The 144,179-nt window shown below is 38.8% G+C and overlaps 1 protein-coding gene and 1 long non-coding RNA gene across 3 annotated transcripts; both read right to left on the minus strand.

The window, feature by feature from the left end:
• Positions 1-2,639: 2,639 nt before the first annotated feature.
• PAFAH1B1 (platelet activating factor acetylhydrolase 1b regulatory subunit 1) lies at positions 2,640-73,683 on the minus strand. Of its 2 annotated transcripts, XM_087440636.1 has the most exons (12): positions 73,326-73,683; positions 72,492-72,773; positions 38,327-38,547; positions 22,182-22,266; positions 21,845-21,919; positions 20,775-20,981; positions 14,308-14,476; positions 12,624-12,726; positions 11,662-11,890; positions 10,164-10,265; positions 7,476-7,632; positions 2,640-6,585 (listed from the first exon to the last, which is right to left on the minus strand). In XM_087440636.1, exons 3-12 carry the CDS (start codon positions 38,356-38,358, stop codon positions 6,512-6,514), a joined length of 1,233 nt encoding a protein of 410 aa, XP_087296762.1. In that variant the 5' UTR covers positions 38,359-38,547; positions 72,492-72,773; positions 73,326-73,683; the 3' UTR covers positions 2,640-6,511. The 2 variants fall into 2 exon arrangements, with proteins under 2 accessions (XP_087296762.1, XP_004433347.1); XM_004433290.3 differs by lacking the exon at positions 72,492-72,773.
• Positions 73,684-95,204: 21,521 nt separating this feature from the next.
• On the minus strand, positions 95,205-110,824 carry LOC147914920 (uncharacterized). The gene is made up of 3 exons (XR_015554583.1): positions 110,730-110,824; positions 99,074-99,202; positions 95,205-95,632 (listed from the first exon to the last, which is right to left on the minus strand). It is a non-coding gene; the product is annotated as an uncharacterized LOC147914920 (long non-coding RNA).
• Positions 110,825-144,179: the final 33,355 nt, after the last annotated feature.

Genomic DNA, 144,179 nt, shown 5'->3' on the forward strand with positions numbered 1-144,179 from the left:
GTCTTCATGTTCCCCACGCTGGTCTTTTACTTGCCAGTCTTCTTCCAAATTTGAATTTCTTTCAACACGCCTATTACTTTTTTAAAGAACTATTATAACCAAATTAAACTTTTAAGGCTGTATCAATCATCTGTCTCCAACCCTGCCCTCAAACTGTTGTTGTTAACTATAAGTATTGAGAGAACTGTTAGACTTCATTGAGGAATTCCTACATATCCTGAAGCTGGGAATAAGGTATCCTGATGTGGCCCAAGTATTTCCTCACACCTACTTCCAGAGTCTAAACTACCAAATCAAATAAGGCATACATAATCAGGACACCTACAGAGGACAGGTGGCCCTCCTCACATGGAAAGTGAAATACCCTTATTAAGCAGGCAAAGCCATCAATAAAAAACCAGACACTGAAATGCAGACCATTCAGGACACAATTACCTTGAGAATAAAGTCATCTCATATAGAATGACTGAGGAGCCTTCCTGAGTTTCAAGTGTGGGTAACATAATTCTTGCTTATCCATTCCCGGCCTCCACCCCTTTTAATGGCCATCCCACAATGGAGTTAGCAATGGGTATAATGTGATAAGTGCTCAGGGATGGGATGAGGGCCTTTCCTGCATGACAAAGTTTAAAAATGGTTTAAAAGATGTCAGAAGGTCTTCCTTACACTTAAATAGCTAATAGGATGCTTTATACAGGTAGAACCGGAAAAAGTAAAGAGCAAATGCATTTGGGTTCAAGTCCCAGCTCACCCTTTAATTTAGCTTAATGCTGTTGGCATATGACCTCAAGTGAGCCCGTTTTCTTGTCCATAAAAATACACTAAAACCCACCAGCAGGGGGTGTATGTGACAATAAAGTTGTGTGTTGAGAATAAAGGTAAGTAAGTGTTGGCACCTAACAGGCTGTCAGTCAGTTCTTCTCCCTCCCCTAGTCCCGCCACCTCCACTTTTATTGAAAGAGGACTGGTGACCAAGCAGGAATGACCACACAAAATATTCACTATGGAACAAACTCCATGTGTGAAAGTGAGGGGGAAAGAGGAAAGAGAGCTGAGTTTAAACTCCAGCTGTGGGGCCCAGGCACCAGTAACTTTTGTCCAAATTTCTTCTTTGATGAGAAGTTAGTTGGATCCTTTAGATCAGTGGGTCTCCAACTTGAGCCTCCACTAGTTATCTGGATGGCAAATCTAAACTAGACATGCTGGGTCCCACCCTGTTTCAGATACAGTAGGTCTGAGCTGGAGCCCAAGAACTTGCTTTTTTTTTTTTTTTTTTTTTTTTGTGAGGAAGATCAGCCCCGAGCTAACATCCAATGCCAATCCTCCTCTTTTTGCTGAGGAAGACTGGCCCTGGGCTAACATCCGTGCCCATCTTCCTCCACTTTATATGCGACAACGCCACCACAGCATGGCTCCACAAACGGTGCATCGGTGCGCGCCCGGGATCTGAACCTGTGAACCCTGGGCCGCCACAGCAGAGCGCGCTCACTTAACCGCTGCGCCACCGGGCCGGTACCAGAACTTGCATTTCTAATGAGTTCCCAGGTGCTGCTGCTGCTGCTGCTGCTGGCCCAGAGAACACTGGGAATCACTTTCCTAGAGGATTCTGGCATGTCAGCAGTTGAGAATTGTGAGTCTGCATGCAAGTCGAATTTCACCCAAGACGAAACAGGAACAGAGCTGCCACATCCAGGATGCAGCACCATTTCTCCACCATGTCTTCCACTTGCCTACTCCTACTCCGCATCTCCATCAGGGACAGACGCAATTGTGAACCTTGGAAGGAAGCTTGATGCGTGTGACACCACAGTGAGTTACTCGGCAGGTTTTGAACAGCTAACTGTATTTCAGGACAGCGATACTAAGGCTAGAACTCTACCCATAGAAAGTGGTCAGACTCACCATCTGGATCTCAGCCTGGGAGAAAAAAGGAGCCCTGCAAGGAAATGGAAAAGCTGCAAATCGCAGGGAATTGTAACTTCAAGCAAATTACTTTTGGTGCTCTTCGCTCAGCTTTATTTGCGGTGAGAGGCTACTCCCAATAGGATCAGGAAAACAACTGGGCTGTAAGAAAAGAGCCACCACATCATTCAATACGTCCTTTAACATAGCCAACGTGTAAAACACAGAGAAAGCCTTACGACTTCCGGGGTAAGGGTGAAGACTCGTTTGGTACACTTCAACCTAAGACCACTGGGCAGATCAAGAGGCTCATTCATTAGAACAAAGTGGGTAGGAACCCTTATCTCTAGCCTCTGACCACAAGAGGGGTGGGTCTTTGTCAGGGAGTCTATAATTGGTCATTCCCAGCTGTAGAGTCACTGTCCAAAAGGGCTGCTGGAGGGGAGTCTGGAGCTGCATGACCTAGTGGGCTCTCTGTAAGCCCACTACCACCAAGAGCTCCTATGGCTGCTTCTCCTAGCTCCTTCCTCCAAATAGGTTGAAGGAAGCAGACAGCAAAGGCAGTGCTGGCACTGCCCCAAAGAAAAGCTTTCCATTAAGGCCCTGCCACCCTGTCACCAATTTGCATTTTACTCTATGACTGGTGCTGAACACAGTCCCACTAATAGGACTCAACTTGAAAGGTTTTAAATCTGTGCACAAGGAGACCAAAAAAAAAAAAAAAAAAAAACCACATCTAGTTTTATAGGCATTTAATAGTTTACCAATTGGTACAATAAGATTTTTTAATATGCAGAAAACATGAATAAATTTTGTTTTACACAGTCTGAGAGCAACAAATCTTACTGTAAAACACAAGAGCAATATTATATACATTCCTTTACTGATTTTTTTAAATTGTGTCAATATCTTCTGTTAACTCTTACAATCTGGGGAACTGTCTTCTCCAATCACCACCTCTGCAACGTTCATATGAAATCAACGCTTGCCTTCATGTCAGTGTCAGATCAACTTCTAACTCGAAGATGTTGTTTGTTTCTGTCATCTTCAGAGTGAGCTTTAGGGATGCCTGAAGGATAGGCAGGACAAGAAAGCAGCTACTTACATGATATAGTGGAAAGACAAAAAGGCCAGTTCAGTCCAGTCGTGACTTGTAAATCCGGCTTGCCCTCCCCCCACCCCACTGGAAAAAAACCAAAACCTTTTTCACCAATTTTGTCTGTCGCTCCTCTACCAGGAGATTCTTCTTTGCATCATCTAGATTAACACATTGGACTTATATACAGCTGGACAGAAAGAGTAACCATTTTAAGTGCCTTTTCCTCCAAATTCAACAATTTTAACTTCAGTTGCTTAAGGATTATCAAGCCACCACTGTCAACAAAACAAATATCCTTTACTTTTAAATAGTTTTTTTTTAATTTATTAAAAATTTATTTAAAAAAAACTATTTAATGAGTGATATTACCTGGAAGTTCACATAGAAACAGAAAGAGGCCAAGAGGAGAGCAGGGCACTGACAGTAAGGAGACTGGGCTTGGTGATCTAGAGCCAAAGCTTCCAAAGACTACAGCGAGCGCTCCACAGCCCGGACAACTTGCTAACACTAGTGATTTTTAGAGCAGTGCTCTGGGCACACCATTGGTCACACCACACATAGACAAAACAGGACGGTCTTAGTCTCCTAAAGTGCAAGATGCCATGTCAAAAAGCAACTATTCTCCAAGCGATGTCTAAACCACAGTTTCTGTGGCTTGCACTTTCAAGAGTGCAGCTAGGACTTCTTGGGCACGTTACATCAGGGTGGCACTGGAATGTCTGTTTTCACACACAAAAAGTCAAGTCATCTGAGGATGCAATTCTACCAGCTTTTTATTTCTTAAATAAGTGGCCAATTTGATTGAGAAAGTGACAAAGCAGCAGTGAACCTCTAAACCAATTAATAAATTTCTCTACTTACAATCCAAACCAGTAACCTCATCATTGTACTTATCCCAGGCAAGGCACAGGGTTAGACAGCAGACAGAGAAAACGAAGGAAACAGGAAGAAAGAGCATCAACAGGGCAGTGTCAAACAACAGTGCAGGAAACCTCTGCAAATCTGAGTCCGGATCATGGATGGATCACTCTCCCCCACGCCCCCTTCAATATTCAAACAGGGCTCATTACATTTGGATCCAGTTGAGGACCATCCCTGAGATTCAACGTTCGCTGCTTCTTAAAAGGAGGATGTCTGGTAACTCAACTAAGCAGCAGGCTGTGGCAATCTCCCAAGTAAGGATAACTTTGTTTACAGAATAATATCGTTTCTCCTCCTTTGTCAACCAAAGTCACTGTATGCTGCAGGGAAAAAAACCCACCGGACAGCAGCTTTGTTTCCTCCTAAATTGGTACCATTTTTTCTTTTATTGTTCATATCTATGAGTGATTTCTAGATGTTGTGGCTTACCCTTAAACAATTCGGGTGTTGCTACATGCTAAAAATGAATTAAAATACAAGACATTTATACATGTACAAACAAATGTTAAGATGCACCATTTCTATGTATTTGTATTTCTTAAAACAGGACAGGAAATAGCAGCAAATGAGAACAAAGATATTTTCCATAGCTTTTTTAGAAAAATCCAGTCAGAACAGCTAAGGGGAAACAAAAAAAACACTTCTCAATGTGAGCAGGGTTGTGAGGCAATATTGTCCTGAAAGTTATTCTACTGTATTTAAGGAATTAGCTTAAATTGTAATTTTTGTCCTCAAAAAATAGCCATTAGTTCTCAAAACACTTTCCCTTCCAGAGACCTCTCTCAGGAATTATTAAAAATAAACAAGTAAACAAACAAAAAGACACAAGCTAGACATACAGCTGCTTCTAGTAAATATACAGCCTATTCTCTGTGTGTGTATCTACAGGACGTTAACTCTAACCCTTTGTCTTTTTCAGGAACCAAATTTCCATTAAATACTAAAATGGACATTTAAAAAATCACATATTACACAAATGAATAAAATGCAATTCAGAATAAGTGTCTTTGTTAAACTGTTATTTCATTGTTCTGTTAACTTTTCACATGACCTTAAAAAAAATGTTAGCTAAGCAATGGAATTATTTGTTAATAATCTTCAATGGAATATTGTTTCCAAAGTCACAGATAAAAATTCTCTTAAACCTACTAGTAGAAACTTTGGATCACAATATACAATATATCAGGGATGTGTAAAATGCTGAACAGCCAAACTGCAGTGTGTGTGTGTGTGCGTGGGGGGGCACAAAATGCAAGTGATTTCCTTTAGCTGGGAAGAATTCCCAGAGTCAGACCTAGTTTTCAGAAGCGTTAGGAACAAAAAGGGTTTGTCCTAAAGCATGGTATTCCACAGCAAGATTTATTCTACTTGTATGTTTTAGCACTTCTTCAAAAACCCAGGACCCAAGGACATAGAGGTTGGATGTGTGTGATATACATATACAGACTTATCCACTTACAGATAGGCCCATATACTTATAAACATTTATATATAAACAAAAGGTGAAAACACAGTACATTGTTATGCACATTCCATTAAACCCTGTCTTTTTTTTAACTTGTAAGTTAAACACAGTTCAAATTGATATCGGATTTCATGTTGAACAAACTTGTATTTCTCCCACTCCCTTAAAAATGGGCAAACATAACCTTTTCCATATTTCTCTGTCATTATGTAATAATGCACATTGCACATCCCTAAAAAACATCAAAAAACAAATAGTGATTTGTACCATGACACACTCAATGGAAGCTTAAATTCTACTTGGAAGTCACATCACTATACAGTCTAAAAGTATGGAGAATACAGCTAGAAGTGTGTCTAGTGTGGAAAATAGAAGCTTAGAGTATTACAGTGTTTTTTAACCTGTTTACAAAGCATTAAGACCCAAATGAAATAAATGATTTGCTATTAGCTGCTGAGATTTTTCTTATTTGAGATTTACAGTCATTTTCTTACATAAATATACCACTAGCCTTTGCTTGATAGACTGCCAAAACAAATGTATCCTATTGATTTGGCAAATGTGTCATGACAAAAATTCCAATGTGTAATCCCCATTAATTACATAGATGGTTCAGAAGATTTTGAATTGTTGCCTTATTATCTAACATCCTTAAAGAAGATTTATTAAGCACACTTAAGTGATGTTACATAGATACACATTTCAGAAAAAGCCCTAATAACCACCACTTTTCCCCAAATGAGGCCATCAAGTCAGGCACCAACAGATAGCAGAAAGAAAAACAGGAATTAATAATCCAACATAAAATGACACTGTCAACTATTCAGTTTAGTGCCCTAGTTCAATTTATTCAACTTCTGCCTTCTTAGGCCTGGTGTGACCAATGCCAGCCCAGGTTTTTAAACCCTATGGTACTTCTAGACAACATATGTAAATTTACAGTATACAATTTGGATTCACCATGCATGAATACTTTGTGTGTAACATTTAATAAGCTCAATCTACATCCAGAATAATTTACATGAAAGGACAATATTTATTTAAACAGAGCTCAATGGGGTAACCATGGTATCATCAGAGTGCATCCAGAGGAAAAAAGGGAGGAGGGGCCAAATGAGACTCAATCAACGGCACTCCCACACCTTTACTGTTTGATCTACACTGCCAGTAACCACATATGGGGCCGTCTTATGGAAATCTGAAAGAAAAAGAAAAGGCTTATTTTAAAATCAGATTGAGCCAGATACAATTTTTAATAAGCCACAAAATAAGCAAGTCAAAGTGCCAGGAATACCCATTTTTTCCCTATACACACCCACACATCTACCCCCAGAAGATACCAAATCAAGCTTACCAACTGGGTTAGGGAAGCTGAAACTTAATGATGCACTCCTATATTAACACCTCAATAAAAATACTTACCCTCACTACCCAACTAAGGCTGAATAAACACTCAAATCTAACAACAAGGACAGCCTCAATGTATCCATTTACTCAACACTTACTATGTGCCAGGCTCAGTACTAATGCTTTATATTCACGTTTAATATGAGGTAGGCATTAGCCCTGTTCTACTGAGGCTTTATGTTTAGCATTAGATCCATCATACCCAGTGTATTATATTTTACTGTATTCACTATCTTAAATTCTAGATTCACTTGATACTGAGGATGTTCATTAAACTTAAATACAATTCCCTGAGTTCCCAGTACACAAAAGTATATACCTGCCAGAGGAAAAAGGTTGAGTAAGATTTCCTTTGAGAAACTTACATACTAGTAGGGGAGCAAAATTACCCATCAGAGTGATCAGTAAGCATCATCTTCACAATTCTAGTTTCCAAAACTAATGTTGTGTAATGGAGAAAGTAATTTTTTTTATTATAAGGCTGATGATGGAGAAAGAGAGTTAAGGAAAGGAGAATTTAAAACAATGGTAGGAATCCACAGTTTTAACCTGTCTTCTCTATTCTGTCCTGAAACCACGTCATCATTTCTTACCTGGAAAAGTCCATGTGGTTACATAAAACTTTGTTATGTCTGGCACTCCAAAATCTAATTGCTCAGAAACCTCATAAATGATACATACCCAAGGAGGTAACAAAGTGTTCATGCGCATTGAGGGTCTTCATGCATCGCTTGTTCTTGTAATCCCATACGCGTAGGGTCTTGTCATCAGCACAACTCAAAATAAACTTCCCTCCAGAATGGAACAGAACTCCACGTACCCAGTTATCATGACCCACCTTAAAAACAAAAAAGTATATGACTTAGTAAAGGGATAAATTGTCTAAATAGCATCTATGAAAATAGTTAAGTAATTACTCAAAGCACACTGACACTACATGCACCAAAAATGTCAATGCCAAAAAAGACAAAAAGAGAAAACACAAAAGTCTAGGGAATTCTAGATTAAAGGAAACTGGAAACTATAAGACACGATCAGTAAATGCAATGTGTGATGCTTGACTGGCTCCTGGACAGAAGCTAAAATAAAGTTATAAAATATAGACACTATTGGGATAACTGGAGAAAATTTGAGTTTGTAGTGTATTGATGTTAAATTTCTTGAGTGTGAAATTTTATTGTGGTTATCCACAATACCCTTGTTCTTAGGAGATACATGTTAAAATATTTGGGGACAAGAGTCATGATGTCTAGGGGCTGGCCCGGTGGCGTAGCAGTTAAGTTCGCATGCTCCGCTTTGGCGGCCCAGGGTTTGCTGGTTTGGATCCTGGGCGTGGACCTATGCTCGGCTCATCAAGCCATGCTGAGGCGGCGACCCCCATAGAGCAACTAGAAGGATGTACAACTATGACATACAACTACCTACTGGGGCTTTGGGGAGAAAAAAGGAGTAAGATTGGCAAGAGATGTTAGCTCAAGGCCAATCTTCCTCCAAAAAACAAAAAATGAGCCATGATGTCTATAAGTAACTCGCAAATTGTTCAGCAAAACACACACACACAGAAAGGAAATGTTAACAACAGGCAACTCTAGGTGAAAGATACACAGGTATTTACTGCATATCTATTCATCTCCATCTATCTATCTACATCCCCTGTCCCAGCAATTCTATTTCTTCCAATTTATCCTAAGAAATAATTAAGAATGTGCCCAAAGATTTAGTTAACAAAGATATTCATCAAAGCACTGTATGTAATCAGTGAAGAAGAGTACCTAACGACATGAGCAAGTGTCACATACTTTCTAAATTAAAAGTGTGCTGCAAAGCAGTAAGTACAGTATGATACCATTTTTATTAACAAAACACCATATTCATCTACATAGTAATTTAAGAAAAAGATTTGTTTAGAACTGCACAGTCCTACAGGGTAGCCATTAGTCACATGTGACTATTTAAATATAAACTAAAATTAAATACAATCAACAATTCAGTTCTTCCGTCTCACTAGCCACATTTCAAGAGCTCAACAGCTGCACGTGGCTTGTAACTACCATACTGGATAATAATACAGAACACTGTTGAAGAAAGTTCTACTGCACAGGCTCTAGTTTAGAAAAATATACTTGGTAGGTATTAGATATGCTAGAGTGATCTAAGGGTGATTTTTATTTTTTTCTGTTAGCTTTTCTGTATATTTCTAAATTTTTCTACAACATAAATAACTATATATTGCTTTTTTAAAAGAACTAAAAGAGAGAGCTATTTTAATTTTAAAAAGACAGACAACCAAGATGACATATCCTTTGCCTTGGTTTACTTTGCCTTTGCCCTTATTTAAAACACTTTGTTCTATTATAGTGACCTACAAAAGTCACCACTATTAGAGGTAGAAGCCTCAACAAAAGTCAAATTGCATTTCTTGTGGCCACATCAAAATAAAGCAGAAAAAAGTACTCTCCTTCAACTGAAAAGCAGGAGCCAGAAAACTCCAGGGAAATTAATGGTGACCTGTGTTGTTACAGAAAAGGAGAACACATCCTTTCTGATTTTAAATGTAGATGATCTCTTCTAACAGCAAGATGAGTGTATCTGAACTCAGCTCAGACTACTACTAGAGGAAGAGTTTAATTTTCTAATCAATTCTTGATGATACTTTCACATGTATCTGTCTATCACATCCTACAGAGAGATAATCACTTCAAGGTATGGTGGGCACCTAAAAAATCTCTAAAACAAACATGGATACGAAATCACAAAAACTGGTACTGGATTAATGTCCAAAGATCCCCTTGAAACTCCCTTAGGCAAACAAGAATGTCCATAACCCCGAATTATCATTTATATATCCTCACACTGAAATCTAGGTGCTCCAAAAATGAAATAAGCATTTCCAAGTCATAAAGCTGGCACCATTAATTTCAGAACGGTAAAATAAACCAAATAAACTGGACCATGTGAACAAATAGGTAACAGTTAAAAGCATTCATATTAAAATCAAATACAGTGAAACAGAGAAGCAAACAGCTTCAAAAATGAATGGGTCTATAATAATACTGTTTCCTCTCCACAGGAGATATTATACAATTTTTAAGATACAGTAAGCTAGGATCTCCCTCCCAGTACTGTGGCTTTGTAGATCCTTTATATAACATGATATTCTATAGGAATAACTGTCATATCACTATAACAATGGAACTACAAAAGTTCAAGAAAAAGTGTCTTTATAAAGAAGTTATTTTAAAGCCTAAAATAATTCAAATTATTTAATAAGATGTCACAAGGTATTTAACCCCAAAATATATTCTGTATATACATAGTATATAAGCACAGTGAAGATGTAAAAGAAGCAGTGAGATTATGCAAACTTACAAGGGTCATAAGGCACATGCCAGTACTGACGTCCCACATCTTAATAGTTTTGTCTCTGGATCCAGACAGTAAGAATGGCCCAGGCTTGCCACTTTTCTTAGTCTATAGAGAACATATAAAAATTAAGTTTCCCATGCAAGAAGTTAGGTAAGGACTATAAATGACTTCTATCTAGCAAGCATCTGTATTTCCAATTTTGTAAAAATGCATTTTTTTGACAAAAATTATATATATATATATAAGGCATAGAACTTGATGTTTTGAGATATGTATACATTGTAAAAGGGTCACCACAATCAAGCTAATTAACATATCCATCACCTCACATAACTAACCCATCCCCCCACTTTCTTGGTGGTGAGAACACTTAAGATCTACCCTCTTAGCAAATTTCGAGTATACAATACAGCATTGTTAACTACAGCCACCATGCAGTACATTAGAGCTCCAGGACTTATTCACCTTGTTTTTCCCTATTGAAATACACAAGTGTTCTGACAAACCTAGGCTACACAGAAGGACCCAGATAATAAATATAAAAACAGAAAATCACTACTTAGGTTAATATTCAGGTTCTACAACACCAATGGATGATAAATTTACTGCTCAAGACTTCTGCAATCAAATTAAAAACTATTTAATTCAGCCTCTACAAAAGTCCAGCCAGAATCAAATTTATGACATATTAGTAAGTAACCACAACCAGAGGGCAGAAAAAAAATAACTGAAAATGCAATGAGCCAGCCAAAATAAGAGATAACAAATAGAATTTCATTTAGAAAAATTATTCTAAATGAAATAATTTAGACGGGGGAGGGGAAGATTCTCCTTCATTTATTAAAATGTAATTCAAAAAAACTCTTGATAGGACTGTCTCTATGAAAAAGAAATGTGGTCATTTCTGCCTCACATAACTTATTGACAGAAATAATATTCTATAATTTATTTTTAAGGTATTAATCAAAGAATAAAATCATGAAGAGCATAAATTAAGAATCATGAAGAAACATAATAAAACTCCAGACTCAGCTAATGCTTCTAATGATCAAGGGTATCAGAGGCCTTCATAAGAAATATTCTTCATTTAAAACAAATATTTAAATACTGAACTGCATTTCACCATAAATTTATAAATAAAATAATTATGTTCATTAAAGAAGGCTATTCTTCTAAAAGATAACTTTAACCTCTCCTGTAAGTTTTATTTTGCATTTTTGCACTGATAACAATGGTTTTTCTGATAAATTTAAAGGACTACTTTCACTCTTCAGGAGAATCCCCTTCCCCATCACCCATCAGCTGACAGCAATAATAATCACTGGTTAAAAAATATAAATACATCTGCAAGTTGGAAACAGTAAAGAGTTTAAAGATTCAGAATTCTGGGATACAGATTTTTAATGCATTAATGGCCCTGAAATTGAGAATCAGAAAAGTTGTCTAAGGTTCTGAGATATCAGCAATAAAATCATGAAATGACACGTAAGTCACACAGTACCTCAGATCCTGTTGCTTCAGAGATGGAAGAATATGAGCTTTCTGGAGCCCAGGAAATGCATTCTACCACATGCTCATGTTCTCGAAGCTCAGCCTTGCATTCTTTTGTTGCTACGACCCATACGCGCACAGTCTGGTCATTGGAACAGCTGGCTATCAGAGTGCCATCCTGATTTGGCCGCACCATGCGTACCCATTCTCTGTGTCCTGTGAATGTCTTCACACAGTAGCTGTCAAAATAAGTAATAATTTACATTGTGAATGGCAATCAATGGGATACTTCCCAAAAGCGATACAAAACTAGCTATGCACTGGAATAAAGAGAATGGCACCAAGTTAGAGAAACTATATGCAAGTCAACAAAATAAATGTACATTCCTGGTTAATAAAAGATGGGGACAGGCTGGAAAATCAAACATTAGTTAAAATAAGCTGATGAAGTATCATTAAAGAGCTAACCAAATCAACACAATCTACAAGATAAAACATACAGAGAAATAAAATCTTTCAAAACTAAATACAATAAACCTAACCAAAATATTTCTAGCCATGTTGGGAAAAAGGCAAGCTCTACTAATCTGGTTAAAACCAGTAGGTTAAGATTTTATTATAACAATCGTGTAATTCTAAGCATAACCAAATTAAGCCTAATAGAAGCATACCTGCACAAATGTTATTTACATTTTATTTCAACCCACAGAGAGATCACCTAAAAGAAGACCACAGAGAAAATAAGCCATGGCATAGAAATGGCTCTCAAGGACATAGAGTTTCTTTTATAATTTCTCCTTTCCTTTTTGGGAGACATTCAGAGATCAAAACTTAGATTTAAAGTATGTAATACAATGGTCATGGTGATCATTCTGGGTTAAAGCCAAAATAACTGGAACATTCAGAACACAATTTTGTTTTTTTTTGTTTAATATATCTTTTGCTGATCCCTTTTCAACTAAATCTACTTACCCAGTTTGTACTTCCCACATTTTTATAGTTTTATCCCTTGAGGCAGACACTATATGATCTCCATTGGGCATGATGGCTACTGAAGAAACGTTGTGGTCATGGCCTAAAACATAACACAGCAACGTAGTAAGTGATATACCACCAAGAACAATTAAACCCTAGTTTACCATGAGATTTCACCATGGCATTTCAAATATCAGAACAATTTTAAATATATTGGGCTTTACATAAATTTGATAATAAACTTGGATTTACACAAAAAAGTTAAGGAATTAGTAACTTAATAAAATAATCCACAATGAAATAAGTAGCCAACTCATTTACGATTAAATTTCAACCTGGACAATTGTCTCAAAATCATAAGACATTAGTATTATCAGTATCTGAATATATTAACATGCTGAATATTTACATTTGAACACTAGAAAAACACAAAATTTTCCATGGTTGATCGTCTAAGATGGAAATAAGATTTACAAAGCTGAACAGAATGGACAAGAAAAACGGGAATTTGGTTCTTTATTTTAAATAGTGGTTGAAAATTATCTCTTTTTGTTCTTGATGTCCATGGGGGTAAAAAAATGCATTATTCCATATACATTATTCACCTCCCTAGTTAGCTATCCTTTGAGGAAAAAGCCCCAGAGTCCTCATAAATATCATATTATTTTAAGGAATATACAATTGTTAGAAAGAACTCTTTTCTTAAGTTAGAGCTACAAGATACAGGCTACTTAAAGAAACATAAATACAAAAGGAGTCAATAGAATTTTACAAAAGGAGTCAACAGAATTCCTTTAAGCTCCCCAAATGCATTTAATGTGAGGGGAAAAAAACACACCCTTCAAATTATACCCTCTATGTAATCATAGCTTACTCACGTGCTAAGATCTCTGGATAGTCTATTTTAAAAAAATTTTATTACTAACACAGTATGTGTTCCTTATATAAGATGCAAACATTCAAATTTCATCATGTTTAAAGAAACAACAAAAATCCTTATTTAGTGAGCACCTTTTATGTGCCAGGTACTAAACCAAGATGATTTAAGTATACGATCTCATTTTATCCTCACAACAACCCTTCAACTTAGATATTATTACCTCTACCTTGCAGATGAAAGAGCTTAAAATTTCCTAATGCCATAAGTAAACAAGTAGGAATCTGAACCCAGATATCTGATTCCAAAACCCATGCTCTTTCCACAAAGCTAAATTGCCTCAGGGAATAGTCTGCACAACAAGACTTGGAAAAACAACTTAACAATGAGACTACACTATACGTGGAACATTAAAAAGTGAGCAAGGGAATCTGGGTTCCAGCTTTTATCATACTCTCTCTGGACTTGAGTTTCTCAACTGAGAAAAAATGAAAAAACTCAATAACTTCATTTTCTCTTTTACTCAAGGATATATATATGTTCTAGCAGTTTTTCTTATCAAAAAATATTTGTGAAAACAAATTAAATATTTTATTTAAACCACTAAGAGATACTTAAAATCTCCTAACACAACTCTCAACTACTGTGGCTTATGGGACTACCTACATCACGTGCTCCTCCACCGATATACACAATTAAGAACTGAATGTAGGGAACCTGCACATTGTTAGCAAACAATGTTCTTCTTCTCTCTGGAACGCCATATTAGAAATCAATAACAAAATACTGTCCTCTGCCCCTTACCATGCATGGTTCTGATGCATTCAAAGCCCTGAAAATCCCATAGTTTAATGGTCATATCTGCAGAACAGGACGCCAGAAGCTTGCCAGTGTGGTCAAATGAAATATCCTGTACAGAGTCTGTATGCCCCTTAAGAGTTCGTTCAAAATCTCCAGTCTCATAATCCCACACCTGACAAGTGAACAGAAAATTGGTTAACAACAACCCATCACTCCTTTCTCGTTTCACATTTGCACTTTGCAGGCTACTCTGACACCTTATTGACCTAATTAACTGAGCAACCAACAAAGGGTAACTCTCTTGGAAATAGCACATCTTCAAGTATAAACCGATCTTCTCTCTATAGAGAAAACTGACATTGCAATTATTAAAACAGACCTCTAGTACCACATTTATTAAGCATTCGCCATATACCTAATTATACTAGTGATTAGATACATAAAGCCACAAGACAAAGTCCCTCCCCAGTCTGACAGCAGGCAACAGACATGTAAATAAGTAAACGTAAGTGGAAAAAAAAAAGTTTCAGGAGGATATGACAGGCATTTGCATGTAGAATATTAGGGGAACGATAAAGTAGTACTTAATTCTACTAGACAAACAGAGCTCAGACATCTAAGAGGCCAAAGAAAGACTTCACAAGATGTAACTGTACACAAATAACAGATTAACAAAAGCATATGTCATTTTGATGTAAATGAAGTCACAGTCATATTTTTTAAAGATAATTTTTCTGAGATAATAGAAATAATGAGCTATCAAGAATAAACAGGGTCGGCCCCGTAGCTTAGCAGTTAGGTGCGCATGCTCCGCTACTGGCGGCCCGGGTTTGGATCCCAGGCGCGCACCGACGCACCACTTTTCCGGCCATGCTGAGGCCGCGTCCCACATACAGCAACTAGAAGGATGTGCAACTATGACGTACAACTATCTACTGAGGCTTTGGGGAAAAAACATTAAAAGAAAAAAAAACATTAAAAAAAAAAAAAGAATAAACAGAAACGGATCTCAAGAACACACTAAACTTTCATTCTGGAGACCAAATGCTAGTCTGAAGCTCAATCTTTAACCAACATCAATTACATGCCCTAAAATCAAATGATTGATTCCATTCTTCCCATAATAAGTTCAAATTTATCTGTGGTAGGGTGTATTTCAACCAATTTAGAGAAATTTAGAAAATGCACCTTGAAAACTTGGAAATAATCTAAGCATCCAACATTAGGGGAGTGGCTAAGTAGATATAAAATCTGCAACTATAAGGAATTTATGGAACATATACAATAATGCTATGTAAAAAAGAACACAAAATTATACATATGTAATCAGAATTACATAAAAAAAAACCACCTAAAAAGTAAAGTATCTTCTAAAAACATTTCTTTTATAGAAAACTTATGTACCCTTCCCAATATACACAAGTAAAATTTTTACCATTTAAATGTTCAAGTACTTCTACATGAAAGTGATTACTATATGTTTAATTTTGTGCATATTTTGTTAGATTTATCCTTAAGTATTTTGCAGTTTTCTGATGCTACTTTAAGTGGCATTTTGAAATTTCAATTTTCAATTATTCATTGCTAGTTTATAGAAATACAATTACTCTTTGTATATGGACCTTGCATCTTGTGATTTTGTTAAGTTCAGTCACAGTTCTAGTAGCTTTTTTGCAGATTCTTTGGGATTTCTACATAGAAGATCATGTTGTCTGCAGATAATGAAAGTTTCATTTCTTCCTTTCCAATTTGTATGCCTTTTATTTCTTCTTCTTTCTTACTGCACTGGCTAGGCACTCCAGTACAAAGGTGAACCTAAGTAGTTGACACCAGACATCCTGGCCTCAGTTCCTTATCTCCGGGGGAAAGCATTCAGTTTTCCACCATTAAGTATTATGTCCACTGCAGGTTTTTTGAATACCTTTATCAGGTTAAGGAGGCTCCCTTCCTAGCTTGTTTAGAGTTTTTATCATGAGGGATGTTAGAATTTTGTCAAATGCTTTTTCTGAACCACTATTATGGTTTTTTGTTGATATGGTATAATATACTGATTGATTTTCAAATGTGGAACCAATCTTGCATTCTGGGATAAACACTATTTGGTTGTGACGTATTAATTATGCTTTTTATGAATTGCTGACTTCAATTTGCTTATAATTTGTTAAAGATTTTTCATCTGTGTTCATAATTGGTATTATGTTGGTCTACAGTTTTCTCTTTTTGTAATATTTTTGTCTTATTTTGGTATTTAAATGTTTAATTTTAACAAGAGTTCAGATGAATATTTTACATACTGAAAACAAATAAGGTGTCATCATGCAGTTCACTTCAGTGTCAGTTAACTTTCTTCCCATGCATTCATTAAAAAACACTAAAGTATTTTCTCTAAAATAAATATACCTAGAAAACGAATTGTCTCTCTCTATAAATGGTGAGCGAACAGGGCACTTTAGTGTTAGTTTATAAATGTCAAGAATGAATATGAATTTCATTTTTTTCTTGATATTTGCCTTTTGTACGATTATAAAAGCAATAAATGCTCACGATAAAAAAATCTATAGTGTACTGATATAAAGGCAATAAAAAATACCCATTATCCTACCAATGGCATGGTTTTTCCATTTTTTTCTATGCTTTTTTTTTTTAAGTATAGTGACTGTGTATACTTCATCATCCCGTTTTCCCTTTGCTTCTTACCATAAGGATTTTTCCATGCCATTAAAAACTTAGCAAACATTCTTTTGAAAGGAATCCCTATTGTCAGCTAAAATTTTTCATAATTATAGAAAAAATCATAGTGAAAATCTTTGAATATTGAAAAATATCTGTCTTCATTTTGCAATACTTAGGTCACACAGTGACAGTGAAAAAAATTTTGGGTCAAAAAGTATAAACTTTCAGCCTTTCATATATCCTGCTAAATTCTTCTCCCATAAGACTCTATCAAGGCCGGCCCAGTAGCGTAAGCGGTTAAGTGCGTGCGCTCTGCTGAAGCGGCCCGGGGTTCACTGGTTCGGATCCCGGGCACGCACCGACGCACCGCTTGGCAAGCCATGCTGTGGCAGCGTCCCATATAAAGCGGAGGAAGATGGGCATGGATATTAGCCCAGGGCCAGTCTTCCTCAGCAAAAAAAGAGGAGGACTGGCAGATATTAGCACAGGGCTGATCTTCCTCAAAAAAAAAAAAAAAAAAAAAAATTTGTGGGCCGGCCGGGTGGCACAAGCAGTTAAGTGCGCGCGCTCTGCTGCAGCAGCCCAGAGTTCGCTGATTCGGATCCCGGGTGCACACTGATGCACTGCTTGTCAGGTCATGCTGTGGCGGCATCCCATATAAAGGAGAGGAAGATGGGCATGGATGTTAGCCCAGGGCCAGTCGTCCTCAGCAAAAAGAGGAGGACCGGCAACAGATGTCAGCTCAGGGCTGATCTTCCTCACAAAAAAAAAAAAAAAAAACCTCTATCAAATGTAATGAGAATGCCTGCTTCACAAATCCTTATCACCACTGGGACTTCTCATTTAAAAAGTAAAATACCTTGGCAGATTTGATATAAATTGTGATTTTAATTTGCATTTCTTCTACTATTAGTAATGAGGCCAAAATTTCTGTTATTGTTGATTAGACATTTTTTCTTATTCTATGAACTGTCTGTTCATGTCCTACAGTCCATTTTTCTATTAAGACGTGTTTCATATCTGTTTGAACTCTTTATATATTAAAGTCAGCAATCCTTCACCTGCTTTCTTAGTTGAACATATTTTTCAGTTTTGTTTGCTGTTCATTTTTCTAATATTTAAGAATTATTTCTAAATGACAACCATAAATAACATTTCAAAAATTTAAATGGTTAAATTAAATCAATTTTAATTAAATTAAAGCAATTAAAAACTGTCATGAACTATTCCAAATACCTATCCTCTATGATTTTTCCTAAATTACTATAGTTCAAATGTTGATGATGTAAACGAATGGCTCTAAAAGGAACAAACCTGTTCTATTTACCAGATACACAAGAGAAATTATTTAATAAAAATTTTAATTTTGTTATTGATAACTATAACATTAACTACAGTTTATTAAGCCCTTACTATGTTGTTACATAAATTAGGTATACATTATTTTAAGCAAAAGAATCTTATAACATAGACATATTTTTTTTTTTTTTGGTGAGGAAGACTGGCCGAGCTAACATCTGTTGCCAATCTGCCTCCATGCTGTATGTGGGTCACTGCCACAGCATAATTTGATGAGTGGTGTGTAGGTCCACGCCCAGGATCCAAACCTGTGAATCCTGGGCCGCTGAGGTGGAGCATGTGAACTCAACCACTATGCCACTGGGCCGGCCCCTGACATAGATATTTTTAATCCCCCTTCCCAACAAATGAGAAAATTGAGCCTTAAACATATCAAGCACTTTGTCCAAGATAGTCATAAAATTACAAAAAATTCTTTGTGTTCTCCTTTGAGTTTTTTCAAAAGTAGTTCTATCACAATCATCATTTAGAAATCACCTAGCTTTACCACAACTGAAGAAAGAAAACCATGGAAGGGGAGCAAAAATAGTTTTTTTCATTCCATAAAATATCCAAGGAAGTATTTATGAGAAAAAAGGATTTATGTATAAAAATGGATAGAAAACATTTATGATAGCAAATGACTGGAAATAACTTAAAAAGTCCAAAGGAAGGTTTGTTACTGGTGCCGCAATAGTGTTGACACTGAGTGTTCCTTTAGTATCTGCCCAGCACTGTTTTAAATAGTTTCCATGTATTAACTCATTTAGTCCTCCCCAAAGCCCTATGAGACAGGTATTAATTTCATTTTACAGATGAGGAAAGAAAAGCACAAAAAGTTAACGTGCCCATGTTCACATAAATTGTTAAGTGGCAGGGTCAGGACTTGAACCCAGAGCCTGTACTCCTAACCATTAACTACCCTATAAAGCCCCCATGTATAAATAAAACAATCAGTTTAAAATCATTAAAAATGATGATTCACTAGAAACAAAGAAAGGTATTTTTAAAATAAGTTTAATCAAAAAAGAAAACAAAACTAAATACAAATGCTTTTCATTAATGAAACAAACGTGTGCACATTAAATAAAGACTAAATGGAAGGGAGAACGGTAACTAGTTGCTAAGGTATGTGGTATGATTATAGACAAAATTTTTTAAACTTCCATTTGTAATATTCCAAAGTTGACTCAATAGATACATTTTAAGATGGCACATTTAGTTTTTTTATGCTTTAATACTACTGCTGCAAAATCAATAGTTCCAGGTTTTCAATCTATTCCAGAATGCCCACCCTTTTACTCCTATGTCTCAGGATAGTGGTGCAATTTTTTAGTATTCAAGAATACCATGAAATCAGTAATTTAAATACATGTCTAAATACATTTTAAAAATAGCAATATACTAATGTATTATGCATGTTATTATCTCAGCCTACAGCAATATGTGATGCACATATGAATTTAAGACTCTCTTCCAATTACTCTACAGCCTGCCCCATGGATCACCAGCCCACAGGATGGAAGGAAGCCACTGATTTAGAAACTAAAGAAACCACATAAGGAAAACATAAAAAACAATGTTTACTTTGAAGAACAGGTTAAGTATAGTCACATTTAAGGATTTCTGCAATTTATGCTGGACTGCTGCTATGCAATATATACTATCTTAACAATCTATTCACATTTTCTTAGTTATACCTCTACAAATAAAACTCAAAATCTACAAGTTAATTTGAAATAAGCCTTAGAATAGAGAAACCTACCTAAACCTTTTAACTATATTTTATTTATCTTTCTGCAGGTGATTTATACAACCTTGTACTGTGTCTGGATCAAAGGGAATTATAAAAACCACCTTTTTTCTGATTAAAAGATAAACATTGAAATGTATACGCTTATTATGAAAAATACAAAAATAAGAGAAATGTATAACTTATAAAGTGAAAGCTCCTACATTCCCACACCCCCAGAGAAAACCACTGTTTAGTTTGGAATCAAAGCCAATATTAAATACATCCAGGAGAGTCTAATTTAAAAAATCCTCTATTGAATTCTTTTGCAGAATACATTCACCCCCTGAATTACTAGTTTTGTATTCTATATTTTCATCTATCACCTCCGCTTAAAAGTAAGGCACACATTTTTATCTTCATTCTCCAATAACAAAAATTATTCAAGCACCAGGTGACCTATTGCTCAAGACTAAATTAGTGACATCCAATTTTCTCAAATTCATCAGTGAATTTATTTGGCAGCTTGCCTCTCAGGAGCTACAATGAAATTTTATTGTAATTCCATCTTTAAAGGATTAGAACCAATCACACAGTTTCAAAGAATGAAAAAGGCCCTCTGCTTAGGCCCTCATTTTCAAGGACTTTTTCTTTCTTTCACTCAATTAATTTTAAATCTGCTTTAAACAATTATCCTATTACATATCTTCCAATTTTGAAAAACTACCTTAATTGTAGCATCCTCTGAAGCAGAGACCATAACACTGAAGACAGGATGGAAAATGACTCGAGTGACTGGACTCCTATGACCACTCAATGCATATTTTTCTGGTGGACGGGGAATCCATTCTTTTGGGTCTCGTTTCTGACCAAGCGGTCCACCCGATGTAAATTCTTCTTTTGCTTCATTTAGCTTTGATTCTAATTCCATAACCTTGAGAAGAACACACGGTTTTATGTATAGATAGATTCCAATAAAAATAGCATATGTGATATTTTTGAACAATTCACAGTAATTTACAATGCATTTGTCAAATTTAATTGAAAATGATCTATATTATATACCACCAAAATTTTAACGGTATGACAAAATTGAAAATTGAGAAAAATTCAGTACAATTGTGTCTTTTAACTACTTAAGGCAAAGAAAAATTTCAATTTATATCTACTAAGTAGAGCAAGAGCAGTGCGCCTATCTTGGTCCCTGTAAGTTTGCTACTCTTAGTAAATTCTTTCTAAACCACAGTTTACCTTATACATGCTAATAATAATATTCATAATAAAAGCTAACATTTATTGAGCATCTATGAGCTAGGCACTTTTCTAGGAGCTCTTTATGGATTAACTCATAACAATGTTATTTATTTATTCTAACTTTGCCTACTAAAAGTATAAATTCTAGGACCAGAATATTATTTATTGCCTTCAGTTTACAGAAGACCAGAGGTGAAAACGACTTGTCTAAGAGTACACTTTAGTGCTGTTTTCCCAGCATCATATTGGCTCCATGCGTTCTTCTCATCTAAGTGCACAAATGAGTTCTTTCAGTATCAATTCCTTGAAGCCAGAGTTGTGCAGATTCAACCCAGCCAGTACTTGGGTTACATGAGCTAGCATGTATCAGCAATGATCTGTCTAGGTCAAAGTTTTTTTTAATGCATAGAAATGTATTTTTATTTGCCTTTTCAAGATTAAATATAATTATTAATGCAAAAGAATAATTTATGTTAATATTTTCAGAAAGTTTATCTGAGAACACTCGAAATACAACTAACTTCAAAGAAAAGACTTAGTTACCTTCTTCTGTAATCTAATAACAGATGTCCATTTTTTTTCCAAAAGACCAGCATATTTCTTATCTAATTCTTCATTCTAGGGGAAAAAATGAGAACCTTTTAAAAAATGACTCAACCTATGGTAGTTCAAGCCATAAAGACCATTCATCTTTAAGCCCAAATGTTACTAAAAATCTGATTATACAAAAAAAAGGGGGTGAAAACCAAGTTTAGTGTCAACTAAACCACAATAACAAATGTTAAGATTTGTGAATATCTAAGGTGACTGTTAACTACTGACATTTGAGTAATTCTACTCATTAACTATACTACAAATAACTGTAAAAAGTCAAACATACCATATCTAATTCAGCTTCCTTTTTAAAAACTGAATATGCCTCTTCATAGCCATTTGAACGAAGATAATCTGCTATAGCTCGATTTCTGAAAGAAAACAAATTCAAATGATTCCTAACAAAATCTCATTGCTATCTTTAAGAAATAATATTTTATTTAAAATCTCATAAATTTTAAGACATTCTTTTAAGAGAATTCCCTTCCAAATCATACAAGTATTTCACAAAAAAAGGAACCCCTCCCAAAAAAACCCTCTCAAACATTTAGCCCTGCCATAGTACATCCACAATATTATATTATCCTTGAGCTTTTAGTTATAAGTTTCTAATGTGTTGCTTACCTTACAAGCTGTGGGCACTCTATAGATAAAGATATGGCTTATATAATCAGATATCAATTTGTGACAGCAATCACCAATTTTGTTCATGTTTACATTTAGCTTTCCCTTACTACCTGTTATGCTAATAGATACTCAAGGACTAGTACTTGAAAAGTTTTGCAAAGAGAAATGTTCCGATAAAACTATAATTAATAAGTATTTAATATTAGAGATAATTTTAAACCATGAGAGTGGGTGAAAAAAAGGCACAAGCTGTAAACTTAATACGTATCATAGAACGAGACATTCATTTAGAAATTAGAAAGAACTCAAAGGTTAGAGAAGATGAATTAGCAGATGCCTTTTCACTCTCTCCTTATATTCTTTCAAAGAGAAAATCAGCTACCACCCCCTTCCTTCCTAAGGCAACCTATTCCAATGTCTCTCAATTTTTTTTCTGAGCCTTAAGTCCCACCATGATAAAAACAGTTGTTTGCTTGGGATTTCCTTTAAAACATTTTAAATTAATTTAGATAACTTAAAAGTTAATATATACACAAGATTAAATAAATTTTAAATCAATAAGTACACAATAAAGTGTCCTTTCCACCACTGACCCCCAATATTCCTTCCCAGAAACAACCACTTTACCAGGGGTTTGTGTATTCTTTCAGAGATAATCTACCTATAAACACACATCCCTGCACAGTCTTCTAGAGATAATCAATACTTATTTTTAAAATAAACTTAAGTATACTACATAGAATGTCTTACATACAATGTCCCATGAACTCACTTAATCTTAGCAATCATTCTTTATCAGCAGATGTAAATCGGCCTCTTTTTTAATATCCTGTATTCCAATATAGAGACATGCTTTTACTTCTACAAACAATGCTGCTATGATTATCTTTGTATAAATGTCAATGCCACTGCCCACCTAATGCTCTAGGAAATAAAAACACTCTAGTGGTACTACACAATCGGTGGGATTAAGTTTTAATTCAATGGCATGTTAAAAACAAAACAAAAAAAGTGGAGAAAGATAATAGGGAATTAGAGCAAACATTTATGTTCCAGGTAATTATTAGCACACCAAACATTAAAATGTAATAACTAGTGGGAGACAGGGTCAACACACCACAATTGTGGACATGGGGGTTGAGGAAAGCTAAATTCTTACTATTATTGTGAGACTCTATCTGTGTGCTGCTCATATCACAGCCTGTACCTTCTGGCCTGTTCTACTAATGGATAACTCGATTCCTTAAGAAGCGTCTTCTTTACACGGAGGTGAAATCTACTTCTTTTTAACTTCCACCAAGTAGTTCTACTTGGGCCTTCCGAAACAAGACAAAATAGGAAGGCAAAGACTCTCTCAAAATATTCCATCAAATATTGTGTTGTCAAAGCATGTATTACAAACTTTCAACAAAAACAAATTTCTCTTTGGTTAGAATATCCCAAATAATAAGAGAAACAAACAAGTTAAAAGACATCTATTTCTTAGCTTTATTTTCTTCTTCTTTTAATCTAAAAAACCAACAGCAAGCAAATAAAGGAAAAAATGTCAAGGGTAAACAAAAATCATATATAGTACTTGTAAATATTTAATGTTCCTAACCTAGCTCACTTCTCACTTCTACCTCAGGGTCAAGCCCTAATGCCTGAAACTTTGTCTGAACACACTGCACACAGCTTACAACTCTGAAGCTCACATAACAGATAATATATATATGTAATACATGCATAAATTATAACAATTATGATCTTAATAGACTTTGTTTGGTAAAGGAAAGATAATTGGTGATACTTTTCCAGGTAAGAATATTAAAGATTTTATTTATTCATTTTTTTCCCCCCAAAGCGCCAGTAGATAGCTGTATGTCATAGGTTCACATCCTCCCAGTTGCTGCACGTGGGACCCGGCCTCGCGTTGGACGGAGAAGCGGTGCCCCGGGGCGCGCCCGGGATCCGAACCCGGGCCGCCAGCATCAGAGCGCGCGCACCCAACCGCCAAGCCACGGAGCCGGCCCTCCAGGTAAGAATATTAAAAGGAGAAAAATGCAAAATGACTATTTCTTTTTCCTTATTTAAAAAAAAAAAAATCCCAACACTTGGAGATTACCACTGCTAACCTTTCAGCATAGTCTTCTCATACCATGTTCTTCGCCCATACGTTCACATCACCATGTACACATACGTATGGCTTTTAGTCAAGTAACAATCTGCTAGTTTCATTCAACGTGTGAAAATCTTTTCTTGTCAGTATTCATTTATGACATCATAGTTATTAATATTCTAACAATATTTCATTATATAGATGTACCAAACTTTATTTAAGCAATGATCTACTGCTAGATTTTCAGGTTGTTGTTTCCAATTTTTCATCATTTAAAACAATGTTGCGAATAAACATCCACGTGGATAAAACCTTTTTCACATCTTTACATTGGAGTCATAAGATGCTATAGACTGTTTGTGTCCCCCAAAATTCTTACGTTGAAACCTAATTCCCCAATGTGATGGTATTTGGAGGTGGGGCCTTTCAAAAGTGATTAGGTCATGAGAGCAGAGTTCTCACAAACGGGATTAACACTCTTATAAAAGATGTACCAAGAAGCAAGACCTCATGAGACACTGAATCTGCCAGTGCCTTTATCTTGGACTTTTCAGCCTCTAGAACTGTAAGAAATAAACCTGTTGTTTATAAGCCAACCACTTTATGGTATTTTGTTATAGCAGCCTGAACAGACTAAGAAAAAAGATATATACATTTTTAGTACATTTTGATAGCTATTGTCAAACTGCTCCTCATAGTTGTATCAATGTACACTCCTACCAGTAGCTATGAATGTCAGCCCTTTACCATCTTTACTTGTCAAACACGTGATTAGCATTTACCTACTTAAAAAAAAAAGTTGACACCCTTTAATTTTGCTTATATAACTTTATGAAAATGGTCTAGACGTTAAATTTTTTAAACTTCTGCAATATTTCCAAATTCTATGTGGCTTAACCTAACACCTGTATTTTAAAAAGATGCTGTGTAGCAAATGCAAATAATTAGAAAGATGTAGGTAATTCCAAATGTGCATAAAGCAGCACCTCAAAATAGCTGTACATTACATTTACACTTTTTATAAAATGTTAAATCCAATTTAAAAAACAACTTTCACTGTCTCTTCTGATCTTAAAACTATCCTATTAAATACGTAGAAAGGTGTATTACTCCTACATCATATATTGGCAGGCTGATTTATCTAAGGTCACAAAACTACCAAGGAGTGAAATAATTTAAGATAATAATTCCAATCAACATTTACTGAGTGGGTGGGGAAGAAATTGGCTCAGCAAGTGGAGCTTTGCACCCCCCTCCTTTAACTAGAGTTGTTCCATTTTTATATATTTCCATATATTGTATTTCTCCAAAAATGTTTTAAAAATGGATTTATACTGCTCTTAAAAAAGCCCTACACACAAATCCTTGAAGCCAAGTCTGACTCACATTTTTAACCACTAGGCTTTTGTTTTGGTAACTGACTAGATGTGGGAGATGGGAGAAAATAGTTGATTCACAAGTTTCTAGTGGATGGCAGTAACATTTACTTGGACAGGAAACAAGGCAAAGAGGAGAACAAAGAAAAAGAGGTAGGAATATTATACGTTCAGTTTTAAACTTTTTCACTTCAAGTAGCTATAAGATATTTAAATAAAGATATATGACATAGGAGGTAACTGGATATACAGGTCAGATGCTAGAGATACAGGTCAGAAGCTAGAGACAGATCTGACGTGAGAAAAAGATTTGGGAAAATTAGCAAAAAGATAACAGTGATTCAAATCACGTTAAGTGTTGAAAGACACTTAGGAAGAAGGGATATAATGGGAAGTAAAAAGGAGACTAGAATGTAAATGAGGGAACCTTAACAGATAGCAACATTTAAAAAGCTATCAGAGAATGAAGGAACCTAGTAAGAAAATAACAGAGGGCCGGCCCCGTGGCTTAGCAGTTAAGTGCACGTGCTCCGCTGCTGGCGGCCCGGGGTTCGGATCCCGGGCGCGCACCGACGTACCGCTTCTCCGGCCATGCTGAGGCCATGTCCCACATGCCTCAACTGGAAGGATGTGCAGCTATGACATACAACTATCTACTGGGGCTTTGGGGGGAAAAATAAATAAATAAAATCTTTAAAAAAAAAAAGAAAATAACAGATGTCAGCAAAGCAATGGAGAAGAGAGCTTCAAAGAAATAGAAATGGATAACAGTGACAAAGACCTGAGGGAGGTCAAATAAAGTAAGTCTAAAAAGTGTCCAAGCAATCTGACTACAAAGAGGTCCCTATTGACTTTAGCAAGTGCAGTTTGGGAACTTAAAAGCAGCCTCAGTATTCCATTCCACAACAAGGTTTCAAATGAGCACTGCAAAATATTGGAGTTGGGGAGGAGCAGTGAGTTTTGAGAATATCAGGGATAGGTTGTCTTTCTATCTAATGAAGGTAAAATATTTAGTTAATAACACTATGACACGTGAGAGTTTTGAAAAAGAAAGAGATCACATGGCATTAATATCATAATACCGAACCACCAAAGAGCAAGATATATGTATAAAAATACCGCGAATAAATTAGAACTGAAATTTAAGTGAGTCTGATACCATTAGGGATAGCTGTATAACATACTGATGATGTACAAAGTCTACAACCCAGTCCCAGAAGAGTCTAGTCAATTCTATTTCCCTATCAGATATAATTTAGTCAGTCACACTTCTAGCCACATCAGGTAAACGATGTTGACAGAGTCAAGAAATAGAAGTGGGGTTCTCATGGCCAGGTAATTCTGGTACCATCATCCCCATCGCCTCACTACTCAGTATCTAAGCCAACTATGTGATCCAGTGAATGAGAAACCTCTAACTCAGGCAAGGTATACTACTGTCACTTAAAGTAAGAGTAAGACTGAAGAATCTCTTAGTTCTAACAGCCTAAAGGGTGCTTCTAGGGTTTGCTACTAATTTCAGTTGTTGACCTAGAGTTGATTTTCATCAGTTTTATCAAGGATGGAAAACTTATCTCTTTTGAAACAAGTGGACATCAAGGCACAAGTTTATAATAATCTCTCAAAGAAATGTCATACACATGATTTAAAGTAATCTATTAAGCCTCAAAAGATGAAGAAAAGCAACCAATCACTAGAATCAAAGAAAAATTCATGCAGAAGTGTAACAGGTCATTCTGAGTAGACCAACACCAGTAACCTTATATAGAATTAGAAAAGGTGGTTAAAACCAAAAGAAAGAACTGAGATGAAGGACTATTTTTTTAAATTGCTTCATTGAGGTCATACTGGCTTGTAACATTGTGTAAATCTGAAGTATACATTATTATATTTCAGCTTCTGTATAGACTGCATCGTGTTCACCACCAATAGTGTAGTTTTTATCCGTCACCATATATATGTGCCCCTTTACCCCTTTCGCCCTTCCCTCACCCTATTCCCCTCTGGTAACCACCAATTTGTTCTCCTTATCTATGTGTTTGTTTATCTGATTAAGGACTTTTATCCATGAATAAACCACTGGCTAGATAGGGCTTAGGCTTATATATGGAATAGCACCACACTGGAAATATTCTATTGCTGTCCTTTAAAACTATTACAATAATAAATGAGATTGTGTTTGTTTTCTAAACTATTCCAAGTTTATTAAAAAGCCAGGATTAGATTTTTAGCATTTTCGCCGACCTCCTACACTTTCATCATTGTTCTTTTATCCCCTAGGATAATTTTTGTAGCTGTAATATCAATCATAACACTCCAGTACTATCAAGCCATACATACACTCACACTCTTATAAAGGGAAATAAGATTTTTTTAAAGTTACTCTGAATGCTGTGAACTGCTAGTTAAACAATAACAACTAAAAAGATTGGATAGCACCAACAATAAAAGCAGAATACTTCAGGGTTCCCAGCATCTCTTACAAATTTAAATCAGAGCAGAGAGAATTACAGAGCATGCATTAGAGACTGAGGTGGAAGCTATTTTTCACAGGTAAAGAAACTGAGGCTCATCGAGCTCAAGTGACTTTTTGGCTAGCAAGTGGGGGAGCTGGGAATCAAACTTGGGTCTTCTGAAGCCAAAATGACGGCAACAGTATTTTTCAAACTGTGCACTCTAGCACTCAATGTTGCGTAAAAATGTTCTGGGAATTCTATAAGTATTTTATTTTAATTTCACTGTTTATATGAGGAAAAACATGGTTAAGTCAAAAGCTGACAAAGTGAGATGTTTTCTTACCAGGTCCATTAAAAGAGATACACTGAAAAGGCTGATCTCACATATTCAGGAATTAGGAAAGCAATGGAGTTAATGTGCATTGTTCAAAAAGGCTGCAGTGGCCCAATGATTCTAGGATATCCTTAGGGTTACGAGGGCACACCATTAAGATAACAGAGGAAACCAGGCAGGATCAAGTATGCAAGTTCATATCACCAAGAGCACATTGTCATCTTTAGTGCCCTACTCCAGAAGACATCCCTTACACCACACCTCAGGCAGCACCATCTTAGACAAACACCAAGATGAACTACATAGTCCCGAGGGAAGACGTGAACCAAGTTCATTTCAAGTGCAGAGACACTATAGAGGGTAATTCCACATGCTGCTGCCACCACAGGATATCAACCAAGTCTCAGACAGGTAACAAGACTTCTTAAATATGCTACAATTGCCCAGAGTCTTTGGGCAAAGGGCAGCACAAATGTAAAGAGTTCCTGGCCATAAGTCTTACACCTCTCCAACCACACATGCCCTGACAAAGGGTTACAATGATCATCCTTCACCATCACACTTGAAAATACCTACTTCAAAAGGGTAGTAGTCTAGGATTCAACTACTACCAGTCTTGGGACAAGTACAAGCCCAGGAAGAGGTTACAATGAGACCATATCCATGGCAGTGACGAAGTAAAGGAGAAAGAAATTTGGGCGAGTGGATCTTAATTTTCACCATTAAATAAAAGAGTATGTGCCTGGTATACTAGCCCGCCAGTTACTATTTCTCTTCAGCAGAGATCTGGGTGGGAGGTAACATCGACTCCTCACTCTCCACACGACAGCAGCAACAAAACTATATCTACAAATAAGTATACCACATTGGATTTTTTTTAAAAAGCAAAACCAAAATAATGAACACAAAAATATGCATTACTGCTGTTCATTCTCATACTCAGATGAAATTATTTGAATAATAGAACCACAAGGCAGAGGGCACCACTGAACAGTTCAGTTTTGATCCTCCCCCTTCTTATTTATATTTTCTTCTTTACCCTTTAAACCTATTAAGAAAAATAACTTTACTGAAAACTAAGGTAAATGAAGATTATAATTATAATATGATTTTACACTAACCAAGCTAAACTCCCAATTCTATTGTTTCAAGTTAATGATACACACATTTACTACTGACTTTTAAAAAAGAAGTTGCATGGCCTAGTATAAGTCTGAGGTCAGCGATGTCTCCAGAGAGAGAGAGAGAGATTCTGCCTCAGTTTCTCAGTACAACTTGCAACTTTTAAAACATTTTCTCCCTTTTCCTCTAATTTTAATATAAGTCCACAGAAATTGTAAGACATTTATTTTATTTAACTGTGAGATTCATTCAGAATATATTCCTGTAATTAGTATTTGGGTGGTGAACATGATGTAATCTATGCAGAAACAGATATAATGATGTACAACTGGAAATTTATACAATGTTATAAACCAATGTGACCGCAATAAAATAAAAAATAAACAAAAAGAATACATTCCTGTAAAAAAATTATTTTGCATACTGAAGAAACCCATAAGGAAAAGTCAAGTTGGACAATAAGAAGGACAGCCAATATAACTGTCACATATTGAGAAGTTTGAAACATTTACATTTTTTAAACATAAAGCAAATTTTCACTATAAAACAAGGAAGGTGAGAAAAAAGCGGGGGTGGGGGAAGGGATGAGTATCTGGTATATCCCCAGCTTCATACTTGGGAATATAAAAGATTAGGTTATGGTCCCTTACATTCCAGGAACTTGTAAATCTATCTGAGGAGCAAAACCAAAGTTACCAAAGTGTGTGAAACCCAATTCAAATAAGAGAGAAATGAGAATGAATGGAAAAAATCTTTTTATAAATGCAAAATGTGAGTTGGACCTTAAAGCAAAAAGAAAAAGTAGGCATTAGAGGCAGGGGACTGAGGGCGAGAAAGAGACTGGGAATAAGAATGGTACATGATGGAGATCTCAATGTATATCTGATCAAATTCTTCAACATTCTTGACTTTAAAACATTCCTTAGGGGCCAGCCCCCGTGGCTTAGCGGTTAAGCGCACACCCTCTGCTACTGGCAGCCTGGGGTTCAGATCCTGGGCACACACCAACTCACTGCTTGTCTGGCCACGCTGAGGCGGTGTCCCACATACAGCAACTAGCAGGATGTGCAACTACCACACACAACTATCTACTGGGGCTTTGGGGAGAAAAAAGGAAAAAAAGGGGGAGGATTGGCAATAGATGTTAGCTCTGGGCCGGTCTTCCTCAGCAGAAAAAAAAAAGGAAGATTGGCATGGATGTTAGCTCAGGGCTGATCTTCCTCACAAAAATAAATAAAATAAATAAATAAATAAATAAAACATTCCTTAACAATGAAAAGGTCTTCATTAACATTAAAAAAAGATATCTGTTAATATTTTAAAAAGAAATTTCTCAAACTTTCAACCAATAAATGTAATAATTAATGGTAAAACACTAAAAATATTTGCATTAAAGTCAAGAACAAGACAAGGATGCCTATAATCACTATTATTTAAAATTGTTCCAGGGCCGGCCCCGTGGCTTAGCGCTTAAGTGCACGCGCTCCGCTGCTGGCGGCCTGGGTTCGGATCCCGGGTGCGCAGGACACACCGCTTCTCCGGCCATGCTGAGGCCGCGTCCCACATACAGCAACTAGAAGAATGTGCAACTATGACATACAGCTATCTACTGGGGCTTTGGGGGAAAAAAAAATAAAATTAAAAAAAAAATAAAATAAAATAAAATAAAATAAAATTGTTCCAAAAGCAATCCATCTAAATAATAGATATAAATACTGGAAAAGGGATTATGATAATGAGAGAAACGGCTGACAGGATGAAAGAGATTATGAAGGACATGCAAGCAAGAAAAAGTTTAATAAAAGTGGTATTTTAAAAAGACGTATTTATGAGAAGTATACAGGCAGACTGGATGGGATAGCAACTAAATAAAGGAATATCACCGTACAGTAAGTGAAGCCCTAAAGAATAAAAGTGACGATCCCTTAAAATTAGGTCATATTAATAATAAGCATCCCCAGAATTACCAGGCTAAATACAGGTTCCATTTGTTGATAGAGCAGAGTTTTTACGCCACATTGAACAACAGGATAGTCAATAATCTACAATACTGCTAATAATGGATTTATATTTTTAGAATTGGTAGGGTCAAGTCATAATATATGGTTGTCACTCCAGTGCTGCCTGATGAATCATTTACTTGTCCCTGGCCCCCTTTCCTCACTCTCAAATACCTAATTGTTTGACCTCCAACCTCACACAAAAAATAGGAGCTACTCAGCATATAACTTTCTCAAATTCCTTACTGGTATTTGTGGCACTGCCTTCCTCTCTTCTACAATATGTTTTTTCTTCTCTCTACTACAATCCTCTAGAACACGATTCAAATCTTTCAGTGAAATGAAATGTGATATGGCACAATAAAAGGGCTTTGTATGACTTCTACAGAAAGTCAACAATTTTAACGTTGATGACCATATCTTGAGTACCTTTAGAGATGCCTACATTTCATTCTTGTCAACAAATTTTGAAATATATTTTTTGAAACAATCAGCAATTTCATAATTTTGGTTCAAATTGACAAATGAAGTGTGTGTTTTTGTTTTGACAAATTAACACTAACAGCAGGAGAAAATATCAGTATTCCTACAGTATAGGATGTCATTATTTGTTATCTGGAATAATCAGAATATGATGCATTCTACTGAATGAAATATTTCAATTACAAATTTTTCAAAGAATAGAGAGATTAAACATAACACAAACTGAGAATACTTTATTCTTCCACTGAAGACTCAGAAGACCTTTTATAATCTTTTACCTCAAGGCAATAATTAGAAACATTAATAATCATTGTATGGGAAGTGATAATATAAGCAATATGTTTATAGGTTCCATGATTATCAACATGTTAAAGTTTAAAAAGCAGCAGAACTTCAAAAAATAAGCTGGATAAAAGCAATATATTAAGAAGTTTACGTTTAAATATATATTTAATTTTATAGTCAATGAAATTACGTAGCTGTTTTTTATAAATACAAAAATTTGAAACTGAGATATGAATTACAGTTACAATCTCATTTCAGTCCCAGCATCTAATTCATTCATGTACTTTGCTATTGTTGCCCAGTATTAAGAAAACTGTAATTCACACAGGTAAGTAGTGCAAACAGTAACCAGATTTCAACAGCTCAACTCGCAGTCTCAAATATTCTTCAATTAAACTGAGCCAGATTTAAAAAGGAGTGGGAAATAACCTGTTTGAAAGCTGAATCACTAGGCAAGATCTAAACACTGCTCTCCTTCTTTATTATAGATCCTAAAGCCAGACAAGAAGTGTCCAAAACTTCAAGCTCTACAACTGTTTGTAATAGGATACTGCCACAATGCAAGGTATTGTGCCTCCTCTTGCCTTTACAACTATTCACATGATGACAATGTGCATATGTACCAGAGCCTTGTCTGGCATATAACTCAACTCCATGAACATGTGCTGCTGTCATGTGTTCTTATGTAAAATTTTAAATGTGTAGGGTAGTGCAGATCTTTACTTTGTTTTAAAGGCCAGGACAGAACCACTTTCTAATCAATGCTAAGTATATACAACATTCAAACATATGCACAAGAGAAACTTGAACATCTCAACTAACCGCAGAAGTTAGTTTTTTTAAAGTAAAACACAGCTTAAAAATATATTATAGTCATGAAAAGACAGGGAGGAACCCTAAATACATATTGCTAAGTGAATGAAGTCATTCTGAAAAGGCTATATACCATATGATTCCAACTTTCTGGAAATGGCAAAGCTACTCAGACAGTAAAAAGATCAGTGATTGCTAGGGGTTCGGAGACATGGAGGGACGGACAATTTAAGAAAGGGTAAAGAGGGCCGGCCCTGTGGCTTAGCGGTTAAGTGCTGGCGCTCCGCTGCTGGTGGCCCGTTCGGATCCCGGGCACGCACCAACGCACCGCTTCTTGGCCATGCTGAGGCCGCGTCCCACATACAGCAACTAGAAGGATGTGCAGCTATGACATATAACTATCTACTGGGGCTTTGGGGGAAAAAATAAATAAAAATTAAAAAAAAAAAAAAAAAGAAATTATAACTGCCACCACCAGCATCTGAAAGAACTAATTTCCCCACACCCTTGTTACCCACACCCTTGCTAGCAAAGACTATCATCAGTATTTTTTCATTCCGGACAATCACTTGGAGAACAAACTGCATCTTGCTTTGTTTACAGATGTTAAACATTATTGCAAATGTTTACTGGCCAACTTTTTGTTTTGTTTGTGAATGGCCTTAGTATTACCTTTTTCTCATTTTTCTACTGGTTGTTTGTGATAATTTTCATCAATTTTGAGGACTTCTTTATACATTCTAGATGCCATTCCTTTGTTACATGTTGCAAATATTTTCCCCAGCTGGTCACCTGTATTTTAATTTTGTTCGAGGTCTTTCTTCATACAGAAATTTTATATTTTGATATAGTCAAATTTACCACTTTTTCTTTTGGTTTCCACATTTGCTATCTTTAGGAAGTCCTTTCCTACCAAAAAGCTATATTTTCTTCTACCACGTCTACATTATTATTTTGTATGTGTGGGCTTTTACTTCATGTGGATTCAAGTTTATTCTATTTTAGCACACCCGCTGTACTAACACTGTTTGCTGAGCAGTACATCATTTCCCTATTGATGTGAAATGTCACCTTTATCATATGCTACATTTCCATAGACAAATGGGCCTGTCTCTGAACTTTATCTTTTCCCCTAACCTATTTGCTTATTCCACAAATACTTTACTTACTACTTTCATAGTAACATTTGGAAACTGGTACAATTAGTTCCCCTCTCATTTATTTTTTAAAAATTTTTCTTAACTATTTTTCTGTATCTTTCTCTTCCAGATGAATTTTAGAATCAAGCTGGTCAAGTTCATGAAAAATTGTTTGGATTTTGAGTGGGATTGTATTTAATTTTATTAATAATTTGGGAGTTCTGACATCTTCCCATTGTTCATTTTTTTCACCAGAAACAAGGCAAAGAAATCTTTTCTACTACATTATCCAATAACAAAAACAATCTATTTTTGTATGCCATCTTGTTTCTGGCCACCATACTAAATCCAGTAATTCTAACTGTTGATTCTGTTGGATCTTCTATGTAGATGTTATCACCTACACATAAGTTTGGTCTCTTCCTTTCCAATAGTTCTATTTAATTCTTTCTGTTGCCTTACTGCATTGGCTAGAATCTCAAAAATACGTTTAAGTGGTAGCAGAAACATGGAAACCCTGAAGTCGCTCTTGACTTTAATGGGAATGCACCTGATATTTCTATCATTTACTGTAAATTTCTGGCAGACAGCCTTAATCAAGTTAAGAAAATATCCTATTCCTTATTTTCTAAAAAAGTTTTAACAATCAGGAACAATTATTAAAAATACTATCTCGTATCTTCTCAATTGATCATATGGTTTCTCTATTTATTAACATAGTAATTACATTGATAAGTTTCTTTTTTTTTTTTTTAAAGATTTTATTTATTTATTTATTTATTTTCCCCCAAAGCCCCAGTAGATAGTTGTATGTCATAGCTGCACATCCTTCTAGTTGCTGCATGTGGGACACGGCCTCAGCATGGCGGGAGAAGCGGTGCGTCAGTACGCGCCCAGGATCCGAACCCAGGCCACCAGCAGCGGAGCGCACGCACTTAACCGCTAAGCCACGGGGCCGGGCCAATAGGTTTCTTAATGTTGAAAAATCTTTGCATTCTTGGGATAAATCATACTTGGCTAGGAATAACTTTTTTCATATGCTAATGGATTCAACTGTTATATTTATTATTTCGTATCTTTGCATCTGAGTCCATATAAAAAATTAGCTTGTAATATTCTTTCTCTATTATTTTCCTCTTCTCTAGTGTTGCTATCAGGGTTATTCTAGCCTCATAAAAAGAGTTTCTAGGGCCGGCCCCATGGTGGTGTTAGAAGATCATCACTTTGCAAGAACCATCAATGGATATTAAATCTAGAGGAGAGGGCCGGCCCCGTGGCTTAGCGGGTAAGTGCACGCGCGCTCCGCTGCTGGCGGCCCGGGTTCGGATCCCGGGCGCGCACCGACGCACCACTTCTCTGGCCATGCTGAGGCCGCTTCCCACATACAGCAACTAGAAGGATGTGCGGCTATGACGTACAACTATCTACTGGGGCTTTGGGGGGCGGGGGGGAATCTAGAGGAGAAATAATGGGAAACAAGAATGTTCCCATGGGCCGGCCCCGTGGCTTAGCGGTTAAGTGCGCGCGCTCCGCTACTGGCGGCCGGGCTTCGTATCCCGGGCATGCACCAACGCACCGCTTCTCCAGCCATGCTGAGGCTGCGTTCCACATACAGCAACTAGAAGGATGTGCAACTATGATATACAACTATCTACTGGGGCTTTGGGGGAAAAAAGAGGAGGAGGATTGGCAATAGATGTTAGCTCAGAGCCGGTCTTCCTCAGCAAAAAGAGGAGGATTAGCACGGATGTTAGCTCAGGGCTGATCTTCCTCAAAAAAAAAAAAAAAAAGGGAATGTTCGCATGGTCAAAGTGTCTCCCCACTTATTTGTTGAAAAGGAAATAACAGTAACTATACAGTGGAGAAATCAGGCATCTTGACTGAGAGATCAAAATGAACATCATCATTGAGGGGCAGGTGGATATTGTGTGTCTCTAGATATGACATCCTGAGAACAATACAAAATTACTTATATGGTATTCTGGCGAAGAACGCATAACTTGAATCTAATCATGAGGAAACACTGGACAAATGCAAAATGAGGAACACTCTGTTACTAAAAAAAAAGGACTATTCTTCAAAAATATTAATATCATAAAAGACAAAGAAAGGTTGAAGAAATGTTCCAGATTAAATGAGACTAAAAAGACATGACAACTAAATATAATACCTAATCTTAAACTACATGGTATATTAAAGAGAAAAAAAAAAAATGCTATAAAGGACATTATTGGTTCGACTGACAAAATTGGAATATGGAAGGCAGATTAAAAAAAAAAGTATTGTGTCAATGTTAAATTTACTGAAATTGCTCACTGTACTGCCGTTTTATAGAAGAATATCCTTATTCTTAGGAACTGCATACTAAAGTATCTGGGGAAAAGGTCCTTGATGTATGCAACTTACTCTCAAATGGTTTAGGAAAAAAATACCGTGTTGTGTACACGTGTACACACACACACGCACACACAGCTACGGCGTGCAAATGGTAGAAAATGTTAACAATAGGTGAATTTAAATAAAATGTATATAAGTATTCTTTGTACTAATCTTACAACTTTTCTATAAATTTAAAATTGTTTCCAGGGGCCGGCCCTGTGGCTTGGTGGTTAAGTGCGCGTGCTGCGATGCTGGTGGCCCGGGTTCGGATCCCGGGTGCGCATCGAGGCACCACTTCTCCGTTCATCCTGAGGCCGAGTCCCACATACAGCAACTAGAAGGATGTGCAGCTACGACACACAACTATCCACTGGGGCTTTGGGGGGAAAAATAAAATAAATAAAATCTTTAAAATTGTTTCCAAATAAATAGTTTTTAAAAAGCCACAGGAAATTACAAAAAAAAAATCTAGAACACGAAGTTAATTTTTTTCCCCTACATTCTTCACCTACAAAAATAGAATGCTATAAAACATGGGATGCTATAAGATACTATAAAATAGCAGTGGTCAAATCATTTCATGCTTCTCTCATTAATGCATTTGCATTAACTAATATGTTAGCCACCTCACGAAGTTCAAATCCTATAACAGCCATTGGATGGCAAAAGATAAAAAATACGGTAAGGCAAAGGAAAGGCATTAGCAGTAACAACAAGAAAAAAGTTTTCATTTTTCTAATACATGGATTCCAGACTAAAAAATTTAGAAGAGCTTTGAAGCACCTATCTTCCTATTGACTATAATATACTTAAGACAAGCTTAGGATAAAACTTATCCCAACTAACTTACTTGTTTGTTCTGCTTTAAACTTACATACGATAAAATCACAAGGGTAAATAACGCTATGTCAAGGTAAGACCCAGTTTTTTTTTTTTTTGGTGAGGAAGATCAGCCCTGAGCTAACATCCACGCCAATCCTCCTCTTTTTGCTGAGGAAGACGAGCCTGAGCTAACATCCATGCCCATCTTCCTCTACTTTATATGGGATGCCACCACAGCACGGCCTCACAAGCGGTGTTGGTGCGCACCCGGGATCCGAACCTGGGCTGCCAGCAGCGGAGTGCGCACACTTAACTGCTACGCCACGGGCCCGCCCGAAGACCCAGTTTTAAAGTCAGAACAAACTGCCCAAACCAATATCTGAACACTCATAACAATAGTTTTAATCTTAGAATACATCTCCCAAAGCTGTATTTTAATTTACTAGTTTGTCCTTTATGAGAAGGTTTTTTTAAAAACACAAAACAGAGAAACTTACAGTTCATCTCGTTGTCTCTGGGACAGCACCATTTTGGCTGTAATATCAAGCTTATGTGATACAGTGGTATGTCCCTCCTCTGGGAAATCAAAAAGCTTTGCGATCCCTGGATTTATAATTAAATATGTCACTAAGTGGCTTCCAGGCAGGGGAAAATGATTCTTTTACAAGTGAATCCAACCAGTAACCAGGAGATATTCAACAAGTAAGGTTCATTCCACCTAAGGAGAAAGAGAGAGAAAAAAGATTATTTCTTTCACTTAGAATTTAAATTATTTCTAAATTATTATATGCAGTTTATACTTTCAAAGATGAGGTTTACTGTGATGCTAATATGAATATTAGTGAAAATCAATGCCAAAATATATAGTATTTTACGTATTTTAAATTATCTTTAATAGTTTACTGAGCCCAAACAGCACTATTTTTAAATTTACCCACTCACAACCATGTCACCTGCCAGATACATTGAAACCAATTTTATTAAATTTTAAATACTAACATATAACTTCTCCAGAAGACTATATAATTTTCTTGTTTAAAGACAAAAAATAAAATTTTCTAATTTACAAAAAAAGGTATAATCTGAAAAAGTAAGACCGTTAAACTGTCTTTCATAAACTGTCCACAAGCCAAAAGGTGTCAACCATAACTGAAGTACCCTTCAAGATTGAATATTAGTGACCAATAATCTTAGAATAGCTGATATTACTTACAATGTAAACCATTTAGCAATCTCATGCCCTCCTAACAAATACATTTAATCAAGAAACAATATTATTTCAATTTATTTTGTATCCTTTAGAAGCATGTGTTTTAAAAAAACATAAAAAACTGAAAGGACTAGCCTAGATTCTATGTGATCACATAGTAATCTAATTTTCTAACCTAGTTTTCGGATAATATTAATATTTCAGAGCCCTTTCTTTATACTTGTAATACTATATAATTTTATTTATTTATTTATTTCCCCCGCCAAAGCCCCAGTAGATAGTTGTATGTCATAGCTGCACATCCTTCTAGTTGCTGTATGTGGGACGCGGCCTCAGCATGGCCGGAGAAGCAGGCGCGTGGGGGGACATGAACCCGGGCCGCCAGCAGCGGAGCGCGCGCACTTAACTGCTAAGCCACGGGGCCGGCCCATATACTTGTAATACTATAAAATCAACTTCTATACAATATCTAAAAAGTATTGTGACCAGCTCAATAAGAGTAAATGTAGGTAAAAGTAAAAAAAAAAAAAAAAAAAATCAGAATTTTCTTAAAGAATTATTCTTTAATTTTTTTTTCCCCCAAAGCCCCAGTAGATAGTTGTATGTCATAGTTGCACCTTCTAGTTGCTGTATGTGGGATGCAGCCTCAGCATGGCTGGAGAAGCGGTGCGTCAGTGCGCGCTGGGGATCCGAACCCTGGCCACCAGCAGTGGAGCGTGCGCACCTAACCGCTAAGCCATGGGGCCGGCCCAAGAATTATTATTTAAATTTCCTATTTTACAAAATAATTTTAAGTTTAGTTTGTCTTATCATATTGTACAAAAATAGCTAGATAGAATCTCCACTGTATTTAGAAAAATATATCTGAGATAGTCTTGCTTAAAACGCAGACTAGTGGTACCTACAAAATTCACTTGGAAGGGAAACTTCAAAAGAAATAGGAAATCATCCTCCAAATGAAATGAAATTAACGTCTACCAAGGGGTCCAGGGGACCACCTATCAAGAGATACATCATGGACAGAGGAAACAAGGGCCATTTCTTGAGTACCCTTTTCATGCCATGCCAGGCACTATTCCAGGCACTGGGGATACAGTGGTGAATAAGCCAGTCAAGGAGGAAAAATGAGAGAGTACACTCTGGTTTTAAATACGAGCTCTGAGTCAAAAAGTGAGCACTCAGGTGTTACCAATGGCAGCTGCAGACTTCAATGGAGATCCTTTTCCATTGAGCAATTCCAGTAAATATAATCACGGATTTATTTTATCATCTTTAATTCTTCCAACCTGGAGCCCAGCTAGCTCAAAATGATAGCTGAAAGCCATCATTCCACTACGTCTAAATCCAGAGAAATATAACTAATGTCAGTAATAAATACCAGCGGATTTAGAACCAAACACAATGGAGAACCCAGAAAACCATCCCTCTTTGGTATTTAACAACTCCTAATTATTTAAGCCTCACTTGTCTAAGTCTTACTTGTCACCAAGCCAAAGCATGTAGGTACTCACACTCTGACAAAGGTCACAGTACGGTAAGTAAGGATTATCTGACAGTGGTGACTATCTGAACTGTCTACAGGTTTCTATTATCTGGGACGATGGTAATCCACTGACAGAGAATTAACTGTATAAATCAAAGTGAAAAAGGGACATGGCAAAAATCCCTGTTTAAATCAGGAAAAAACTCCACTATATTATATATTTTATCAGGTCCAATTTAATTATAGAGAGACTGCCTCTAGCCAAAAAAGCAAACCAATGTGCAAGAATTACAATAGTACTAGAATAATGATAAAACCAAGACATAAACAAATCATTGACTGTATAATGATGTACTACACAAATTATTCATTCAATAAACACATACAAAACACTTACTATGTGATAGGCACCAGGTTTAATGAGGGAAAAGAGATGGTCTTTACACTCAAGAAGTTACAGTCTACTGGAAGAGTCAGCCAAGAAAGAGACAATTAAAACACTATGAAAAGTGTGACAAGTATTACCACATAGTGGATGAGATGACTCAGGATGAAGCTGAGGAGGTAAGCAGGGGCTAGAACACAAAATAAGCTCAGGTCTTTACAATTTATCCTAGGGGCAATGGAGAGCCATTAGATAAGTTTTTTAGAAAAATCACTCTCACTTTTATAGTGCAGAAAGACTGGAAAGGAAGGTATCAGATAGGAGGCTTGCAGTAATGAAGGTGATAGATGATGAGGATCCTCACTAGCATAGCAGCAGTAAATGAAGAGAAGTGGATGGATTTAAGCTATTTACCAGGCAAATTTTACAGGGTTGGTGAACAGATGTAGGCAGCAAGAAGGTGAGAGAGAAAGGTCAGTTAAGGAGTCTGGACAACTTCCAGAGATTTCTGGCTTAGAACCAAGTGGAACAGGAAGGCAGTAAGTATGATCCACTCCATTTTAGATACGTTGATTCCAAGATGCCTGTGAGATTTCTAGCAGGAAACTGTACAAACAAATCAGCTCTGAAGAGAACCTACCAAAAAAAAAAAAAAAAAGGTTTGGCCCTTATCAGCTTATCAGCTTAGAGATGGTATAATTGAAGCCATGACAATGAATCAGATGATCTATGGAGGGTGTGTAGAGCAAGATGAGCAGAGAGCCTAGGCTAGAGCCAGGCAGAGCAACACCAACACTTAGAAGTCTACAATTAAGGCTGAGAGGAAGCAGTTAAAGAGGTAAAAGTAAAAACAGGAGAGAGTATGTCACAGAGGCCAAGGGAGTATTTCAAGAAGAGGCAATCTACAGTATACAAAGTTATCCAACTATCAAGCAAAATAAGGTCTGAAATGGGTCTGCTCCATTCAGTACAGACCTCACTGATAACCTTGATGAGAATGGTTTCGATAAAATGGTAAGGACATGGTTTAACATGGTGGAAACCATATTTAAATGGGCTGATGAGTGCAAGGAGATGAAGTAAAGATGATATCACAAATAAATATCTTAAAAATGGATGGAAATGTTGAAAAGCAGTTTTCCTGATTGTTGTTTTTCTCAATGAAGTGAGATGTTTAAACGTTAATGGCGCAGAAAGAAAAGACACATGAGAAATAAAGGAACAAAGAATTTTAATATCACCATTTTCATCCCCTAATTAACCAAAAGCAAACAAACAAGAAACAACCAGACATGACATATCTCTTGAGAGAAGAACACTACACCACCTATAAAGTATTCTTGCCACAAAATCAAATCTAAATCTGTTCAAGTCTCTGGCTCCAATTATCAATTTGCAAGTATAGAGGGCAGAGAAATATGTTCAAGACACCATGGGGATATAACTAGCAAAATCCAGACTGTGAAAAGCACTATAAAATAAACGACCCAGTTTCTTCAAATAAATTCTAAAGAAAGAAAGAAAGAGTTGGAAAGCGAAACCTATAGATTGAGAGACAAGTAACAAATCAACTGATGACAATTTACAGACCATATTTGTTATTTAGATCTAGATTCAAAAAAATTGTAAAATAAACAATTGTTTGTAAAATAAACCAATGAATAAACATTTGGGGAAATATGAACGACTGGATGTCTGATGATATTAAAGAATAATTGTGAATTTTTCAAGAGTGATAACACTACTGTGGTTATTTTTTAAAGTCTTTTAGAAATATACAATGAAAATCTTACCAGTAAAATATCATCTCTGGGATTTGCTTCAAAAAATTTAGGGTGGAAGGGCCGGCCTGGTGGCTTAGCAGTTAAGTGCGCAAGCTCTGCTGCAGCGGCCTGGGGTTCGCAGGTTCGGATCCCAGGTGTGCACCCAGGCACCACTTGTCAAGCCATGCTGTGGCAGCATCCCATATAAAGTAGAGGAAGATGGGCCCGGATGTTAGCCCAGGGCCAATCTTCCTCAGCAAAAAGAAGAAGATTGGCATCGGATGTTAGCTCAGGACTGATCTTCCTCACACACACACACAAAAAAACGTAGGGTGGAAAGAGTGGATGGGGAGAGACATATGAAACAAGATTAGCCTTGGGTTGATAACTGTTGAAGCTGGGTAATGGGTACATGAGGGGTCATCACACTATTCTCTAATTTTGTTTATGGGTCTGATATTTTCCATAGTAAAAAGTCTTTTTTAAAAATCAGAAGAGGGAATTACTCAATGGAACAAAGACCTAAGGGAGGAGGAAGAGAAAGGAATGAAAACCACATGTAGAAGTCTTACACAAAAAGATGGGTCACCCCTTCCACTGTGTTAGAAAGAAAGGAGAAAAAGATGCAAATATGTTTTTATATTTTGGGAAAATGGGAAGTGAGGTCATTTGCTGAGTAGGGGGAGTAAGGAAGAAAGCATTAAGAGGTTTAAAATAGCTGCTATGAAGAATGAGAACAAAGAAAGGATACAGAAAGGACATTTTTTAGATTGGAGACTGAATTTTTGTGTGTGTGTGTGTGTGTGTGTGAGGAAGATTGTCCCTGAGCTACCATCTGTGCCAGTCCTCCTCCATTTTGTATGTGGGACACCACGACAGCATGGCTTGATGAGCAGTGTGTAGGTCCACGCCTGTCATCCCAACTGCTAACCCTGGGCCGCCGAAGCGGAGCAGACAAACTTAACGACTATGCTGCTGGGCCGGCCTCAGAGACTGAATTTTTAGTGGTGTCAATCTACAAAGATGTAATTTTTCTTCAGCAAGTATGTCCACTGTGGCTGCAGACACAGAAAAGTCATACATTTAGAGATCTAGGATGGGGTTGAGGGCTTGCAAGGTATGTGTGATGAATGCATGATGAGGAGAGATGAAATAATGGATTAAAGAGCCTAAAATGCATTGTGCAGAAAGCAAAAACAGCAAAGGCAAATAGAGAGGAGAGGGCTCAAGAAAGCAGAGGTCTTGGGCCAGCCCCGTGGCTTAGCGGTTAAGTGCGCGCGCTTCGCTACTGGCGGCCCGGGTTCGGATCCCGGGCGCGCACCGACGCACCGCTTCTCTGGCCATGTTGAGGCCGCGTCCCACATACAGTAACCAGAAGGATGTGCAACTATGATACACAACTATCTACTGGGGCTTTGGGGGGAAAAAAAAAAAGGAGGATTGGCAATAGATGTTAGCTCAGAGCCGGTCTAAACCTCAGCAAAAAGAGGAGGATTAGCATGGATGTTAGCTCAGGGCTGATCTTCCTCACACACACAAAAAAAACCAGAAAGCAAAGGACTTTATGTCCTGGGAGAATACTTGAAAGGTTGTAGTCAGAGAGTGGGATAATTAAAGACTTCCCAATTTGTTAACTATTATTAACTTTATATTATTATTAACTATATGTTAATAATGCCTTTCTTACAACTAGCTAAATATTGATACATGGTAAAGAGAGACAACGGATATGATGAGCACTAGATGCAGATTAAGAAAGAAGATGTGGGTTCAAGTCTGTCATCAACTATACAACCCTAAGTAAATCATCTAACTTTTCTGGAAAGTAATAACATCTAAGGTTCCTTTTAACTGAAATTACTTCATCCTCTATCAATTTCTTACTTTTAAGTCTTCCTACCTTTAACATATATTTTTTTGCTATTAGAAAGCACAAGTATGTGATTGAGCTATCATACTTAAAAATATAATATAGAGAATGTACAGTATTTCTCAGAGTTACCTTTCCAGTTAGCTTTTAGCCTAATATTTAAACATATAATCGTAAAATATCCCGACAACAGAAATAAATGGTTCTCAAACGGAGGAAAAGAGATAGAGTATTTTGCAATGAACAATCTATACTCATAACCAACAGTACAAATAAATCAGGCAATATTTTCATACCACCTGGCAGAGGAGTTCTTAACCTTTTGTGAGGGTCACTAGATTCCTTTGAGAATGTAATGAAAGCCAAGATCTCTTCCCTCAAAGAAGCACATATGAAGATAAACAAAATATTACATGCATTTTCAGGGGGTTCACAAATCCTTCCCAAGTCAACATAATGAATGAGAAGACTTATTTTTGAAATGTATTTTGGCAGTACTTCAATAATCTCTCCTAAGCTACTTGTATATATTACAAACATATTTCATATAAGAGTCTGATTTATTGATTTGCATGTCAATATCTAGATGTTCTTAGAGATCAGATTTTCTTGTCTAAGCACTAGAGACAGGCTTCAGTATGCTTTTTGGAACAAAGAATTCTTAAGCACTCTATATTCTAATATTATATACACTTATCTGCTACACCAATGCAGCTCTCCTAGACAACAATGTCTAATACTTGGGTAAGTACCTCACCATAGAAAGAGAAAAGGGAAAAGTAAAAAAGAAAACAAAAAGGAAATAACAGAGCATTAAAAAATACTCTTATAAATCAGAACGATGAGTAAATTATTAATTCAAATTCTTCTCGGGCCGGCCCCGTGGCTTAGTGGTTAAGTGCGCACGCTCTGCTACTGGCGGCCCAGGTTCGGATCCCGGGCGCGCACCGACGCACTGCTTCTCTGGCCATGCTGAGGCCGGGTCCCACGTACAGCAACTAGAAGGATGTGCAGCTATGACATACAACTATCTACTGGGGTTTTGGGGGAAAATAAATAAATAAAATAAATTCTTCTCATTTTAAGTTTCAGTGTGTTAACATAGGTTTCACACTTATCAAAACAACCTTTATAAAATATTATTTCATTAATAATCTATTTCCTACACTGGTCCTTGCCAACTAAGAGTTTATGAAACAGGGGTAAATAATACAGAAAACAAAGAATGTGTGAGGGAAAACATAAACTAATTATATGCTAATAGTAGCAGAGTTTAACATAAAAAGTGGAAATCATCAGATTTATTTATTAGATGTAGAAGAAAGAGTTTAAGAGAGCCACTAAAAACTTATATAGTAATTGATTACCAACAGTTCCTGCTCTCATGAAACTGTCACTCAACAGTGCTTTATTTCAAGAGGGTCAGCAGATTATCCACCTTGTTGAATAGCACATATTATATAGCTCATAAGCCTAATCCACATAATATTTTCCAGATACAGCAATGAGGCAAGGCAGAAGCTATAGTCAATCAAGAATTGAGAACCTTTGAGACCAGTTAGTTGTTTTTTTGTGTGTGTGTGTAAGGAAGATGAGCTCTGAGCTAACATCCATGCCAACCCTCCTCTTTTTGCTGAGGAAGACTGGCCCTGGGCTAACATCCACGCCCATCTTCCTCTACTTTATATGGGACGCCGCCACAGCATGGCCTGACAAGCAGTGCATCGGTGTGTGCCTGGGATCCCAACCCGGGCCACCAGCAGCGGAGCGCACGCACTTAACCACTACGCCACGGGGCAGGCCCCAAGAGACCAGTTAGTTTTTAAGAGTTATGTAAAATCTGGGCCGGCCCCGTGGCTTGGTGGTTAAGTGCACGCGCTCCGATGCTGGTGGCCCGGGTTCGGATCCCGGGCGCGCACCGAGGCACCACTTCTCCGTCCATCCTGAGGCCGGGTCCCACATGCAGCAACTAGAAGGATGTGCAGCTATGACAGACAGCTATCTACTGGGACTTTGGGGGGAAAAAATAAATAAATAAAATCTTTAAAAAAAAAAAAAAAGAGTTATGCAAAATCTGTTGTTTCCCAGTAAATCGTATACCTCATGATACTCTACAAATCATCAGGTTTTTAGAATAATAGTTCCAAAAAAACAGAATTTTTCTCAAAGTCACTAGTGGGACATAAGATATTTTATTAATCTGTATGACTATTCATATTACAGATAAACCCCTCTTGATGTTTCCAACTAGTTTTACCATTTTGTCCAATTATCTTTTTTTTTTTTTGAGGAAGATTGGCCCTGAGCTAACATCTGTTGACAATCTTCTTCTTTTTCTTTTTTCTCCCCAAAGCCCCACTACATAGTTGTATATCCTAGTTGTAGGTCCTTCTAGTTCTTCTGTGTGGGACACCACCTCAGCATGGCTTAATAAGCAGTGAGTAGGTCCGCGCTCAGGATCCAAACCGGCGAACCCCAGGCTGCTGAAGCAGAACGCGTGAATGGGGTCGGCCCAATCCAGGTATCTTTATATAGGTTTTGTACACAATAATCCACTAAAGAAAAAAGTTAATCTTTTTAAAAAGGTGGTAAAAAAGAACGAAAAAATATTTGCCTATAATTTAATGAATTTAGATTTCAATTTGAGGGCCGGCCCCGTGGCTTGGCGGTTAAGTGCGCGTGCTCCGCTGCTGGCGGCCCGGGTTCGGATCCCAGGCGCACACTGACGCACCGCTTCTCCGGCCATGCTGAGGCCGTGTCCCACATACAGCAACTAGAAGGATGTGCAGCTGTGACATGCAACTATCTACGGGGGCTTTGGGGGAAAAAAATAAATAAATAAAAATTATAAAAAAAAAAAAAAAGAATTGTTTAAAAAAAAAAAAAAGATTTCAATTTGAGTTAGAGAACTAAAAGCTACTTTCTTAGTTATGCTGCCTATACAAGATGTTTTAAAAGAATCGGACCAAGGCTTAAAGAGCACAGATAACCAGCATCCAACAAAAAAGAGACATAAAATTTATTTACATCACGTTATAATGTTCCTACCTAATAATCTGTTTTTTAGATAATCAAAAAAGAATCAAACTGAAATATATAAGAGAATACTGAGGTAGAATATAGTAAAGTCACAAAAAAGTTAAAGAGAATTAGATAGAAATTTTATATTTATGAAAAATCTGTACATTTCCATTCTAAAGTGAATGTTACAATTCCAAGAATATTCTGAACGCAAGCAAGGTACAACACTATGATACTTTAGGCTTAGTTAGACAATCAACTCAGCAAATGCTTGGTGAACCTCACCTAAAATTTCAAGCTACAACGAATAAAATTTAATCAAAACAGAAAATTACTTTCTTTTTAATGTACTAGAAATCAGGTGGAATTTATCAAGTAATATTTATGAAAATATGAAATGGGGGCAAAATTCAGGATTCCAGTTCTATAACTTAAAAGCTGTGTTCTCGGGGCCGGCCCTGTGGCTTAGCGGTTAAGTGCGCCTGCTCTGCTACTGGCCGCCTGGGTTCGCATCCCGGGCATGCACCGACACACCGCTTGTCCGGCCATGCTGAGGCCGCGTCCCACATACAGCAACTAGAGGGATGTGCAACTATGACATGCGGCTATCTCCTGGGGCTTTGGGGAAAAAAAAAAAAGGAGGAGGATTGACAATAGATGTTAGCTCAGAGCCAGTCTTCCTCGATTGGCATGGATGTTAGCTCAGGGCTGATCTTCCTCACACACACACACACACACACACACACACACACACACAAATAAATAAATAAATAAATAAATAAAAGCTGTGTTCTCATAGCTTAAACCTCAGTTTCCTCATTAAGCCTGAGTTTTCTCAACTATAAAATGGACTTAAATGTGAAATTTACCTCATAGGGTTTAGTGAGAATTGAATAAGATAATAATGTAAACAAATTCTATATACTAAGGAGTACCATATATGTTAGCTACTGCCATCAGTTTTGAACTTTAAATATATCTTCAAAATCCCAGCTAAAGAACAATGAACGCCAGCAATGAACCTGGGACATGCCTTCTTATAAAAGTCCCTGAAATTGGCTTAATTTTTGACACTTTTTTCATAAAATGTAGTGAAGAATGTGTAGATCTCCTGGGTAGTATAACATGACTGATGTTTTGCAAATTTTAAGAAACGAAAACTGAAGCAATCATCTCCCAAAACATGGTCTTCTTGCCCTTCGGAAAAGAAATGTTTTTTCACTTCTGCTGTCTTCTCTTCCCCTCACCATCCCTAATTTGTTTGCACCACCCAAATCATTCTGATTTCTGTATAACTAACGCCACAGAACATACACACATGTGTTTTGAGTTGTAGTCCTCATGATATGGGGGTAAAAGAAGGAACAGCTCTCATCATTTAAATAAATAATGGTGGGTATTTTGAGTGTGCCTGCAAATTCTTCATCACTTCATCAGATGATGCTCCTTATCACAGCACACATGATACCAGGTTATAGGTTTCTCTAAGTTCTCAACATTTGACTTGGACTATTATTCTAGGTAAAAAACTGTTTAAAACTGCATCATTAATGCTATACCGCAATGCAGTCAAATAATGAAAAAAATACGTAAATTTACCTATGAAGTCAATGCACTGCATATTCTGAAAAATACCCCAGTCTACAGTTTAAATCTGTGAGATTACATATGACAACAAAGTACCCAAAAATGACTTCATTTCCTTAAATCATTCTTTATGATTTCCTCACTTTCCCATCTACAGAGATAAGCTTCTCAAGTTCTGAGATTGTTTTCTAATAAAAATAAAGATGGCAAAATAAACCAAAATATCAACTGTTCTGCAGTATCTTGGGTTCTGTGTGAATAATTAAATATGAGAAAAGTTAGATTTTTCCCATCCTCACAATTTGAAAATGTTAGATCACTGCAAGTTTTTAATCAAATACCTAGGCTTTAATGTCTACTTGTTCTTATTCTGCTTCAGCTTGGAGGCCCATGATTCATTGGGATCTGCCATTGACAGACAATAACAAAAACAAAAGACCAGGTTGGTTTACCATTGGAGGGATGGACTGAGCTCAGGCACAGTTCACTGAAAAAGTAAAATTCTTCTAACAGCCACACTATTTTCTTACTTTCCTATCTGTTACAGCTAACTACCATATCTCATTTTACAAGATTTAAGTCACTCATCCAAAATTTACATATAAAAATATTTTGCATTTTTCAATTAGCCTCGGACCAAAGATTAAGATATCACTTTTTCACTGAGAATTATTCCTACCACTCTCAAGTCCAGTAACTCTAATACTAAAGGCAAGTGTTGCAAATAGAGTATCTGCTCTATAGTTTTAGACTATTAACTGAAGAAATCAAGTAGAAATAGTTTTTGGGCTTTGAAATCAAACAGACTTAAATTTAAGTAACACAATGTAAGTCATATCTAGTTGTCCACTTTTGGGCGGGGGGAGAGTTTTTTTAATTTTCTTTTAATTGAGGTCATAGTGGTTTACAACATTGTGTAATTTCAGGTGTACAATATTATATATCAGTTTCTGTATAGACTGCATCGTGCTCACCACCAATAGTCTAGTTTTTATGTGTCACCATACATATGTGCCCCTTTACCCCTTATGCTGACCCCCCAACCCCTTTCCCCCTGGTAACCACTAATCTGTTCTCTTTATCCATGTGTTTTTGTTTATTTTCCACATGAGTGAAATCATATGGTGTTTGTCTTTCTCTGGCTTATTTCACTTAACATAATACCCTCAAGGCCCATCCATGTTGTTGCAAATGGGACGATTTTGTCTTTTTTTTATGGCTAAGTATTCTATTGTATACACATACCACATCTTCTTTATCCATTTAGATGTCCATTTTTTAAGATGAGTCATTTTTGCCTCAGCCTTGTACCTTTCACCAGAAGACTGGAATCATATTATGAGATAGTTTCTATTATACCCCCTGTGATGGTTAACTTTATGTGTCAACTTGGCTAGGCCTCAGTACCCAGATTTTGGTCAAACACTAGTTTAGATGTTGCTATGAAGGTATTTTTTAGATGAGATTAACATTCAAATCAATAGACTTTGAGTAAAGCTGATTACCCTCCATAATGTGGGTGGGCTTCATTCAATCAGTTGAAGGCCTTAAGAGAAAAGACTTACATATTCCCCCAGGAAGAGGGAATTTTGCCAGCAGACTGCCTTTGGACTGGAGCTGCAACATCAACTCTTCCCTGGGTCTCCAGGCAGCCAGCCTACTCTGCAAAGTTTGGACTTGCCAACTTTCACAATCATGTGAGCCAATTTCTTAAAATCTCTTCCTCCGTCCCTCCCGAGAGAGAGAGAGACAGAGAGAGAGAGATTGACTGAGGGTCATATATTTTTTTTTAAATATATACATAAACCCTATTGATTTTTTTTCTCTGGAGAACCCTAATAACCCCCATACCCCGAGTTCTGTTATACTAACATAGCAGCCTTTATTATTACAGGCTTAGCCTGTCACTAAACTCAACTGGAATGAATATTCTTCACTCCTCATACTCCTTAAACTCTACTCCCTGGATACCCTCCAGGCAAATAATGTTTTCAAGGGTAATCAAACGTAAAAAAACTGCTTCCCACCTACAACAAGGGAGATGTCCTGAGCGAGGGCTACTGAAGTGCAAAGCAAGTAACTGAGAACTCATCCTATCCTGTTTCTTCACCAGTCTCTCCACTAAGAATTTTTGATATTTATTGCCATTACAACTTATAAGCACCATCTCACCACTGCTGATCTCTCCTCTCTTTCCTTTTCTCTCCTTGTTGCCTCTTTCTTGCCCTGTCTACCTTATCACTTCTTGGCTTTCCCTTTACAAACATTAATCAGGATGCTTCCTCATTCCCATGGCATACCCATCAAACACATGCTAGATATAATCATCATCCCAGCAGTGTTCACTTATTGATGGGTGCTCAAAGACTGCTTCTTCATTGATTAAAAAAAAAGTTTCAGGGGCTGGCCCCGTGGCATAGTGGTTAAGTTGGGTGCGCTCCACTTCGGCGGCCCAGGTTCGCGGGTTCAGATCCCGGCACAAACATATGCCACTTGTCAGCCAGCCACATTGTGACGGCAACCCACATATAAAAAGTAGAGGAAGACTGGCACAGATGTTAGCTCAGGGCTAATCTTTCTCAGCAAAAAAACAAAAAGTTTCCACCTCTTCTTTGACTTATGGCATGAAGCCGTCTGGAACACCTGAAGGTTCCAAAGAAGTTGAATTCTGACTTGGCTTTCTAGTGCTTTTTATCTCAAACCAGCTATTCTGTATGATACAACTGTGTATGCCTATACACACTATAAACAGTGGAAGAGAATGTCAAAAAAGACAAACATTTTTTGTTTTATATGATTTTATAGATTGTAGGTCACTTTTTTCTTTTAAATTTACTCTGGTGTCAAAATATACTTAAATGAGAAGAGGAAAAGATCCACTATTTATGTGGTTATTTTACAGACACACAGTCTGAAAGGAACAATGACAAAACAAAATGGTTCTGAAATGTAAACTATTTCTCCTAAAAATGTCGTTTTCTATCAATTATGTTCTACCTTATTAATCCATTATTTCAAGATTCACTGGGATTCTATGATGCCAAATAAATATCCGATAAAAATGAAGAATACCAAATTATACTACTTGCTCTCTAATGTAACTTCCAACTTGGATTCTATTATTCTATTAATTGACATCAAAAGAGAAAATGAATTCACCAAACTGATGCTGCTGACCTCTGTGAGTTTACATAAATATAGGCAATGATTCTTTAGGTTGAAAAACACCTCTGAGAAACAGGACAATAAGTGCACATACGTATTTTTTTTCAAAATGGATTTACTAAAATAGTTGAAGAAGTAAGTAACCAGGAGAGAACATTAGAACCACCTGAGGAACTTCCTGAAAATAGTCATGGCTAGGCCTTATCCTCAGAGATTCTGAGGAGGCATGTGAATTTTTAAAATTTCTCTAGATGCTTCTGATGCACATCCTCAGTAGAGAACCATACACTCAACAATACAAACTACAGCCAGTCCTAAAGGGTCAAAAGCAAAATTACAAAGAAGGAGAAATCATCAGTGTCAGAAAAATGTTATCTGGGCTCCAAGGGCAAAAATCAAACTGGGAGGTTAAGGTACTCAGATTTCAATGGTAATTGCAACAACTGTCACTCAAATTCAAAAAAATATTTACAAAGCCCCTCAGATATATCTTGAAGAGATATTTTATATTAACAGAAAAAAGACATCAACCCAACATTTTGAAATAAGTCAGCACTTTTCATTATAGGTAAGCTTTTATTAAACATTTAAAAAAAAATCCTTCAAGAAGAAAATACAGCTGGCTTGTTCATTATATAACTATCTAGTCTCCCTGGTATGTTCTAATAAAGACACATTCTTTTGTAACTACATTAATTTTGTTGCTTTTCATCTTGATTGTATCTTCTCCCCTTTATATCTAGACCAGGGGTTAGCAAACTTTCTATAAAGGGCCAGATTATAAATATTTTAAGTTTTGCCAACCTAACAGTTTCTGTAGCAAAAAAGTAACAATAAACAATATGTAAAGGAAAAGGTCTCTGTTCCAAAAAAACTTTATGGACATTGAAATTTGAATTTTATGTAATTTTTTACAAATTATTATTAATTTATAAAATTAAATTTATAAATTATTTTACAAAGATAAATTTTTCAAAAGTTTTTACAAAATATTATTCTTCCTTTGCTTTTTTTCAGCCACAAAAAATTGTAAAAATCATTCTTAGCTCAAAGGCTGTACAAAACACAAGTAGCAGGCAGGATATGGTTTGCCAGCCATAGTTTTGCAAACCCCCTTACCTGGACAAATGAAGTTGTCTGATACAGGCTACTTTTAATAATAGTAGTATCTATTTCAGAGTTGTCAGGCAGATTAGTAGTATCTATTTCACAGAGTTGTCAGGCAGATTAAATGAGCTGATACATGTAAAGTGCTTACAACGATGCCTGGTACATACTAAGTGCTATATATATTTTATACACACACACACACACACACACGCACTGTTTCCTATCCCTCCATTGTGTTAGCCTATCACATTGAAATGCCTTGCCTAAAATCTGACTGTTATAAAAAAGAAAGATTCCCTCACTGTTGAGGTAGAAAAAGTATCCAATTATGATTTATCAGCTTTTCCTGGAAATTAATTTTCTAGCTCTTTCTCAAAAATCCAAAGTAAATATATCCACCTGCAATTTATCCACAGCAGCAGTCCCATTAACTTGAATTCATCAGACAAAACAAACAAACAAACAAACAAACAAAACTTATCTACTAAGGTAACTACTTACTAAGACCTCAGAGGAGGACATAAAGATCCTATTTTCGATACACTAATGCAACTGCATTTAGGACGGAGTTGTCTATAAATGTGTCATTACACTATAACCAAAACATGGCTTACAAATTCATGTTTAGAGTACTTTTTCCTTTAGTTAAGTAGTGAATTTAATTAGTCAAAGAAAGTTAGTGACTCTCATTCTGGCCTGGCCCAGCCTAATAATGAAGTGTGAGTCAAAGAACGTAAGAAAAAGCTACCTGGAATGCAGATGAGGCCATTTATCTCCAGAAAGGTATAATGAGGCAGCATTCCACATGCCCAAGTCTTCATTATTAAAATGTTTTATTTGGCATACATGCCCTTTACCCATATGTCTTTGCAATTTTCCAATCCCCTTCAGGATTCAGCCTCTGTGAAGCCCTCCCTGGCTAGCCCACTCCCCTTGGCAGAGGTAGGTACCCTTTTCTCTAGTCTCACTGTGTCGCACATATAATCATAATAGCTACCATTTACTGACTGACTTCACATGGTAGGCCTCTTTCCTACCACATTTAATTCTTATTCTTACAACACCCAGCAAAGAAACCAATATCCTCATTTAACAGATGAGGAAACAAGTTCACCAAGGTTAGATCATATATCCAAGGTCCAACAGCTATACAGTGGCAGGGCCAGGATTCAAACCAGGTTGGTTTTTTATTCCTACACCAATGGTTTCAAACAGCAGGAATGAGGACAGAGAGGAGGTCAAGTGGGCAGGCTTCTGTTTTTATCTGTTAATATACTGGGTTTCTGCATATGAGTTTTTTGGGGAAAAGTTTCCACTGTTAAGATAAAGTTGAAAAATCACTGATTCTACATGCCTGTGCTGCCTCCCACATTCTTTGTAACTATATACATACATGCTGTCTCTAGCACCAGACAGAATCCTCAGGGGCAAACACTGAACTGAATTTCTTTGCCTCTCTAGTACCAGGCACAGTATCTGGCACTCAGCAAATGTTTGTAGGGAATCAAGCTTTGAAAACAAGATTTTCCAAATTAAAAAACTATATTTTCACGGTTACAGGCAATTATGAAGTAATTTATAACTGCATAGCAATTTATAGTTAATAAAATTCTTTCATATACGTTTTCTTCTTAAAAAGAGAAACCAAGTTGAACTTTTAAAAATGTTTTCCAAAAATGGCACATTTATTCAACATTCAAAGCTTTATTTTAATAAAATATCCATAAACAACCATCAAACAGTATTGGCAAAAGATATTAACTATGTTTTATTTTGCTTTAATTGCCATACCGAAATACTATTACGGTTAAACCATATAAAATTGCCAATAATGGCAACTACACAGGTTCAAACCTAATACTTATCAATGGTATCTAAACAGCATGAGCAGAGGTCTCAGCAGCTAGCACAAATAGCCGAACTTGAGGGATTTACAAGGTTTTGACAAAAAAATGAAGCAAACAGAGTAACTCCCTCCTCTGTGATTTCATAGTTCTCTGTACATACATATATTTAGCACTTCTCACACTACACTGTAATTATCTGCCTTGATGTTGTCTCCTCAACAAGGCTCCTCCAAAGCTGCAAACCTGACATATTCCTCATTGCATGTCTACCAAATATCATGGTAATTAACACACAGTAGGTATCTAGTAAGTGTTTCTAAATGACTACTACAGGCATCACAGAAAAACTGAGATAAAAATTTACTATGTTCTCAGAACTAAAGATGCACTTATCACTTTATTTTCATTATTCTTTTTTAAAATTCAAAAAAATCAAATTCTGAAATATGGACAATAAGATATATCAAAGTTGACCTGCTTGAGGCTGGTTTCAGTGTATTTGTTTTTCTTTTTAAAGACTGAACACTAATTAATACGTATCAGAGAAAGTATACTAATTTTAAAATCTCATAGAAAATCAATTGGCTGTCTCAACTTTACTAAAACTTTAAAAAATAAAGCCCTTTTTACTTGCATATTATTATTCTGGTTTCTGCTTACAAATGCTACATTTTCAAGTGTTAATTACACAAACATAGCTACAACAGTCCTGTAAATCTGGTTTTTTTTTAAGTCAAAACAAAGTCACAAAAAAATCCATTGCCTTAAAACAAGAAGAAAAAAGCTTGCTAATACTTCCAAGCATACAAACAATAATGGAAGACATACTGTTCTGTGTGTTTTTTTTTTTAAGCACAAGGTATGGTGAATACTAATGCAGATAGCCCAAAGGAATTATGACAATGCAGAAATCACTGCCATTCTTAAGCAAGGGAGCAATGTTCTAAAACTGTTGTTTCACGGTGATTGTTTTGGAGCTAATGTACAGGAAATATTAAAGCAAGGGAAGGCTAGAAGATGACAGAGGCCTGGACTAGAATGGAAGCGATGGGAATAATTTGAAAAAAAGAGCTTTATGGTCAAACTGCAATTATGCAAAAGCGGAAAATGGTTTTTTTTTGACATGGTCCACTACTTGCTCTTGGTCTTGAAGATGGCCTTCTCTAGGGTTTGATCTTGGTCCTAAAGGCAGAGATCTCCTGTTTACATTCAAGGATAACTGCCCAGGTGTTATGATGACCCAACTAGAAAACCTGCAGTGTCTCTCAACTGAACTGATTTCTAGTTTACTATTATCTACACCAATGTTTGTCTCCACTGAAACAAATAACTGAGAAATAATAGCTATATTCTCAATGTCAATTATTCAATTTACTTACTGAGGATCTACCAGGTATCCAGTATTCAAACCAAACAACACATACCTGTGTTCCATGTAGCTCAGCACACAGTTAACCTATGTGCCTCATCTACAGAAAGCTACACGTGACATAAAAGCAATGTTAAGCGATAGTCCTTGTCCACTAAGAAACTTAAGATATAGTTGAAGAGGTGAGCTCTACATATCCTTTCATTCATTCATTCATTCATTCATTCATTATCTACTCTGCTAGGCTCTGTGCTATGAGATTTTACGATAAATAAAGATGAATAAAATGCAATCCACCCCTAAGGGAATGTACAATCTAGTTAGGGTGAGGATGGGGGGGAAGGCAAGAAAGTGATAAAGAGAATATAACATGAGCTGAGGACTGAACAAGTCAGCTTTATAAACTGAAAGACTAAAGAAGATGGAAATGACTGATGATTTTTTGAGACGGGTTTTGGAGGAAGGGAAAATAGTATGTTAAACGTAACATGACAACAAAATATCCAAATGCAAAACTAATTTAAGCAGTTACAAAATACAGTACTGCTGAAAAGTTGAGGCTAAAGATGGCAGACTAAGAAATACAAAGGGTAGTCATCAGTAAGAAAACAGAGTGGTTTCAACCCTGACTCAAGACATTCAGCAGTGAAGGTAATAAGATAAAGAACTGTAGTTCTAGTAGGGTTGAGGAAAAAAACCCTACTTGTTTTTATTTATTTATTTTTTTTTAAAGATTTTATTTATTCATTTTTTTCCCCCAAAGCCCCAGTAGATAGTTGTATGTCATAGGTTCACATCCTTCTAGTTGCTGTACGTGGGACTCGGCCTCGCGTTGGACGGAGAAGTGGTGCCTTGGGGCGTGCCCGGGATCTGAACCCGGGCCGCCAGCATCAGAGCGCGCACACTTAACCGCTAAGCCACGGAGCCGGCCCCCTACTTGTTTTTAAATAAGGGGAGTCAAGTAGGTGTGAAGAAAGAAGGGGCAGAGCCACATATTAATATGTTTCTTGAGGGTAGAGATCTATTACAGACATAAATAAAAACAATACCTCCTTACATTTAATCTATGCTGAAAACCACCGTGAGTCCTGATCCATAGCAATGGTCTTCTGCTGAAGCAATTAATTTCCAGCAGCATAAAACAGGGTTGTGTACTGGCCTTTTTTCTTTAAATCTATTCCTTAATGATTTTACCATTTTTGGATACTCTGGAAGAACACTGCTCTGTCCACCTTCAAAAAAGAAAAAAGACAGGCATGCAGCAGATCCAAAATTATTTCCTAAGAAGAATCTTAACCTACAAGCACTCCCACAAACTACATTTGGGTAAAACTAGACTTCACAAAAAGTACTTAAATCCTACGTATGGGGGGCCAGCCCTGTGGCCTAGCGGTTAAGTGCCCACGCTCCGCTGCTGGCGACCCGGGCTCGGATCCCGGGCACGCACCCATGTACCACTTGTCAGGCCATGCTGTGGTGGCGTCCCACATAAAGTGGAGGAAGATGGGCATGGATGTTAGGTCAGGGCTGATCTTCCTCGGCAAAAAGAGGAGGACTGACACTGGACATTAGCTCAGGGCTGATCTTCCTCACAAAAAAACCCAAAATCACTGAGCAGACAAAACACATTTGCATTCCGAATCCTGGACCATCCATATGTAGCCTCTGGATAACGTACTTAATAAATACAGCACTGAAAGGTATAGGATGGTTGAGATCAAACCAGTTTCAAACCCTCTGCTTAAAACCTTTCTGGAACAAGGGTGTATATAGCAGCTAAAAGAACAGGTAAATATCTTGCATTTGCACAAAACTTCATGATTTACAAACTGTCTTCATATCTATTTGATCTTCAACCACACTGTGCAGCAACCTTCAGAGCTACTTACACAAAAATGCAGAAATCACAAACTCATGTCTACAGAGAATAGTACAGGTAACACAAATGCGTGAAGCAGGCAAAGAGTAATCCTTCCATACAAGTCTTATTTTGTTCCGGGGTGGCTGGTGGCGCAGTTAAGTGCGTGTGCTGTTGCCGGGGCCCGGGCATCGCCGGTTCAGATCCCGGGCGCACACCAAAGCACCGCTTGGCAAGCCATGCTGTGGCGGTGTCCCATATAAAGTGGAGGAAGATGGGCACGGATGTTAGCCCAGGGCCGGCCAGTCTTCCTCAGCAAAAAACAGAGGAGGATTGGCAGATATTAGCGCAGGGCTGATCTTCCTCACACAAAAAAAAGACTTATTTTGTTCGCATATTAATCATTTTACAATATTCTTTACTTCCGGAGAAATATGCTTTGTTCTACTTTTCTTGAATATTCCAACTGTCTAGCTATACTTTTTTCCATTTTTTATAGAAACATCAATAGGAGTATTTCTTCACTGTAAACAACAGTGCAAGAGCAATAATAAACAGTAACAGGGAGTGGTCAGAACTTGTTTCACTGGAGACCTTATGCCCATCTAAAGGAAGGCAGCTGTGACTCAGCTTGGGCCAACCACTGCCATGGGAAAATGTGGGCCCCACAGGGGCCAGAGCTGCTAATTTTTCAGGATAATCCAAAAATGGAGACTTTATGCAAAATAGCTAATTTTTAAACGCTGACTCCAAAAGAATTTTTAACTATGCAAGGCCAAGAGAAATGCACTCACAGACTTAATTTGGCCTACAGGCTGCCAGTGTGCAATCCCTGGCTCAGTACTGAATAAATACAGGTTTTTGAATAGCTGAAGAGACTGAAGAAAGAAGAACCAAGTTTAGGAATTTACGGTCTAAAATCGATGCCAACAATATTATCTATTCTCTTTATTCAATTCAAAGCATAAAAATTACTAAACAATAAATATTTAATTAACCTGAGGATGAATTCTGCAATGCAAAAACAAACAAATTTTATCATCTTATCTGCAGACACTTTCCTCATGTTCACTGCAGCATTGTCTATATAATAGTGAAAATCTGGGAACAACCCGAAGGCCCATTTCTGTAGCACTTTATAAAAAGAAACTATAGTATAATCATATATAACAAATTATACAACACAATAAACTAGACCTACATATAGCAATAATACATCTAGAAAGCATTTTGTTAGGTGGAAAAACCAAGTTATAGAATAATATACAGTATAACATTCATGTAAATTCTAAGCATTATCATACATTGTTTATGGATACATACATATATAGTAAAAGTAAAAACAGAACAAAAGGATATACACAAATTTTAGGAAGAACTTTACCACTGAGAAGAGGAAAGGAGGAGAATGGGACTGGAAAGAGGTACCAGAGGGACACCAACTGTAACTGTAATAATGCCTTATTTCTTAAAAAAACTCTAAAGCAAATATGATAAAATGTTAAAATCTGTTGATTCTGGTAGTAGTTATGCGGCTATGCGGATATTTTGTTATATTACTACAGGTACTTTTCCTGCATGTTTGACATATTCCATAATAAAAATAAATAACATATTTAACCATAAATATGTAAAATAAAATTAAAAAAAAAACACCAAAAGCACTTTTCTGAGTATAGGTCCCACGACAGGCCCTCTGACAGCAAGTTGAATATATAAATGATATGAAAGCAATGAAGGAATAAATCCTACACTTTTGAGATCCTACTGTGTAGAATTTTGGAATCAAATAGTGGAGGTTCAAATATCAACTTGGCCACTTACAAACTATGTGACCTTGGGCAAATTTTCAAACTTCCTAAGCCTATCCGTCCATTTATAAAAGGAGCTAATACTACCACCTACCTCAAACAATTGTGGTGAAACTTACGGAAATAATCAGTGTTAAGGACTTGTCTACCATTTTACTTTCCTCAACAGAGTTCTAGAATAGTAAAGACATACAAAGATAAGAATTTCACTTCAAAGATGACATGGCACAGTACCTTTTGCACTCTTACATACATAAGCAAAGTAAAAGAGACACCGCTTTCCTAGTGCCCAAGAAGAAGAGAACAAATCAGTTTTGCCATGACAAGAAGGCAGAAAGTAAAGGTAGACTGCCCTATTACTATTATCATCAATTCATCTTAATCATCATCGCCATCATACTAACAACGACCAACATTTATGGAGTACTTATTATGTGCTAGGTACTGTTCTAGGCTCTTTAAATGCATTAACTCATTTGATACATCAGATAAAACTTTATACAAGCTGTAAGAAGAGAAGTAATAGAGGGTTGGCCCTGTGGCGTAGCGGTTAAGTGCCGGGCTCCACTGCTGGCGGCCTCGGGTTCGGATCCCGGGTGTGCACCGACGCACCGCTTCTCAGGCCATGCTGTGGCAGCGTCCCACATAAACTGGAGGAAGATCAGCATGGATGTTAGGTCAGGGCCAGTCTTCCTCAGCAAAAAGAGGAGGATTGACATGGATGTTAGCTCAGGGCTGATGTTCCTCACAAAAAAAAAAAAAAAAAAGAAGAAGAAGAAGTAATAGATACCATAAGATTATGAATTCGGAGAAAAAGAAAATTTCTTTCAGATGAAAAAAAACAGGGAAGGTTGCCTGGAAAAGGAGAATCTGGTAGATAGATATGAAGGATAAACAGGTCAGAGGATACAGAGAGGAAAAAAGAAGGGAAGGAGTAGTAAAGAGTGAAAACACCATAAGGAACAGAAAGTACCTTACAAAGGGTGAATCACAGGATACATGGCAGGCAATAACAGTATGAAAAGGTGAGCCAGGACACATAAGAAAAGTCCTTTAGTGCCTATTTAGGATCAAACTAACATCTATTAAATACCATGTTTCTAGCAATGTACCCTTTGCATTTTCATATACAGAGCTCACTAAAGATAGTAAAAGCTGGCGGTGGGATTTTGGCAAGAAAGTGACTTGAGAACTGTGGTTCAGGAAAATTAATCTGGCTGCTTTATGTAATACCCCACATAATTCCTCCTCTTATTCTCTACCATGGCTGATGATACCCAGTTTCTCAGTTCTACCCAAGCTACAAATCTGAGATGTCCTCTAATACTACTTCTCTCTCCCCATCACACACTCATTCACAATTCTACCTCCTAAACCTTTCTCCAGTCAACAAGCTTCACTGTCACTATCTTATTTCAAGCATTAATCATTCTTTCCTGAAAAGCCTAAGTGACCTATAAACTCCAATCTATATTTCTCACCGCTACCCACACAAACTATCTAAAATACACATCTGATCATAATGCTCACCTTTGCTTGAAATTGTTGACTTTCAATTACCTACAAACTATACAGAATAATTTACAGATTCTATCAATCTGGCTCATATGTACCTTTCCAGCTTCACATCCTATGTACCCTACAATCCTCTCTGCCAAATTACTTTCCAGCATATACATAATAGTTTTTCATGCTTTTGTACCTATGTATGTTGCTGTTCCCTCTACCTAAAATGACCTTCTCCCATGTCCACTCCAATGATTCATTCAAGATTCAGTTTAAATACCATCTCAACTGTCTTTAGTGGGGAGATTGATGGGCCTTGCAATAGCCTAAGTGACAGATATCATATACAATGTACACCATTACAATCCAGGACCCAGATTTAAAGTACTATACAAGAACACTAAATTTTCTATCCATTTAATTATTTCATTAAGAATCTAGAGAAGATTCAAATTCAAGAAAGTTCTCATTTCAATCAAGTTTTTCCCCCTTTTTATAAAACTGAATGGCAAGAAAAAATATTCTTAAAATTTGACAAATCTAGAAACAGGGAAGAGAATCAGGATTTATCCAAAGAATGAAGAGGTGATGAAATACTCTGGCTATCAAAGTTTATTTATCATATATGAATAAACAATGAAAAAAACTGGATATAATAGAATTAACAAATTTTAACGTCTTTCATGATTCAGCAGTCACTTCAGATTTTTACAGTATTACCATGGTGCTATATGGTGCTATATCTTTATAATCACAAATCTCAACATAAAAATATAACATAAACACAACATAAAATCATTATTCAAGCTGTCTGGCTCTTTGCCCTCTGGCTAAATGAGCATTTTCTGATAAGAGTATATCCTGAAAGTGAAATTTATCTCCACCTACTGAGAAAAATAGCAAAGGCCTATAAATTGAGAGAAATTAAAAACTATTTCAGGCCATTAGTTCTCATTTTTTGGGAAGCATCATAATATACCCGTAAAGCCTCAAATATCACCAGCATAGAGGAGGACATCTAATATCCAAAGTACCTTAAAAGAATATCGCTTTTAAAATGTTAGAAATAATACTTTATGTGGAGCCAACCTTGACTCTTTTCTTTCTTCTTCTATATCCAATCAATGACCTTGATCTGCCAAGTTTACCTCTTCAATATTTGTTGAATTATTCTCCTTCTGTCTATCCTTACCATTACTACCATAGTTCACACCATCATCTCTCACCTGGAATAATTTCAACAGGGCTCCCTAAATCTAGTCTTGGCCTGTTAACATCTATCCTCTACACAGCCCACAGAATCATCTACTTAAAATACAATCTGACTACATCACCTCTCTACTTGAAAACAACCCTTCACTGGCTCCCTATTTTTTACTTACTTAAGAAATATTTATATGACACTTACTATATGCTAGTCACTGCTTTAAATGTTTTACAAGTGTTCATTTACTCCTCACAACTACCTATGAGAATTTAAATAACTAGCCTTTATATATTGTATGTGTGTGTGTATATATATGTGTATATATGTATGTACAAATTTTAATGTCTTTAATGATTCAGCAGTCACTACAAATTTTTAGTTTTACCATGGGGCTATACCTTTATAATCACAAATCTCAACATAATGAGATTATACAAAATATAACACAGCTATATAAGCAGCAGAGCTGGAAGTTGAACCCAGGCATCTGGGCTCCACAGTTGGGATGAATCACTGCACTATGTTGCCTCCCTATTTCCTAAAATCCACATGCATTAACGCATTTTATAAGGTCTTTGATCAGTATCTGCTCCCTGCCCACATTTCCAGTCTCATTTCTAATCAAGCCCTGCTTTGCTCACACTCCATTAACACTGAGCATCTTGTAATATATACCTTCCCTCTCCCCACTCTGTGACCTTTATGATCCTACTCCTGCTGTCCTCTATCTGGAGCACCTTCTAGTACTTCAGCACACTTCCCACAACAGAGCGCACTGAATACATGCTGATGACAAAGAATGAATTTTTTAATGCCTCATAAGGTTAGTAAGCAATATATAAACAAAAATTTTCTATTACTAATTAAACTGGTAGACATAAAAACACAAACACATTGGGGCCGGCCCCATGGCTTAGTGGTTGAGTGCGCGCGCTCGGCTACTGGCGGCCCGGGTTCGGATCCGGGGCACACACCGACACATTGCTTGTCCAGCCATGCTGAGGCGCCACATACAGCAACTAGCAGGATGTGCAACTACGACATACAACTATCTACTGGGACTTTGGGGAGAAAAGAGGGGGAAAAAAAAAAAAAAACACAAACACAACAAATGTTTTAGCACTCAAGTCTCCAATACACCTAATAATTACCCCATTAAAACACATACAAACAATAATAGCCAAAAAAACTTTCCCTGACCTTGGTCCTCCCTCAACTCTTTCTTGTTCCTTCATAACACCCACAACCACTTGATAGCCCAAACTCAACAAAAAAACACCTCAATTCCTCACTCCTCATCTCCCTCATTTCCCATATCCAACTGGTTACTAATTTTATACATACTGAATCTCTGTCAAATCCATTCTTTCAACCTGCACTGCCACTTAAGTAGTCTCTTCACAGGTCTATCTGCCTCCATCCACTCCACAGTTGCATCTTCCACAATGCTGACAGTTGCCTTTCTGAAAAGGAAATCTAATGATGTCACTTCCTGTAACTTAAAATCCTCCACTGGCACCTCAAGGGCAAAAGCAGTAGTTCTCAAAAACAAGCAACTTGGGAGCTTATTGAAAATGCAGATATCCCAGGTACCCTCCATGGAATTTTTATTGCAGAAGTCTAAGATGGAGCCTGGAAATTTACATTTTTAACAGGTAAAAATCTACATCTGATGAAGATGGTCCAGGTACCACCCTGCTTCACAGGCCAGATCAGGGTAATGTACTCACTCCTCTATACTCACTCATCACTCCAGCTATACTGAACTACATGGAACTTACCTCACCAACCAAGCTGTACTTACGAGATTGAGCACAAATTACTTCCTCTGCCTGGAACTCCAAACAATGTGACAAGATTTCTTCAAAAATGTTCAACCAACATCTTTGTGAAGACTTCCTTGAGAACTCTGTGCCCTCATCCCACTAAGTACATATTTTGATTACAGCACTATTATGATTTTACATATTAAATGTGTTTATAAACTTTAAGGTTTTTGAGGGCAAGGGCTGACAATCACGTTTATATCCCTAATGCTTGGTATATATCTAAATAAATGTTTGCTGGACAGAAAAATTGATGGAAATTTACAAGAGAAACAAAAATACGTAATGGTGTTGGAGAATTTTAAGTAGAAACCCAATAAGATTCTCTACACAAGAGTTATAAAGGAAGAATAAGATATAAAAACTGCAAGAATTGTAATTCTCAAGAATTATCTTGCTTTCAAATTATAAATTCTCCTTAATGTAAAACAAGTATCTTTCAGAACATGGATCTGAACATGGTTCCGTTTTCAAAATAAGAGTTGAATCAGTCAAAAATATTTTTGTTTTCTGCTGCAGTACTTAAATTTTTTTTGAGGGAATGGGAAGAAGGTGTATTTAAATACTAGCACAGAACCAATGAATAAGATACCCTATTGTTTTGCTTCTCAGATCACAGCAGTCTCCCTCTAAACAAGCCCCCAAACAAGGAGCTCTCTCTAAAATCCCAACACCGAACTTTACTTTCAGAGTAATTTCTAGAGGGATATATAATTCACTTAAATGTAGCTTCTTCAAGGCCTTTCTCTGATATTTATTCTTCAAACTATTGTTAAAAAAACTGGAAAAATTTTGGGGTTATTAAATTAATAATATTTAAAATTCTAAACACAACTTTTCTGAAGGTTAAAATAAAGATGTAAATTGTTTTAATAAATGGGGGAAAGGAGATGAACCTGCTTTACAGAAGAATTCTCTCCACTCCAGGACATGGAATTTGACTCACTTCCAAATGATAAAGTAGGAGAAAGGAAAAATAATAACTTTACAGTAGAGAAAACTGGCAAACACTACATTAACTAAGTGATGAAGGTTAACATCACCAGTCACGTTTTGTGGGTATCAGGTAGCCCCTGAGACGATGTGATGAGAAGCGCACTTCACCTCTGGTATTTTTTCCAAAAACCCATAATCCCAGTCTCATCATGCAAAACACACCAGACAAACTCAGTCTGGGGGACATTTTACAGGATACCTGACCAATACTACTCAAGACTTTCAAGGTCATGAAAAACAAGGAAAGACCGAGAAACTGTCACAAACCAGAGGAGACTGGGGAAACAGGACAACCAAATACAATGTGGTACCCAGGATTAAACCTAGAAAAGAAAGAGGACATTAATGGAAAAACTAGTGAAATCCAAATAAAGTCTGGAGTTTAGCTAATAATAAATACCAAGATTGACAAACATAGCACAGAAATGTTAAGATGTTAACAATGGAGGAAACTGGGTGAAGGGTATATACAAGAACTCTCTGCACTATCTTTACAACTTGTCGGTAAATCTAAAATTATTCCAAAATAAAAAGTTCATTAAAAAAAAAGGAAAAATGTGGGGTTATTTAACTTAGTAATATTTAAAAGTAAAAACAAAAATTTTCTGCTTGTTAAAGATGTAAATTAGCAGTTTAAATAAAATGTTTATTAGCAATATAATTTTATATTAAAAAACTGAATTTTTTATTCACCATAGCCAAGACTTGGAAGCAACCTAAGTGCCCATCGAGAGACGAATGGATGAAGATGTGGTGTATATATACAATGGAATACTACTCAGCCATAAGAAATGATGAAATCCAGCCATTTGTGACAATATGGATGGACAATAAGGGTATTATGCTAAGCAAAATAAGTCAGAGGGAGAAGGTCAAATACCTTATGATCTCACTCATAAGCAGAAGATAAAACAACAACAAACAAACACAGAGAGACAGAGATTGGACTGGTGGTTACCAGAGGGGAAGGGGGGAGGGAGGGGGGAAGGCGAAAGGGATGATTAGACACGTGCATAGTGATGGACTGTAATTAGTCTTTGGGTGGTGAACATGATGTAATCTATGCAGATAGAGAAGTATAATGATGTACACCTGAAATTTATACAATGTTATAAACCAATGTTACTGCAATAAAAAAAAAATGAATTTTTCCATTTGGCATTGATTTACATAGCACTTCTTGCCTACTAAGAAACTCTGAAGCCGTCACTGGTTTCAGATACACATAACAGATAGCAAAGGGGAAAGAATCCCCAATACTAATTCTTAAGAAATGCTAATTCTTAAGAAAAACTATAAGAACTATATTAATATATTAATCACTACTTATTTATATGATTAAACTGTATGTTAAGTCTCTTTAGAAAAAAAAAAAGTCCCTAACAATAAAAGACATTTACTGAAGGATTTAGAGGCCTTTTATCATTCAATATTAGCAACCACCCTATGAGTTAGATACTATCAACATTATCCATGTATAGATAAGGAAATTGAGGCTCTTGCTCAAGGCACATAGCTGGCAAATTACGGAGTTAAGACTAGAATCTAAAATATTCATGTATGGTTTTAATCAATACCTTTAGTTAATTTTCTGATATACTAAATGTATAGCTTTTTCCCACCCTTAAAAAATGTTAATCAAAAAAACTAATCAACACAATTGACTCATTATCTTCACCTTCTCTTCTTTCAGTCAGCAATTTTTTTTTAATTTTTATTTATTTTTTTCCCCCAAAGCCCCAGTAGATAGTTGTACGTCATAGTTGCACAGCCTTCTAGTTGCTGTATGTGGGACACGGCCTCAGCATGGCCAGAGAAGCGGTGCGTCAGTGTGCGCCCGGGATCCGAACCCGGGCCGCCAGCAGCAGAGCGCGCACATTTAACCGCTAAGCCACGGGGCCAGCCCCTATAGTCAGCATATTTTTGATGAAATAAAAACAAATATGGAAAGATGAACATATAAAACATATGCCTTATGCATACAAAACACTAGTATCATAAAACATATCTTTTTATCTTTGCCATAGATTAAAAGTGGATTAATCAACAATGTGCAAAATCTTAATAAACATAAAACTGTACAATACTTTCAAAAATTAAATTCCATAAAAACTTCCCAGATTCTTAATTTCACTGTTGTCAAAAGACAGTCCCTCAGAAAAATTTAACAGCCTCAGGTGTCAATAATTCTTGTCAAGCTGTAAGAGTTCAAAGAGCAGATAATCAAAACGCAAAGAGCAGATAATTACAAAATGCAAATGTAATTTGTCCAGTTGGGTTAATTCACTTCTCATAGGTGAGAATTTTGTGGCCCTGATACAACTATATCAGAAGAGTGACCCTGTTCCCAGGGACAGCATAAAATCTCTGTAAAGGAAGTATAAACACTTTTCTCTCCTTCACCTTAATTCCTGAGAGATCACTGGAAGTTAGCTATTACAAAGAACTATAGGATAGCGCATTTCCTTTTACATAACCCTGCATTCAATCAAATGCGACAAGTATTTATTTACTTATTAATACCACTTGTATGTATTTAAATATTAGTTTAATGTTTAATATTAATTTGTTAATATTTACTTATGAATACTACTTGCATATATGCAACAAGTATTTATTTACTTACTGATAGTACTGTAAAGCAGTATTAGGCACTTCAGGGAGTCCTTACTCAAATGCCTTATGCAAGCAAAATAGTTAACAATACAAGACCATGTGTTAATAAACGCTAATTTAAATGATGCAAGCAATAAATGCCACTGATTTTTACCATTTTAGAAAAGAAATTAACATAAGAATAAGTTATAAAACGAGTCCATTATTGTCAAAAGAAAACGGAATATTTGTTTGATCATGCAAGGCAATACCCAAATGGGTGGTTCAGTGTCTATAATATTACCTCATTCTAGCTACTAACCTAATATGTGACCTTAAGAAAAGAAATTCTCTGAATTTTGGTTCTCTCATCCATAATACCAATCTACCTCAAAAAGTAGCTGACAGGACAAATAAAATACCACATTCAATATATTTACAGAGTTCTAGGGAAATGTTTATGACAATGTTTTTTTATAATTATTTATTTATTTATTTATTTTCCCCCAAAGCCCCAGTAGATAGTTGTATGTCAATAGCTGCACATCCTTCTAGTTGCTGTATGTGGGACGTGGCCTCAGCATGGCCGGAGAAGCGGTGCATCGGTGAGCGCCTGGGATCCGAACCCGGGCCGCCAGCAGCGGAGTGCGCGCCCTTAACCCGCTAAGCCACGGGGCCGGCCCTATGACAATGTTAAATGACAATAACTTTAGACGATACTTTTCCAGAAGTATCCTTGACAAACGCACAGATCAATCCTAACTAGGTAAGTTAAGTTTCAACCAAAAGCCACCATCTTTTAAAGAGAAAACAATAAATCAAAATAATAAGCACCCATGGTGCCTGCATCCAATGAGTATAAAGCATTTCACAAATATCAATTAAAATCTATAACTGCCATGGCAAGATAAAAAATTATATACAAAGCAGAAGTTAAACTAAGGTTCCACTTAAATAAGTAGCAAAAGTGTCATACTAAATCAGCAATGAAGCTAAAACAATCCAAAAAGCCTTCACTGAATTTAACTATTAGGCTTATATAATACAGCATCTTTCTTCATGAGTAGATTTCTCAAAACATTTGGTCTTCAGCAACTGGGATTCATTCTATAGCTAAGCATCTTCAGGAGAAGAGTAAGTTTGCTTTTTCTTTTCAGAACTCATATTATATACTACTAGTTTTATTTTAAATAGAGCAACTTTTAAAGTAAAAAAACAATTACAGTTGTATTGTAGAAGACGTAAGAACAGTGGCAAAGAATTCCCATTTCAAAGTTAACTGTTTCTCTCTTTCCAAAATGCATGAAAACAGGTTATCTATCACAATGAAATATTTTCACAACAGAGACTTAGAGGCAAGTAAAAAAAAATCTCTTTTAGGACCACAGCAGACATGGCTGGCTCGATTTAAAACCAAATGAGCCTCAAGTCCCTTTGGCAAAAGAGTGCATGACTCACTGCTTTAGAACTCAATGGGAAGAATTGGAAAATTCACTCCGATTGCCCTAAGATTTTGCTTTGGGTTTGTTTTTTAAGACATCTCCATCCTAATGTTGACAACTTTCATAGTTTCCATGGCTTGTTTATTAACATGACAAGTTGTGAATAATATGAACTATATGTAAAGACAAAGTAAGGTCCTACTATTTCCTGGATACTTAAAACATGAGCCATAAGGTAAAGTAATATATATACACACACACACACACACGTATGTATATATATACACACATATGATATATATGATCATATACATGATCTATTTTTAGTACATAAGAGGGAAGCATTTACATTGGAAAAATACAGACAATGAAACATGGATGTGACAGCTAGAAAACCAAAAATTATGATATTGATTTTTTCCCTTCCAGAAACATCTCCAAATCTCTTACATACTAGAGTTATTTTATCTGGAAAAACAGATACCAAGTAATTCTACTAAAAAATGAAATCCATCCCAATCTCATTAAAAGTTTTATAAGTATAGAATTATGAAGAATTTTAAAAATCGATCTCCAAATTAAGCAAAAGATTCTGCCACATGTATCAAAAACATACACAGATACAGACACACATTTGGAACCAAAGCTCTCTTAAGTCAAATTATTTCAAACACCTGATCAACTAATAATCTACTGAAAAATCACAGCTCCTTAGTGCACTTTTATAACTACAGATACTAGGGACGGGGATACACACACAACATAGTGAATGATCATTCCTAATCTTATTCGTTCCTCACCATGTGAACCCTTCTACTTTCTAATCACATTAAAATAAAAATGTAAAACTATATCATACATGACAAAGTCAGAAGGCTCATCAAAATCACATTTACCACATGATTTTGACATTCTTTTGAAGATGTCTGTTCACATGAATGCCTGCTACAAGACATTAAAGTGACCTATCCTCTCTTATGGTAGAACCTTACAAAAAGGTCTCTTTCAAGGGACAACACAAGAGAAAAGGTCTATATAAAGAGTCTTTAACACAATTTATCTTATCCTTTTTTATTCATCTTTGATGTTCATTATTAAAAAATCAGACTTACTGTTTTAATGCAAACTAAAGTAAAAGAAAACATCTGTAGCATTATTAGATTTTTGCAATATTTCTACTATTTCTTGCCAAATATTTCTGGCATTCATTAATTTACACTTACTTGACTAAAACAATAAAAAACATTAACAAGGCTGTGTATATATATGTGTATGTATATTTACAGAGACAATAAGTGTCTGCTTTAGGAAAGGGACATTGCTTTTTATCCTAACCATTCAATATCTATCTTGCAAAAAGGTGAAAACTAAAAACATGAGATTTTAAGATTTACTACAGAGAAATGCCTTTGTTGTAGCACTAATTAGCATCAAATAACCTTACAAAACATAAGCAGGAGAAAAATGTTATGAAAGGGCAATCTAGCATTTCACAGCTTCTGCTCTCTTACTCCACCCAGTCTCCTCAGCTGAATGGCTGTTCACAGCATCCACAAATATTAGCCCATTTAAAAAAAAAAAAAGGTGGTGGTGGGGAGGTACCAAAATAGGGCTAGCTCCATAAAAATCAATATATACAGAAATATTTTGTGAAAAATTGGGTTCCTTTCCCTGATTTATAAAAAAATAACAGCTTCAAATTTGTTTTAGGAGATCCTCCCCTTCCAATTCAAACAATGATCATTTATAATAGAACACGAAAGAATAAACCACTCTAAATACAGATTACTCTTCTGCTTTAATAAAAACTGCAATTTGCAACTGCCAATTATTTTGCAAAACTGTGTCCTGAAAGATACCCATGAGAGATTAAAAGCTAGCTACTGCCTTAGAACGAAATCAGAATTTAAGTAAAGGCTTTTTATATATTCGTCTTTATATCACTACTGACATATCCAAGCAGGATATTTTCCTGATTAAGAGATTGGACCCCGCAGCCATCAAGCCTTGCTGCAGCAAAAAAAAAAAAAAAAAAAAAAGCAAGCAAATACTACTGTGGCAAAAGGGGAGGGATGACATTACCGGTATCAAAGGCCCAAGCACTGTCTCCTCCGCCCTAGCTTGAAAATGAAATTCACACAAAACAACCCACCTCCCAACAAAAACAGAATTACCAAAAATGGCACAAATTTTTTGTTTAGCATTTAAAACGTTACGAATCCCAATGATTGTGTGTTAAAGTAGAGATCAGAACAACAGTAATATCTTTATTCTCTCTCAATGGCCTCTTAAGGAAAGGGGGAGGGGGGAACCTTGGCATGACATCGCCCATTGAGGACGAGACCACAAATCTGGTTCTTCTCTTCAAAAGCACAATTTCTTAACCAAAGGATTGATATAAATTGGACCCAAATCCCAACCCCAACAGAAAATCTCCTGCCCTCCTTCCAAGGAGTTTCTTGCTAAGTCACTGAAGAAAGGCAGAATAACAAATAACGCCAAGGCATCTTGCTCTCTCTCATCTCAAACATTGAAAACCTCCTCTCTTCTACTCTTCTGTTTAGAGAGGTAGAGTTAAAATTTGCCCACCACCTCAAAGGCATTTTCTCACCTGGGAGGCTACAGAAGGCACTGTCTTTCCTAAAGGAGTCGGGAGATGAGATTAGATGAAGGGGAATGGCTGAGGGCCTCGAAGCTCAGTTGTTACAACGTCAAAAGGCAACTCCCGTTTGAGGAGCCGGTGGCAGAAAAGAAAACCCCGCCTGATTTGGTAGGTGGATGCTGCAGATGGTTCGGTGGGTCGGGCCGCTCCTCCTTAGCGGATGTCGAGGCTGGACCACCGCACAGGGGCGCCAGGGAAGGGGTGGGCCATCCTCCTCAGGTCAACCTCATCCTAAGGACAGGTGGGGGACGGAACGCCCGAAGGCCTGTGGGTGCCGAGGCGGCGCGGGGCTGAGCCGGGTCCCCGAGCCGCCAACCGCGGAGGGCGTGGGGACTGCGGAGCTCGCCTTACGCGGCCGGCGAGACGAGGGCCGAACCCTTTCCCCAAGATCAGAGAGCGACCTGCTCTCCACGCCCTTCCTACCCAAGAATACTTTTCTTGCTAAGTCACCGAGGGAGGAGGGCGATCTCTTCTCGGGGAGGGCCGCGGACGGAGTCGCGGCGGCCCTGGAACCCCCCGAACCCGGGCCGCGGAGCAGTGGAGCGAGGGCAGCAACCTCCCGGGCCTGTCCCCCCTCCTCCCGTGTCTCTCACTCAACGGCCGTCGCGGCCGCCATTTTGAGAGCGAGGAGAGAAGAAGAAGGAGGAGGCGGCGGCAGGGGGAGGGGAGAATGGGAGGGAGGGGACCGGCGCAGCCACATCGTCAGGCCGCCGGGCCCGGCCCGCAGCCGCCCGAGCGCGGTGGAGGAGACAGAGGGGAGGGCGCAGACCCAAGCCGCCTTACCGGAGCGCTGCACCGCCGACTCCGCAGGGCCTCTTCCGTCCTTCACTCCCATCCACCGGCGGGGGAGGGGGAGAGGGAGAGGGAAGGGAGGAAGGAGGGAGGGAGGGAAGGAGGGAGGGGGAGGATGGCGCGCTGGGCCTGGGCCCGGTCCCGGGGAGGGGGAGGGGAGGGGAGCGGGCGGGCTCCTCAGCCGTTCCGGGGCTCGAGCCCAAGCCCGGCGCTCGCAGTTTCTCTCGCTCGCGCCCGAGCGCTCCCCTCCTTCTCCTTCTCGCTCCCTGGACCCCGGGGTCGCTGCTCCTTCGCTCGCTCACTCGCTATCTCGGCCGCCGGACTCCGCCGCCGCCCCGCCGCTCCAGCTCCGTCTGTCACAGGAGCTGCCCCAACGCCCTGACGTCACCGCGCCGCCGCCGCCGCCCCAAACCCGCCGGGAAGAGAGAAGGGAGGGGGCCGGGAGCGGAGGAGGGGTTGCGGCGCATGCGCCGGCCTGGGCCGGGCCCTGAGCCGCGCTGCCTTCCGCTTAGCGGGCGGGTGGCTGGTGCGGCTTGGCGGTACCGAGGGGCTGGTGGGCGAGTTTGCGCACGAGGCTCTCCTCGCGCTCGGCTTGCCTCTGTAACCTTGGAAAAAGGCTCTCCACTCCCTCTTCTAGACCCTCCTCTCACTGTTGTGGCTCCTCACGAACTCCGGCTCTGTTCACCTCCTCTCCCTGCTCATGCCCGAAAACGGCACTTTCCCCGCGTCCCCCGGCCAAACAGCAGGGACCCGTTGGCACCCGTGGATTCCGGGCCCTGATAGGCTTCAGAATAAAGCGGAGCCCGGGTCAGGCCGTCGTCCCTCCTACCTCCAGCCTTCGGGTTTATTTCCCAGTTGAGGGGGGTGGGTAAGGGGAGATGAGTGGGTTGGGTCGACTTGGGGAGAAGAGCTGTTGAGGTTAAAAGGCCGATGGAGTGCCAAATTGTCTGCATTTTTCCTATAGATTTTTAACTGGGAAGATTCGCTTTTAGATGTGATTCAGCTATTCTTTTCCTTAGTCACACACACGTCTGAGGCTCGAAGTCTCGAAACTGATGCGCAAAGAAAGACCTAGAACTTTATCCCGACAAGGCATGTGTGTGTGTTTGCTAAAATATGGGTTAAAATACTGATGACAAAGAAGTCTTGGGGATTTGTAGTCAATTTATTCCACACAGAGACATTTGATTTAAAAGAGGCCAGATTTGAGGTTCTGCATCATTCAATATGGGATATTCTTTTAATAAGAGGAACCTAATGTGATTATCTCATTAATTTGTATTGTCCAAGGAAACTCTTTTCCTGAAACATAGGTTTAGGCTTGTGTTTACTGATTTCATTACTTCCCTTTATGTAGGTAAATACATACACTGCCTTTGAGAAGCAGCTGGGTTAATGAAAGAGATAACTTGGGTATGAATCCTGGATTAGCCACTTACCAGCAGCATGACCTTGACTAAATTACTCTCTCTGGCCTCAATTTCTCCATAGAATAGACCTAATGAATAACCAACTCGTAAGGCTTCTGTGAGAATTCGAGAGGAAATGCTGTATGTGTAAAGTATATTACTTTAGTGGGGAATCATAGGTTAACTCATGTAACCATTACTGTTGCATGATACCAAAATAAGTTTCTTTTTATCAAGAAAGGTTATAAGTCTCTATTCCTGGAGGTGTTTAAGAGGAACGTGAGAGAATTTTCTGGAGGGTTTGGGTTTTCTCCTTCAGGAAGGCAGGAAAGAAAATCAAATGGTCTCTGGAAGGTCTTTTCCAGGTATACAGTTCTGGGATTCTCTAGTTAGATAAGGACAACAGATGAGGCACAGAAGTTTGGTCTGTGCCATGTCCAGTAACAGTCAATAAACATGAAATAAATTAACATCTCTTGTTCTAAGAATCCACCTTTGGTTCATTTTTACTTTTTAAAATATTTATTATTGCCTGATATCGCACTACTTAATATTTAATCAGCTGAGTAAATCAGTTCTTTATTTGTTAAATGAAGGTTCTAAAAGCCAGCAAAATTGCCCAGAAAGAAATCAAGTCACATTGCTAAATACTGATTTAATACAAATAGGTAGCGCTAACCCCTATAAAACTCGAGCTCATAGACTCAAGTATTTAGAAAACATTGAAATCTGTATTTTGCAATTATGCACTAAATTGAGATCGGGTTTTATTTCTATAGCAATCCTTCAGAAAACAATAAACTCCCTTGGGAGGAATGTATAAAAACTTTCTCCCTGGATTATAATTTTTCTGAACAGAAATACAACTGTGTTATGTGCTTAACTTGATATGGAGTGATGTGTTATGGTTCTGTGCACTTTCTTTTCAGTTGCTAAGATAATAGATCCATCTTAATAAACACTTGTCTGTTGAGAATGGAGAATTAGGACATTATGCTATCAATCATAATTCATAAGGACTTATACAGAACCTACTATATCCATCCAGGAAACATTTAATAATGAGTATTTTGGAAGGTGTTTCTTGAAAAAAAATTAAGTATAATCATCCATTTTACTTACCACAATCTAACAATCTCCCCATTTATTTGAATCGCAAATCTTTATTTTCCCAGAGACATTTTCAAAATGGAAACATTTGTTTCCATCGCTGCAATAAAATTAGTGTTAGTTTAAACAATTCTGCAAATAAGCTGACTGGAAGAAACATTCCAAAAATATTGCTATTTGGGAGAGGACAAAATGTCTTCTAAAAGTAGCTCCAGAGCAAAAATCTGTTTACAGTGAGCACAAATGTTAAAACATTATTTTGAGAATTAAACTGTCCTCTGTTTACAGGCGAACATACATTGTTGTCTGTGCATATTTGATAGAAAGCAATTAGCAAATGGTGAGAAGGTAGCTTTCAGGCATACACGTTATGTGACTCAAATTCCCATTTGAAAGAGAACCACGACCCAAGTGGCAAGAGACTCCCTCTAGAAGATTTTAGCTAATTAATTTGTTTACCTGTGGTTCCCCAAAGCATGGACATGTCAACAAGGGCAAGTCCAACTAAACCATTCTTCATCTCAGCATCATGACATCCTCATGTGTCATGAACATTGGGAGGCCATAGAAACAAATTAAAGACTACTAAAAGAGGTGAAACTCTTAGCCTGGACGTAGAAGAAATATTTAGAAGCAGTACTTTATAAGCTGAAACTTTTTAAAAAATACGTAGAAAAATAATTTTTAAAGTGCTAACATAAAGAAACAATGCAAAAAGATGTATCAAATTCATTCTAGGGCCGGCCCTGTGGCTTGGTGGTTAAGTGCGCGTGCTGCGATGCTGGTGGCCCGGGTTCGGATCCCGGGTGCGCATCGAGGCACCACTTCTCCGTTCATCCTGAGGCCGAGTCCCACATACAGCAACTAGAAGGATGTGCAGCTACGACACACAACTATCCACTGGGGCTTTGGGGGGAAAAATAAAATAAATAAAATCTTTAAAAAAAAAAAAAAAATTCATTCTAGATGTCACCATAGTAGACCAGGCAAAGGGTAAAAAAAACCTTTCTTCTCCTTTATGCCCGTTTGTACACCTAGTATAGTAAAAGATTAATTCTCACCTAGAGGACTCAAAGAAGTCTTTATGAAGGTCTGATTTAAAGCAGACCTTAAAAGATGACTAGAATTTTAATTAATTCATTCGACAAATATTTATTAAGTGCCTTCTATGTACCAGATCCTATGCTGGGTACTGAGTATACACAATGAACAAAACAGAATCCCTGAATTCATGGAATTTATAGAAGACACAGAAAAAAGGTGACAGAGCTACAAAAGCGATAAACAGTATTGAGATGGAGAACAATAGGAAGGACTACATTAGTGAGGTTAGTAAGAGAAGACATTTCTGAAGAATGAGTGACATTTAAGCTGAGACTTGAGTAGCCAAGGGATTCCAGATTAAGGAACAACAAGTACAAAGGTCCTGAGGCAGAAAAATGCTTGCCGTGTTCCAGGAAATGAAAGAAGGTCCAGGCAGATGGACTGAAGTGATGGTGAGGAAGGAGGCCTCTCGACTGCAGTTGTCCAGGGACACCATTCACATTTTATTCCCTGAATCACCCAGCAGAAGAAACGCAGGAGACAAGATCAGAGAGACAGGTAGGAAACAGATGGTGCAGGGCCCTGAGAACAATAGGGAGTTTGGATTTCATTCTTGTAGCTATGGATAAAGATAAGGACCAAAAAAAAAAAAAAGCATATTTTGACCCGCCTTTTGATCTTAAGGACTTAAAAAAATAATTATGCTATTATTTTACCTTTTTAATATGGAAATTTAAAAACATATACAAAAGTAGACAGAATGATATAATGAACTCTCATATACCCATCACCAGGTTTGACAATTATAAACTCATGGCTAATCTTGTTTCATCTATACTCCCACTCATTGCCCCCTTCATATTATTTTTAAGCACATGCTAGATATAACATTATTTCACTCATTAATAGTTTAGTATGTATCTCTAAAAAAACAAAACTTTTAAAAAGCATAATCGCAATACCATTATTACACCTAAAAGAAGAACAGTAATACCTTAAGGATATTTTGACCCTGCTCTTTGATCTTTGGCTCACCAAAGGCATTGAGTGATCAGAAGTTATGGAGAAAATGGACAAGCAATACACCTAAGCAATGTTGGATAATAGAACTATCCTGGATTATCTGAGATCTGCCCAGAATTTTCTCATGGATAAATTTAAAAATTAATGTAAACAATTGGGATTATCCAATTAAAATGAATATTACTAGTAGAAATGATTTGCATAGCATATAAGTGGCAATGGCTAAAACTGCACACAGCAAATTTTTTATCTGCAAAATTTGACCCACGATAATTGCATGTGGTCAAAATCATGACCACAAAAGGATATTCACTGTAACAGAAAACATAAAAGAGAGACTAACAAGCAAGTCTTGATAAATAAGTCAAATCCCCTTTGTAAAATTATTAGAGGAAAGAACTGATTCCAATGAAAATAATTTCATTAAAATGAAAATGAAAATAGAAAACTTGGAAGTGGTTTAACTCTGCTAAATAGAGAATTGATCAAATAATTAAATTAGAGTTTGTTCTGATAAATACATTTTCCCTAAAAATTCACTGAAATTGGTATAATTCTCATCAAAACACTTGGATTCGCAAATGCTGAGCTAATGTGTCCTTAAGGTTGATAAAAACGGAGCAAAAGTGGGGGCCGTCCCGGTGGCGCAAGACGTTAAGTGCGCGCACTTTGCTGCTGCAGCAGCCCGGGGTTCCCCCGGTTCGGATCCTGGGCGCGCACCGACGCACTGCTTGTTGAGCCATGCTGTAGCGGCGTCCCATATAAAATAGAGGAAGATGGGCACAGATGTTAGCTCAGGGCCAAGCTTCCTCAGAAAAAAGAGGAGGATTGGTGTCTGATGTTAGCTCAGGGCTGATCTTCCTCACACAAAAAGAAAAAGGGGCCAACACTTCCTGGATTTAGGGGAGCACTGTCCAATAGACATATAATACGAACCATGAATGTAGTTTTAAATTTTGTAGTAGCTATGTTTTAAAAAGTAAAAAGAGGTGAAATTAATTTTATGTTTTTTTGTACACTCTGAAATCCAGTGTATATTTTATACTTATAGCATATCTCAATCAACACTAGCCACATTTCAAGTGCTTAATAGCCCCTGCGGCCAGTGGCTACCATACTGGACAGTACAGGTACCTGTAGAGGTACTTTCTGGGAGATTGGCAATCTAGGTAGAAAGAATGGCTTGAACAAAGGATGGAGTTGTAAATGTGGAAGGCAAGTTCTGGGAACAAGAAATGGTTCCAGTGTAGCTGAAAAGGAGAGTTTGTGTATGTGAGAGAGGGGTGGAAGGTAGATGGAGGGTTGGAGAGGAAGGAAGGGAGAAATATATGGGCTATAAGACTGGAAAGATAATTTGGACTGGAAAATTTTGAATATCTTGATAGTTAGTCTGCCTGTTTGCTATGGGGTTGCTTATATTGTTTTTGTGTAAGACCATAAGCCAATAACCTTCATCCTCCAAACAGAACTTTCCCAACTCCCTTCGATAGTGTACTCTTTTTCCCTCCCAGTTTCTATTTCTACCATCCCTCTTTCCCCTATTGACTGTACAGAGAAAGGAAGGACTGAATTCCAGGTCTCCAAATGATGGTCCGGAAAAACCACTAATGCTAAGTTATATCAAGACATACCTTAAATTACGGTTTTCATATGTTCTTTTTTTCCAAAGCTTATTTTTCCAAAAAAAATATTGTACAGAATGCCCATATGTATAAAAACAAACAAAAACAGAACTTCCCTGTTTGAAGCAGGGGTTGGGGGCACAAACTGACACCCGCTCTGCAATACTACACTAGCAGGAGGAAATTTCTATCATCTCACCGTGCATCTTTGACATCATCCATAACTCACACCAGATTCATTTCTTCATTAAAAAAGTTAGTACACTAACTGTCCTTTTGTAAAGGTGCTGCATATCCATAATTTATGATTTCCTCCTGGACTCCAGTGTACAGTACTTAGATAAACAAAACAATATTCTTTTCCCTATAATCATTTTTGATACATATATATATATTTTTTTTTGTGAAGATCAGCACTGAGCTAACATCTGATGCCAATCCTCCTCTTTTTGCTGAGGAAGATTGGCCCTGAGCTAACATCCGTGCCCATCTTTCTCTACTTCATATGGGATGCTGCCACAGCATGGCTCTACAAGCAGTGCGTCAGTGCGCACCTGGGAGCCGCAGCAGAGAGCGCACACTTAACCGCCTGCACCACCAGGCCAGCCCCGATACATGTATATTTAAAAGTATGTAAAATTTTGTTCCAAACTTCTTCCTTATAAAACTGTGGTTTGTTTTCAACACCTGTGCATCTTCTAGGACTGCAAACAGGTTAGTGGGAACACTCTGACAGGTAAGATGGGAGATACTTTAGGACAGAAGGCCTGTGTGCCCACAAAACACAGCCTGCTTCTTTCTTTTTTTTTTTTTTATTGATGTCTTAATAGTTTATAACATTGTGAAATTTTGGTTGTACATTATTGTTTGTCAGTCACCATATAAATGCGTCCCTTCACCCCTTGTGCCCACCCCCCAACCCCCTTGCCCCTGGTAACCACCATACAGTTCTCTCTGTCTGTGTGTTGGTTTATATTCTACATATGAGTGAAATCATGCGGTGTTTGTCTTTCTCTGTCTGGCTTATTTCACTTAACATAATACCCTCCAGGTCCATCCACGTTGTTGCAATGGGACGATTTTGTCTTTTTTATGGCTGAGTAGTATTCCATTGTATATATATATACCACATTTTCTTGATCCAATCATCAGTTGAGGGACACTTAGGTTGCTTCCACTTCTTGGCTATAGTGAATAACACTGCAGTGAACATAGGGGTGCATAAGCTTCTTTGGACTGTTGATTTCAAGTTCGTTAGATAGATTCCCCATAGTGGGATAGCTGGCTCATAGGGTATTTCTATTTTTAGTTTTTTGAGGAATCTCCATACTGTAGCCTGCTTATTTCTGAGACTGCATCTTCCTTCTCACTAGTTATATGTTTATTTCATTTATTCATGACTTATGCCATAGCAAAAAATTTGGAAAACACAGAAAGTATGAAAAAGGAAGTAAAAATTACAAGTAATCTCATAACTGAGATATAAACACAGTGAAAAAATTATATGTATCTTTTCCTTTTTTTCGCCTATATATAAGTAAATATTTTTCATAAAATCAGGATCTTAGTTTAAATGTAGTTTTGAATCTTAATAGTTTTTAACTGAAAGTTAAAAATCAATATTTTCATGTGTCATTAAGTAGTCTCCAAAAGCAAGATCTTTTAGTGGTTGCTAAATAGCCCATTCTATTTGTGCTTCTCACAGGGCCACTACTGGCATTTTGGATGGGACAATCCTTTATTATTTTTTAATTTTTAATTAAACTTTTTATTTTGAGATAATTGTAGATTGACATACAATTGTAAGAAATAGTAGAGAGATCCCTTATACCCTTATACCTTACCCCAGTGGTAACATCTTGCAAAACTATTGTATGACATCACAACTAGGATATTAACATTGATACAATCAAGATACAGAACATTTCCATCAACAGGAGGATCCCTCATGTTGCCCGTTTATAACCACACCTACTTCCCTTCCACCCCACCCCCTTCTTAACCTTCACAACCACTAATCTGTTCTTCATTTCTAGTATTTTATCAATTTAAGAATGTTATATAAATGGAATCAAATAGTGTGTAGCCAGTCCTTTTGAGATTGGCTTTTTTTTCATTCAGCATAAGTCTCTGGAGATTGATCTAGGTTGTTATGTGTATTCAATAGTTCATTCCTTTTTATCACTGAGAACTACTCCATGGTATGCATGTAACAGTTTAACCATTCACCTGTTAAAGGGGCTGTGGTTGTTTCCGGTTTGGTGTGATTACAAATTAAGTTGCTATAAACATTTGTGTACATGTTTTTGTGTGAACATGTTTTTGTGTGAACATATTTTCATTTCTCTGGGGTAAATGCCCAGGAGTGCAATTGCTGGGTCACATGGTAGTTGCATGCTTAGTTTTATAAAAAACTGCCAGACTGTTTTCGAGAGTGGCTCTACTATTTTACATTCCTGCTAGCAATGTAGGAGCAATCCAGTTTCTCCAAATCCTTGCCAGCATTTGGTGGTGTCACTAGTTTTTATTTTAGCCATTTTTATAAGTTTGTAGTGATATCTCATTGTGGTTTTAATTTGCAATTTCCTAATTGCTAATGATGCTGAACATTGTTTCCTGTGCTTATCTGTATATCCTCTTCAGTAAAATGATTCTTCATGTCTTTTGCCCACTTTCTAATTGGTTTGTTTTTTACCGTTGAGTTTTAAGTATTTGTATATTCTAGACACTAGTCCTTTGTTGGATATGTGGTTTGCAAATATTATCTCATAGTCTGTAGCTTGTCTTCTCCTGCTCTTAGAGTTTTTCACAGAGTGAAAGTTTTTAATTTTGATGAAGTCCAATTTATCAATTTTCCCTTTTATAGATTGTGCATTTGATATCAACCTACCACCTCTGCCTAGCCTTAGATCTCAAAGATTTTCTCCTATTTTTTTCCTGAAATTACTGTAGTTTTATGTTTAAGTCTGTGATCCATTTCAAGTTAATTTTTGTGTAAAGTGTGAGACTTACGTTGAGGGTTTCGTTTTTTTGTTTTTTTTGACTATGGATGTCCAATTGCTCCAGCACTGTTTATTGAAAAGGCTATCTTTCTTTCCACTACTGAATTGTTTTTTTACACCTTTGTCAAAAATCAGTTGAACATATTTGTGTGAGTCTATTTCTGAGTTCTTTATTCTGTCTCATTGATCTGTGTGTCTATCTCTTCACCAATACATCAGTACTACACAGTCTTGATTACTGTAGCTATATGATAAAACTTAACATTGACAAGAGCGATTCCTCCTACTTTACTCTACTTTTTAAAGATTGTTTTAGTTCTTCTAGTTCTTTTGCCTTTCCATATAAATTGTAGAAAAATCTTGTCTGTATCTACAAAAACAACTTGCTGGGATTTTAGTAGTAATTGCATTAAGTAATTGCCTGTATATCAGTTTGGAGAAAATTGACATCTTGACTATATTGAGTCTTCCAATTCAAGAACATCATATGTCTCTACTTTTCTTTAGGTCTTTTTTCCATCAGCAGTTTGTAGTTTCTGGTATATGAGTTCTGTATACATTTTGTTATATTTACATCTAAGTATTTCATGTTTTTTGAGTGATTATAGATGCATTATATTTTTAATTTTGGTGACCACATGTTCATTGCTAGTACATAGAAATGCAACTGGTTTTTGTATGTTTATCTTTTATCCTGAAACTTTGCTAAAGTCACTGATGAGTTCTAGGAGGTTTTCTTTGGAGATTCTATGTAGACAATCATGTCATCAGAAACAGGCACATTTTTATTTTTTCCTTTATGATCTATAAGCTTTTATTTCTTTTTCTTGCCTATTGTATTTCCATCAGTATGCTGAACAAGAGTGATAAGAGCAGACATCCTTGACTTGTTCCTAGTTTTTGGAGGAAAGCATTCAAGCTTTCAATGTTAGCTGTAGGCTTTTTGCAGATGTTCTTTATCAAGTTGAGGAAGTTCTCCACTATTCCTATTTTTATGAGAGTTTTTATCATAAAAGAGTATTTAATTTTTTCAAATGATTTTTATGCAGCAATTGTTATGATCATGCATTTTTCTTTTTTAACCTGTTAATACGGTAGATTACATTGACTGATTTTCACATATTGAACCAGCCTTGCTGGTTCCAGGGGTCCCTGGAATAAATCCCATTTGGTCATGACATATAATTATTTTTAAATACTGCTGAATTCTATTTGCAATGGACAGTGGGACAATCCAATAATATTTTGTTAAGGATTTTGACAATCCAACAATATTTTGTTAAGGATTTTTATGTATGTATTCATAAGGCATATTGGTCTATCGTTTTCCTTTTTTGAACTGTCTTTTCTGGTTTTGGTATCAGGATAATACAAGCTTCGTAAAATGAATTGGAAAGTGTTCCCTCCTCTTCTATTTCCTGGAAGAGATTATGTAAAACCAGTGTTAATTTTTTTTTAAATGTTTGATTTCCATCTGATCCTGAAAATGTATTTTTTGAAGTTTTTAAATTATAAAAAAGAGAGAAGACAAAATTTATCAATATCAGGAATGCAAAAAGGGATATAACTACAGACCCTGAAGACATCAAAAAGATAATAAGGGAATGTTATGAAAGACTCTACACACATAAATTTAACAGCTTAGATGAAATGGACCAGTTCCTCAAAAAACACAAATTACTCCAATTCACCCAATATGAAGTAGATAATTCAAATAGCCCTATAACTATTAAGGATATTGAATTCATAATTCAAAAACTCCCAGTCTAAAATGGTCTTTGATCTATTTTGAGTTGATTTTTTTATATGGCGTAAGGTAAGGGTTCAACTTAATTCTTTTGCTTGTGAATATCCAGCATTCTCAGCACCATTTGTTGCAAAGACTGTCCTTTCCCCATTGAATGATCTTGGCATCCACACTGAAAATCAATTAACCATAAATGCAAGGGTTTATTTCTGGGCTCTCTCTTCTATTTCATTGGTCTATATATCTGTCCTTATGCTAATACCACAAGGTTTTGATTACTGCAGCTTTGTGGTAAGTTTTGAAATTAGGAAATGCAAGTCCTCCAACTTTGTGTTTTTTTTGGCTACTTGGGGTCACTTAAGATTCCACATGAATTTTAGGATAGGTTTTTCTGTCTCTGCAAAAAATGCCATTGAAATTTTAATAAGGATTGTATTGAATCTGTAGATTGCTTTGGGTAGTATTATCATCTTAACAATGACTCTTCCAATCCATAAACATGGATGGCTATTTATTTAGGTCTTCTTTAATTTCTTTCAGCAATGTTTTGTAGTTTTCAGTATACAAATCTTTCAACTCTTTGGTTAAATTTGTTCCTAAGTACTTTATTCTTTTTGGTGCTGTTGTAAATGGAGTTGTTTTCTTTATTTCCTTTTCATATTGTTCATTTTTAGTGTATAGAAATGCAGCTGATTTTTGTGTTGATTTTCTATCCTGCAACTTTGCTGAGTTTATTGGCTCTAACAGGTTTGTATGTGTGTGTAAACTTTAGAATTTTCTACGTATAAGATCATGTCATCTGCAAACAGAGATACTATTATTTCTTTCTTTCCACTTTAGATGCCTTCTATTTCTTTTTCTTGTCTAATTGCTCTGGCTAGGACTTCAGATACTATGTTGAAATAGAAGTGGTGAAAGCAGGCATCCCTATCTTGTTCCTGAGGGAAAAGCTTTCAGTCTTTCACCATTGGGTATGATGTTAGCTGTAGGTTTTTCATTTATGGTCTTTATCGTGTTCAGGAAATTTCCTTCCATTCATAGCTTATTGAGTGTTTTTATCATGTAGGGATATTGAATTTTGTCAAATGCTTTTTTTTTGTTTGTGTTTTGTTTTTTGTTTTTTTGTGAGGAAGATTCACCCTGAGCTAACATCTGTGCCAGTCTTCCTCTATTTTATATGTGGGTTGCTGCCTCAGCATGGCTGATGAATGGTGTAGGTCCACGCCTGGGATCTGAACTCCTGCACCTGGGCTGCCGAAGTGGAATGTGCCGAACTTAACCAGTATGCCATGGGGATGGCCCCTGTCACATGCTTTTTCTGCATCAATTGAGATGATCATGTACGTTTTTCCTTCACTCTAAAAAAAATGATGCATTACATTGACTGATTTTTTTAATTGAGGTCATAATAGTTTATAACATTGTGAAATTTTAGTTGTACATTATTGTTTGTCAGTCACGATATACATACACCTCTTCACCCCTTCTGCCCACCCCCCAACTCCCTTCCCCCTCGTAACCACCAAACTGTTCTCTCTGTCCGTGTATTAGTTTATCTTCCACATATGAGTGAAATCGTACAGTGTTTGTCTTTGTCTGGCTTATTTTGCTTAACATAATGCCCTCCAGGTCCATCCATGTTGTTGCAAATGGGGGATGATTTTGTCTTTTTTATGGCTGAGTAGTATTCCATTGTATTTATATACCACATCTTCTTTATCCAATCATCAGTCGAGGGACACTTGGGTTGCTTCCACTTCTTGGCTATAGTGAATAATGCTGCAATGAACATACGGGTGCATAAGCCTCTTTGGAGTGTTGATTTCAGGTGCTTTGGATAAATACCCAGTAGTGGGATAGCTGGATCATATGGTATTTCTATTTTTAATTTTTTGTTTTGTGTGTGAGGAAGATCAGTCCTGAGCTAACATCCATGCCAGTCCTCCTTTTTTTTTTACTGAGGAAGACTGGCCCTGGGCTAACATCCGTGCCCATCTTCCTCCACTTTATATGGGATGCCACCACAACATGGCCTGACAAGCGGTACATCGGTGCATGCCCGGGATCCGAACCCAGGCTGCCAGCGGTGGAGTGTGAGCACTTAACTGCTACGCCACGGGGCCGGCCCCTCTATTTTTAATTTTTTGAGGAATCTTCATACTGTTTTCCATAGAGGCTGCACCAGTTTGCATTCCCACCACCAGTGAATGAGGGTTCCCTTTTCTCCACAACTTCTCCAACATTTGTTATTTTTTGACATGGTGATTATAGCCATTCTAATGGGTGTAAGGTGATAGCTTAGTGTAGTTTTGATTTGCATTTCCCTGATTAGTAATGTTGAACATCTTTTCATGTGCCTATTGGCCATCTGTATATCTTCCTTGGAAAAATGTCTGTTCATATCCTCTGCCCATTTTTTGATCTGGTTGTTTGTTTTTTTGTTGTTCAGTTGTGTGACTTCTTTATATATTATGGAGGTTAACTGCTTGTCAGATATATGATTTGCAAATATTTTCTCCCAGCTGCTGTGTTGTCTTTTCATTTTGATCTTGGTTTCATTTGCCTTGCAGAAGCTCTTTAGTCTGATGAAGTCCCACTTGTTAATTTTTTCTTTTGTTTCTCTTGTCCAGGTAGACATGGAATTCAAAAAGATCCCTCTATGACTGATGTCAAAGAGTGTACTGTCTATATTTTCTTCCATGAGTTTTATAGTTTCAGGTCTTATCTTCAAGTCTTTGATCCATTTTGAGTTAATTTTTGTGTATGGTGAAAGAAGATGGTCTACTTTCATTCTTTTCCGTGTGGCTATCCAGTTTTCCCAGCACCATTTATTGAAGAGACTTTCCTTTCTCCATTGTATATTCTTAGCTCCTTTGTTGAAGATTAGCTGTCCCTAGAAATGTGGTTTATTTCTGGGCTTTCAATTCTGTTCCATTGATCTGAATGTCTGTTTTTGTACCAGTACCATGCTATTTTAATTATTATAGCTTTGTAGTATATTTTGAAGCCAGGGATTGTGATGCCTCCGGCTTTGTTCTTTTTTCTCAGGATTGCTTTAGCTATTTGGGGTCTTTTGTTGCCCCATATGAATTTTAGTATTCTTTTTTCTATTCTGTGAAGAAAGTCATTGGGATTCTGGTTGGGATTGCCTTGAATCTGTAGATTGCTTTAGGTAGTATGCACATTTTAACCATCTTGATTTTTCCAATCCATGTGTGTGGGATATCTTTCCATTTCTTTATGTCCTTATTGATTTCTTTCATACATTGACTGATTTTTATATGTTGAACCATCCTTGCCTTCCAGGAATAAATCCCACTTGGTCATGGTGTATAATCTTTTTAATATGCTGCTGAATTTGATTTTCTAGCATCTTGTTGAGGATTTTTACATCAATATTCATACGGGATATTGGTCTATAGTTTCCTATTTATTGTAGTATCTTTGTCTGGCTTTGTTATCAGGGTAATGCTGAAGTGTTTCCTATGTTTGTTTGTAACGTTCAGGGTTTTTAGTTGTGCTTAGAAGGAACAGTAGGGAAAGGTACATCTACTTCATTTTTTCAGAAATGGAAGTTGGGACAGTCCTTTTTTATGAAGGATGTGTCACATCCCTGGTCCCTGGGCATTAATGCCAGCAATACTCCTTAGTCATTGTAGCCAAAAATGCTCTGGATTTGAATTACAATTATTCTTTTATTGTACACTGAGGTTATTTCTAATTTTTCATTATTATGTAGAATGTGATGAAAATTCTTGGACATAAATCTTTGCTGCATTGCACTAGTTATTTCCTTAAGATAGAAAATATCTTATTCTAATCCAAAAATTGGGATTACTAGGCTAAAAGGTAAGTAGGTTTTCTTAAGGCTCTTAATGCACACGTAAAGTCACTTGTTAGAATGGTAATGTCAGTGCCTTCAGTCATCTTTACAACACTGAACATTATCGTTCTTTTCTAAAGAAAGATTTTCTTTTATTCATTACAAAATAGTCAGGAAACAGACAAATAAACAAAAAGACAAGCAACATGAAAACAAATCTTCCCATGCAGGGACAACTACTTTTTCCATCTAGGTATCTATCTTCCCACAAACATTTTATTGTAGTTATACAATTACATTTGCGTATGTATTTTACTTTTACAAAAATTCAATTATATCACGTATACAGTATACATATACTGTTTCGTAACCTGCTTTTTCTTTTTTTTTAAAGATTTTATTTATTTATTTTTCCCCCCCAAAGCCCCAGTAGATAGTTGTATGTCATAGCTGCACATCCTTCTAGTTGCTGTATGTGGGACACGGCCTCAGCATGGCAGGAGAAGCGGTGCGTCGGTGCGCGCCCGGGATCCGAACCCGGGTCGCCAGCAGCAGAGCACGCGCACTTAACCGCTAAGCCACAGGGCTGGCCCAATAACCTGCTTTTTCAATTCAACAACATATCATAATTATTTTTCTATGTCAATAGATTTCTACAACATCGTTTTTTAAAAAAATAAATATATATTATCTTATAGTTTCTGTGAATCAGGAATTTCAAAGCAGGTTGGCTGGGCAGTTCGGGCTTGGGGGTCTCTCATAAGGCTGCAGTCAAGATGTCAGCTGGGGATGTACAGCATCATTCTTAATAATAGTTGTACTAATACTCTTCTGGTTGCAAGGGACAAATACAAGTTGAAATAGTAGAGGCAAAAGGAGAAATTTCTTGGCTCACATAACCAACCATAGAAAGGGCAGGAGTGAAGGACTGCAACCAGAGACATGAATTTTTCCAGGATTCACTCTTTCAGCCTCTTGTCAGTGCTTATTTCTGTGTGTCCAATCCATTCTCTCAGATTGGCTTCTTCCAAACTTTTGGAGAAGTGCAATGCATAGCACCTAAGCTCACACCCATTGCAGTTGAAAAACATTCTACTACATGGTTGTACCGTAATATACGGATATCCATAATATCTTAAGAACTTCTACAAATCAACAATGAAGAGACAATCTATTTTGTACATTTTTGTACTTGAAAAATTTAAAATACAGCACAGGAATCATCAATTCCTTAAAGGTTAGAAAGTGTTTTTTCATGAAGCTATCTGTACATAGAACTTTTTTGAATAGTTCTTTGACAGTGTTCTTAATTTCTGCTGTGATCATTGGTGTTTCAAGTTTTCATCTTTTGTTTGAGTCATTTTTTTTAATAAATAATACTTTTCTTTCTTCATCAAGATTTTTCAAATTTTTTTTGGCATAGAATTATATAGAATAGACTCATATTTAAAATAAATCTTAGCTGGGATTTTGATTGGAATTGCATCAAATGTATATATAACATTTGGAAGAATTAACATTTTAATTTTAGTCTTCCAATTTATAAAAAATGGTGTATATCTCTCTATTTATTTATATTTTCTTTAATTCCTCTCAGGGGTTTTCAGTTATAAGATACTACATGTTTTTCATTAGATTTATTCCTCCATATGATGTTTTCTGATGCTATTATAAATGCAATTTTTATTTGGGTTTGCAATTCCTTATTGCTAGTATATAGAAATACAACTGATTTGTGTATATTGACGTTGCAAGTTGTGACCTTGCTAATTCACTTATTAGTTCTAGAAGGGCTTTTTTGGGTAGATTCCATAGAGTTTTCTACATATACAATATGTCATCTGCAAATAACAACAGTTTTGTTTCTTCTTTCCAATCATTGTGCCTTTATTTTCTTGCCTTATTATACTGGCTAGGACTTCCAGTACAATGTCAACTAGAAGAGGTGAGAACAGACATCCTTGCTTTGTTTCCACTATTAGAAGAAACGGTTCACCATTAAGCACAATGTCAGCTGAGTTTTGTTTTAGATACCTGTATCAGATTGAAGAAGTTCCCTTCCATTTCTAATTTGCTAAGGTTTTTTAAAATCATAAGTAGTTTTGAAATGTGTCGATGTTTTTTTTTCCACATCTACTGAGATGATCAGGTACCTACGCCACTCGTCAAGCTATGTTATGACAGCAACCCACATGTAAAATAGAGGAAGATTGGCACAGATATTAGCTCATGGTGAATCTTCCTCAAGCAAAAAAAGAGGAAGATTGGCAAAAGATGTTAGCTCAGGGCAAATCGTCCTCAGCAAAAGAAAAAGTTTGCTGTAAAACAGTATGCCATGTTATGCTAGCAGCAACCTCTTACATCTCATGTTTACTGCATCTCTTGATTGCATCATTTTCTCTCGTGCTTGACTTAATCTCATATTGTTTTGGTCATCATGGCCCCTAAACATAGAAAATCCACTGCTAATGTTGCCAGTAAGAGGCTAGATCAAGTGATTGACCTAGAAATGAAATTAAAAGTGGTAAGGAATACAAATGTAGAATATCAGTGATGCTCTCCAGTCAGGCGTGTCCCATTCCACCATAGCTACAATCTTGAAGAACAAGAACAAAGTTATGGAGAGCCAGCCCTGATGGCCTAGTGGTTAAAATTCGGTGCTATCACCTCTTCAGTGGCCTGGATTTGTTTCCTGGTCACGGAACCACACCACCCATCTGTCAGTTGCCATGCTGTGGCAGCAGCTCACATAGAAGAACTAGAAGGACTTATAAGTAGGATATACAACCATGCACCGGGGCTTTGGGGAGAAAAAAAAAGTGGAAGATTGGCAATAGATGTTAGCTCAGGGCGAATCCTTACCTGCGGGGGAAAAAAAAAAAAAAACGTGATGGAAGCTGTTGAAGGATCTATTCTTTGAAGGCAATGAGAATAAAAAAATTTGAGAAGGGCCTATATCAGACTTAGAGAAAATTTCTAATGACCTGGGTTGAAGATCAGACACAGAAATGTCTCCCTCTCAGCACCATGATGATCATGGCCAAAGCAAAAAATTTGTTTGTGGGGCCGGCCCTGTGGTGTAGCGGTTAAGTGCACGTGTTCCACTGCTGGTGGCCCGAGTTCAGATCCCGGGCACGCACCGACGCACCGCTTGTCAGACCATGCTGTGGCGGCATCCCACATAAAGTGGAGGAAGATTGGCATGGATGTTAGCTCAGGGCCAGTCTTCCTCAGCAAAAAGATGAGGATTGGCATGGATGTTAGCTCAGGGCTGATCTTCCTCACAAAAAAAAAAAAGTTTGTGATGTTGAAATAAAAGACTGGACCCGACTATGGTGTTGAATTTGCTAGCTTTGGGTGGTTTAAATGATTCAAAATTGTTATTCATTACATAATATGAAAGTGAGTGGTGAGTCTGCGAGTGCTGATGTGAAGGCAGCTGAAGAATTTTTGGAAATTCTAGATAAGCTGATTGTGGAGGAAAATTACTTGTTAGAGCAAATGTTCACTATGGATGAAACCTTCCTATTTTGTTAATGGATGCCTGAAAGTTCTTTCATCCTAAGGAGGCAAAGTCAATGCCAGGTTTTAAGAGTTTTAAGGACAGGATAACAGTCTTGCTTGGGGGCAATGTTGCAGGCTACAAATTGAAACCTTTGTGATCTGGCACAGTGAGAATCTCAAGGCGTTCAAGCATATCAGTCAGAACACACTGCCAGTATACTACAGAAGCAATAAGAAGTCACAGATGACCTAGCTCCTCTTCCAAGATGCCCTCCTGAATTACTATGCCAATGAAATGGAGAAGTACTGTTTGGAGAATAACATACCTTTCAAGATTTTGCTTGTTGTTGGTAATGCTGCTCAACATCCTCCTTTTACTGGTGATCTTCATCCCAATATCAAAGCAGTGTTTCTCCCTCCAAATACCACCTCTTTAATCCACCCAATGGATCCAGGAGTTATAGTAGCTTTTAAGGCCTAGTACCTGAGGAGGACTTTTGCCCGGGCTATTGCTGCAACTGAAGAAGACACTGATGCAATTCTGGAAGGATTACAACACCCATGACTGCATCAAGAACCTTGCTTGGGCTTGGGGTGATGTCACCAAGGAGTATATGAATGGCTTCTGGAGGAAGACATTCAAGAGGTTCATCCATGACTTCAAAGGATTTGCCAAGGATGAGGAGGTTGCAAAAATCAACAAGGCTGTTGTTGAGATGGCAAACAACATTAACCTGGGTGTGGATGAGGATGATATTGAAGAGCTCTAGGTGGTTCCTAATGAGGAATTATCAGAACTGGAACAGGAATGCAATATATATATATAACATGCATCTCTTCTTTTTTTTTTTTTTTTTGGTGAGGAAGATCGGCCCTGAGCTAACATCCATGCCAATCCTCTTCTTTTTTTTCGCTGAGGAAGACTGGCCCTGGGCTAACATCCGTGCCCATCTTCCTCCACTTTATGTGGGACGCCGCCACAGCACGACATGACAAGCGGTGCCTCCGTGCGCGCCGGGGATCCGAACCCCAGGCCGCCACCAGCGGAGCGCACACACTTAACCCCTACGCCACGGGGGCCAGTCCATATCTCTTCTGACCCAGCAATCAAAATCCAGGAATTTTTCTCTAGGAAATAAGGAAATGTGCAAAAATTTAGCTACAATAATTTTTACTGAAGCATGGTTTATAGCTATGAAAAATTGAAAACAACCTAAATGTCCAACAACAAGGGACTAGTTAAATAAATTATGCTTCATTCATACAGTCACAGAAACACACTCATTAAAAGTGATATTGTATGGGCCGGCCCTGTGGCTTGGTGGTTAAGTGCGCGCGCTGCGATGCTGGTGGCCCGGGTTCGGATCCCGGGTGCGCATCGAGGCACCACTTCTCCCTTCATCCTGAGGCCGAGTCCCACATACAGCAACTGGAAGGATGTGCAGCTACGACATACAACTACCCACTGGGGCTTTGGGGGGAAAAATAAAATAAATAAAATCTTAAAAAAAAAAAAAAAAAAAAAAAAAAAAAAAGTGATATTGTAGGGGCCGGCCCGGTGGCGCAGGTGGTTAAGTGCGCGCGCTCTGCTGTGGCGGCCCGGGGTTCGCCGGTTCGGATCCCGGGTGTGCACCGACGCACTGCTTGGCAAGCCATGCTGTGGCGGCGTCCCATGTAGAGTGGAGGAAGATGGGCACAGATGTTAGCCCAGGGCCAGTCTTCCTCAGCAAAAAAAGACGAGGATTGGCAGATGTTAGCACAGGGCTGATCTCCTCACAAAAAAAAAAAAAAAGTGATATTGTAGATTAAAATTTGTTGACAAATTAATATTTTCATATTATAGTGCTCAGTGAAAAAAGATTACAAAACAATATGTAAAATATGATACCAATAAAAATGTATATAAACAGTTCTAAATTACCAATCCAATTTATTTTTGGTCAAATTTAGTCTGCCTAAAGGTCAATTCTTTTTGAAGCCCAAGCCAAAACACCAATCCAAATGTAAGCTTAGCACCTGACATGCCAGCTAAGCTACCAGGAGTGGATGCAAATATAAAACTCAGAGATAATCCTGACATAAAAGGAAATGCCTATCCTGGGACCTTAAAATGAGGCTTCTTAATGAAATTAACAGCTGTTTGAATAACCTCTCTCTGTTTGTTTACAAAGAGCACAGCTCTGCCAGCAGTAGTTCAGGATTGTTTTAAGCACCCCTGGGGACCCTGGGAACCCCATATTGTGCCTGTCATGTGGAAGCTTATCCACTGGATGGAAGAATCCAAACAAGATGCTTTCAGCTAAACATTGCAGTGTCCCCAGCAAAAAGGAGGGCCTGTGTTTGCTCTGTGACAATTCCCTGTTTTCCCAAGCCATGAATCAGCCCCATTGTCCTACCTGCCTCTGTGTATCATTCATTCTGTTCATCACAGCTAATGGCAAAGGCAGCAACATGGCAAAGAAACTGAGACTCTGGGGAGGGAGGAGAACACAAGACCACAGCATTTAATTCTGCTTGTAAGGAGAGAGTTGGGGTTTCACAGGGGCTGCTTCAGAGAAATGGCTGGAAATGTGTCAGAAGGCTAATTTCACGGAGAGTATCTAATTTACAAAATAATCCCAGGCAGTTGATCAGCATTCTTCATCCAAAGGTAAAGGAGTCTCTAAATGTAAATATATAAAAATAAAAATATATTTACACACTATGTTGGGCTTTTTCCCTTATTCCTCCACTGGCTTCCCTTCCACTCCAGTTTCTTTTCTCACTTCTCCTCCTTGCTCCTTCCTAGTGGGAAACCAATGACACTTTAACATAAATAGTAGTTTCCCTTGTTCTCATTGTACAAGCTTATGTTCACTCAGCTGGCCTTAACTTTTCATGCGATTTATTTTATAAAGAATAAAAGAGGGGAAAATTCTGTCCTCCGGTCATAGCACTCATTGCCTAAAAAGTCAGCTCTCTTTCTGAATCCTCATAAGCCAGTTCAAGGCCACCTCTCTCTACTCCATGATAACTCAATTTACCTCTATTATATTAGTTAGGACTCTTTGATTGTAAGCAACAGAAGCCCATTTGAGCTAGCTTAAGAAAGAAGGGGCAATTTTTAAAGGATAGAGAGGTGCTTTCATAGCACCAAAGGACAGGTATATAGTGAGGCAACTGATAGGGTCTGGAACTTGGAGCAGTAAAGCAATCTTGAGTCCCTACTTCTCCCTCCCTGCTTCATTTCTTTTCTCTCTGCATATCTGCTTTTAGTTCTCCTCTGATCCACTTGACAGGCAGAATATGGCTGCTGTGTAGCTCCCAGTTCATATGTTAATATTCCAGCCAACTGCAGACTACTGATCTATTTCTCAGTCCAGTCCTAAATTCCTCAAAGATACAATCTAATCATTAACCCAGCTGACATGTCCACCTCTAGTCCAAACAGCCATGGCCAGGGAGGCGGAGCCGGGTGGTGGCAAAATGGCTCCCAAGAGCCCACTCCAATGATGTGATATGTGGGTGTGCTCCCCAGAGAAAGGGAGGTGGCTAGTGGGCTGAAGAAATGACCAAAAACATAAACCAAATCAGTTTATTGCTTTGATAGTTGGACTATTTGGTAACAGATTTTTTTCTTGTTGAAGCTCAGGAATATTCTGAAGAAAAGATTTCTGATTACATTTTTATAGAACGAAGTTTGCATGACCTTGGCCAGTTCACATAGCAGGGTTGAGACATGTGCCCACTTCTCATGGGTAGTCCAAATGACCCTCTTCTCAGGTCCCACTGCACCAAATCTCTTAGCCTTTCCAGTTTTCAAGGACTACTAAGCTCAAAATTTACTAGTGAGTATTGACTTTTGCTGGGCAGATTTATGGGAATAACTTGGATCTTGGAAAAGGCAGCCCAAATGTTTATCACTGTGTATTGAAAATAGCACTGATTGGCAGGAGACTTGGGTTTGAGTCCAGATGCTCTCACCAAACGCTTTGTCATCTTGGCCAAGCACTTAGCTTCTCTGGGTCTGTTCATCTGTAAAGTGGGAGTAACAATATTTTTATTCCTACCTCACAGGGTTGATCGTGGGTCGAGTGACATTACATAATCAAAAATACTTTGTAAACTATAAAGAATAGTACAAGTGTGTCACCTGTATATCCCCAAGCCTCACTAGACTTTGGAACAAATGAGAGAAAGAGCTATTATATACAATATAATATGGCGGTTAAGTTAAAAACAGGTTGGTTTCAACAAATGGTGCTGAGCCAATTGGACATCAGTACGCAAAAAAAGAGCCTTGATCCATAAACAAAAATGAAATGAATCAGAGACTAAATTTAAACCTAAAACTATAAACCTTCTAGAATAAAATATAGGAGAAAATATTTGTGACTAAAAGTTAGGCAAAATTTTCATAGATAAGACACAAAAAGCATGAACTATAAAAGAAAAAATTGATAAATTAGACTTATTGAAATGAAAACTTCTGCTCTTCAAGAGACATTGTTAAGAAAATGAAGAGGCAAGACACAGATTGGAAGAAAATATTTGCAAAACACACATCTGATAAAAGATTTGTATCCAGAATATATAAAGAACTCTCGCACTCAATAATATGAAAACAACTCAATTCAAAAATGGGCAAAAGATTTGAACAGATGCTTCACCAGGTAAGAGAAAAAGATGGCAGGGGCCAGCCTGGTGGCGCAAGCAGTTAAGTGCCCACGTTCCGCTGTGGCGGCCTGGGGTTCGCCGGTTCAGATCCCGGGCACGCACTGACACACCGCTTGTCAAGCCATGCTGTGGCCGTATCCCATATAAAGTGGAGGAAGATGGGCATGGATGTTAGCCCAGGGCCAGTCTTCCTCAGCAAAAAGAGGAGGATTGGCAGATGTTAGCTCAGGGCCGATCTTCCTCACACACACACACAAAAAAAGATGGCAAGTAAGCACATAGAAAAAAGTTCAACGTCATTAGCCATTAGGGATATGAAAATTTAAAACCATATTGAGATACCATATCACACACTTTTTAGAATGGCTAAAATGAACATAAACAAATTGGCAAACCAAATTTTATAGAGGATACAGAACAACTAAAACTCTCATGCATGCTGGTGGAAAAACAAAAATGGTACAGCTTCTTTGGAAAACAGGTAGGCAGTTTAAAATAAACACCGGTTTACCATATGACCCAGAAATCCCACTCCTAGGTATTGACTCAGAGAAATAAAAACATGTCTGCATAAAGACCTGTATGCAAATGCCTATAGCAGCATTATTCATAATTGCCCCAAACTGAAAACAAACCAAATGTCCATCAACTGAACTGATAAATACACGTGGCACAGCCATACAATGAAATGCTATTCAGCAATAAAAATGAGCAAGTTATTGATACATTGACATGGATGAATCTCAAATAAATTGTGCTGAGTGAAAGAAGCCAGGCTCCAACGATTCCATTTGTATGACGTTCTGGAAAAGTAGAAACTATAGGGACAGAAATCGGATCAATGGTTGCCAGGAGCTAGGGGTAATGGTTTGGGATGGACTACAAAGGAGCACAAGGGGACTTTTTGGGGTGATGGAACTGTTGTATATCTTGATTGTGATGGTAGTTATGTGACTGCACGTGTTGGACAAAACTCATAGAACTGTACACTAAAAAGTGAATTTTAACGTATGTAAATTATTCCATAACAAACATGACTTTATTAGAAAAAGAAAGGAGGAAAAAAACAGAGTTTGGCAATTCCCCAGAAAATTAAACATAGAATTAGTATATGATCCAGAAATTCCACCCCTAGGTATATACCCAAAAGAAGTGAAAGCAGGCAGGAATTCAAACAGACATAGCAGCATCATTCACAATAGCCAAAAGGTGGAAACAGCCCAAATATCCATCAACAGATGAATGGCTAAACAAAATGTGGTATATACAAATAACGGAATATCATTCAACCATAAAACGGAATGAAATTCTGACATATGCTACAAAGTGTCTGAGTCTTGAAAACGTTATGCTAAGTGAAATAAGCCACACACAGAAGGACAAATATTGTATGATTCCACTCATATGAAGTACCTGGAATAGGCAAATTTATAGAGACAGAAAGTAGAATGGTGGTCACCAGGGGTGGAATGGGGAGTTATTTTTTAATGGATACAGAGGATGAAAAAATTCTGAAAATGGAAAGTGGGGATGGTCACACAACATTCTGAATGAACTTAATGCACTAAATTATACACTTAACAATGGTTTAAATGGTAAATATTATGTTAAGTATATTTTACCACAATGTTTTAAAAAGAACACAGGTGGACCTGGGTTCAAATCCTGGCTCTGCAGTGTACTGGCTGTGTCCCCTTGGGTAAGTTACCCAGACCCTCTTGGATATGTTAGAGTAGCCAGGTCATGTTGCTGTTAAAACAAAACAACAAAACAAACACTGAAATCTTGGTAGCACAACAAATAAAGATTTATGTCTTATTTACAGTGTATATCCAATATGGAATGTAAGCCGGTGGAGAAAGCCGGGGCTCTGCTCCAAGAGACACTCAAAATACCAGGTTGATAGAGGCTCTTCCACTCTATCCATCACCCCATGTGGACACTGCCCTTCTGGGCACCATGCAGGGGAAGAGAAGAGCTGGAGAAGCACACACAGGCTTTACTCTGCCAGCACTTCTGGCCCCACCCAAGGGCAAGAGGCTGGGAAATGTGGGGGAGCAGGTAGAATATTGGATGAGCAATGCTGTCTCTGCCATGTTTCTCAGTGCCTCACTGTCTTCATCTATAGAATAATCATAGGAATTTTTAATCTCAGGTTGTTGTGAGGATAAAATGATTTGATATGTAAAGCACTCAGTACACATAGTGAACACTCAGTAAAGTGTTATGTTCCATCCAGTTCTATGATTTTATCCTGAGGATCAAGAAAAAGATGTACAATTACTGGATCTGCTTTTTAAGGTTCTGATACTGGCCTCCACATGTATGAAAGCAACCATTTTGCCTCTGTCTCACCAATGTTGCGTTCTAGTCGGAGCTCTTTTGGTTCTAAGAAAAAGAAACCTGCTGGAAATAGTGCAAGTGAAATGAAGGTTTAGTATAAAGATAAAGAAATCGGAGAAAAACAAAAACAAACCAGGAGCCTCATGGAGGGCAGGAGCCAGTCATTCTGGGACCAGCAACCCTCTCTATCTCTCTGTGATGGTTTATCTGCTGCTGTAGGTGCAACTGCTCAGTTTTCTTCTGGTTCTCTCACAACTGTCTTCCTCTGGGTCTTATTTCTTCCTGACTCTGGTTTGCACAGGCCTGCAAACATCCTGCCCCAGCCTTGATTCTTCTTGGCGTTTCCATTCAATTGGCCACCTTGGATTGGACAAGGCATATTATTTCCTGAGAGAGGAATATGTTAGGTCAAGCTCATCTTTCCCAACTTGGCCACAAAAACCGCAAATAGCTGACCTGTTGGTGCATTGGCTCCCTTCAAGTAAGGTGTCCATCTCTTGACCAATCAGCTTCAGTCTTTCACATTTTCTGGTCCTGCCCATCAGGTGGCTTGTTGATCAAGGGCTGCCAACGGGAGTGGATTACCTGAAAATAGGAGGTGTATGGGACAAGCATTCAAAAATATGCTTAGTAAAAGGGAATATTACCATAAAAACCTATTGTGCTAATTTGATATATGAAAAATGGGATTCCATTTTAATTTGCATCTTTATTAGGGAGGCTGAAGATTTTCCCCTCTATTTATGTATTTGTAATCTCTTTTTTGCTTGTTCGTTTATTTGTTAATGTTCTTCGTGCATTTTCTATTGCTGTATCCATCTTTTCCTTGTTGATTAGTAAGAGACTGTTAACTGTTTGTCTATTACATATATTGCAAATATTTTCCCCAGTTTGCTATTTGTATTTTAACTTTGTATGTGGTGGGATTTGGCATAAGGAAGTTTTGTGTGTTTTTTTGTAGTCAGAACTTTTATCTTTTCCTTCATGTTTTCTACCCTTAGGGTCATATTTAGAAAGTCCTTCTGCTCCCCAAGATTATAATAATATGCATTTATTTTCTTTCTGGAACGTTTATGGTTTCGTTTTGTACATTACTTCGCATGTGGTATAGGGTAGAAATAACACTAGCTAACATTTATGAGGCACATTTTGTGTGATAGGCACCATGTTTTTATTTTTTAACACCCATTATCTCTTTTAACCCTCACAATCATATGAAGTAGTCACTTTTATTACCTTGTTTTTAAATAGGGGAGAAATGAGGCTTAGGGAGGTTAAGTATCTTGCCTGCAATTACACAGCTAATCAGCAACAATACCGGCATTCAAACTCCAAGTTTATCTACTTCCAGAGGTCTTAATTATTGCTGTATATATTTTCTAACTTCTCCCAAAAACCATTAGTCAATTTTTCCAATATCATTTGTTATAAAATCCAGCATTTCTCTCACTCATTGAAATGCCACTCCTACCATCTAGTAATTTTTTGCTACGTTCTTGGGTCTATTTTTGCCCTTTCTTTTCTGTTCTATTGATTCTTCTGTCAATTCCTGTGCCAGTAACATACTGTTCCAGTGACTGCTGCATTATTTATACCTTCTATTATCTGGTAGGCCAAGTCATCCCTAGATGCTCTTCTTTTTCAAAGTTTTCTGATCTTTTCTTCATTATTTATTCTTCCAGAAAAACTTTAGAATTATGTTGCAAAGTCCTCAAGAAATTCCATTGAGAATTTTGCTGAAAAAAAATGGGGTGTGGGGATGCCTTACATGCTGAGAGTTGAGTTCATCAGTTTCCTCAGATTATAGTGCACATGGTCTGTGTAAGGCCCTTCGCTTATTTTAACCTGTCTCTTATTCTTGGTCTCCATTCTCCTTCCTCTCCTGCATGAACACACACTGTTATATGTTTGAATTGCGCCTTTGGATATGTATGTATTCTTGTAAAATACATACTTCTGTTTCGTGCATTTGTTTCAAATTTACGTAGATAGTGTTGGTCTAAGGATCTTTTTCTGTTTCTTTCATTTCTTTATTCAACACTCTTTTATTATGACCTACTCACGCTGCTGCATATACAGCTAGCTCATAGGTCCTACTGCTGAGAAACATTACACAGGATGCACCCAAATATTCCACTAGTGACGGACACCTCGGATGCTCCTAACTCCTCATTTCCACAGCAAAGCTGCAGTGAAATCCTTATATATGATCCCTTATGGATCTGAGAACTCTCTGGAGTACATACCCCAGTTTGGGATTCCTGGGTTTTGGGTGTTTGCATCCTTGATGCCCCCAATTGTGCCAGATTTATTTCCAGAACATCTGTGCCAGTTTGCACTCCTATAACAACACAAAAGGATTTTCATTTCTCTAAGGCTCACCATCACTTGCTATTTTCTAACTCTCTAATTTTTGCCCCTTATAGGTATAAAATGGTATCTCATTGTTTTAATTTGCAATTCATTGAGTATCAGTGAGTTTGAACATCTCTTCTTATTCCCATGAGTCATTTGTATTTCCCCTTCTGTGAACTACCTGTTGATAGACTTTGCCCATTTTTCTAGTGGGTTTCTGTCTTTTTTGTGTTCTTTTATCTCTCACATACAGATATTTAATTCCTCTGGAGTTCAAATTAGTGTACAGTAGGTGATAGGAATCATACTTTATCTTTCTCCAAATAGTGAGACAGTTTTCCTGACATCATCTACTAAATAATTCGTCCTTTCCATATTGACTTGTGGTGTCATCTTCATCTTATACCAAATTCCCATAGAGGTATGGATCTATTCCTGAGCTCTCTATTCTGTTCCTCTGGTTTATGTATCTATTCCTGTAGCATCACTATTCTGGTTTTATGACTATGGCTTCATATTATATCATAAAATCTGATTGAGCTAGTCCTCTCTTGTTCTTTGTTTCCAAAATTAATTTAGTTGTTCTAACAAGAATAAGTTTGTCCAATTTCTCAAAAAATTCCTGATGGCATTTTGGTTGGAATTGCACTTAATTTATAGATAAATTTTGGGATAATTGACTTTTTAAAGTAATATAAGCACGTAAATTTTAAAATAAAATAGAACTATAAGGTTTTTTTTTTTTAAAGATTTTTTTTATTTATTTATTTTTTCCCCCAAAGCCCCAGTAGATAGTCGTATGTCATAGCTGCACATCCTTCTAGTTGCTGTATGTGGGACTCAGCCTCAGGATGGACGGAGAAGTGGTGCCTCGGTGTGCGCCCGGGATCCGAACCCGGGCCGCCAGCATCGGAGCGCGCGCACTTAACCACCAAGCCACGGGGCCGGCCTAGAACTATAAGGTTTATAATAAAGTTCAACAGCCCCTTGCTCTATCCCTCCCCAACCTCAAGCCCCACTCCCCAGAAGCCACCACTTGCCCCCTCTTAGCTCTTTCATCTGGTATTTCTCTCCATATCTCTAAACAAGACATTGCCATTTTTAAATGTTCTTATTTTAGATATTATCTAATGACTCCTTACTACAGAAATAGGATTTTGCTCTATTTTACAGCAGACATAGAGATACATATACACATTCACATGCACATCCTTCTTCATTCTCCCAATATAGTTTTATTACAATTTTTAAAAATCGATACTCAGTGCTTAACTTATAACAATGTGATACTGTTCATAGCTAAGCCTTATAGTATGCCATGAATATATGTCCTTTTTGTTACAACTTTCTGTTTTCCATGGCATTAAAAATGACCTTGGTTGGTTTGTTGGTTGGTTTTCTATGTCCTATCACATGCTCAAAGTCTGCAGAATAACTAAAACTGCTCTCAATGTAGTCAAACACAGCTATCTTGGTAACGTTGCCTCTGAAGCTTTCCATCCTCCTGCTCCAATATAGATCAGTTACTCCTAAGACCTGCTGAAGAACTATTATCCTGGACTTCCTCACATGTCCACCCTTGATCTCTAATTTATGTTGGAGTCCCTATTTCACGGACCCATGTTATCCTCCTTGTGGTGGAGATCATCCTCGTGGAGCTTACTGAGAAATTTACTTGCATGAGAAATAAATTTTTGAAACTGTGCTTGTTCAAATATGTATTTATTATCCCTTCACATTTGAATTATGGTTTGACTAGACTTTTGGGTTGAAAATCATTTTTTCCTCAGAATTTTGAAGGCATTTCTCCATTATCTTCTAGCTGCCAACATTTATGATGAGAAATCCAGTGTCATTCTGATTCCTGACTCTATATGTGACCTGTCTTATTTCTCATAAGATTTCTATTGTCTCCAGTGTTCTGAAATTTCATGAAGACTGGTTTGGTGTGAGTCTTTCCTCAACAATCATGCTGGGCAATTGGTAGGTCCTTTCCATTTGAAAACTCATCCTTTAATTCTGGGAAATTATCTTGAGCTTTAATACGTTCCTCCCAATTATTTTTCTCTTATTTCCTGAAACTACTATTATTTAGTAGTTGGACCCTCTAAACAAACAATCCTTTTTCCCTTCTCCTCTCTCTCTCTCTCATTCCACATCTTAGGAGATTTCCTTAGCCTTATCTTCCAACTTTTTATGTTTACATATTTTTAATTTCAAAGAGGTACTTCTTACTTGCTGAATGTTCCTTTTAAAAAGTATCTTGTTCTTATTTCATAAATGTGATGCTTCTCTGAGCACTCTGGGAATATTGATCATAGTTGGTTTGTTTTTGTTTTTTGGTGTTTTTTAGTTATCTTTTCTGCATTGTCTCTATTTCACCTGAGCTCCATCAAATGTCTGATCCTTAGCTATTCATTTATTTCTAAGAGTGAGGCAGAGAAGAGGTAATTAGAACCTCTGCATGGGTAAGGCTTGTCATCTGGTAGCCTCACCGTGGGTGAGGGACCCAGCCGTTTGGTTGAATGACCCACACATATCAGTATTCGTAGAACTTTTCTCTCATGCAGTCAGTTTCTCCGGAAATAAACCCTCAAATTCCAGAGTGGAGGTTGGTGGGAAGTAGTAATAATCCTGGCAGTCAGCATTCCTGAATCCAAGAGAGGAAAGGAGGTTGGGTGTTGAGTATGCAGACTTCCACTCTATTTTCCTCTTTTGAGTAAAGTACCTAAGTCCTCCTCTCAGCCATGCCTGATGGGCCTAGTCCAGAGCCTCTTCAATCTTTCTAGGTAGTGAACGTGCCGTCTTTTGCTAGGAGAAGAGGTTACCTGCTTTTGCAGGCTGGGAGGGGGAACTACTTCTTCCACAAGCTGCCAGCTAATGCTCCTCTGTTTAGCGCTAAATTCCACTCCCATCTTGAGAGGTAGTTAATGCTTCCGACTTCTGAGGCTTTCTACAGCCATTCTTCAAAGTGAATCTGCTGCTTCTTCCTTCTTGTGGCCTTATTTCTCTGGAGGACTTAGCAGAAAAGAGACAGCTGAAACCTAAATCAGTTCTCACTAACCCATCCTCTTTCCATCTTCCAAAATGTGGTTGACATCATTTATATGTTTTCTCTGCTACTGTTCTTTGACCTGTGGGCTCACCATATTTTTAGTCCTTTACTGTGATTTTAATAGAGTAACACAAGGGACCAAACAAACATTTAGGTTCAATTGACATGATTAACCAGACATTCATTATTGAAGTTTTTTCCTTTTTCTTTTTTTTGTGAGGACGGTCAGCCCTGAGCTAACATCCATGCCAATCCTCCTCTTTTTGCTGACGAAGACTGGCCCTGGGCCAACATCTGTGCCCATCTTCCTCCACCTTATGTGGGACGCCACCACAGCATGGCCTGACAAGCGGTGCGTCGGTGCATGCCTGGGACCTGGACCCGGGCCGCCAGCAGCGGAGCGCGCACAGTTAACCGCTATGCCATGGGGCCAGCCCCCCTATTTTTTAAATTGTAAAATATACATAACATGAAATTTACCATTTTAACCATTTTAAGTGTACAATTCAGTAGCATTAAGTACATTCACAATGTTGGACAACCATCAACACTATCCCTTTCTAGAACCTATTTCATCATCCCAAACAACTCCCTATTCCCCCTTCTGCCCCTAGCTCCTGGTAACCACCATTCTACTTTCTGTCTCTGTGAATTTGCCTATTCTAGATACTTCATATACGTGAAATCACACAATATTTGTCTTTTTATGTGGCTTATTTCACTTTGCACAATGTTTTCAAGATTCATTCATGTTGTAGCATGTCTCAGAACTTCACTCCTTTTTAAGGCTAAATAATATTCCATTGTATTTATACGTCACATTTTGTTTATCCATTCATCTGTTTGTTTTTACTGAGTTTCATATGTTGATCTTCTATCTGACCTCATGCTAAATTCTATTTATCTATAAGAATTTGTTGATTCTGATGGGGTTTATATATAGATAATTATGTCATCTATAAATAATGATAATTTTGTTTCTTCCCTTCTGTATTAAATTACTATTGCTGCTGTAACAAATTACCACAAATTTAGTGGCTTAAAGCAATGCAAATTTATTATCTTATTACAATTGGTCAGGAATCCAAAATGAATCTCACTGGGCTAAAATCAAAGGGCCAGCAGGCCTACATTCTTTTTTGGAGGCTCTAGGGGAGAATCCATTTTCTTGCCTTTTCCCCCTTCTAGAGGTTGCCCGCATTCCTTAGCTGGTGACCTCCTTCCATCTTCAAAATCAGCAATGGCTAGTCGAGTATTTCTCACATGGCATCACTATGACTCTGACCCTCCTTTTTCCCTCTTTCTCTTATAAGTACCCTTGTAATTACATTGGCCCACCCACATAATCCAGGATAATCTCCTATCTCAAAATCCTCGAATTAATCATGTCTGCAAAGTTTCTTTTGCCAGGAAAGGTAACATATTCACAAATTCTGGAAATTAGTATGTGGACATCTTTGGGAGCTATTATTCTGTCTACCTCGCCTTCTAATCCTGTACTTCTAACTTTTAAATTTGCCCTCTTCTCTTGGCCATGACATAAATGTTGAACACTAATGGCATTAGTAGGTGTCCTTGTCTTATTCCTGAACTTAAAGGGAAAGTTATCTAACGTTTCTCTAAATATTATGTTTGTACATAATGGATTTTTGATAGATTATCAAAATTATGGAAGTTCTAAGTTTTCTAGGAATTCGCATGATAAATAGGTATTGAAGTTTATCAAATTATTTTCTGCATTTATTTCGATAATCTCATGTTTGTTAATGAATTACCTTGCTAGGTTGTCTGATGTCAAATCATCTTTACATTCCTATTTGATTATGATGTATTATTAGTTTTATATACACAGGCATCCCTCGGTATCTACAGGGGATTTGTTCCAGGATCCCTGTGGATACCAACATCTGTGGACACTCAAGTCCCTTAGTTGGCCCACCGTATCTGTGGGTTCTGCATTGGTGGATTCAACCAATTGCAGATTGTGTACTATGTTTAATATTTTGAGTATTTATTACTTTTTAAGTAATATAATTAATAATAATATAAATAATTAATTTAATCATAATTGTGTATAAATTACTTTTTTTTTCTTGTGAGGAAGATCAGCCCTGAGCTAACATCCAATGCCTATCCTCCTCTTTTTGCTGAGGAAGACTGGCCCTGAGCTAACATCCATGCCCATCTTCCTCCACTTTATATGGGACGCCGTCACAGCATGGCTTGACACGCAGTGCGTCGGCGTGCGCCCAGGACAGCAAAGCACGTGCACTTAACCGCTTGCGCCACTGGGTCGGCCCCCTAAATAACTCTTTAATGATGACTGCTTTTTTATAATTTTATTTATTTATTTATTTTTTCCCCCAAAGCCCCAGTAGATAGTTGTATGTCATAGTTGCACATCCTTCCAGCTGCTGTATGTGGGACGCAGCCTCAGCATGGCCGGAGAAGCAGTACGTTGGTGCGCACCCGGGATCCGAACCGGGCCGCCAGCAGCGGAGCGCACGCACTTAACCACTAAGCCACAGGGCCGGCGCAATGATGACTGCTTTTAACAACTGGCTAGCTCAAAATTTAACCACCAGCTCTCACAAGCTGGACAAGTCAATTCCAGCACACCACTGCCCCTGAATTAGGAAAATCCAAGGTCGGGCCAGCCCCGTGGCTTAGTGGTTAAGTGCGCGTGCTCTGCTGCTGGCGACCCGGTTCGGATCCTGGGCGCGCACCGACGCACCGCTTCTCCGGCCATTTTGAGGCCGCATCCCACATACAGCAACGAGAAGGATGTGCAGCTATGACATACAACTATGTACGGGGCAAAAGATAGTTGGGGGAAAAGAATAAATAAATAAAATTATAAAAAAAAAAGAAAATCCAAGGTTATATTTATTTTCCCTATCAAATTTTTAACAGTTTTACTGAGGTATAATTGACATATGATAAGATGTATATATTTAAAGTATAAAATTTTATAAGTTTTGACAGTTATATACATCTGTGAAAATATTACCACTATCAAGCCTATCAAAATTTTAAGCTGGAAAAAAAAATCATACTGTCTACTACTCTTTGATTCAGAATTTTCATTTCTAAGAATTTTTCCTACTGAAAATATCTATTTGCTACTACAAGAAGACGGTGAATAAAGTCTAGACAGGCAAAAACAAGAGATGGCCAGGTCTGGCCGGTGGCGTAGTGGTTAAGTTGGCACGTTCCACTTCGGTGGCTGGGGGTTCGCTGGTTTGGATCCCGGGTGCGGACATCCTCACTGCTCATCAAGCCACGCTGAGGTGGTGTCCCACATAGAAGAGCTATAACTCTACAACTGTGATACACAACTATGCACTGGGACTTTGGGGATAAAAAAAGAAAAAAAGAGGAAGATTGGCAACAGATGTTAGTACAGAGCCAATCTTCCTCAAAAAAAACCACACAAGAGATGGCCACTAAAGGAAAGGAAGGAAGAGAAACTGCATGAAGGAACTGTCACTTATAAAGTAGCATCCACGTCAGTTATCTATTGCTGCATTGTAAAACACCCCTACCCTTACTGGCTTGGTCTTGATTCTATGGGTCAGCAATTCGGGCTTCTGTCACCTGGGTGGTTCTTCTGCTGGTCTTACCTGGAGTCTTTTACCTGTCTGTATTCATCTGGGGTCTTAACTGTGGCTGGATGGTCTAAGATGGCCTCACTCACATGTCTGGCAATTGGCCAGTTGGACATAGGCAGGCTGCTGGCTGAGAGTCTTTAGTCCTCCTGCATATGGCCTCTCTATTGAGCTAGCTCAGGCTAGTTCTTATCTTGGTCTCAGGGTGACAGCCACAGCCAAAAGGGGGTCAGCCCTTTTGCGAAGGCTCCCTCTGCTTGGGTCACATTTGCTAATGTCCCATTGGCCAAACCCAGATTCAAGGAGTGAAGGAATAATCCCCGCCCTTTGATGGGAGGTTCAAAGTCATGCTGCAAATGTACTCACATATAGGGATGGGAAAAAATTATTACAACCATCTTTGTAAACAAATGACAACTCCTACCACCTATTCAATATATTTTTATTTAGTAAATGTCATGTGCCATGTGCTTGGTCCTAGGTATAATGAGAAAACAGGCACATTTTCTGTCCTGAAGAAGATGTGATTTAGTGAAGAACATAGACAACTAAACTAACATCACAATGCAGTGCAGTGGGAGCCACAACAAAGTTTAGAGGATACTGTGGAAGTAGGTGGAGGGCCACATAATTCACACTGGGTGAAGGACATCAGAAGGCTGCCTGGAGGAAGTGATGCTGAAGGGAGTCTTGAGGTCCTCTCTACTTTGCCTTCTCAATGAGTAGAGAGGGAGGGGGAGGAAGAGAGGAACACTGACAAATGAAGTCAAAGAAGCAACTTCAATCAGCCTTCAACCTTCAACCATCCTCCTTTTACACATTAAGCATGGAATCACGAAATCAAGATGGAAGCCGGAAGTCAAGCAGAACAAAAGAAATATGTTAAGGCCATTTTTCCTGAGGCTCCCCAGTCTCTCAAAGACTCATCGGATAACATTCTCCATAAAAGATCCTTTGTCTAAGAGATTTTTCCCAGATGGAGGTTGTGGACAGAGTGGCTACTGCTTACAGCTTCGGTCTGGAGTACAATCTTTTCCATTCATTCTCAGAGATGCCACCCGTCACAAGTTTCTAGAAGAAGCCTACGATCACCACCACAGCCAAAATACCCTAAAGCACAACAGAAGAATGAGGTTGAAAATGTAACAATGGTACAAAGTACATGGTTGGTGGTCAATAAGTGATTGTTGACTTTTTTTTTAAATGTTTGGAAGGAAGGATACATACTTAATAGTCATTTGTGTTTACCTCTGGGTTAGTCACTGGAATTTAAGGGGAGCAGGAACTTTTATGATTTCCCATATTTACTTCCATGGTGTTTGAATATTTTACAATCAGCAGATAATACTGCTAGTATTACAAGTTTAAAAACTTTGAAAAGAGAGCCAAAGGTCTGAAACATTTCCATCTGATACTACTGCTACTACCAATAACAATAAGTCTTGGTGAATACCTGGTACATCTAAGCATTGTATAAACATTTGCTATATAACTAACTCTATGAATTAGGTAGTTATTTTTCTTGTTTTACAGATTAGGAAACTGAGACAGCCAGCAGACATAATTTGCCCAAGATAACACAGCTAAGAAATGTCAGAGCAAGAGGTGACTCTGGGCTGTTCGGCTTGAGAGTCATAATCACTATGTTATATCAAAATACCATCACCAGCAGGGGAAAGGGACAAATATTCCTGGAAATCTGAGAGTAAGGCCCAAAGCAGCAAGTACAATTTCTTCAAAGCTTCATATGTTACTCCTAAACTTCATCAAGTTACTTTCTGTCTCATAATACATGTATATTTTTTTAAAAATAAAAGCATGCAAATTATTTCCCATCAAGTCAAATGAATGCTCCAGGAAGATGCCCCATATCTATCCTGGGGCTTCATGTGTCCTGGGCACACCACTGTGTACATCCAGAGAACTGTTTGTCCCAGGTTGAGAAACAGACAAAATTAGTTCTTTGAGTCTCTGGCATTCTCTGGTAGATCAACTAGGTCAGAATGTTTTTCTAAGATCTTGGAAGAGATCAAACATCAGTTAACTCTGGTCTCTACGCTGGTTGCAGTTCAGAGGATAAGTTTTTCCTCTTAAGTAAAGCACACAAAGTGACCTGTCTGGTGACAACTGACAGATTGCTGGCCCGGGTGTGACATTCCTCAGGCTGGCCTCAGCTGTCTCCGACTTGGTCAACTCCTCCTCACAGCCCACAGCCCACTTTCTAGGAACTCACACACAATGAGTGCTGCAATGACACAGTTCAATCCAACACACAGTTGTTAAATGATTAGTAAGTACAAAGTTCATCCACACAAAAAATTGGAAATATTGGTAATGGTTGCACAACATTGTGAATATAATTAAAGCCACCGAATCGCGCACTTAAAAATAGTTAAAATGGCAAATTTTATGCTATATATTTTAGCACAACAAAAAAATAGTAAAAAACAAAAAAACACCAAATTTATCCACAGATAAACAGTATGTAGTCCCGGCCTCAAGGATATTCTGGGGTTGGGGGATGGTAACTCTGCTCCAGGTGGATGGGAATAGCCACAGGGATAGCAAGTCTAATCCCATAACCCCTCACTGAAACCCCTTCAATGGCTCCCGGTTACCCTTGGGATAAAGACTAAAAGCCTTAACAGGCTTATGAGGCCCTATGTGGTCATCTTTCCAACCTCATTTTGTGCTACTTCCCTCCTTGCTTTTTCTGTCCCAGCCACTCGGCCCTTCCTTCTCTTCTTTTCAACATGCCAAGCTCCTTTCCACTTCAGGGCCTTTGCATGAGATTTTCCCTTTGTTTGAAAACCTTTTCCATCCCACTCTATTCTTGGCTAACTTAATCCAAGCATCACTTCCTCAGAGAAGCCCTCCAGTATGGGTCAGATTTCATGTAATATATGCTTATAGAACCACATATCTTCCTGTTATAGCTGAAAAATCACAGAAAAACTCCAAATAACAGTGGCTTACACAAAACTAAAGCTCATTTCTCTCTCACATTCAGAAGTCCTGGGCTCCATGGTACCTAGGACCCAGGCTTCTTCTATCTTGTTGTTCTGCTACACATGGCTTTCATTCCCAAGCTTACCGCATGGTCCAAGACAGCAGTGGGAGCTCCAGCTATCATGTCCACATCCCCACAAGCAGGAAGAAGAAAGAGGGGGAAAGGGCAAGCTTCCTCCCTTTAACGATATTTTCTGGAAGTTGTACATACCACTTCTGCTTACATCCCATTGGCCAGAGTTTACCACATGACCACATCTAGTTGCAAGAAGGCTGGTAAATGTAGTCTTTATTCTAGGTAACCATCTGGAAATGGAAAGTTCTATTACTCACAAAGAAGGGGAGAATGGACATTGAGGGACTACTAGAATCTCTGCCACAATAGCACTTATTTTATTTTGTAATCATCTGTTCATTTAACATGATTATTCAACTAAAGTCTTTCTCCCTCACTGGATTATATGCTCCATGAGAGCTGCCCCTTGTCTGTTTTGGTTATCACTGTATCCTCTGTTGCCTAGCATGGTGCTTGGTGCATAGCAGGCATTCCATGAAGATTTGTGGACCAAATATGGAAAGGAGTCTGTCATAGTCAGCTTGGGTTGCTATAACAAAATACCATAGACTGGGTGACTTAAACAATAGGAATTGATTTTTCATGGTTTTGGAGGTTAGGAAGGCCAAGATTAAGGTGCCAGCAGATTCAGTGTCTGGTGAGAGCCTGTTTCCTGGTTCACAGATGGCCATCTTCGCAATGTAACCTCACATGGTGGAAAGGGCGAGGGATTGCTTTGGAATCTCTTTTATAAGAGCACTAATCTCCTTCATGAGGGCTCCACCCTCATGACCTAATCACCTCCCAAAGGCCCTACCTCCTAACACCTAATACCTCCTAACCTTGGGGGTTAGGATTCAACATATGAATTTTGGGGAGAGACAAACATTCAGACCACAGTAGGGGACTTGGTGCCATTTGGGTGGGCCTAAAGCTATAACCCTTCTTGGCAAGACTTAATAAAAAAAGATAACATTTATTGAGTGCCTACTATGTACTGGACATTGCCACTTAATCCTCAGAACTGCCCTAGAAGGGAGGTTTCAATGTTATCCCATTTGTTTAGAGGAGGAAGCTTGGTTTAAAGAGGCTAATGCCTTGTTCAAGGTCACATTGCTGGGAAGAGGAGAGTGAGGACTTGATCCAGGCTCTGGCTCTGACTTCAGTACCATTAACCATTAGTCAAGTCTGTTTCAAGACTAGGCTGAAAGGTGGTGAAATCCATCTCCCCTAGTACTGCGTACCAGTCCCAGGCTGGCTCAGTGTCCCCTAATGCAGCCTTGGCACCTCAGGCCAACTTAGCCTAATTCAACCCACAGTCTTCCATTATAACTAAACCACTGCCATAATGAGAAAGACCAGGAGAGGAGAGGGAAAAAAAACATCAGTGCCCACAGCCATTAGGATGGTTATTGCTAAAAAAAAAAAACAGAAGTAACAAGTGTTGGCAAGGGTGTGGAGAAATTGGGACCCTCGTGCATTGCTGGTGGGAATGTAAAACGATGCACCCATTGTGGAAAACAATATGGCAATTCCTCAAAAAATTAAACATAGAGGGGCCAGCCTGGTGGCATAGTGGTTAAGCTCAGGGTGCTCCACTTCAGCGGCCCAGGGTTCACAGGTTCAGATCCCAGGCGCAGACCTACGCACTGCTTATCAAGCCATGGTCTGGCAGGCATCCCACATATACAGTAGAGGAAGATGGGCACAGATGTTAGCCCAGGGCCAATCTTCCTCAGCAAAAAGAGGAGGATTGGCAACAGATGTTAGCTCAGGGCTAATCTTCCTCACCAAAAAAAAACATTAAACATAGAATTGCCATAAGATCCAGCAATTCCACTTCTAGGTAAATACTCAAAAGAAGTGAAAGCAGGACTGGAAGAGACATTTGTACACTCGTGTTTTTAGCAGCATTATTCACAATAGCCAAAAGGCGGAATTAACCCGTGTCCATTAAAAGATGAATGGATAAACAAAATATGGTATATATGTATAATGGGATTATATATTCTTAAAAAGGAAGGAAATTCTGACACATGCTACAACATGAATGAACCTTGAAGACATTATGCTAAGTGAAATAAGTCAGACACGGAAGGACAAATACTGTATGATTCCACTAACATGAGATTCCTAGAGTAGTCAAATTCATAGAAACAGAAAGTAGAATGGTGATTTCCAAGAGCTGAGGGGGAGGGGAGAATGAGGAGTTATTGTTTAATAGGCACAGAGTTTCAGTTTTGCAAGATGAAAGTTCTGGAGGTGGATGGTGGTGATGGTTGCACAACAATGTGAATGTCCTTAATGCCACAAAACTGTACACTTAAAAATGGTTAAAATGGTAAATTTTGTTATGTGTATTTTACCACACACACATACAAAAAGATCAGTGTTTTCCAGTGGGACTCCAGGGCTGGGCTTCTAGAGGGCAAGAAAATGGAGAAGCAGGAAGAGGAGAGGGGCTAGCCTGGTGGCGCAAGCGGTTAAGTGCCCAAGCTCTGCTGCGGCAGCCTGGGGTTTGCCGGTTCGGATCCCGGGAGCGCACCGACGCACTGCTTGGCAAGCCATGCTGTGGCGGCCTCCCATACAAAGTGGAGGAAGATGGGCATGGATGTTAGCCCAGGGCCAGTCTTCCTCGGCAAAAAAAGAGGATTGGCAGATGTTAGCACAGGGCTGATCTACTCACAAAAAAAAAAAAAAAAAAAAAAAAAAAGGAAGAGGAGATTTGCCCAGGCCCCTTGTCCTGTCTTCCTTAGGCAGTCTGCCTCCGAGGTTGGGTAGGGAGAAGGGCCTGGATCATCTAGGGTGAACGCTGTGAATCTGTCCTGGTCCCTGAATTCTTTAGCAGGGAAACCAAGTGAGCACCAGGTCCTGTCTGTCTCCTGTACCTCTCCCACCTCCAGACCTCCAGCTCCAGCTGGTGGGGGCCCCATTGGGACATGCTGGGCCAGGGTAATGAATCAACAAAACCACACCCTGGGCTCTCTCCCTCCTCTGCACTCCTGGCACTGTCCTCTGGCCTTAGGGTTCCTCCCGAGGGTGACTGTCCTGCTTTTTCATCAGCCTCACAATTCAATTTCCTTGTGGAAAATATCTCTGTGATGTGGCTGTCCAAGGAAGACGAGACTGTCAGAGCCAAAGGGATGTGCTGGGGAGTCCTTTCCCACCCTCTTAGTCATTCAGCCTGCATGGGCGAGGTGTCCCATCCTGATCACTGTGCCTGATAAAAATGTGGCCCAACCAGGAAGAGACCAGGAAGCAGGGATCCACTTGACATCACTGGGAGAAGAGAAAGCCAAGGTAGTGCCACACCTGTCTTCTGGTCATTGAAGGGGATTTTTTAAAATTCCATTAAAAATTTTATCTCTAATAAAATAACATAGGTACAGAGTTTTTTAAAAGCTAAAAAGTCGAAGAGAACAAAAAGGCTTAAAGGAAAAACAGCAGCCCTCTGCTCCTCGACTCCCACCCCAAGTCCAGCTCCTCAGATCCAACCACTTTTGACTGCTTTTTAACTGTTTCTTCTGGTATTTACTCCCATATCTCTAATAACAAGCTTATACTGGTAATTCTTAAAATTTCATTTTCAGGTATTACCCATGGGCTTCCTATTATGGACTTGAAGGATTTAACTCTTACTTTTACCCTCCCTTCTCAATGTCTTTTAACACAATTTTGGTTAACTCACACTTGGTGCCTTCATTATTATGACTATGTAAATATCAATGACGACAGAGTCAAGTACATCTCCCTTTTGTTTTCCCTGGAGTTAATTTCCCCTTTTTTTCATGTGCTCAGCTTTGTTTGACTCTCTGGAGTCTTCCCACACTCTCCAAGGACTCTGTAAATTCCTCTCAATCCAATTTTCCGCACAAACTTGTCGGATAATCCCTCAATTCCATTTTTCCCTGTTGCAGCCCCTCCCCCCACCTGGACAGGTTGCTGTCTGGCCTCTACAAGGCCTCTTTCCCAGGGCTTTCCTTTGCTGACCTCCTGGGAATTCGGAAGACAATTGTTTTATAACTATAAAACATAAAACTATGTTTTATGACTTCAAAAGTCCTACTTGTTCATTGTAGAAAAATCAAAAAGGCACAAGAAAGAAAAGAAAGGTGATGTATAATTCTTCTACCTAATCATAACCATTAACATTTTGGTACATATCTTTCCAATCTTTTTCCACATACCAATATACATCAAAGAGGGAAAAATGCTATCTAGAAAACAAAACCCACAACTCTTATATTTCTGCCCGTGGGAGAGTAGCTTGATTCCTATCTGAACGATGATTCTTCTGTGGAGGAAAATAGCTTGTTGGTCCCCATGAGGCCATGAATATCAAAATATTAAACCCTGTAGAACGTTTAAAAACACAAGGAGAGAAAACGTTTTTGAAAAAAACAAAGAGCAATAAAATGCTCTGCCAGGAGGAAGTGGTAGGAATTAACGCATTGAAAAAATTAAATTTAAAAACCTAAGGCATTGAAAAAACTGACAGTTTGAGAGAGAAGAAGAGTCTAGAGACACGTTGTCCAATATGGTAGGCACTAGGCACGTGAGGCTGTTTAAATGTAATATAATTATGGGCCAGCCCCGTGGCTTAGCGGTTAAGTGTGCGTGCTCCGCTGCTGGCGGCCCGGGTTTGGATCCCGGGCGGGCACCGACGCACCGCTTCTCCGGCCATGCTGAGGCCGCGTCCCACATACAGCAACTAGAAGGATGTGCAGCTATGACATACAACTATCTACTGGGGCTTTGGGGGAAAAAGTAAATAAATAAAATTAAAAATAAATAAATAAATTTAATATAATTAAACATTCAGTTCCTCAGTTGCTCTAGCCACATTTCAAGTACTCTATAGTGACCTGTGGCTAGTGCCTACCATATTGGACAGCACAGAACAGAACATTTCCGTCATCGCAGAAAGTTCTATTGGATTGCGCTGGTCTCTAACAAAGATCAAAAACTTGTGACGCACGGGCCACATTCAGTTCATAGCAGTAAAGCGTAGTGGTTAAGAGAGTAGTCTCTAGAGCCAGACGCCTGAGTTCCAATCCTACTTTGCCACTTACTATCCATATGACTTTGGACAACTCATTTTCTGTGCCTCAGTTTCCTCATCTGTAAAGTAGAGATGATAGTAACTACTGTATAGGTTGTTATAAAGATCAAATAATTAATAACTATAAAGTGCTTAGGAAAGTACCCGACATATAGTAAGTACTTCATAAATACTACTTTGATTTGCCTGTTATTAACAAATGAAGTTGAGGATTTTGAAATAAAAATCTAGGTTTCTGGCTTTTTTTTTTCCCCTTCTGCAAGGCCTGGCCACCCTGGCTCGCATTCCTGCAACACTACAATTGGCCAGAACGGAGTAGCAGCTGCCCAGTTAAGATGGAGAATAAACTCTCCAGCTGCCCACACGTTCTTTTTGGGCGGCTAGTGCATCAGCCCTGCTCAGAAGAAGCAGGCATCTTTCTCTAATTTGTGTAAAGGCACAGTGTAGACTAGTGGGCACCTCCTGGGAGGTGGCAACCACATGGACATCAAGAAATACCTTAAGGAGGGAGAGTGGCAGGTGATTATCTAGGGCACTGATATCTAATGTTCAATTTTAAGCTGTAACCCAGACTGCAGTGTTGTGATTCTGTACCTCAAATTTTCAGTAAAGTCTGCTGCACACAGAGTTTGAGGTTAATGGTTCAGTATTTTTGGTGAAAGGAAGCAATGAGATTGTCCAGCAAGGAACAAAAACGGTGGTGAAAACAGAGTGAAGACTGAGAATTTTGCAGTGTCCAGGGGAAAAATGAGCCCCTTGAAAAATCTTAGGAGCTTGTCTGCGGGCAAGCACCAGAGTATGTGGAATAGATGTTGTAGTCCTTCTATTTGAATAATCAGGAAAGCATGACTCTCTAAGGCTGGAAAATATTGGCAATCTCCCAAGGCAGACATCTGGGTTATAGACCAGTGCACATTGAGAAGGGGGAGCAAAGAATCAGACCATGTGCAACTTTGTAATTTCCTTTCACTTCTTAGCGTATCCTAAACATCTTTCCATGTCATTCCTCTTTTACATCAGTGATTCTCAAGGAGGGGAGAGGTCATATCAGAATCAAGCCACAGGTGTATTAGTCAGGGATCAGGTGAGGAAATGAAATCACTTCCAGGGTTTAAAACCAGAATGGATTCAACACAAAGATTAGGTGGTGACCAAACTCCTGGAAGGGCGGGAGGAGCAAGGCTTGCTTTCACGAATGACTCCCAGAACCCTCCCAGGGGAGCCATTTCCTCTATCACCCTCCAGGAGGTTGAGGTCCAGGACATACTGTTCCAGCTACAATCCAGGTACCAGAAATCTAAGACCAGGAGACTGCTGCCACCACCCCAGCCTGGACACTGGAATGTGGAATTCTGCCACCGCTTCCTTCACAATTTCCTCTCAACATCCTTGGACCTGGAGACGGGACATTGGCATGTCATAGCTTTGCTTGCCGGAAGAGAATAGCCCAAAGCAACAAGAATATGGCATGACCTCCACCTCACTTCCACTTTTCAGATCTCGTAGAAATGCATCTAAGTGGCAGGACCTAATTTGCACCCGTAATCCTAGCTGCATGCAATCTGGTAAGTGTAGCTTTATCTTTCCAGCCTCTGTAGCACAGAAAGGACCACTGGAGTAAATGCTGAGGGTCCATCAACCATATCCAGCACAGAGATTCTAGGATGTCACCTATAGGAAATCATCATTGTCCCTATTATGGGCAGAGCTATTTTTGCCCTCCCTGCTTATCCACGTCCCCATCTTCTAATAATAGTCCCCTGGTTTTCCTTTGGAGAACCACCTCTCCCATTTGCAATCCATGTGGTTGGAAGAAGCTGACACTAGACCCCAGTCCCAGGGGAGGGCACATGTCCTAGCCCTAGGCAACTAATGTACTCCATCTCTGCTCTTGTTCAGTGTGTAATCCCTTGGAGAATATGAAGGGATGTGATATCATGTTCCTGGAGACATCAGGAAGAGAAGGGACAGCCATATATCTTGGACTGCTGAGACATTTACCAACCTAGAAGCCGGGACAGAAAATGATTCATTGTCACTTTCTGCTCTAAGATTTGGCAATTGTCTGGCATGGATGATGCAGATGAGCAACTCATCCACAGATACCTTTCAGAATTTCAAACTCTACTACAAAGAAGACAATCCTGATTTCAAATATTCTGCCCTTTAATTAAATGAAGCATTAGGCCACAGTCTTAATATTTTGTTTGGAAAATAGGGTCCCCATAATACCTTTACATTCAGCCTAACCTTTCCCCCCAACACACACACACACACACACACACACACACACATATTCTAGCTCTTCCTCTCACTTTCTCTTACTCTATTCTTCCTAGGGTGGGATCTCTATTTCTCAGCACCAACATCCACAGAAGCTGGGTCACTCATCTCTCCAGGAATTGAACACAAGAACACTCAACTAAAAGAAAGAGGAAAGAGAGGCAGAGAATAGTTATCTGCTTAATAAAGTTCCTGGTGACTGTGTGTACCTGAAGACACAAACCTGCTTTCCATGGTGTTCAGTCCTGTTTTGCTGAGGACCTCACTAGTCGGCAATGGAAACATCTGTGAACGAGACCAAAGGTCTGGCTCCGAACTTAGCCAAGTGACACTGGGTAATCTCTCTGGGCCTCAGTTTCTCATTTATAAAATAAATGGGTTAGACCCATTTGTCTTCTAGTTTTGATGGTTTACAGTCATATATTAAGTCAGTGTTGACTTGAGGATAAGATGACACAGGCACAAGACACTTTGCTTTAGAAATACCCATTTGTGAAGAAGACAAACAGTATTATATTAAAGCAAGAGCTCTGAGCTAGGAGTCAGGAAACCTGGACTCTGGTACTTGCTGCATCCTAAACTGAGTGTCATTGGGCAAGTTGCTCGGCTTCTCTGTGCTATAAAGGGAGAGGCTTGGAGTAGATGATGTCCAATGGCATTTCCAGCTCCGAGGTCCTATATGAGCCCATGATCCACAGTCACCAGGAAGGTGTCAGCCCTAATGTTTTCCTGAGGAAGTAAATCAGAAGGGAAAGTGAATGCCCTGAGCAGGTGAATGGGCTGCACCTGAGAGGTCTGATGACCTCCTGCATTCATGGGAGTCTTCCCTGCTATTTGTTCCCGCCTCAGTCCCAATGTCCAGGTTTAAGGGCAAAGCTGGCACGTCCGAGGCCCAAAGCTGGCTAAAGGAGCAGAACCTTGAGTTCTGCTGAGTCCTCCCATGGCTGGAGTCCAAGGACTGAAGACCAGACCTTCCCAGCAGCTTATCAGGGCCCACTAACAGCCCAGCCCAGGTGACTACTTAGCAGTGGACTTTGGTTGATCTATTAAGTGCCTCAGAAGTGCCACTTTGGCTAGAACCCTCGTCCCTGCAAGACCCCACGCTGCAGGGGACTTGTGACCTCCAAGTCTGGCTGCAGTGAAGGTCAGAAAAGGGCAACTGTCCTTGGAGATTTTCCAGGCTGAGCCACTTCAGAGAGGTGTCACAAGGGGCAAGGCCCACTTTTGAAAATAACATGGACTAAGGAATCCACTTAGGTGGGAATAGTATAAGGGCTGTGGGAGGAAGCAGAGGCAATGAGGGGCACAAGAATGAGACTGGGGAGTTCCAGAGGTACCCAAAAAGGAAGAGCAGGGCTCAAGCTGGGTGAAGTGAAAAGAGGCATGGAGTCTAAGAAATCTATTTCAATGCAGGTTGATCTTTATGTGAATAATAGATTAAAATGTATAAAATAACATTCCAAGTAGCCTAATTACATATGCTAACTTTTAGTGTTTTTGTCCTGATTTTTAAAGTAATGTCATATAAGATTAAAAAAATATGGAAAAAAATAACTAAGAAAAAAGAAATCAGGGCCAGCCCTGTGGCGTAGTGGTTAAGTTCAGTGTGCTCCACCTCAGTGGGCCAGGTTCGTGGGTTTGGATCCCAGGCGTGGACCTACACCACTTGTCAGCCATGCTGTGGTGGTGACCCACATACAAAATAGAGGAAGATGGGCACGGATGTTAGCTCAGGGCAAATCTTCCTTAGAAAAAAAAAAAAGAAAAGAGAAATTGGCCATAATCCCACCACCTAGTGATAACCACTATTAATATGTTGGTGTGTCTCCTTCCAGTCTTTTATTTTATGCGTATGTACAAAATATAATTTTGAAAGGGATAATACTATATATGCTTTTTTCTAACCTGCTGTTTTCACTGAGCACTCTATCATGAATATTTTTTCTTCTCAGTCAATATTGATTCTTGTCATCATTTTTAATGACTGCATGATATTTGATCATATGTATATACTATTTTTTCTTTAATAATCCTGTATTACTAGATATTTAAATCATGTCTATTTCAACTATTATAAACATGCTTGTTTGAACCTCTTGGCACATACATCCTTGCACATCCGCCCAATTATTTCCTTCAGATAAATTCCCAAAAGTGAAAGTGCTGGGTCAAAGTGTGTTATACATGTTGATATACTGACAAGTATTCCTGCATTAAGATTAACCAATTTAGTCTCTACCATCAGTGTCTGATGCTTGATCACCCATGAGTTAACAGCTTTGGCACTTTTTGTATTAAGACCATGGCTGGTCTTAATCTCTTCTTTAACATCAAAATTATACAAGTTTTATCCTTGGACTCAGTAATTGCACTTCTGGGAAAATGTTTAAAGAAAATACCTAAATTTTCTTTAGGTAAAGAGACTAAATTGGTTAATCTTAATGCAGGAATACTTGTCAGTATATCAACATGTATAACACACTTTGACCCAGCACTTTCACTTTTGGGAATTTATCTGAAGGAAATAATTGGGCGGATGTGCAAGGATGTATGTGCCAAGAAGTTCATACTCATAAATCCATTATATGTATATAATGGATTTATGCTGAAAGGTAGATAGATAGGTGATAGATTTTTGGGCGGTGGGGACTGTCTGGGTAAGCCAATTGCTTTGGACAATCATCCTTGCTCCTGTGGATTGTAAAGGGCACTCTTAATTGAGTCAGAGCCTTCTCCTCATCCTTGTTCTCTGAGAGAGGAGGGACAGGTGATTACTTCTAGTTCCTTGGATGGTGCTGCTGTTGTTCGAAAGGTGGACCACCTGCTTATACCACTCTCTCTACCCTCAGCCTCCAGAACCTCCCCTTACTTTCCTCAATGACGTCAGGCTTTGGCTCATACACAGTTGTCTGCCCCACGCTGTCTGTCAAAAGTCGCTGGTAACATGTGCCCAAGTATTTTTGCAGTATTATTTATGAGGGAGGATAATAATTTGAGATGATAACTGGTGTGTTCTTCCCCTTTCTCAAAATCCATTTTAATCCAAGACCACCATCCCTCCTTGTGGGTTGTGAGACTTGAGACCACCTAGAGAAGTTGCTAGTACAGAACCAGAGAAGAAGGTCAACAAAATCTCAGCTTTTAAACTCACAAGCTATGTATTCAAGTGTAAGACTGAACAATGAAGGAAGAGACATGTCAAAAAGATAGTCAAAAACAATTTTCCCCACCTCCACTCCAGAGGAGATAAGACTTATTAGAGAGAGAAGACAGGTGGGGAGTTTGAAGAGAAAGCAAAACAGCGGGAACTGTGCACCTGGCCCCAACTAAAGTTCAATAAAACCCCTTTAATTGGGGATTGAAAAGGGCTTGATTCCTGGGTAAGGCCTAGGCAGGCAAAAAGCCTCATAGGCAAATCTCCCACCATTATGGTGCAGATACTATGGAGTAGAAATGACAGCTTGGCATGTTTAGGCTTGACATCAGAAACAGATTCTCCCAGCTTCTACACTCTACTCCTGTAGTGGGGGAGGGGAGGAATCTCCTGGCTGGGTTAGGAGGATGCCACATGGACAGATGAGGATGTGGCTATGCATCAGCAGATTGTCAGCATAGAGAAAGGACCTTTCCCAACTCCCACTCACACACCACCACCACTGCCACCTTTCTACTCTCTCCTGCCCTGGTCTGAGCCAGACAGGGATGGCTCACTTGCTCTAGTTGGAACAGGAGGCCACCATGAGACAAAGCAGATGAAGATCAGGAAGAGGTTGTCCCCTTCCCATTTACTCCTTGGTGACATATGCATAACTCCCTCAGCAGCAGAAAGGTGAAATGCTGGGGAGACCAGAGTCTGATCATTACTGAGTTTACCTAGAAGTGACTTGATTGTGTTTTTTGCTTCTAGAGGCCTGGGGCTTAAGAAATTCAGTTCAGTTATAGAAAAATAAACGGGGGCCGGCGCCATGGCGTAGCGGTTAAGTGTGCGCGCTCTACTGCTGGCGGCCCGGGTTCAGATCCCCGGGGGTGCACTGACGCACCACTTGTCAGGCCATGCTGTGGCAGCGTCCCACATAAAGTGGAGGAAGATGGGCACGGATGTTAGCTCAGTGCCAGTCTTCCTCAGCAAAAAGAGGAGGATTGGCATTCATGTTAGCTCAGGGCTGATCTTCCTCACAAAAAAAAAAAGAAAAAGAAAAGAAGTTATATTTTTCCACATCTGAGTTCATGCAACTGTGAAATTTGAACCTCCTTTTACAGTAGTGAAAAATTGGAAAAACCAGAGCATCCAACAAGAGGGAAACAGTTGCAGAGTTATGCAATCATTTGATATTTACAAATACTATTCAGTAATGTAAAAATGTTTATGATATAATGTTAAGTGAAAAAGCAAGATATAAAAAAGCACATCCTTTTTTTTTTTTGGTGAGGAAGATTCGCCCTGAGCTAATGTCTGTTGCCAATCTTCCTCTTTTTGCTGAGGAATATTGGCCCTGGGCTAACGTCCATGCCCATCTTCCTCCACTTTACACATGGAACCCCTGCCACAGCATGGCCTGATAAGCAATGCATAGGTCCGTACCCGGGATCCATACCTGTGAGCCCCAGGCTGCCAAAGCAGTGCATGTGAACATAACCATTATGCCACCGGGGCAGCCCCTGCACATCCTTTTTGATTACAACACTGTTTAAAAGAAAAGCCTCAAAGGATATAGTTGAAATAAAATTTGGGAAGGAAATATACAAAAATATTAAGTGGTTGTCTTTGGGTGAGAAAGCTGTGGGTAATTTTTTTCTTCTTTCTACTTTTTCTTAATTCTCCTCCATGAGCACATTTTGTTTATAATGAAATTTATATATTTATATATTTAAATATGTACATGTGTGTATTATTTTAAGCATGGCTTGATCCATGGTTTAGAGCTTTGAAGAGGGTAGAGAAAAGGAAGAAGATAAAAAGGATTTTCCAGGCCCTGTTTAACTCTGTCCTGACTGAGTTGGTCATCAGTTGTCTCCTTCTTCTTGCCTGGTAAGTAAATGTCGGGTGATGTCATGGACAGAATGAGCCAAGAAATTATGGGCCATGATGAATGGGAGCCTCTGTTCATGAGAAATACAGGAAATGCATACAGTTTAAAATGTATGCCGGTGTTTCTCAAAGTAGCCAGCGCTGGTGGTCTGGCAGTTAAGATTCGGGGCTCTGGGGCCGGCCCAGTGGCACAGTGGTTAAGTGCGCACGCTCCGCTTTGGCGGCCCAGGGTTCACAGGTTCCGATCCCAGGCGTGCACCCACACACCGCTTGTCAAGCTATGCTGTGGTGGCATCTCATATAAAGTAGAGGAAGATGGGCACGGATGTTAGCCCAGGGCCAATCTTCTTCAGCAAAAAAGAGGAGGATTGGCATCGGATGTTAGCTCAGGGCTGATCTTCCTCACCAAAAAAAAAAACAAAGATTCAGGGCTCTCACCACCACGGCCTTGGTTCGTCTCTCGGTCAGGGAGCCACACCACCTGTCTGTTGGTTGTCATATTGCTGTGATGTTAAAAGCTGGTATTTCAAATACCAGCAGGGTCATCCATGATGGATAGGTTTCAGCTGAGCTTACAGATTAATAAAGACTAGGAAGAAGGACCTGGCCACCCACTTCCAAAAATATTGGCAGTGAAACTCCTAGGAATAGCAGCAGACCACTGTCTGACATAGCCCTGAAAAATGAGAGGATGGATGGTGCAAAAAGACCGGGCAGGGTTCTGCTCTGCTGTACACAGGGTCGCTAGGAGTCAGAATCAACTTGATGGCACTAACAAAAAAGATTCTCAAAGTGTGATCTTTGGATCAGCAGTGTCTCAGCATTGATTATTAGAAATGCAACTTCTGGGGCCGGCCACGGGGCCTAGTGGTTAAGCTCATGCTCTGCTTCGGTGGCCTGGGGTTCATAGGTTCAGATTCTGGGTACGGACCTACAGACTGCTCATCAAGCCATGCTGTGGCAGCATCCCACATACAAAATAGAGGAAGATTGGCACAGATGTTAGCTCGAGGGCAAATCTTCATCAAGCAAAAAGAGGAACATTGGCAATGGATGTTAGCTCAGGGTGAATCTTCCTCAGCAAAAAAACAAACCAAAACTGAATTAAAAAACAAACGAAAAGAAACGCAACTTCTCTGGCCCCACACAGACCTACTGAATCACAACTCTGGGGATGGGGCCCAGCAAGGTGTATTCTAACAAGCCCTCCAGGGGATTTTGATGCCTACTGAAGTTTGAGAACTATTTTTTTTAGTTTAATTTATTTTTTAAGATTAAGGTTTTTTTAAGTAAATTTTTTTATTTTGAATAGTTTTAGATTTACAAAAAATTACAAAGATAGTACAGAGAGTTCCATATAACACCCCCACACCCAGTTTCCCCTATTATTAACATCTTACATTAATACGGTACATTTGGAGAACCACTTTTCTAATGAATTATCGCTGAAGAGCTTGCTTAAGATTAGCCACTGGGGTGGACATCAGTCCTGAGGCTGAAAGGAGCTAAGAAAGGTGCTTATCATCACCATTACCTCTGTTCACATTGGCTAAGACTTTAAGATGGGTTATTTAATTTGATCCTCAATAGAAGCCTTTGAAATAGGCCAAGGAAATTATTCCCACTTTACAGATGAAAAAAACTGAAGATCAGAAAGATTTGGGGCCGGCCCCATGGCTTAGCGGTTAAGTGCGCGCGCTCCGCTGCTGGCGGCCCGGGTTCGGATCCTGGGCGTGCACCGACGCACCGCTTCTCCGGCCATGCTGAGGCTGCGTCCCACATACAGCAACTAGAAGGATGTGCAGCTATGACATACAACTACCTCCTGGGGCTTTGGGGATAAAAATATAAATAAATAAAATTAAAAGAAAGATTAAATGATTTTCCCAAGATCACACAACTAATAACAACTGATGTTTGTATTGAACTTTTCCAATGGGCCAAGTCTTATTGATAATATCAACAGCTAATATATATTATCTCATTTAAACCTCACGCAAATCTTATAAGGTAAGTACTACTACTATATCTTCATTTTATACACAGGGAAACCGAGGCACAGAAAGACTAAGTAACTTACTCTTGGACACATAGCTTGAAATAAAAGCTGCGATTCAAACCTGGGAAGTCTGACTCTAGGGCCCGTGTGCATAACCATTCAGCTATAGAGTGAAGTGTGTAACTGCTTCACCTTCCCCTGAATCTTCCTTTAGCTTCTCTGACTCCCGGGCCAGGTGTGAGTGTTTAGCTCTGTGCAAAGAATCCTGGCTTCTGTAGACACCCACACCATCAACGTTGGAGGCAACGAGAACTGACACCAGCTTCAGTCGGTCCTCATGGGCTCCAGTTCATGCTTACGAGTTCCTGCTTATTCTTGCTCTCCTCTATTTTATACCCATTTTCCATTCCCAACTGCCTGCTCTGTGGACTTCATGCTCCAGCCTCAGACGTGACGACAACAGCCTTCCAGAAACTGTTTAACCAGCTCCCTGTAACAAATATATACAGGCAGTCTCCACTTGGCATAGTAATGCAAGACTATACAAATGACTATGCAAGCTGGAACCACGCAACTCAATCTTAATCAATGAGGGGAAAAAAATCCATGAGAAAAAGTATGATTGTTCTGTGACCTTTAAATATTTTGGTCAAAACATTAAAAACTCTCTACTGTCAGTTATAAGTATATAGGAAAATGAAAAAAGAAAAGGAAAATGAATATTTAGTACACTTTTTTTAAAACATTAGAAACATTGAAAATTAACATGTTTTATTTCTTTGTAAAAAACTAACCAAAAGTGCTTGCCTTCTTTTTATCATATAAATTTGATACAGAACAAGCATCTTTTCTATGGCTTGGTGAACGGTCATACTCCTTTCTAAGTTTGGATCAGCTTCCAACATTTTATCCTTTGAGCTTTCAACGTCATGAAATATCTCTGAGAGTTCCTTTAACATGATGTTTTTTTTACCAGCATCATTTCTTCCGGGACATCTTCATTCTTTATGCAACAACTACCTGTCTTAACTAATTCTTGGAATCTGCATACAAATTTCACAGCAGCATCCTTATCTGCACTAGCAGTCTCACCAGTTTATCTTAACATTAATCAGTTCATGCTGATTTCTGAAATGATGAAATCAGCCATTACTGGCAGTGAAAGGTTGTCCTTCAATGTCCTTGTAATTATCACTTTCTTTCAATGTGGTATTAACTTCAATGCTTTGGCCTGGATGCTAGCCAAACTGATTTTTTAAAAAATTATTACATTCTTCAACTCAAAGTATAAGTAAATGCTCCATTGCAACTATAAGTGGCTTTTTGTTTCTAGTGTAATTTAAGCTAAAAAATGTTAAAGTAACTTTACCTTGTTTTTTCATATTCATCAAACTTTTCAATATGATTCATACAGGTCCAAGTCTTTTCTTATCTTTGCTTTGTTGTCATCATCTTCAAATCTAATTACTCCAATTTCACTTCTAACATTTTCACTTTTCACTTCTTTGCTTCAGTTTCATCTTTGTTGGCCAATCTCTCTTTTGATTTTCCATTTTCGTAAAATATCACACCGGTTTATCACTGGGAGACAAGGAGGAAACACAACTACATACTTTGCTGTCCATCAGTGAGTTGAATAATAGATACACAATGACCAATCACCAACAGACTTTGAGAGAAGTGACACAATTAGTCACCTATCATGATGTGCATCTGTTCTTCACATGGTAATTTGTGGACTAAATTGCTAGTAGAGAAATTTGTACTTTATGCAATTACTCACAGGTGATATACTGTGGTAATTGAAATTAGAACTGTGTGGTTAGGAGACTGGTACTATTTAAATAAAGCATGGTAACTGAAATTTGTGCATATCGGAACTGTGCAGAGTGAGGACTGGCTGTGTGTTTGTGTTTGTGTGTGTGTGCTTCTGTGTGTGTGTAATCTTGGCTACAATCTCATAAGTGTATTCTTCTCAGCAGTCTCAGCAAAACCCCAAGGTAGAGTAGGGATTATATAGAAGAGACTTGTAAGTGTAACTTTTGTCTAATGGAATAAAACTCCAATAATAATAAGATTCATAGGAGACCCACAAAATTTTTAAGTTATTATACTGGCAGAACCACTGCCAGCTTGGATTGAAGGGACTGAGACTGTACAAAATGAAAAGAGGCCTGTGGTCCCCCAAACTTCTACTAGCAGTAAGAAAGCTGAGAAAACTATTCAGCTGAAAATACACCTACCTTTCATGGATGAAGGATTATTTAGAGGGCAGAATCAAGAGCTCAGTGGGTGGAGCCAAGAGTCATGAAGAATTATCCCCTGGCCTTAAGTCCTAATCAAGGAACTATCAACTTGTGCACAGCTGGATTTCAGAATTTCTATGACTGCTATCTGTAGAAATTGACTATGGTATATAGTCTATAACCATTGACACCTGTGTGCCTCCTGTTCTCCCCTCTTTTGAATGGGAGGGTCTATAGCAGTTATCCTACGCCATTGTAATGTTAAATGTGTGGAAGACTAACTTGTCTCTACTTCACAGGTTTCCCAATCAAGAGGTACTATAGCTGAGAAACCACACCCAGGGAGCTTTATCTGCACCTGGATCTGATTTAGATGATGACATTCTGGACTTTGAACTCATGTTGTAACAGGATGAGACTTTTGGGGATCACGGGAAGGTGGATGTATTTTGCATGTGCGAGAAATGTAAATAATTTGTGACCAGAGGGCAGATGGCAGTGGGTTTCTGATATATCCCATAATCTTTGACTACTCCTTTCAAAAAGTGGAGCCTAATTTCATTTGCCTTGAGGGACTTTGAGACTTGCTTCTCATTAATACATATAGTGGAAGTGATGATATGTGAATTCTGAGAGTAGATCACAAAAGACATTGAAGTTTCCTCCTTACTTTCTCTCTTGGATTATTCATTCTGGGGGAAGCCCAGCAGCTATGTTGTGAGGACACTCAGCAGCCCTATGGAAAGCTCTATATGGCAAGCAACGGAGGCCTCTTGTCAACAGCCACATGAATGAGATATCATGGAAGTAGATTCTTCAGTCCCAGTCTAGCTTTAGATGACTAGCCTCTGTTGATATCTAACCCTAACTGCAACTTCATGAAAAACCATGAGCCAGACCACCCAACTAAGTTCCTCCCAAATTCCTGACCCACAGAAACTATGTGAGACAATAAATGTTTATTGTTGTTTAAGCCATTAAGTTTTGCGGTGATTTGTTATGCAGCAATAGATAACAATCAGTAATTACAATCAGATTAAATATTTCAATTAAAAATAAAAGATTCTCACTGGATTAAAAAAAAGAAGCATATGCTTCTTATAATAGGTACGCTTTAAATATAAGGAATTAGAAAGGATTGGGCCGGCCCTGTGGCATGGCGGTTAGGTGTGCACGCTCCGCTGCTGGCGGGCCCGGGGTTCAGATCCCGGGCGCGCACTGACACACTGCTTCTCCGGCCATGCTGAGGCCACGTCCCACATACAGCAACTAGAAGGATGTGCAACTATGACATACAACTATGTACTGGGGCTTTGGGGGAAAAATAAATAAATAAATAAAATCTTTAAAAAAAAAAAAGAAAGGATGGAAGTAAAATAATGCAAAAAGATACCCTATGCACTCAACAACAACAACAAAAAACCAAACAACTCAATCAAAAAATGAGCAAAGGAGGCCAGCCCCATGGCCTAGTGGTTAAATTTGGCACACTCCACTTCAGCAGCCCAGGTTCAGTTCCCAGACGTGGACTTACACTGCTCATCGGCAGCCATGCTATGGTGGTGACCCACAGGCAAAATAGAGGAAGACTGGCACAGATGTTAGCTCAGGGCGAATCTTCCTCAAGCAAAAAGAGGAGGATTGGCAACAGATGTTAGCTCAGGGCAAATCTTCCTCAGCAAAAAAAAAAAAAAAAAAAAAAAAAGGCAAAGGACTTGAATAGACATTTTTCCAAATAAAATATACAAATGGCCAACAAACACATGAAAATATGCTCAACATCATAACCATTAGGGGAATGCAAATAAAAACCACAATGAGATACCACATTACACCCATTAGAATGGCTACTATTAAAAAAAACAAACAGAAAATAACGAGTGTTGGCAAGGATGTGGAGAAATTGAATCTTTTGTGCATTGTTGGTGGGAATGTAAAATGGTAGAAAAGAGGATGGTGGTTCCTCAAAAACTTAAAAATAGAATTACCATATGAGCCAGCAATTCCACTTCTGGGTATATAACACAAAGAATTGAAAGCAGGGTCTCGAAGAGACATTTGTGCATCCATGCTCATAGCAGTATTATTCACAATAGCCAAAAGGTGGAAGCAACTGAAGTGTTTATTAACCGATGAATGGATAAGCAAAATGTGGTATATACATAGAATGGAATATTATTCAGCATTAAAAAGGAAAGAAATTCTTACACGTGGATGAATCTGGAAGACATTATGCTAGGTGAAAGAAATCAGTCACAAAAGGACAAATATTGTATGATTCCTCTTATATGAGGTACCTGGAGTAGTCAAGTTCATAGAGATAGAAAGTAGAACAGTGGTTGTTAGTGGCTGGGAGGAGGAAGAAGTGGGGTTTAACGGATATAGAGTCTCAGTTTACAAGATAAAAAGGGTTTTGGAGATTGGTTGCAAAGCAATGTGAATGTACTTAATGCCCTTGAATTGTACACTTAAAAGTGGTTAAGAAGGGGCTTGCCCCATGACATAGTGGTTAAAGTTCAGCACGTTTCACTTTGGTGGCCCAGGTTCGGGAGTTCGGATCCCAGGCAGGGACCTACACCACTTGTCAGCCATGCTGTGGTGGCAACCCACATAGAAAAATAGAACACCCAGGGGCCAGTCCGGTGGCATAGTGGTTAAGTTCGTGCTCTCTGCTTCAGTGGCCCTGGGTTTGCAGGTTCAGATCCTGGGCGGGGACATACACACTGCTCATTAAGCAATGCTGTGGAGGCATCCCACATACAAAAAAAATAGAGGAGGATTGGCACAGATGTTAGCTCAGGGCGAATCTTCCTCAAGCAAAAAGAGGAACATTGGCAATAGATGTTAGCTCAGGGTGAATCTTCCTCAACAATAACAATAAAAAAAAGTGGTTAAGAGGGTAAATTTTATGTTGTGTGTATTTTACCACAATAAAAGATAGAAAATTTATAAAAGGAGAAAAGCAAATGAAAGTCGTAAAAAGACCATTAAAAATAACAAATGGGGCCGGCCCCGTGGCTTAGCGGTTAAGTGTGCGCGCTCCGCTGCTGGCGGCCCAGGTTCGGGTCCCGGGTGCACACTGACGCACCAATTCTCTGGCCATGCTGAGGCCGCGTCCCATATACAGCAGCTAGAGGGATGTGGGGCTATGACATGCAACTATCTACTGGGGCTTTGGGGGGAAAAATAAATAAACAAAGTTAAAAAAAATAACAAATGGAAAAATGCCTTTAATTGTTGTCTATTTAATTTGCTAATTACATCACATAGTTAATTTAAATGTTTAAAAAAGAAACTGAAGTTGTGCACTGATCTTCAAAAAAAAAGAGGCAGAGGATACACCATACAACTGCTAACAATGACAACAAAAAACCTGGCTTAGCTATCTTAATATCAGACAAAGTAGACTTTAAGGCATAAAGTATCAATAAAGATAAATAAGGATATTTCATAATAATAAAATATTTAACTATCTGGACAATATAATAATTCTAAATGTTAATGCTCTTAATAATATAGTCTCAAAATAGAGCAAGCAAAAATTAATGCAACTAAAAGTGAAAATAGACAAATCTACACTCATAATGGGAGATCATAATACACCTCTCTTAGTAACTAAAGAACAAGCAAATGAAAAAATCAGTACAGATACAAAGATTTCAACAACTAATTAACAAACAACTTAAATAACATATGTATGACACTCAACAATTGCAGAATACAAATTGGTACATATTAGGCAGATGAAACATTTACCAAAATTGAGTAAAGTGACAATATTTTAAACAAATATTAATTTAAATTAACTTTAAAGTATTTAAATCCTATAGAGTATTTCCACTAACCATGATGAAACTAAACTGAAAATCAATAACAGAAAGGTTAACTAGAAAATCTCTGCATGCTTGGAAAATTTTAAATACACTTCTATATGATCTATAGGTCAAACAAGTACTCCCAATGGAAGTGAGAAAATATTTTGAACTGATAATATCAATATGACATACCAAAGCTTGTGGGATGTAACTGTGCCAAAGGAAAGTTTATAGTCTTAAATGCATATATTAGAAAGGAAGAAGGGCTAAAAATCAAAGTTTGAAGCAGTCGTGTCAAGAAATTTTTTTAAATGACAGATTAAACCCAAAGAAAATGGAAGAAGAAATAATTAAGAGCAGAAAGTAATGAAGTAGAAATCAAACATACAATAGAGAATATTAATAAAGATATATGTTGGTATTTTAAGAGACTAATTGCTAAACCCTTGGCACAACCGATCAAGAAAAAGAAGAGAAAAGGTTTAAATAATCATTATCAGGAATTTAAAAAGGGCTATCACTATAGAATCTACAAATATTTTTAAAATTATATTACAAACAACTTTATCCCAATAATTTCTACATTTTGGTGAAATGGGCAAATTATGAGAAAAATAAAACTTACCAAAATGGACACAAGAAGAAATGAAAAATCTGAATAGTTCTATACTTACGAATGAAATTAAATCAATACTTAAAAACATCCCTACAAGTAGCTCCAGGCCCAGATGGCTTTATCAATGAATTCTACCAGAACATTTAAGGAAGAAAGAATGCTAATTTTACACTAACTTCATCTCTGGTCCTCAGTTTCCTCATCTGTAGAAGGCAGATGTTGGACCAGCCAAGCTCAGAAGTCTCTTCCAGTGTCTGCCCTTGATATCTCTCTTTGCGCCCCTTCTGGCAGGCCCTGGTCCTAGAGTGAAGTTGAGGACATTTGGCTTTGATGGGAAAAGATTTCAGAAGTCTGAGGCTTAGTACCCACTGACCATCATTGAATGAATGGGAGTCACCTGGGCCCTGTCCGCCATACTCTGTAATTCACTATGGATGTTGTAATCTGAACTGAGATTCTCTTCCAGTGGTCCCACGGCCCTTTACTCCCAGGGGAGCACAGGAAGATTGAAAGTGTTCTGTAGGAAGAACCCCAGGATTAAAGGGACATAGGGTTGTGGGTGTAACCCCAATGAAGATAAAATGGAAAATTTTCACTGAGATATTAACCTGTGCACGCACTCTCTCTCCCTCTTCATTCAAGCAGGTAATAGGTCTTGTGCTACTAGTCGCAGGGAGGGTTTGTGGCTCGTATTGAAGAAATACAGATTGAGAAAAGAAGGACTTTCTCTGACAAGGGTTTCTTATGACCTGGAGCCTGTGAACTTGGATGGGAAAAAAATCACATCTTTATTTTCATTAACCTGTATCTGAAATGTAGCATTTCCTTCAATTATGAATATAGGCAACAAACCACTGTTATGTTAACAGTACCTGTGCCTTTGTCATCAGAAAAAAATCAGCTATTTTCATATCCTATTATGGTTGTTGCAACTTGTTGAAATATTGTTTACATTTATCACTACTTCAAAAGTATAGAGTTATGAGATCACCAGATCTTGGTATTTAATGTGCTTTTTAAAAAATCCATACATTACTATATCATAAGTCTGTTGTTTTTTTTCGTGTGTGTGTGTGTGAGGAAGATCAGCCCTGAGCTAACATCCATGCTAATCCTCCTCTTTTTGCTGAGGTAGACTGGCTCTGAGCTAACAACGATTGCCAATCCTCCTCCTTTTTTTTTTTTCCCCAAAGCCCCAGTAGATAGTTGTATGTCATAGTTGCACATCCTTCTAGTTGCTGTATGTGGGACGCGGCCTCAGCATGGCCGGAGAAGCGGTGCATCGGTGCGCGCCCGGGATCTGAACCCGGGCCACCAGTAGCGGAGCGCGCGCACTTAACCGCTAAGCCACGGGGCCGGCCCTCATAAGTCTGTTTTAAAAATGTTTTGATAATGCTACATCAATACTTCTCCCCAGGCTGGTAGAAGTAAAGAAGGAAAAAGCAGAGAGAACTGTGAGACTGACAGCAGGAGCCTGGGTCCTCAGGGAGAGCGTGGCTGCTCATTGCATCCAGGGACATAGTCCCATGTCATCAAATTGGGAATGGAAACAGTTGACAGAGCCACTGTGACCTGCGGGGTCCAATGCCTGAGGGCCTGATGGGCCCCCCAAGAGAAGCCTCCCAAAACTGTATATAACTCATGGGAATGTGGGACCCCCAAAAAACCAAGCTCTATTTCTTATATAACTGAGTTTAGGGGCTGAAGTTTGTGGCTCTATTTCTTATACAACTGAAGTTTAGGGGCTGAAGCCTACAAAGGCTCCTCTGGTGACTGAAAGGCATGGCTTCAATTACAGGACTTTGTGCACTGTAAATATAAACAGCATGGAAAAGGTTAAATACCTGTGTTCCAATGTAAGATCTAGCCTGGACCTGCTGTGTACATTGCAATGTTAAATGAAAAAAGAACTCCCCTCTATATTACAGTCATGCGGTATCATATGACAATAGAATAATTAAAAAAAAAAACAACCTATAATTGGACTGCTCAGGGGCCTTTGATGGAATTCTTGATTAGTGGCTATGTTTCAGATGGGGGCTGAAGTATGGCAGTCTGCATGCATGCCAGAGCTGGGAAAGGCCATGTATAGTCCTGGCCTCTCCATTTTCTGCCTCACAGGTCAGAGAACCCAATTGAGACCCCGGACATCTTTGCACTGAGTCCAGTCTCCACCACCTCCATTAGAGTCAACACTGGCAGCCTCACAGACCAACTCAGCTCTCTGTTTTACCTTCTCCCATTTTTCCATTTCACAGGTAAACTCAACTCATGGGCTGAAAGAAACACCAGGCCAAAAGCTTCTTTCTCCTCCTTTCTACCTTGTCCAAAAATTCCCTCCCCAAAATAGAAGACCCCTTTGGGGGTGAGGGGGAAGACTAGCCCTGTCCCCACTTTGACTCTTGTGGAGAGCTTGCTTTCCCACCCCTGCTTCCCTTCCTTGGGCCCCTCTTACCCTCCACACATCCCAACCCCTGCAGGGAGAGCGGGTAGGGTCAGAGAGACCAACTTTTTTGTTATTCCCTGCTCTCTGACCTTTCCCCTCTACAGCTGGGGCTAGTGTGGGAAGAAGAGACTCAGGCCTTGGCTTGCCACATTGTGCAATGGATGAGTTGACAGGTGAGGCAGGCTCCTCCCACTCCCAAACAGTGTCAGCCTCATCAGCAGTTTCAAAAGCAACATATTTTAAGAGATGAGTGTCTTGGCCTTGGATGGAACTGGGGCAGGGCTAAGCTAGTGGCTATAGGTCCTCCTCCCTCACCTCTACGCAGCAGGGAGGGCGAGGTGATGGAGAGACAAGAGACCTGGGTTCTAGTCCAATACCCACCAGTAAAGCATCCCTGGCCCATCCAGGTCTCCTCCCTACCCTAGACTTAGTTTTTCCATCTTTAAGACAAGTTAGTGAAACTAGATGAACTTTAAGTTCCTTTCCACCACTTAATGGTCCTTGTACATAATCAACATCCCAAAAGACAATACTTTCTCTCTCACAGGCAAGCCAATAAACTTCATGGGGATGAGGGAGCTACCCCAAGCCATACAGTCAGGAAGGGGGAAGACAGGGATTAGAACCCACCTATTTGGAATCTGAATTTATTCAACTGCATTAGTGAAAGCAAAACCTCACCTCAGGAGCTCTGCCCCTCTTCCAAAGGTTGGGCGGTCTTTGAATTAGGAAACATTGGCAGAGGGAGAATGTTCAAGGCCCAGGAGAGCTCTAAGCCTGCAGCTGAGCTCACAGGCAGCAAGGAAGGGCGCTGAAGAAGCTCACCACCAGCAATGCAAAATGAAGCCTGGAGGCCCAGCCAGATGTGTGACTGGCAGATGGAAAAGAGTGGGTGTCAGGGATGCATTAGGATGAGAAAAAGTAGGGACTAGGATGGCTTGCTTGCTCAGAAAACAATTTCCCAAGCATAGTCCTATTGTCATCAGAGAAAAACGCCATATTAGCTAGACATGCAGTCAGCTTGGCTGGGAAAAGAGACCATTACTTAGTGACAGGTATAGTCTATGAGAAATAGACTGTGAAGGGGCAAAACAAGGGCTTGCCCCAAAGTCTGAATTGTGAGAGGGAAGTGGATTTTTACAAGCTTCCATCAGCCTCTTCAGGCCTGACATCTTGCTTCGTGGTCCATTGTGCCTGTTGGAGGAGAGATAGGGTACAGAGGATAAATGACCTTGAGAGACCACAGTAGTAGTTAGGAGATTTCATCTTCCTCTCTCTCTTTATTTTTCAAATTCTGAAATCTTCGCTATAGCCAAAAGGATATATGTTATGTATATATAGTCATATGGGTAATAATAAACACCTGTGAATCCACCTCCCCACTTAAGAACTAGAATACTACCAGCGCTCAAAGCTCTCACCCCTGGCCTTACCCAGAGGTGACCACTACTCTAAATTTGTCCCACAATCTTTTGCATTTCCTTATATTTTTCCACATATAAATCCCCAAACAATAACTTGTTTAGTTTTTCTTAATGTTAAATTTAACAAGAATGTCTTTATTCTATGAGTTACTTTTTTTTACTCATTATGTTTCTAAGATTCATCCATGCTGATGTGTATATAGTTCATTCATTTGTACTATGTATGGTATTCCATTGTGTGAACATACCACAATTAATTTATCCATTCTTTTGTCCAAGGGCATTTAGATTCTTTCTAGTTTTTTGCTGTTTTGAACAATGCTGCTAAGAACATGCTGGATGTTTATGTTTTCTAGAGCCCAAGTGTAAGAGTCTCTCTGGGGTATATACCCTGGTGTGAAATTATTGGGTCAAATTGTTTTTCAGAGTGGTTGGACCAATGTATGTTCTACCCCTCAGAGTTTGTGCTGCACCACATCCTCATCAAGACTTGGTATTGTTCTCCCCCTTTCGAGCAGTATCTCTAACCTCGGTTGTCTTTACTGGTGACCTTGGGGTGTTTCCTACCTTTCCCAGCCAGAGCCCATGGCCTTTTAAATGCCCCAGTGACCATGCCAAGATGTTTCTATGCACCCCTGTATTCCTAACTGAACACCATTGAGACAAGGGAGGGAAGGCAATGTCAGTGTAGGGATAGACTAGGAGATTTGGGGTCTGTCTTGGTGACTGTCAGAATCACTCGATCCTTGGAGAATGAAGGGCAGCTGGTAGACTTGTTAGTTCTGCCCTAATCCAAAGCACGCTGGAGCCTGGCCCCCAGGGGTGACTGAAGATGCCTAATTAATTTTCTTCCCTATCAGCCCCCCACAGCCTCTCCTGTTTTTCAGGTGAACACTATTGACCTCCCTCTACTCTCTCCTCCACTCTCTAAGACAGAATTTCTCCAAGTGTGGTCCACCAGCCACCTATGTCAGAATCAGCTGGGGTGCTTATTAAAAATGCAGATTCTCAGACCCCTCCTCACACTGAGTCAGACTCTCTGGGGTGCAGCTCAGGAACCTACTGTTTAACAGTTCCCTAGGTGACCCATGTGCACAGTGAGGCTTGAGAGCTGCTGCATTAAGCACGTCCATCCGGGAGGTCAGGCCAAGGTCATCCCCAGGCAGTTCAGACACTCTCCCAACAGCTCCTCCTAAGGTACAAGTTGAATCCCATCTTCTCATGACCCTTCCCCTACTTCCACTGTCCCCCGAGGGCAGCAGGGATAAGAAGACCACCTAAATTGTAGCATCTGTGTGTACAAGATGTGCATCCCAGAATTGTTTACAGTAAAGAGAAACTGAAAACAGCTGCCTGCTGGTAGAGGCCTGGTCAAATTCAGGATGGTACGTCCTTCCCATGGAATGGTATATGACTATTAAAAGTCACTTTTTTATTGCATCTCCACTTTCATGGAATCCTTTAAAAACATGTTAAATTTTACAATTTCCAGTATTTTTTGAGTTTTCTACATAAGTGGGCATTATCTTTATAATCAGAAAAACACAATAAAACACAAAACACGGAAACATCCAGAAGCATTTGCTGGATATTTATAAAGGGGCTCGTTTAGATTATTCTACAAGCCTTGATAACAAAAATCTCTTTAAATTATCAAAGGAAATACTACAGAAAATTTTCCCAGATCTGAAGGACCTGAGTTTCCAGATTGAAAGAGCTCACCAAAAGGCTAGCACAACAAACAGGAAAACGATGCAGATATTCATCGCCACCTTTCAGAACACCAAGAAAAAAGAGATGATCCTAAGAGCTTCCAAAGGGAAAAAAGGAAAAACAGGTCAAAGACAAAGCAGCAAGAATCAGAGTGGTATTTGGGCTTCTATCAGTGGCACTGGATACTAGAAGACCATGAAGCTTTGCTTTCAAAATAATCTGGAGAAATGATTTCTATACCTATTCTAAACAGCCTAGCATGTGGGATGGTAGAATAAAGACATCCTGAGACATACAAGGGCTCCGATACTTAATTTTCCAAGCGTTCAATCTTAGAATACTCCTGGAGGATGTATTTTAGCAAAATGAGAATGTGCCACATGAAAGAGGAAGTCATGCATCCTCCCTCCAACCTGGAGATTCAACCCAGGGCACTTGTGAAGGCAGCCCAGCAGCACCCAGGTGTGCACAGGCCTCAGGCAGGCTCAGCTAGTCAAAAGGCAAGAGGAGGAGGCTGAAGGATGGATGCTGCCAGATTCAAAAATGCAAATGGAACCAACAAAGGATTCAAACTGTGTTTGAGTGTATGGAAAAACTATTGACAGTTATGAGACAAATCTTTTGGAGCATTTGGAAAAAAAGTAGTGAAATACAGACAGGCACATAGAAAACCAAGCAAATGAAAACATGACAACTGATAATTTCAGGAAAACCAAAAAGTTGTACAAGAAAGAAAACATAGAGTATTAGAAGTCAACATAGTGCCTAAAATTGACAAACTATGAAATTGTAGCATATGTATATTATTTAGAAATATAGAGAAAAACAAGGGGAAAAAACAGTTAAAAGAGTTGAAGTGGTTGCCCCTGGGGAATGGGACAGGGGTATGAGTAAAGGACTGTTGTATTTTCCATAAGCCTTGTAGCACTATTTTTTTTTAACTATATACACTCATTATTTTGATGATAAAAGTTGGAACACTCATATACTGCTCAGCAATGTAAATGCTCAAATATAAAATGATGTAGCCATTAACTTCAAAAAATTAACCACAGAGTTACTGTAGGACCCAGCAATTCCACTCCTAGGTGTATACTCAAGAGACTTGGAAACAAGTGTTCAACAAAATCTTGTACAGGCGTAGTTCAGCACTATTCACAATAGCGAAAAAATGGAAACAACCCAAATGTCCATCAACTCATGAATGGATAGGTAAAATGTGTTATACCCATATAGTGGAGTTTTACTCACCCATAAAAAGGAATGAAGTATTGATACATGCTACAACATGGATGAAACTTGAAAACATTTCACTTAGGTGAAAGAAGCCAGACACAGAAGCTCACATATTGTATAATTCCATTTATATGAAATGTCCGGATGTTATGTAAATTTTATCTCAATAAGGATACATTCGGTTGTAACAGAACACCCAATTCAAACTGCCTTAACCAACCAAAAAGACGCGTTTTGAGTTGGAAGTATTAAAACACCCCCCCCCCAATATGCATGTTTTCCCTTGGCTCCTCCAGGGCCTGAAGTCCACTGCGCCCCAGGACTCGCACACAGGACCTGCAGAGGTGCTGGGGAGTTCAGTACATTGCAGCGGTAAATAGGCACCTGAGAGCCAGACAGTGGGGGGTAGAGTCCTGGTGCTGCAAAACCTTCTGCAGAATCCTTAATCTAATTCTTAGTTTCCTCATGACTAAAATGGGGCAATAACAGTCCCTGTTTTATCCCGAGGCTGTGCAGATTAGAAGAGAGAACGTTTTTAAAGCTCCAGGCACAGTGCCTGGCCCATGGTAAACACTTAGATCCTGGTAAACACTTAGTTTCACTTAGTAAACACTTAGCTATTTAACGTTAGTATTAGACAACTCCCTAAACACGGACGTTTTGGGAACGCCCCTCATGCTCCCAGAATGAGCAATTTAATTAAGCATAATGGAGCAGAGCAGGTAGGAGAGGATTTCACGAAAAAGCAATACTAATACTTATTGAGCGCTTACTCGGTGACGGGCCCTGTTCTAAAGCCTTCTCGCATACGAGCTCATCTCCCTCGCCCACCCGGCCTGCTCGCCCGCCCCCTCCCAGGGAGGGGTGCCTTTGGGGCCAGGGATGCGGAGGCAGCGATCCCGCTCCAGCAGGAAGGAGGCCGGCGCTGGGCCGAGAATTCGGGGTGGCGGTCTGCGGACGGCGCCCGCCCCCGGGCGAGGAAAGGCGCTCCCGGCCTGCTCCTGCGGCCTCAGCCCGGGCCCGGTGCTCGGGACCCGGGGCGGGGAGCGGGGCGGCGGCAGGGGAGAACGAGCCTCCGGCGGGGAAGGCCTGCGCGGAATTCTGTACGGGGGACGCGGGCACCGAAAGGACCGGGGACGGGGACGGGGACGGGGGGAAACGGGGCGCGAATCTGGGGAAGCGAGGGCCGTGGGGTACCGGGGCCTGGGGGTTCGGGGGCCAGAAGAAGCAGGGACCCAGAGGAAGGGTGGTGGGGGTGGAGTAGGAGGTCGCAGGAAACAAAGGGGCATCAGCATCTGCGGGGCCCACACGAAACCTCCTGACCTCGCTCTGCCGCCTTCCCTTAGAGCGCGCACTCTGGGCTCCGCGCTAACCCTCCCTGTTACACAGGGCTCAGTTTACTCACTTGTCTCCTCTGCTTGTCTGAGATTGTTTGGGAAGTTGCCTTTTCTTCGTTTTAAACAGTGGACAAAGGATCCAAACTGTGTCTCTCTCATGGGCTCCAGTAGACATCTGGTCTCCTTGCAGGCAGGGCTGGTCTTTCATCTCTGCCAGTGCCTGGCACACAGTAGGCCCTCAGTAGATGGTGGTTGAACATATGATGAATGGTTGTGTGATTGAACTGCCTTTCCTGGGACACAGATCTCCCCCGGGGACTCTAGAAGTAGAGGTGGAGGGCAGTAGTGGGAGCCCTGGTCAAGGAGTACTAACAGTCAGCTACTATAATCCTTCACATGTATATATTGGTTGGCAGTGTCAAAGCACACTCATTGCTCTTTTGTCTTCTGAGCCTCACATTGTCCTTGGGAAGTAGATGTGGCTAATGCTGTTACTCTCATTTTACAGGTGAGGAAACTGAGGTTCAGAGGAGTAACCCAGCTAGATGTTATGCAGAACCCAGTCTTGCCTGCTTTCTGGGTCCAGGCTTCCTGAGGCTCCTACACCAGATTTGTAGCTATGGAGGCCCATAGGGCTGGCATTTCTCCTGCTTTTCCCTTTGCCCACTGCAGTATTTAGAGCTACAGGGTGCAAAGGGAGGGCCCTGGCTGGTGACTACGTCCAGTAGCAGGTGGTGTGGTGGTTAGGGTATTGAAATAGGGAGAGCAACGTTGTCCTTTAATGCCAGTGTAGGTTTGATTCAGTGCAGGTGTATTTATCAAACCTTTACTGGGCAATGTACTTGGGGAGGAGTGCAGTGACAAATGAGACACAGGCCTTGCATTCAGGGAGCCAAAACTTGGCAGGACATTAGCCATATATATATATATGGGATATCAGGAGTTCGTGAGGTTTGTCTAAAAACAGTGCTTCTCAACCAGAGGTTCACAGGATACCTGTGGAGATTTTTAAGAATATACATGCAAAATACTGATGTCAGAGCCCCGCCTCTGGCTTACTGAGTCAGAATTTCCTGGAATGGGATCAAAGCATGTGGATTTTTATAAAAGCTTTCCCTGGATTCTGATGTGCACTCCTGATTGAGACCTGTTGCTCTAATGCCAAATTGTTGTTGAAGCACACAAATAACAACAGAGGGCAAATTGAGGTGAACACTTAATAAAGTGACAAAGTGCTGTTAGTTTCAAAGGAGGGGGAAGTCACATCTGGATGGAGGAATCAGGAAGTATTATGGGGGAAGTGGCAATTTGTGATGGGACATAAAGTAAGTGTAGAAGGTGGACCAGTAGAAATTGTGGGAAGGAGAAGAGGAGGACAGTTCAGGAAGAGAGACCAGCTTGAACAAAGAGAGAGAGGCAGAAAAGAACATGAAGTGTGTTCAGGGACCAGATCATGGTGAGTTTGGTTGGAGGGTGGCTAAACATGGGAGGAAAAGGAAAAGTGGAACTCTGTTGTGAATGGTCTTGTATGCTAAGTGAAGTCTTATTAAATATAAATGGAAGAGTCAATATTGTAGAGATGCTGATCCTCTACACATTGATCTGTATATTTAGTGTAATAATAATAAAAAAATCCCAAGAGGATTTTTGTAGAAGACTTAATAATTAAATGGTTCTAGAGTTCATTTGGAAGCGTAAACATGTGAGAAGAGTTAGACAATAGAAAGTTACAATAATTAAAACAAATGTGTACATGTGTAGAAAGGCAGACAGAGCAATGAAACAAGTCTAGAAATAAACCCAAGCATATGTGGGAACTATATAAATTACCAAGAGAACAATTAAAATCGATGGGTTAAAAATGGTATTCAAATGAAATAAGCCAGTCACAAAAAGACAAATACTATATGATTCCACTTATATAAGCTATCTAAAATAGTCAAATTCATAGAAAAAGTAGAATGGTGGTTACCAGGGCCTGCAGGGGAGGAGGAAAGGGGAGTTGTTGTTTAATGGATATAGGGTTTTAGTTTTGCAAGGTGAAAAAGTTCCAGAGATCTGTTTCACAATGTTCAATGTTAACACTACTAAACTGGACACTTAAAAATGGTTAAGATGATAAATTTTATGTTATGTGTATTCACTGGTGGTCTAATGGTTAAGATTTGGTGCCATCATCACTGTGGCCAGGGTTCATTCCCCAGTCAGGGAAACACCACCCCATCTGTTGGTTGTCATACTGTGGCAGCAGCATGTTGCTGTGATGCTGAAAGCTATGCCACCAGTATTTCAAATACCAGCAGAGTCACCCATGGTGGACAGGTTTCAGTGGAGCTTCCAGACTAAGACAGATTAGGAAGAAGGAGCTGGACACCCACTTCTGAGAAAATAGGCTGTGAAAACCCTATGAATAGCAGTGAAGCATTGTCTGAGATAGCACCAGAAGCTGAGAAGATAGCACAAAAAAAGACCGGGCAAGGTTCTGCTCTGCTGTATACAGGGTTGCTAGGAGTCAGAATTGACTCGATGGCACTGACCACAAAATTTTATCACAATAAAAAAAAATTGGGGAGGGCCAGCCCCAGTGCCCTGGTGGTTGGGTTCAGTGCACTCTGCTTCGGTGGCCCAGCTTTGCAGGTTTGCATCCCAGGTGCAGACCTACACCACTCATCAGCCATGCTATGGCAGTGACCCACATACAAAATAGAGGAAGACTGGCACAGATGTTAGCTCAGGGTGAATCTTCCTCAGCCAAAAAAAAATTTTTTTTAAAATGGTATTCAAACATCCAGCCATTTGGAAAAGGTCCATACCTCACTAGAGTCCAGGTAGCTTAATAGTAATAATAGTGAATATTTAAAGAAGAATTAACACCAATCCTCCTCAAACTCTTCCAAAAAATTGAAGAGGAGAGAACACTGAAACTCTTCCTATGAGGCCACCATTACCCAATCCAGACAAAGATACTAAAAAAAAGAAAACTACAGATCAATATCCCTTATGAACATTGATGCAAAAATCTTCAACAAAATACTAGCAAACCAAATTCAATATCATATTAAAAGGATTATACACCATGACCAAGTGGGTCTATTCTTGGAATGCAAGGATGGTTTAACATATGAAAATGAATCAATTAACACACCACATTAACAGAATGAAAGAAAAAAAAAAGGTCATCTCAATTGATGCAGAAAAAGCATTTAACAAAGTTTAGCACACTTTCTTGATAAAAACACTCAACAAATTAGGAATAGAAGGAAACTACCTCAACATAATAAAGGCTATATATGAAAAGCCCACAGCTAATGTCATACTCAATGGTGAAAGACCAAAAGCTTTTCCTTTAAGATTAGCAACAAGACAAGGATGCCGACTTCTGTCACTTCTATTCAACAGAATACTGGAAGTCCTAGCCAGAACAATTAGGCAAGAAAAAGAAATAAAAGGCATCCATATTGGAAAGGAAGAAGTAAAATGATCTCTCTTCACAGATAACATGATCTTATATGCAGAAAATCCTAAAGATTTCACCAAAAAACGGTTAGAAATAATAAACAAATTTGGCAAAGTTGCAGGATGCAAAATCAACACACAGAAATCAGTTGCATTTCTATACACTAACAATGAACAATCTGGAAAGGAAATTAAGGAAACAATTCCACTTACAATAACATCAAAAAGAATAAAATGTTTATGAATAAATGTAACCAAGGAAGCTGTATTAGTTTGCTATGGCTGCTATAACAAAATATGACAGACTAGGTGGCTTAAACAATAGAGATTTACTTTCTCACAATTCTGACGGCTAGAAGCCCAAGATCAAGGTGTTGACAGGTTTGGTTTCTTCTGAGGCCTCTGTCCTTGGCTCAAAGATGGCCTCCATTTTTCTATGTCCTCTCATGGTTGTCCCTCTGTCTGCATTGCCTGTGACCTAATCTCCTCTCCTTATAAGGACACCAGTCATACAGGATTAGAGTCTACTCTAACAACTTGATTTGGTATGGGCCTTTTAAAATTTGTTCTCTTTGGTACACAGTGAACTCTTTCCATTTGAAGACATATCTTTCTCAGCTTCAGGAAGTTTTCTCCCATTATTCTTTTATTCTCTGTGTTTTCACCTTCTGGAACTTCTACAAAACAGAGTTGGTAGGAGTTGGATAAATCTTCTAAATTTCTTTTATCTCATATTATCCAACTTTGCCTCCCCTCCAAACTGTCTTTTCCTGCATGAGTTTACGGGCTATGGATTTTTAACAAACCTGATTTTGTCT

This window comes from Ceratotherium simum, chromosome 16 (assembly GCF_057802395.1).
Source record: "Ceratotherium simum simum isolate JZ-2026a chromosome 16, ASM5780239v1, whole genome shotgun sequence".
Classification (NCBI taxonomy): Eukaryota; Metazoa; Chordata; class Mammalia; order Perissodactyla; family Rhinocerotidae; genus Ceratotherium; species Ceratotherium simum.

What these genes read in the sequence shown, in the direction of transcription:
- PAFAH1B1 (XM_004433290.3), bottom strand. Translation starts at nt 38,358, where the DNA reads ATGGTGCTGTCCCAGAGACAACGAGATGAACT. An exon ending in TTATTAGATTACAGAAGAAG is followed by an intron (nt 20,982 to 21,844) that starts GTAACTAAGTCT and finishes GTTCTTCTCAAG; the next exon opens with GTTATGGAATTAGAATCAAA. An exon ending in GCATGTGCCTTATGACCCTT is followed by an intron (nt 7,633 to 10,163) that starts GTAAGTTTGCAT and finishes TTTGTTTTTAAG; the next exon opens with GTGGGTCATGATAACTGGGT.